At 47.2% G+C, this 144,179-nt stretch overlaps 1 protein-coding gene across 1 annotated transcript; it reads left to right on the forward strand.

Annotated features, from left to right (window-relative positions):
• Positions 1 to 56,736: 56,736 nt before the first annotated feature.
• Positions 56,737 to 115,710, forward strand: LOC147685145 (uncharacterized). Its single transcript, XM_086941066.1, has 4 exons — positions 56,737 to 56,920; positions 68,398 to 69,467; positions 107,572 to 107,658; positions 113,657 to 115,710. Exons 2-4 carry the CDS (start codon positions 68,504 to 68,506, stop codon positions 114,883 to 114,885), a joined length of 2,280 nt encoding a protein of 759 aa, XP_086797192.1. The 5' UTR covers positions 56,737 to 56,920; positions 68,398 to 68,503; the 3' UTR covers positions 114,886 to 115,710.
• The last annotated feature ends 28,469 nt before the right edge of the window (positions 115,711 to 144,179 follow it).

Genomic DNA, 144,179 nt, shown 5'->3' on the forward strand with positions numbered 1-144,179 from the left:
CCCTCGATCATTGTACAGGAGAGTGATAATACCTTTTTATGTGATTATAAAGAAGTTGATAACGAAACCCACGGTGTGGTGTCTGTTCGTAAGTGTGGTGTGGTCCTCGTGTGTACGATTCGCTCCTTGAGGTCTTCCCCGGTGGAAATCTCTCATAAGGCTCGGCATTATTGGTGGGAGAGGAGGGTCACGGAGGAGTCGGGTAGACAAAACCTGGCCTCTGGGATCGCCCCTTCTAACATTGGTGGCAGCGGTGGGATAAGAGCCTACGCCTAGAATCGTACAGTAAAGCGACTGACACACCACCCGAACAAGGGCAACCATGAGTCTCACTGGAACCAGCGAAAAAAACGCATTTCAGAAAGAAAACCTGGAAGATTATACACACAAAGAATTAAAACAATTCTGTAAAGATTTCCGCATTTTGAAACCACTTTTAACAACCTGAAACAGAAATACCTACTCTCAAATGGTGACTACATTAAATTTGCGCAGGTAATAGCGTATTTAGGAGCAAAACGTCCCTCTTTTTATTTGGGGAGAGTAGAGATAATTGAAGCCCTTTACAATACAAACACTAGAATAGGAGCACTTTATAGGCTACTCCTAATTAATATGTCGGATGACCTGGAAAAAACAGAAACTAGCTGGGCTACAAAATTAAATAATCCTGATGTGGATATCGATAGGATACTAGAGATGAGCCAACTTTTGGTTATGGCCAGTAACTTAAAAGCCCAAATATAAAAACAGTCTTCAATCTCTATTATACACCCGCCAGGCTGTTTCTATGGGGGAAAAGGGAGAATGACATCTGCCCAAGATGCTCGAAAGATCCTGCCACCATGATACACATGTTTAGTAGCTGTCCCTCACTTATGTTAATTAGGAACATGCTCTCGAATTTTTGGGAAGAGCTTTTTGGGCATAGGGTACCAGATTCAGATACGCTCTTTGTCTTAGGATTCGATACTACTCTAAAATTGACTAAAACAGAGCAAAAAATACTATATATTGGTACCGCTGCCTTTAGAATCTTTCTGGCAGCTCGCTGGAAGGAGCAAGAATCTCCTAGTTTTCAGATGTGGCTATCCCGTTTTCTGTCAATCTATAGCATAGAGACGGCTATATATACTACAAAGGGAAAGAGAGCAAGGAAACATGGGGAGTCACTCTGGCTTCCGATAACTAATTGGAAATCTAAACATAATCCTATGACTATATAAGGCTCTTAGATCGCTCCATTCCAGTTGCTTGCTCTGATGCTATTTGATGTATTTCTGTTATTCCTTTTCTTTTTAATGAATTTGTAATGTCTTGCGTTATATGATTTTTTGTATAGATTCTGTCTGGCTCTGCCTGTGTTGGGTTCGTAATAATAAAAATAAAAAAATAAAAAATAAATAAAAAAAAGATTTCCGCATCGCTACCACAGGGTTGAGCACCAAAGACGACTTCCAGAAAGCCCTGACGGCCTGGGTAGAAGCCGGGGCCCCACTCCCCACGACAGAAAGAAATGTGGAAAAGGGGGAGCCGCCGACCGAAACTGACGGCCCGAGGGAAGAGGGATCCGAATCCCTGCCTCGGAACGCCAGCACGGAGAGAGGTCTGTCGATAGAAGAAATGGCAGACCGAGAGCGCAACCGAAACCACGAGCTAGAACTGGCCCGACTAAAAATCGAAGGAGAAATAAAGCTGGCGGAAAAGAAACTAGCCGTAGAGCAGTTACGGCTGCAAGGAGAACTGGAATAAAAGAAGCTCCAGCGGGAGCTGGAAGAAAAGAAGCTCCAGTGAGAGCTGGAAGAAAAGAAGCTCCAGCGGGAGCACGAAGGAAAGAAACTGCAACTCGAGCACGAGCGCAGCTTGAAAGAGCTCGAAATTAAAGCCCGGAATGAAGAGACCCGACCCCCGGGGAACAGAGACCCTGGACCCCTGGTCGAACCGAAGGTACACATCCCCAAGGATGTAGTGAAGGAATATTATAAAAATGACGATATCCAGCAGTGGTTTGAAAGCGTACGAGGTCGCCATGACCGCCCACCGAGTACCTGAGAAGGATTGGGGGGCCGGATTGTGGAGCCGCTTCCTCAGAGAGGGAAGAGACACCCTGCTGGATCTGCCCTCCTCCGTCATGAACTCCTACACCCATATGAAGGACGCCCTCATGGCTCGCTATGGGCTCATCCCCGGAAATGTACCGGCAGAGATTTCGAGACTGCAAAGGATCCCCGGCACCACATGGGTAGAATAAGTGAATTTCTTCAGCCGGGCTTTGGAAGGGTGGATCAAGGGCAGCAAAGTGTACACCTTCGAAGGACTTGTAGACCTCATCGCCTATGAGCACCTATCCAACAATTGCTTTGTAGAACTGAGACGGCACCTTCTGGATAGCAAGTTGGCCGACCCCCGGAAGTTGGCTGTCGAGGCTGATCGATGGGTGAACACCAGAGTCCCCCGTGGGCCCGTGGGGGACTATAGCCGAAACGAACAAGGATCTTCCCCTCAGAGAGGCGCAGGGAATCAGAATAGACAGAGGGGTTCCCAGGCAGGGCCTCCCCGCAGTCCCCCTAGGAACCAGACAGGGACCCCCCCGCCGGACGCAAAGGCCTGATTCCCTCCCGTTAGATCAGGACCCAGAATCACCACAGCCTGCTACCGATGTAATCAAACAGGGCACTATGCCAATGACCCCAACTGCCCCCTGCTCAAGAAGACCCCTGCTGCAGGTCCCCCTGCGCGCCACCTCGCCAACGTAGCCCTAGAAGAAGAAGAGAAGATGGAGGACCCCGAGGGGTGGGAACCAGCAGCCATGACCTTAGTTTCCCTGGGAGATAGAGAAAGGGTCCCCGGAACCTTCCTGCCAGATAACACAGAGAAATACCGACAGCAGGTGACTGTCAACGGGTTCCCCATAGGAGCTCTCCGAGATACCAGGGCCAGTATCACTGCTGTGAAAGAGCACCTAGTCACCCCAGACCAGATCGTACCCCGTGCTTCCTGCAGAGTGATCTCCGCTGACAACTCTCTCCGCACCTGTATAATAGCTCAGGTCCCATTCGAGTGGGAGGGCGTCTCCGGAGAGTTACGAGTTGCAGTCCACACCGACATGCCCGTGGACTGTCTCCTCTGTAACGATCTATAGAGCTCCCCCTGGAAGCAAGTAGAGCGCAAGACTCACCTCGAGATGGTGGACCTACCCAAGTGGGCCTGGGTGACCACCCGATCCATGGCGGCCCGGGTGGCCACCCCCGAGGAGGTGACTACCGAAACCCTCGCCCCATCCCCGCCGAACCGGAGGGTAGCGGGGTGACCTCTTTCCCGGTGAAAGCAGTGACCCCGACCCCGGTCCCTTGGACCAAGCTGGTGAGCCAGCCCTGAGCACGGACGATCCTTCTGAGTTGGCCCAGTGGCGCTAAGAGGGGGAGCCCTCCCGAGAGGAGTTCTGCCTGGAGCAGACTTCTTGTCCCTCTCTAGTGGGGCCGCGGCAGCAGGCCGCCGGTGACCAGTCCGGCTCCCACCACGTCTATTGGGAAAATGGCCTGCTATATAGCGAACAGAAGTCCGCCGAACTAGGGTCAGCCCGAGTGCTGGTGGTACCCCTACGTTTCCGCGGATTTCTACTGAACCTGGCCCACGATGTGCCGTTGGTGGGACACTTGGGTCAAGACAAAACGTACCACCGGTTGGTCACCCATTTCTACTTGCCACACATGTGCTCTGATGTGGAGGCCCACTGCATATCCTGTCCCACGTGTCAGGCCGCGGGAAGAGCGGAGGGCGACGCAAGGCTCCTCTCCAACCCTTCCCTGTGGTCAGTACCCCCTTTGAGCGGGTAGGAATCAATATCGTGGGGCCCCTTGACCCCCGAACGTCCTTAGGACACCGGTTCATTCTGGTCCTGGTGGACCAAGCCACCCGATATCCCGAGGCCATCCCCTTCCGAACGGTGACAGCCCCCGTAGTGGGGCGGGCCCTCATGGAGATCTTCTCTCGGGTGGGGTTCCCGCGAGAAGTAGTGAGCGACAGAGGAATGAACTTCATCTCCAAGTACATGAAGTCTCTGTGGCAACAGTGCGGGGTAACGTACAAGTTCACCACCCCGTACCACCCCCAAGGTAACGGCCTGGTCGAGCGGTTCAACCGCACCCTCAAGGGGATGATCATGGGCCTCGAGGAATCCCTGAGACGCAAGTGGGACATCCTCCTCCTCTGCCTCCTGTTCGCGTACCGCGAAGTCCCCCAGAAGTCCCTAAGGTTCAGCCCCTTCGAGCTGATCTACAGGCACCCCGTCCGAGGACCTCTCAGCCTGGTCAAGGAAGGGTGGGAGACGGCGTCCTTGGAACCCCCACCAGATGTATTTCGATACATTCTGGCTCTTCGCAACCAAACTCAGAAGTTCCGAGAGCTGGCCGAGGCAAACCTTGAGGCCAGTCAAGAGGAAATGAAAAGGTGGTATGACCAGAATGCCACTCTGGTCGAGTTTCAACCCGGACAACAGGTCTGGGTGATGGCCCCTGTGAAACCCTGTGCCCTGCAGGACAAGTGGTCAGGTCCCTTCAAAGTGGTAGAACGAAAAAGCCTGGTTACCTACCTCGTTGATTTCCAGTCCCCGAGGAACCCCTTGCGGGTTCTTCATGTGAACCGCCTGAAACCCCACTTTGTGCGGTCCTAGTTGAGTTTACTCCTCGCCACCGATGACGGGGCAGAAGAAGATACGGATCCTCTCCCTGATCTCTTGTGTGTGAAGGAGAAAGATGGCTCCGTAGAGGGAGTGAGTCTCGCCCCCTCCCTCACCCCCGAGCAGCGCGAGGACTGTCGCCAGTTACTGGGACAGTTCTCTGACCTTTTCTCCATCGTCCCCGGAGTCACCAGTTGGTGTGTCCACGATGTGAACACCGGGGACAGCCCTCCAGTACGGTACAGGGCCTACTGCGTTCCCGACCGAGTGCGAGCCTGCATCAAGGCCGAAGTCTCCAAGATGCTAGCCCTCGGCGTGGTCATAGCCTCTGACAGCCCATGGGCCAGCCCTGTGGTGCTGGTTCCCAAGGCCGCAGCCCCTAGCACTGTCCTCGAGCTGAGATTCTGTGTGGACTACCGAGGGCTCAACGCCGTCACCAGAACCGACGCTCACCCCATTCCTCAAGCAGACGAGCTCATTGACCGCCTAGGGTCTGCTCGATACCTCAGCGACTTCGACCTGACCAGTGGACACTGGCAGATCGCCCTGACCGAAGGGGCCCGAGAGAGATCCACCTATTCCACCCCGGATGGTCACTACCATTTCCGGGTGATGCCCTTCGGCATGAAAAATGCCCCTGCCACCTTCCAGAGACTGGTGAACCAGGTACTGCCTGGGTTGGAAGAATTCAGCGCTGCATATCTGGAGGATATTGGGGTATTCAGCTCCCGCTGGTCCGAACATCTCCTCCACCCCCGGGAGGTCTTGTTGGCCCTACAGAGGGCGGGTCTCAGCATTAAGGCCAGTAAGTGTCAAATTGGACAGGGGTCCGTGGTCCACCTGGGGCACCAGGTCGGCAGCAGCCTCGTAGCACCTCTCCAACCCAAGATCGATGCGATCGTGGCCTGGGAGGCCCCCTCCACCCAAACGGAGGTGCGGGAGTTCCTAGTGCTCACGGGGTACTACAGAAGATTCATAAAGGGGTATGGCAGCATCGTAGTGCCCCTCACGGAATTGACCTCCAAAAACCAGCTGAAGAAAGTTAGCTGGACCCCCGCCTGCCAAGAGGCATTTGAAGCCCTGAAGCACGCTATGTGCACTGCCCCTGTGTTGCAGGCCTCCGACTACTCCAAAGAGTTCGTCGTCCAGACGAACGCGTCCGAGCATGGCATCGGGCCGTCCTGTCCCAATTGAACGAGAAAGGCCTGGATCAGCCAGTGGCCTTCATTAGCCTGAGGTTACTCCCTTGAGAACAAAGGTGGAGCACCATCGAGTGGGAGGCCTTCACAGTCGTTTGGGCCCTGAAGAAGCTGAGGCCCTACCTGTTCGGTACTCACTTCCGGGTCCAGACCGACCACTGACCCCTCCGGTGGCTAATGCAAATGAGATTGGAGAACCCCAAGTTGTTGCCATGGTCCATCTCCCTCCAGGGGATGGATTTCACTGTTGAGCACCGGACGGGTGTTGACCATACCAACGCCGACGGCCTGTCCCGATTCTTCCGCCTCAGTGAAGAGAACCCCCAAGGGGATGGGTAGATCTCTCCGCCTTTCAGCTGGGGGGGACGTGTGTTGGACCTGGTCTCGTGGCGTGGTTCCCCCCCCCCGCGACACAGCTCCCCGTCAGCCCAGCTCCGTACCTAGAAACCCCTAGCTGCCCTGCCCATGTCCGACCAAACGCCCATGAACCGCATCGGTCTGTCCCCGGCCACCTTCCCAGCCCGCGCGCCCCAAACCCGCAAGGCCCCATAAGCCAACCTGCAGCCATTTTCCCTTCCCGGGATCCCTGACTCCGTGGGCCTAGCATGGCCCCAGCCCCAGCGCAGCGTGGGCTCCAGACGCGCCAGCCCCCGTTGGGAGGGTGAGGGCTACCCTAGTGAGAGAAGACAAGGAGTTTCGGTGGCACCTCCGGCCTCCCCTGAGAGACTGGTTTCGGTCACACCTCTGGTCTTCCCCCTGGGGGCCAGTTTCGATTGCACCTCTGGCCTCCCCGAGTGCTGGCTCCAGACCTGCTGGGCATCTGGGAATTCCCGGACGTATCCTCAAAGGGATCAAAGGACCAACCGCCGGACCTCACCCACGGGCCGCCCCCAAAGCCTCGGACCTCCGCCTGTGAGGGTCCGGACATCAAAGGACCACTGGACTATATCAAGGCCCGCCCCTGAACTAGCGGGCAGTTTTATCTTGGACAAGGAAGCCCTGCTGATCTGATCGCGGCTGAACTGAACCTCGTAAACTCTTTGAGCCCTGCTGACGCTGTTGCGGCTCCTTCTTGGAACTGAAACATCGGAGCCCTGCTGACCTCGTCGCGGCTCGAGCTTGAATCTTGAAGACCTCTACCGAACCTTCCGAGCCCTGCTGATGTGGTCGCGGCTCCTCCAGAACTTCCTCCAGAGCGAGCCCTGTTGACGTCGTCGCGGCTCGAGGAACACTCTAGTCCGGCTGGACTATCGACGCTACCAACACGAGTTGAATCACCCTCAAGTGAGTAGGATCACTAGTGCGGTTACCATCTTCCGTAACCCCCCGGCTCGAGGATTGAGAGCTGTGCGCAGGGTACGCTACGTACTGGCCTATGAGACTAAGACTGTCCCGCTACCCCCTCCCTAAAGACTTGAGACTTTCTGCGATCCCTCGATCATTGTACATGAGAGTGATAATACTGTTTTATGTGATTATAAAGAAGTTGATAACGAAACCCACGGTGTGGTGTCTGTTCGTAAGTGTGGTGTGGTCCTCGTGTGTATGATTCGCTCCCTGAGGTCTTCCCCGGTGGAGATCTCTCATAAGGCTCGGCATTATTGGTGGGAGAGACGGGTCACGGAGGAGTCGGGTAGACATAACCTGGCCTCTGGGATCGCCCCTTCTAACACACATACACAACCACGCACACACAACCACACACACACACAACCACAACCACACACACACAACCACACACAACCATACACACAACCACACACAACCATACACACAACCACACACACAACTACACAACCACACACACAACCACACCCAACCACACATTCAGACACACACACACAACCACACTCGTACCCACAACTGCACCCACACCCACAAACAACCACACACACAACCACACACACACAACCACACACACACAACCACACACACAACCACACACACACACAACCACAGACACACACAACCACACACACAACCACAGCAAGCAGTGGCATAGCCAATATGTCTCGCCGCTTGGACCTTATAAGTGTTTAGCCTCTGAACAGTTGATGTGGTTGCACCAAGGATATTGTGCTGCAGAACTAAATACTTAGAAGGTCCCAAAAGTGAGACCTATTGACCATGCCAATGCTTGTTAATGTAAGAAACTGTGGCACCTTTGGGTAATGTCCATGCTGTACAAAAATACATAAATGAATAAATAAATTGGCCCACTAAGAAACTTGGCACAACATGTAAGCTAGTGGGTCTTAGGCTCACATACTAAGTAAAATAATTATACAGCCACTAGTGTGGTGGGGGTATACCTGGCGCAGAGCCTGTGCCCCCAGCCTCTTTTATCGGTAGGGTCACCTGACTAGTGACTCAAGTGATGGATGGGTGTGAGGTTCGTGTAGACACTGCCCCTAGGGAGGGGCTTCTGCATGACAGGTCCAGCAGGACACTGCCCCTAGGGAGGGGCTGCTTCATGACATGTCCAGCAGGATACGTCTCTCCCAAAATCCGGCCAAAAAGGACAAGTCCAACCTGTAGAAACAAACCAAATAAATTAGATACCACTTAGTCCATCGTTCTTTAGAGTCACTCAGTGGCACCGTATTGGAGGTATGTACCGATGATGCTCGCTGCAATAAGACATTTTGGCTCTCCTTCATAATTTAACCTGTATGAGAGCAGGCACAAATGCTGGGTCAAAGAAGTCAAAAACCTTCTGGCATCACGTCAGCTGATGTCATTTCCACAATATGGAGTTAGTCTGCTCTGTTGATGCTCCCGGTGGTTCATGGTTGGTGTCAATAGTTCAAAACGAAGTGGGTGAGGAGCTTTGTCAGAATCCATTGCAAAGTGTCCAGTCCATCATGAAGCATACATTGATAATGTTGTTTAGCTTGCTGAAGACATTCTTGTTGGGCTACAACCTGCTGGAGCTTCTACTGCAAGGTCTCCTGGAATCCGTCCGTTGGGCGGAGTCAGTTCGTCTATAATGCTTGTGGAGGTCCCATGGAGTAGCTGCCACAGGACTGGGGGTAGTCTGTGCTGGGGAAACTGTAAGATGGCCAAAGAGCCACCTTCTAGTTGCTCGTGCAACCACAGGGGTAGATGGGTCCTTGTCCAGAAGCGCGCTCTCCACCTTGATCATGATGCAGGCAGGGTAAGCAGGTAGCCACAGGTTGACTGGTTCTTCAAAGCGTCACCAGATCGATACTGGTGCTTCTTATCTATTGGTTTAGCAGCAGTATCAGACTCCACCCGGTTGATTGATGTTCCATGGGTGGTAGCAATGACGCACTCGACACACTGGAGTACCTGGTGGTACCAGAAAAGATAAAGTGTACATAAAAGATAAACAAAGTTAGTAACTGAGAAAGCTAGGTCAACCTCAAGAAAAGTGTACTTGCTACATGCAGTTACGCTATACATTATCAGGTGTGGGGTGGAAGGATCTCATCTTGTCATACCCATCCACTATGTACTCAATATCAATAATCATTTATACAAGTAGTTAAAACTATAGTTAAGGGCCGTAGGCTGGCACAGTGAAACTATAAGGAGGCGTACCCGCTCATGTCGGGGAACGCAAGATGGCATGCTTGTAAGCAACCAACGGTGATTTGAGGCACGTGCCCCACCATCAACGGGTATGACAAGGTGAGATCCTTCCGCCTGACATTGTATAGCTTAACTGCACGTATCATGTACAACTGTCTTGAGGTTGATCTAGCATTCTCAGTAACTGACTTTGTTTATCCTTTATGTACACATTGTCTTTTCAGGTACCGCCAGGGAATCCACAACTCTGATGATCCTATAGGATCACTGGATGGTTTTGAATTTTCTTGTTACCCACTTGTCCTTTTTTCACTATAGTACATTGAGCAACTGCACTTTCAAGTAGGTCATGAAAAAGCTGCTACACATCTGAATGAGTGTATTAGGCTGCAACACGTCGCCCGCATGCTGACACAAACTGCGCATATTTTTAGTTCCCGATAGTGCCCTGTTTTTAATTCTGGCCCAGGGACGCATCAATAAAGGGTTATTGGGCACCCGTAGCCAGTTATATAATCACTAACCCTTGCTCTGCTGCCCCACTACCTAAAGCTTAATACCCTGGTATTTAGTATACCCTCCTTTACATATGAAAACATCCCAGAGCTCCACCCTCTCAGATAGGGGGTTGTAACCCGTACTATGACTAGCAATCATGGTATGAGGAAATTCCAAATGTTGAAGCAAGCCACCTCTGGTGGGTGAGGGAATTTTTCCTTTAAAAAGGCCCCCCCACCTCTATTTTTAGCTAGATTTTCCCTATTTGTAACGCCCTGATGTTCCCGGGATCGGGAACAGCCCGCAAATACTTTGGATAACAGACAACCAAGAGCTGCTTTACCGATTTAATGATCAAAGGTAAAGAACAGTGCATTTTTATAGTTACACACAATACAGTCTGAAACAAATAAAGTTAACGATACCCAATCACAGCTCCTGGATGGTTTCACCGTCCTTCGCATGAACACCAGTCCCAGTGTTCCTCCAGCGAAGGACCCCGTGCTAAGTAGCGACCGACAATGCCGCTCAACAGCTGTGATGGGTTCGATACGATGGACCCTTGTCCCGATCTTTGGTGGGGCTCTGATGAAACTACCCAACGAGGGAATGCCCAGCCGGGCACTCTACCTTCAGTTCGAGTATGTGGCAGGGAACAGCCGCTCGACCTGCACCACTTCAAGATCCCATAAACAACACGGGCACAGACAGAGAGCAGCCACTCCTACAGTCCTGTCTGATAAAGGGTACAACAACCAATGCACTGAGACGCGGCAAACACCTCCTTGGTGTGCGTTTCAGTGGCGGGTTGTAAAGGGTCTCCAGTAAGAGCAGGGAACGCCCGTTCCTGCCCCCGGGTTGAGTGAAGGTTTAAGCACAGCCGTGCTTCTCCGGCTTCTGTACCCCAGACGCGGAAAACACCTCCGCGGTGAGCGTCACGCATACAATCACTAAGCCGGTAACAAGTTAGACCAGAGAGCGTCCGCTCTATCTGGTTTCGGCGTCTCGTGGTCTATTTCATTACGGGTACTGAGGAGTAAAGTCCTACGATGCCAACAGCAATCCGAATATCCTACGCTGCGTCCTCGCGTCTGCCTGCTTAAGTAGGCGTGTTTTGTCCGCGCAGCCTCCCCGCTAATGCATGATGGTAGATGTAGTTCCCTCGGTGCCGCTCAGTTCGGGTCTGGGCGAGGGCGATCATGACACTATTGCAGTTGCACACTTCCTAGACTCAAGGGTTTCTTCTTTGTGGTAGAGTTGGAGAATTTTTGCCCAGCTGATTTACTTACATGCCTGAGCTGACAGTTACTGCTCTTCCTTGTCAATGTTCTCATTCACTCTGTGACCTGCTTGCCTCACCCTGATCATCTCTATTCCTCTTCTTGGCAAAGCAGTGTCTCTGGGTCCTGGATCCTGAGTGAAAGACCTTGCACCTTCTGTTCGTCGAGATGGTAGCCCAGGTTCTGTTCATCTGCCCCTCCTCATATCAGTACTTGAGTGCTATTACAGCAGAAGGCAAACAGTCTTTTCTTTTCCGTGCGGTGCAAGCAGATCACCACAAGGGGGGCACGAGCTGCGCAGGAGGCCATGTTGTATGGCGTTTTAGGATCCGAGCAAAATTTACCGATTCATGCCCTTATATAGGCACAATTCACATTGCCCTTATATAGGCATATGAAGCATACCCATATTTAGACATAAGCCCATGTAGTCCAAATCGGGCATGGCTACTTCCACTCGTTCCAAAAAGCCACAACAATTTCTTGGCAAACTCAGCTTAAGCAGTCAGGGATATGCCCTTGCTTGAATATTGATTTGTCCAAGAATTCATGGAGTTTTCAAAGAACTACCATTCCCTTGGGGTTCCATGATGACGTTATTATGCCAGACTTTACGTCAAACTAGGCACCTTCAAGGTATAAATATGCCTACACTTGCCCTAGAAAACACACGGTGGTTCGGAGCAGTTCGGCCATCTACTTGCCCGACGCAGCTCGCTTCAGCAATTGCTGAAGGAAGCCACCTCTCCAGATGATGCACTGATCGAGAAGCTGTCCTTCCTCTCGCTGAGAATCCAGCTCCAGTGTTTCCAAGCTCCCCTCGCGGAGTGTTGGGAGATTGAGTCCCGAGACAGAGATACCAAACCTCCTTCATTCTAAAACCAAGGTACAGAGCTGATTAGACCCTAAGAGAAATCTTGGATAGATTCTTGGCAAAGAAACTAAACCTATGCTACACCACACTTACTTCTTCCCTCGTACTAGACTTAGGTTAGGTACATTGGAGTCGGCGTATTTTAGAAGCACCAGTTGAGGACTTTTAACCTTTGTTATTTATGTATGTATTTATCTATGGTTAAAGAAACCACACAATGCTTTTACAGTATTATTTTATAATACTCTTCCTGCTGTACGCATTATACTTTGCAACCAGTATTACGATTGTAGCAGTTCACTTTACTTGCATGAGAAAGAAGACTGTACTGAGTAAAATATCTATCTATTGTTTCCACGACTCTGAAGATACGTTTATTCTTGGGGAAACAACGTTGTCATGTTTATGGGGTTGTCAGAAACTAATCACTTCTTGTGAATTCAATAAAGTTTCTAGTGACCTCTGAGCTAGCTGGCACTCACAATTGAGTCTAATATATTCAATAGAGACCTAGTAGACATAAGTCCTACATCAAGTCTATAGGATATATTATTCCAATGCTCAGAGCCTATTGGGAATATAGGAACTACACTACATGGCGCCCAACGTTTGGTAAGGCACTAATTTTATGCTAGATACTAGAGTAACTCAGTTGTGCTTTTCACAGAGACCCCTATTTCCCGTAAAATACTCCAATAGACGTCCGGAGTGGGTAAAAGGATAAAATATCCACCATATCTGAGTAGGACGAAAATCCTATGTATTTGTTTTTGGTTTGATTCAACGTTGAAGGATGCAGTGTTCCAAAATATTGTGCACCTTATCTTTGTTTCCTTGAAACTTGCTCTGCAAACTTTCAGTCAACAAAATGGCCAATGAGGATAATCCCGGGGCCAGTGGAACTGCAGTGTCTACAGCCCAACCAGGTTTGGACATGACAGGTTTCCAACAAAACGATCCGGATGAGATAATCATCCCAGAAAACTTAAGGAAAACCATCACTATAAAGCTTATTACAAATGGCCTATCACAAAGAGGTGGTAGAGTAATTTCGAATATCGGCAGACAGAGGTATTCTATTCATGGATTTTCTTCCCTGAAGCAAATCCAGTATCACATGTGTTTCACTTCTACAAAGTAGAAGATCGATCATCCAACGGAATCCACTCCTTTCGAGGATGTTGAAATTCCACTAAATTACCAAGAGCATGCGCTCTGGTTTAAAGGCACCCTACACATCAAAATCACAATACCAGGCTGGGTCCACTTGGTAGACCAGGAGCAACATGGCCGGTACTAGCCAGCTATACACCACATCCTGACATTGAAGAATTGTCAGACGCTGAACTATTAGTTCAATTAAAACAACTAATTAAAATCCATAGACAATTGGTTCAATATGTCAAGCGGACTCTAACAGGGCAACCTCCTATAAGGATTCCACAACAAACCCCTCACCAGGGGAACACAAATAAAATCACACCACAGCCTATACAATCCGTCATTGGTAAATTACCAGCAAAAAGGGAACACATTCCATTCTAGATAGCTCAAAAAATTACTAAAATCGAGGCAGTATTTCCCGATATTACCCCTCATAAGAAACACAGAATTTTAACAATCTGTTTACCAATGGGGATCGCACCACACCTGGAGGACCTCGACACTTGGGGTACAGTCTTTGCTGCAATCTACACAAAAACACATGGTGTTCCGTCTACGGCGGTTATACCAGATGTCCTGAAACAGAATTAAAATGAATACAGGGCAGAGCCTGCTTTGAATCTGGGTATGAAATTACTGAAATATTTCAAACAGGTCTCAGCTATAGTATTAGCTAATATTAAAGGTGAAGCAGCATCCGTGGCGATCCGCCAAAAAATAAGAGAAATTGATGTAACTGAGCAACCATATGAACTGGCCAGAATAATTGAAAAATCCTATGAAGAACTAGGTAATGTAATGTAATGTAATGTAATGTAAAAAATTCTTGTAGAGCGCACTTACACCCAGCGGTTTCATGGCGCTATAGGCAGTGGAGAGGCAGAGAGAAACAGGTGAAGGCAGAAGATAGAGGAATTAATTGTGCGCCTTTCGGAACAGATGTGTTTTCAAGAGGGACCTAAAATGAGGGTAAGGGGTGGTGAGCCTAAACTCCAAGGGGAGTGCATTCCAAAAGGAAGGGGCAAGCAACGAAAATTTGAGCCCTCCATGTCTCTTGCGTTTGAAGGTGGAAGTTTTGAGTAGCGCAAGATGGGAGGACCGGAGATTCCTGGGGGGGGAATGTGGTGTTGTAAAAGAGAAGAGATGAAGGCTGGGCCAAGGCCAGCCAGTGCTTTAAAGATCGTGCATCCCAATTAAAAATTGCACCGTTCAGCAACAGGGAGCCAATGGAGGGTTTTCAATAGTGGACGAACGTGCTGATGCCTAGGCTGATTGAAAATTAATCGTGCCGCCTGATTCTGGACCAGCTGTAATCGGTTTAGTTGGTAGGCAGGGATGCCAACATAGAGAGAGTTGGCATAATCTAGCCTGGAAATAACCAGGGCAAGTAGGGCCAGGGTGAGGGCCTCTGTGGTTAGAAATCGGGATATCTTACGGATTTTACGTAAGTGAAAGAAGCTAGAAGAGACCACCGCGTTAATTTGGGGTTTCATCGATAGGTCCTTACAGATGACCACCCCTAGGCTTTTGACAGAATCACGAGGGGGAAGGCCTAGGTCAGTAGGACAGAAGTTGGAATTCCATGGATTGGATGTACCCCCGATAAGAACCAGTTCGGTCTTATCGGGGTTATGTTTCAGGTTGTTTGCTCCCATCCAGTCACTGATGTGACACAGAGTGGACTGGAAATTGTGGTGTGGATAGATTGATCCGACGGATCGATGTCGAGGATCAGTTGAATGTCATCTGCATAATTAAATGCAGTGACATTCCTGCCTCGTAAAGAACGAATGAGAGGGGCAAGGTACAAATTAAAAAGAAGGGGGGAAAGAGAAGAGCCCTGCGGGACGCCACATGTTAACTTAACCTTGTCAGCGGAGAAATGGGATAGACGGACAGCCTGATGACGATCGCTCACAAACGAGCGAACCCAGTCAAGGGCTGAACCCCGGATGCCGGCCTCCTCGACACGGCCGACCAGAATATCTTGGTCGACCCTGTCCAAGGCGGCCGACAGATCGAGGAGTACCAGAACCTGGCTGGTGTTGCCATCCGCCCCTCTCCGCAGCTCCTCCATCACTGTGAGAATGACTAACTCGGTTGAGTGGGCAGGTCGAAACTCGGCCTGTTGGGAGTCAAGGAACTGTGAGTGTTCAATGAATGAAGTCAAACAGTGAGTAACATGGGCCTCGAGAACTTTGCTGAGGTAAGGTAGTAGGGAGATGGGGCGGAAATTATTCATAAGGGAGGGGTCCGCATTGGGTTTCTTGAGGATAGGCACCACGACCGCGGTTTTAAAGGAACTAGGGACTAAACCGGTTTTGAGTGAGTTATTGAGGAGAGTCAGAAGGGGGATAGGGCAGGCCGAAAAGGCATCACACAAAACTTGGGGGGGGGCAATAGTCAGTAGGGGAGCCGGAGCTCACCTTATTTAACTGCATGCGCGCTAGCGGGTTTTCCCGCTGCGCGCTGAAATTTGAAAATCGCGGGTTACATGGCAAAGCCAGCTCGTCATGCACGCAGCGCAGGTAACGCCCATGACGAGCTGGATTTGTCATCCGCATCGAAGGGGTTAACAGAGTTCGAAACTCGTCTTCCGAGATAGGTGGTATCTGTGTAATCTGCTGCGAGTTGTGATCAGCAGACATAGAAGCAGAGAAGGATAAATTAGGGGGGGCCGAGCAAGAGATACTGTTTTTTATTTTAATAACTTTTTCAATAAAAAAAGAGTTGAGGGAGTCACATAGTGCCTGGGAGGGGGAAGGTTTGATGGTAATCCTATCTGGGTGTGAAAGTTCTTCCACAATAGAAAAAATGTTTCTCGCCTTGGAGGCTGAGTCAATAATTTTCTTAGAGAAATAAGATGTTTTGGCTTGCAAAATAGCTAGCTTATAATCTTTAAGCAGGGTCGTGAATACCAGCTTCTTATCAGGAGTATAGTCTCGCTGCCAACAGCGCTCAGCCTGTCTAAGTTTGAGTTTTCTTTCTTTAAGTTCCACTGAGAACCATCTTTGCGCGTCATGGGTGCGTTTTAACCTAACCTGTTTCAGTGGGGCTACAATGTCGCTAACAGACTCAAGCCAGTGCTGCAGGCCCAGCGCTTGGGTGTCCAGCGAGTCGTCCTCCGGTGGAAAGGAGGCTCTAAGTAGAGTGGCAAAGGAGCCTAATTCGGCCCTATTCCAGTTCCTAGCGGAGAGATTGAATGCCGAGGCGTTCTAGGATGCACGTTTTTATGTCCGCATAAGGGGTCTGTCCCTGGATATTGGCCTGTTGGTAGGCCGCTTGTAACTCGCCTGTCAGAAGAGGACCTAGGTAGTGACCCCAACGGTCAAGGGGCCAGGCAGCGGCCTGAGCCAAACGCTCAAAATTAGTAAAAAAGAAGTCTGGGTCCTCTCCTGGTACATACTTCTGGAGGACCACCGAAGGAAGAGCAGTGACTGATCTTTGTTGGCCCAGCACGTCGGTGAGCTTGCCCATCGCTTGGTCTTGAGCAGCGCCTTGGCCTTTAAGGACATCGTGCAACTGTCCTCGGTTGTCCTCGGCTGTCTTGAGGAACTGTTCCATCAGCTTCCCCAACTGCTCCTGTGTCTCCGCTAATTTCTTGACAGCGGCCTCCATGCTTCCGGACAATCCCACTTCTGACACCAACTGTGTTCGTGGGGTGTAAGCAGGCCGGAATAACAAGCGGGGAGGCCGGATATAGTGGGCTATGTCTGAGCCGGTTTTATTGTCAAGGTACAGAATACAGGACAAGTCCAGAAGGGCCGGGAACGGAGACACACAGGAGGGAGATGTCCGAAGAGGTGCTTGGCCTGTTGTCGGGTAGTGGTCTTCTTCCGATGCGCTCTCGTCGGTTGGCTGTTCGGAATGATGGTTCCTCGGAGGGATGAAGAGAGAGAAAAGGGGCAGTTAGTCCGGCTAATAAGAAGCAGGCGTTACTGTCCACCGACACCAGGGGGTGTAGGAGAGGAAACAAGCGTGAGGAAGGCAGGGGAAGGGTCAAGAATTGGAAAGAGGAAGATTAGGAGGGCGGAAGGGTGAATATGTGACGGGCGGGCGAGTGCTGGGGTTCTCTATACAGGCGCGCTCGTGACGAACAACACGGGTGTTATATACAATATATCTACAGTGACAGGTGTAAGGTGTGGGCGTGACTACTACTATGTACACTACACTACTACTATGCTCTCGAGCAAGGGTTCGGTACTCACATGCCCCGCCGTAACTCTCCTGTGAGTTACGGCTGCTCTCCAGCCTCCTCCGACGGACTCCACCAGTCCTCGGTCCAGACTTCATCTCCTTCTCCGTCACCGCTCTTCTCCTCCGGTTCTCTGCACGCTGTCTCCTGCCACGAGTCCACATGCTTGAACACACTGTCGTCCTCGGTTCCGGCATTTCTGTGCCCCGCCTCTGGGCTGTGGGAGGTACTTCCGGGGTCACTGGACAGTCCTTCCGAGTTTTCGCTCATCGCAATTGGTTCCTCTAAGGAAGGAGAGAGGGGTAGAGTCCGGGTTGTCATGGACGCCACAGGATCAGATGGCGAGGCTCGGGATCTTGAGGAAAGGTGCGGTTTTGATGAGGTAGGGGTTGTGGCTCTTTCACAGACTGCTAGGGAAAGGGGATGTGAAGACGAAGCGGCCCTTACCTCCCCGGGGAGGCGTTTGAGCATGGGGCCCCTGGCCTCCGGGACCGGTCATGCAGCGTCCCTAACACCCAGGGCTCCTCCTCTCTCTCTTCCCCTACAGGACCCAGCAGCATCAACGGAAAACGGAAGACCGTAAGCGAACTCCCATATCCCCGGAAGTGAGGTGACCTTTGAGGAACCGGAAACGACCGCCGCCAACCCCGGAAGTGCTCTTCCAGAACCCTGCCCGGAACACAGAAAAGCCGTCAGAAAGGAAGGAAAGCCGTTCCAAGCAGCGGACTCGTGGCAGGAGGCAGCGGCAAGCGAAGAACCATTGACGGCGAGCGGAGCGGAGCAGAAGAACCGAGACGAGGACGAAGAGGAGGACGTCTGGACTGAAGACTGGTGGCATCCTCAGGAGGTGGCTGGAGAGCGGCCGCAACTCGGATGAGAGTTGCGGCGGGGCACGTGAGTACTCTTTATCCTTTCTCCGTGTTCCCCTGTAGTTAACTGTAAATATTGTAAAAATAGCCTCACGAGCACGAAACCACTGTATATTGTATTCTATCACCTGCACTGTAGAGAAGACCCGAGCACCGTTGCCCCGACACACGCAACACCCTCTTCCCATTCCCGCTTGCTTGCCTTTTCCCAACCTACCCCACTGTCCCCTCCTCACGGTCGGTTTTCGATTCCCTCACTCCCCGGTGTAGGTGGAAGTATTCAGAGGTCCTTTTTGCCCAGGACTAACTGCCCTGTACTCTTCTCTCCCTTCTATACCTCCGAGGAGTACCAGTGCCCTACTGTGGAAAAGACGCCATTGGCCCAGCAGAAGAGCCCCTCCAGACGACCCCGCTGTGCCAGGCCATCATCCCTGTTACCCAGTCCTACATATCCACCCGCGATTCACTCATCATACTCCGATCGGGAAAGACATTTGTCCTGGACTTTCAATAAATTTGCTGATCATAGCACACTATATACGGCCTCCCCGCCTGTTATTCGGAAACAGCATGAGCTTACTCCAATTCACCTGTATCTCAGACAATCCACCAAAGCGTACTATCTCACATATTATTCGGGTCCGCCCGCACCCCTGGTCCACAGGGAGATATTAGATCAACTTGAATACCAAGCGGTGACTGAAACATGCACCTCGTCAATGAACAATCCTTTGTTTCCTGTCTCCAAACCAGACAATACATATCGTCTAGTTTTTGGACATATCGTCTAGTTTTTGTTGCAAAATCTTTGCAGTACAAAATGCACACAGTGCAGCACTAATCAATAACATTGTGCGTAAAAAATATAAAACCACATTAGATATTTCTTAAGGGTTCTTCTGTCAAAACATTGCACCTGAAAGCAGGAGCTTGACTGTTTTCTCAATTATGGGGACACAACGTCACTTCTGTTGTCTCTCCCAGGGATTCAAGAATAGTCCGGGGTTATTTTCAGCTAAAGTAACAGAGTTACTACAAACGTATGATGATGAGGCATTATCTTATGTCGATGACATCTATCTAACAGACAATGACTTGGACAGGCACTTGAACAGAGTGAATACCATTATACTTGGATTCACTTCTGAAAGGTATAAATTCAACTTTAAGAAATCAAGAATTGCCCACCTCAACGTCCTTTTTCTAGGATACGAGTTATCAAGTGAAGGCAAAAGCTTGGCAACCAACTTTTTAGAAAAGTGTGCGCTGCTCCAACCTCTAAAAACGCTGAAAAACTTACAGTCAATTCTAGGTTTCCTGAATTTCGGAAGAACATACATTCTAAATTACGCAGAAAGGGTTAAACCTCTCTACAAATTAATCAAACCTGATTTTAAAACAATTAATTGGACTAAAAAACACACAGAAATTGTGCGTTCAGTGCAAACAGACATGTTAGCAACATCACATTTACACGTACCAGGGAAACCTCTCGTACCGTGCTCCGTGTATTGCCCAATACACGGAACACAGTGACCCGGGGAGACGAGACGTGACTCACGCAGCGTTTTACAAAATTGGGTATTGGCTGAGCGTTACCCGCCCCAGCTGTACGAGAGGTTTCCCGGGTTTTTGAATAGAATCACTTGTTTGAAGAGCGACATTTAACTTAAGTCGCCCCTAGATTATCGATCCACGAAGTCTCCACCTTTTCCAGACTGCACTGAGGACGCATACGTACTGTGATTGTTATATTTACAATTACAAACAGTTTTTACCGACTAAGTGTGGTCACGGGCCCCGCCGGGTCGGAAATATCAACGGTGGAGCGACCTATATCGGGTTCACGCTGCATACGTAAGCCCTGAGGAGTCGCGAACACTCTGTTCCTAACGCGACGAAACACGTGTCGGCTGGTTGTGAAACAATTAAAACCTTGAAAATCCTGGAAACTTAGTGTCAAGGAATTTGATCAATGTTGTTGTCTTTGGCTCAACAATTTTGCATTGTTCTTGTACAGACACGAATTAAAAAACTAGTGTTAGTGTGTGCATAGGCATTTTTTTGGCATGAGTTATTTGTGTGTCTGTTTTGACAGACAAGCTTTTGAGCGGTCATAGGGTTTTCCCGCTCGCCAGTTGCACCACGTAGACCTTCTAGAATCACACACAATTTGCGCATACTGTAGGTAGAGCGCCCAGTCACTTCTCTGAGAATTAATTAACCCTGTGTAGCTGAGCAGGTGCAGGGAATAGAAGTTTTATTTCGAGCCTGCATTATCCCTGAACAAATAATGTTTTTGAACGACACTGTGCAACAGACATCCTGTCTTGGCTTAGCCAAGATAAAAGATTTAAACAAACCGTCCATACCTACACCTACACCTGATAGTAAGAACTCTACAGAAGGAGGGGCCGACATAAAAACTATTTTACTTAAAAACAGAACTGATCCTGATTGGAAAAAATGGTTAATCTGGCCCACAGACACACATAACTGTCAAGATAGATTCCTGAACAAGACACAAGGGTTTACATTAACTAGGCCAGATCCAAGATATGTCCAGAGACAACATCCAGGGATAGTAACAACATACAGTGTAGGTAAACTGTGCCTTGAGTGGCTACAAAAGTCCACACTTACAGAGGTTAAACAACACTTATCTTTTCTTAAAGATGGCGTTTATTTAAGGGACTTCTTACAAGGTCCTGCGATACGGCGTCATAAACATTTTATACACGCAGGTATATACGCCATTTATAATGAAGCTTGGAAAGCAACACAAGCAGAGACTGCAGAACGAATACGAGAAATTGACCGTATTAATTTAGAGAAAGCTCTCTCTGTAGTTGACAATGGGTTAACGACTCTGTCATCCAGAATTTATTCTTTGGACAGCATAGTATCCTCTGCCATAGACATAATGGAACAGGGCTTGCTCATGCTACAGCATGGACAGTCACAATTACGTTCTATAATGCTTTTAGGCTGGACGTTGCAAAATCTTCGTTCTGGATATGTGCCATGGCGTCTAATCAACACCACGTTATTGTTTTCTGTATTTAACCTTAGAGATAAACAAATAACTTTGGCACAAAGAGGAGCACACTATGCGGTGCTGAGCATTGAAAAACTGGAAAGATTACCATAAACTGTTTCAGAAAAACCTACAACAGAATGGCTAATACACGGGATAATCACTCTGCCTGTCACAATTTTCAATTTTCAATATTGTTTAAACATATACCAGCTGGCGTGTATGAACGGTTGGGTAAAGAATACATTAAGTCAACCTGGGAATTACCATATACACACAGATGTTGGAGTGGGGGAAATAAGTATTTCTTAGTGGTATACAATGTAAAAGCGCACTAAGCGGTAAACTTTTATGTCAGGGTATTACTTTACATGGAGCCTGTGACGGTTCTTCGACCAACTTATCCTTCCACCTGCAAGGTTCTCCAGCTGCAGTGAAAGATCCAATTTTTAAGCAGCTTTCTAACGGAAGCTATATAATGTTGAATGATCCCAGCTGCTGTGGCATGTTGCCAGGAACAGCCTATCTTGTAACTGTGTCAGCCAGGGTCACTTGTTGTATGCAAGTATTGTTTCCTAAAACTAAGAAAGACGTGGAGTCACCCTTATGGCCTTAACTGAACATCTCTTCTATACAAATTGATACTTTAAGCAGAATGAAAGCCATTCTTTTACAAAAAACTGTGCCACTGACCTCGTCCAAAGAGACGGATAAACTACAAATTGCAAGGTCCTCTGCAGAAATACATGCCCTATTATCGACAAACTGCCCTGTACATTTCATAGAAATGTTAGGTCGTATCTTAAACATGTATTTAAGACAGTTTTTCGGGACTGTTCGCACATTTTGAAGCAGTCCTCGGCATATTTCCAAACTTCGTGCACTCTGCATTCGGCGGTCTGCCTCTCATTTTGGGACCCGTAGCAGGAATACTATTTTTGTTCCTTCTGCTCCGATATGCCAAGTTCAGTCAAATTTCATTGTGGAATTTATTACCCCTTTTCAGGCACCCAACCTCACATACCCCAGCACCTTACCTTGCATCCGTAGACAGTGGCATAAAGTCACCAATTCTACTTTTAGAGAAAATTTTAACCTCCCTGTCCTACGACCCTCGGATGATATTGAAACAGCTCTTAAGAAATTTAGAGGCGAAACTAGGAAAGTTATAGATAAAATTGCCCCACTAAAGCTTTTTAAATCTAGGCCAGCCAAAAAGCAAGAAGTTTGGTTCTCTGATCATATAAGAACTCTCAAACAAGGGGCTAGGAAATTAGAAAAAAGATGGAGAACATCCCATCTCCTAGAGGATAAGAATAAATACTGGAGCGCCCTATCCTCTTACCATAAAGCGATACGTTGTGCGCGGAAAGCACATATTGCTACCCAAATACAAGAGGCAGGAAACTCCCCTAGAGTTCTCTTCCAAATACTACAAACATTCGCTAAACCCACAGCATGTGAAGCCCCTGACATGTCATCCCAACAGCTGTGTGATGACATTTCCTGTTTCTTCACTAATAAAATCGATAAAATTTATGATAAAATACTATGTACGAATCAGGCTTCATTGACTAATATGGCACCCCCCCATAATCTCACAGATTTTATATCGGACTCACACTCTCTGGGCAGCTTTCCCCCTATTTCGTTTCAAGAAACATCCAACCTTATAAAACAGATTAAAAGTGGGAGTCCAGAGGATGTCATCCCTGCTAGATTAATGCCCACATTGGATGAACAACTAAGTCCGATGATTACGGAATTAGTAAACCTCTCACTCACCTAAGGCACTGTCCCCAAGGAATGGAAGCGAGCTCTTGTCAGACCTATAAGGAAAAACACCGCCTTACCATGGTCTGACCTGACAAATTTAAGACCTATCTCCCTGTTACCATTCTTGGGGAAAATTATAGAAAAACATGTCAATCGCCACCTATCCGGACATATTGAACAAGTACAAGACCTGGATGAATCCCAATCAGGATTCCGCCCCAAATACAGTACAGAATCCACCTTACTGTCCGTTACTGATGATCTCCACGCCTACCAGGACAAGGGCCTCTCAGTCATCTTGGTTCTATTAGATCTATCGGCAGCGTTCGACACCGTGTCTCATTCCATCCTGAATCAACGGTTGTCGAGCGCTGGCATTAAGAACAAAGCCCTTGAATGGTTAAAGAGTTTCCTAGCTGATCGCACCCAGAGAGTCACCATGGGTGCATATCGCTCTGCGGAAATTGAGATTTCTAAGGGGGTGCCACAGGGCTCATGTCTGAGCCCCACGCTCTTTAATATCTATGTGGCACCCCTGGCAGGAGTGTTGCGTAGATACGGTTTTGTCCCTGTATCATACGCAGATGATACGCAGCTCCTTTTTCCCTTCAAAACTCTTTCCACTGAGGTTAGGAACTCTTTCTCGTCAGGCATGAAAGAAGTGGCAAAATGGATGTCTACCAACTATCTCCAATGTAACGTCAGCAAAACGGAGATCATGTTATTTGGGGAGGCTAAAATACTATGGACTCCGGAATGGTGGCCATCAGAGCTAGGAGCAGTCCCTGAACCTAAAAGAGGTCGTGAAGAATAGAATTTGGGAATTCGGCTCGATCACGACCTGTGACTAAAACAACATACCAGCTATATTTCAGGGATATGCTACCACACCATCGGTTTGCTCCGCAAAGTCTTTCCACTCCTACCTAACTCAGTAAGGAAAACCCTCGTTCAAGCACTGATCCTGAGTCGGATCGATTATTGTAACGGTTTGTTACTCTCTGCCAACGAAGGAGTGCTGGACAAGCTACAAGTCATTCAGAACACGGCAGCCCGCCTTGTTCTGAATGCCCCCCCCCCCCGAGAACTGCCTCCAAACCCCTTCTTAAACAATTACATTGGCTCCCAATTAGACAAAGGGCAAAATTCAAAATATGCTGCCTGATCCATAAGTGTTTGAATGGACAGGGGCCCATCTATCTTGAGCGGAGATTTGTTCCTTATGCTCCAGCACGATCCCTCAGATCAAGCAACAATCTCCTCCTTGTGGTCCCCCGTGTCAAAAAGGTCAGACATGGAGGTAGAGCTCTGTCTACCACGGGTCCCAAGCTGTGGAACAAACTACCCCTGGCTCTAAGACAATGCAAAGAGCACCTAACATTCCGTAAACTTCTAAAAACTGTCTTATTCAAAAATGAAATCTAATTCCATCCTCACATTATGTCTGTTGATTTACCGGTCAAAAAGCGCAGAGATACTCCTGGCGGAGTGATTCAAGCGCTATACAAACCCACAAATAAATAAATAAAATAAACAGCGACACCCAGATTACCTTAGAGAACACTTTCCTGGCAATGAAGTGTTGTGAGCGCATGATACAGATTCTGGGTCTGGCTCGATTAAGAAACCTGAAAATCACATGGTTTCTATCATTCAGACCAATCTGGCAAGATTGCATCTTACCTCTTCTATGATGCCTGCTATGTGGGGAAGAATGCGTGTTGGACATCTGTCTAACGCTTCCATCAGCACTGCCAACGGATGTTGATACTTTGCTTGGTTCGGTAACGGCTCATGCATTGTGTTGTCCCCAGCGGCTAACAATCCTGATGACGGCATTCATTGAGGTCTCACAGACGCAATCTGCTGACAGTGAGATACGTGGATCGACAGACACACAGGTACCATCTCCATCTCCTTCAAACATTGCTAATGTGGCTAACGCTAATGGCGATGCTTCACATTTTTGTGCAATCAGTTTACTAAATGAAGTGGTCCAACTTTCACTTATTGTGGTAGACAAATTCTTTACCAGCTTAGAAGATTTTGAGGCCATATGTAGGAAATCTCAATTTACCTATTCTTAAATACCGAACTTTACCAATTCGGTATTTAAGAATAGGTAAATGGGATGTGGATAATTATTCGGTAAATTTTACCGAATCTGTAGGATTCAGTAATTAAGAATTGATATTTACCGATTCGGTAATTCCCATTTATTCCTATGGATCTGGAGGTGCATAGAAATGAATGGGAAGCCATTCAGTATTACGATTCAGTAAATACGAATCGGTAATAAGGGGAACATTTTCAAGGGTGGCAGGGTGTCACATTGAAACCCTGTTGCACCCCTGAAAAGTGCATAGGTGCACATGTTATGTTATGTTATGTTAAATTGTATTTATTCAGCGCAAGTACGCCCGTGGGCTTCATGGCGCTATCGAAGTATTTTGGGAACACAGCATAACACTCAAAGGTACATTTCGCAAGGGTACATTTTGCACTTATTTAAGGATAGGCCTGTCTAAAAAGCCATGTTTTAAAGGCCTGTCTGAAGGTAAGAAGACCGTCACACTGTCTTAAAGGCAGTGGCAAGGAGTTCCATATGGAGGCGGCAAGGTAGTGGAAACAACTACCGCCCTGGCGTTTTTTCTTAAATAAGGGGACCATTAGCAGATCTTGGTGGGCCGAGCGAAGGTTACGTGAAGGGATGTATTTGCATACCAAATTCCTTATGAATTTGGGACCCTTGCCCTGCAAGGCTTTAAAAATAATGCAGCCGGCTTTGAATGCAACTCTCTGGGCTACCGGCAGCCAGTGAAGATTTTCTAATCCAGGCCTAATGGATTGCCATTTAGGTTGCTTACAAATGAGCCTGGCTGCCTGGTTCTGGACATACTGTAATCTCTTTAGCTGACCTGCTGGAAGACCTAGGTACAGACTATTTGAAAAGTCAAGCCGAGATAAAACTAAGGCGATAGTTACTTGAATCAAAGCGTAATAAGTTAAGAGGTGGGCAATTTTCTTTATCTTTCTCAATTGAAAGAAACTGAATGAAACTACCGTCCCTATCTGACCTTTAAGCGATAGATCCTCACTGAGAGTCACCCCTAAGCTCTTAACTGTGTGGGATTTGGTGGGTGGAATTCCCATGTCAGATAGCCAGAAATGGGGTACCCAACTAATTTCACTTTTCCCGGGCAAGACAAGTTCTGTCTTGTCCGGGTTAAGTTTGAGGTGGTTCAGATTCATCCATCTCTGGATATGGGTCATAGTTTCCTGAAATTCTGCCACAGCGTCAGGGGAGTTCAATGAAAAAACAAGTTGCAAGTCATCTGCATAGTTAAAATTCATAACTTTGTGATTTTTCACAGAGTGCAGTAAAGGGCGTAAATACAAATTAAATAGTAGCGGGGACAAAGATGATCCCTGAGGGACTCCACAGGTAGAAACGGTTTTTGGGGCTGTAAATGTCCCCAATCTAACAGATTGAGTACGTTCGGAGATGAAAGACTTCAGCCAGCTCAAAGCAGGGCCCCTGAGGCCGGCCTGCTCAACACGGTTGACAAGAATAGAATAGTCAACCGTGTCGAACGCAGCCGACAAATCAAGGAGCACCAATGCCTGATGAACGTCTCTATCTGCGTTAGATCTTAGGGTATTCTGGACCGCAAGCATCACTGTCTCAGTCGAGTGGCATGGACGAAAGCCTGCCTGATTCGGTTCCAGATATTCAGTTGATTCAATGAAATTTGAGAGACAGTTAGAGACATGGGCTTCCAGTATTTTTGATAGGTAGGGTAGGAGGGAAATCGGCCTGTAATTCGTAAGGTCATGTGGGTCAATGCCAAATTTTTTAGTTAAGGGGATCAGCAGAGCACGCTTGAACCTACTAGGTACCTTGCCCTATGCAAGTGATTCATTTAATAAAGGAAGAATACTTTGAGGGATGGCAAGTCCTATTTCTTTAAAAATGTGGGGCGGGCAGATATCATCAGGCGATCCAGATTTGACACGCACAAGGAGTTCAGAAAAGATTTTAGGATCGATAGAAGAAAAGGTATCTAGTGTAAGGGGATTATAAAATATATTGTCTAGTGGAGTTGGAGTGGGAGAGCTGATTATATTCTGTTTTATGGTGACGATTTTTTCCCTAAAAAACTCATTCAAAGAGTCACATAATTTTTGTGTAGGAATTATAGGGGGGGCTGTCCTATCATCATTACAAAGATCGTTCACTATATCGAATATCTCCTTTGATTTATTCAAAGAGTTCAAAATCTTTGCCGAAAAATAATCAGTTTTGTGTTGTAGAAGAATTTTTTTATATGTTTTCCTAGCAGAGCAATAGATCTCTTTATCCTGTGATAAATAGTTAGCTCTCCATTTCCTTTCTTTTTGTCTAATCTCGAGTTTTAATTTCTTCAGTTCTGGATTGAACCATTTGTGGGCATCCCTCCCTCGTGATCTGGGGAAGCTTACCAGGGGAGCGTGGAAATTTGCAGCTTGGCACAGCCATTGTGAAAGTGCCTTTTCACTGGATTCTATATCCTCACATTGAGAGGGAAGGGTAGTGGCCAGAGTGTTTAGGAATGCAGGTAAGTCCAGGGACTTCCATTTTCGAATTTCTCTGCCCGCCTGTGGCCTAGATTTAACAGTCCCATTGATTGTAAATGAAAAATATATGAAAAAGTGGTCCGACCAACTGCAAGGACGTATGGAGGGCAGAGGTAGAGACAAATTATATGACCATGTAGCACACAAACATGCCCTAAGGGCATGTATGTCTGCCACATCGTACTGTTTTGCTTTTTCAAAGGTTTTCGATATTTACCACCAACTTGTAGTTGGTGGTAAATAACGAATCCTTAACTCAGGAAAGCACAAACTTGAGTGCTCCTTACATTACGGATTCGGTAATTTGCCGAATCGGTATGTGAAGAGTTCGGTAATTTACTGATTCCTTAAATTACCGATTCGGTAAAATACCGAATCTAGGAATCATGCCACCTACATCTCATAAGCCGAATACTGGTCGGTAACGGACGAAATTCGGTAATTTCGGCCGTTACCGACCGGTATTGGGCGACCTACATCTGGCCCTTGATGTTTTCTCCAAACAACGAGAATGACTTTTGAAGTTAGCACACAGCATTCTATGGGACTCTGTATTCAACCTTCTCTTTTCTAAACAAAACTTCCAACTCTAGAACTCTATTATTCTGAGATTTGACTTTTTCCAAAATTGAACTTTTTTGGGGGCACAAGTAATCTGCTTAAAGTAGAACTATTCATAGAGAACAAGAATTCCTTGAATACTTCCAAGAGACAATATTTGACCTTGACCACATGCAAAAAGTTTTTATATTCTGTCATGGAATGGTCTCGACTTTTCTTCTGTATTCAAGAGCCATTTAATAGATGCACTTTCATGATTCATTCGAATAGCATTTCCAATATCATACTGTTTGCTTTGAATGAAAAACATTGCTTTTAAAATGCGTACAGCACAAATGCTCATTTTCATGTGCAACCATTTCGAATGCATCTTATGTATTTTGGGTGGGGTTTTACACTTCATGCTTTAGATATGTTTTAAATGCTTAGAAATTTAGTAATATCGAACATAATAAAGTGGAGTGGGTGTTGAATGACGTTTTAGGATCCGAGCGAAATTTACAGATTCATGCCCTTATATAGGTACAATTCACATTGCCCTTATATAGGCATAGAAATCATACCCATATTTAGACATAAGCCCATGCAGTCCTAATACAGGCATGGCTACTTCCACTCGTTCCAAAAAGCCACAACGATTTCTTGGAAAACTCGGCTTAAGCAGTCAGGGACATCCCCTTGCTTGAATATTGATTTGGCCAAGAATTCATGGAGATTTCAAAGAACTACCATTCCCTTGGGGTTCTTTGATGACGTTATTATGCCCGACTTTACATCAAACTAGGCACCTTCAAGGTATAAATATGCCTACACTTACACTAGCAAACACACGGTGGTTCGGAGCAGCTCGACTATCTACTTTCCCGACGCAGCTCGCTACAGAAAGTGCCGAAGGAAGCTGACCCTCCAGCTGACGCACTGATTGAGAAGCTGCCCCTTTTTAGGTCGAGCTATTCGATGCGCATGCGCATCGAGCTTGCGAGCATATAGGGCTTTAAACAAACTTTAACTTACTGGGCGATCTGGTGCTGTGCCCGTGGCTTTTAGGTCAATGCGCAAGCGCATTGACCTAAAATGCGCGTGCACATCACCAAATCGCCGTCTGTTCCCTCAGCCACACTCCAGGCCCCTGCTGCTTTCACACCCTCTCCCTGCTCCGCCTCCTCCCCTGCCCGCCGTGTCGCATTTCTCCTCCCCCCTCCCCTTCTCTGCCTTCCCTCCGTCTTGCTTGTTTACCTCCGGTCACGCCACTCCTGACTTTCATCTCGGTCTGCACCCCTAGACTTGTTTAGTTCATTCCTCATTTGTTTCTGTCTTATGTTTTTTCTTTGGAGACGCATCTTTAATTTAATTATATTGCTTTCTTGATTCAAATTCACCCTGAAAATTGTGTCCAACATTTTCAGTGTTTTCCTATTATCAGCGTATTATTTAATCCCGATCAGCCATTACTTTACCGGTGATCGGCCTTTGTTTATTTTGTAAAGTAGTGTAACGTTTCATCCACTTGCGCCTATCCCCACCATCCTATCGGTGTGCAGTAGCGCTTCCCAGTGTCACCCAGGTATGGCTCATTCCGGGATCCATTGTGCGCAGTAACTCCCAGCGTCCTTGCAGTTCGTTTCGACACACTAAGCAGCTGCCATTTTTCAACAAGAGCGAAATGGCTCTTTTTTTGCTGGCTCCCACTGACGCACTCCCAACCAGGGACGTGGCATGGCGCTCCTTGGCCGCTGTGTATGGGTTTTTGAACAGCAGGCTGTGTGACGGCACTGCCTGACCCCAAAGCTCGCTCACTTAGATAAGGGCAGGCTTGCATACATTTCTCACCAGTGCTGAAAATTGATGTGCGCTACATTGTTCGTGCATTGTTGTGTAGCCAAGTTTGTCTGGGTGCCTTTTGTGCCTACTGGCCTCGCATTTCTGTGTATGTGTCCTGCAAACATTATGCAGTGCCCTGTTGGTGTAGTGTTACCGCCTCAAAGGTTTTCACAGATGGAGATCTGCCTTCCCTCCGTCACTCGGCCCCTCCCCTGCCTGCGTTTTACGGACTTCCTGGAGGAGGGACAGAAACATTTGCTGCTTTAGGCTACCAGCTGTGAGGGACTGGTATACAGAACATTGTACACCCAGTATGCCAAAGTTATCGGTGGTAAACGTGATTCGTCCTATATTAATATTTTAGGACAAGCTACACAGAGATTTTAAGAGTAAAGAAGGCGGTTGCTTAATTAATCCATACAAAAGGCTTTACGATCTCCAGTTACAGCTTGCAATGCCGTGCTGCATAGCTTTGTACTGAATCACAGGCCCGTTGCATGTGCAGATCCATCCTTCTAGATAAACACACTTTCGAGCTGGGATCTCTATTTGTAATGTGCCTTTCACGCACTCAGCTGGCCAGAATTGCTGCGCAAACAGCCTTTCATTGTCAGAGTAAACTTTGAGGAAAATTGCACTCCACCAGTAGGAATACTATACAGATAAATGCCTCTAAACGGCGAATAAAAATTAAACTGGCTAATGTCGCTGAGCTGTTACCACTGCGCCATTCCGTGTTTCTTTCTTTTTTTTTATTACTTTTACTCATGCTTAGATTGGAATTTGTGAAACCGGAGCATGACTTCAGCATTTCACTTCCTTCCAGAGATGATTTTTTTTTCCGTCAGCCTACACTCCTGTGCCTCAAGATTGTGACTCCAGCAGGAAATGGGAGGCAGAAAAAAAGCAGCTTTTTAACTTTGTTGAAACAATGAAAATGTACTTCGGAGTTCCTTTATTTTAGTTCGTATTCGTAGCCGCGGGAGCGCTTTGCACGAACCGTATAATTACGCTCAGATGGCGGTTGAAAGCATGTGCGTCTAAAAATAAAACTGCTTACCTGGTGATTGGTTACCTTACTTCCTGTTTGCACGTGACTGGATAGGTAATCCCGGTAGTGGGATTTTTCAACTGGCCCCCTATGGTAGCTTCACTTGCAATCAAATATGATGGCTATGGTTTAGTAAACTATACATTTACGGAACGCTTTATTTGTATCCTTTCTTGGGCCGTGCCCCCCCCCCATTCCGCTGGAATGTCCAGTACTCTGGGGGCTCGGCGATCAAAGTAGACCACCCCCACCACCACTACATCCACCACCCCATCCACCACTACCATCGCATACACCACCGCATCCACCGCATCCACCACCACATCCACCGCATCCACCACCACATCCACCATCACCACCACATCCACCATCACCACCACATCCACCACCACATCCACCACCACATCCACCACCACCACCACATCCACCATCACCTCCACATCCACCATGACATCCACCGCCACATCCACCACCATCACATCCACCACCGCCACATCCACCAACACCACCGCATCCACCACCACCACTTCCACCACCACCGCATCCACCACCACCACTTCCACCACCACCGCATCCACCACCACCACATCCACCACCACCACTACATCCACCACCACCCCATCCACCACCACCACCACCACCGCATCCACCACCACCACCGCATCCATCATCACCACATCCACCACCACCGCATCCACCACCACATCCACCATCTCCACCACCACCACATCCACCATCACCTCCACATCCACCATGACATCCACCGCCTCATCCACCACCACCACATCCAACACCACCGCATCCATCACCACCACCGCATCCACCACCACCACCACTCCCACCACCACCACATCCACCACCACATCCACCACCACATCCACCACAACCACCACCACATCCACCACAACCACCACCCCATCCACCACCACCACATCCACCATCACCTCCACATCCACCATGACATCCACCGCCACATCCACCACCACATTCACCACATCCACCACCATCACATCCACCACCGCCACATCCACCACCACCACCACATCCACCACCACTTCCACCACCACCGCATCCACCACCACCACCGGATCCACCACCACCACCACCACCACTACATCCACCACCACATCCACCACAACCACCACCCCATCCACCACAACCGCCACCCCATCCACCACCACCACCGCATCCACCATGACATCCACCACCACCACATCCACCACCACCACATCCACCACCACCGCATCCACCACCACCGCATCCACATCCACCACTTCCACCGCATCCACCACTTCCACCACATCCACCACTTCCACCACATCCACCACCACATCCACCACCACATCCACCACCACATCCACCACCTCATCCACCACCTCATCCACCACCTTATCCACCACCACATCCACCACCACCACATCCACCATACCCACCACCATCACTTCCACCACCACATCCACCACCACTTTCACCACATCCACAACCACCACCACCACATCCACCACCACTTTCACCACCACTTTCTCCACATCCACAACCACCACCACATCACCACATCCACCACCACCACATCCACCACATCACCACCACATCCACCACATCCACCACCACATCCACCATCACCACCACCACCACATCCACCACCACATCCACCACCACCATATCCCCCAGATCCACCACCACCACATGTATATGTGTGTGGCTCTGTGTGTGTTTAGGTGCAAATGCAATGTTCTTGGATTTTCGTCACAATAAAATGCACTGAACATAATCTTCACAAAAGTTATTTACAAACGTTTAAGCTATTTCCATTATAAATTACAATAACTTTTATTTAAGTATTCATTATTTACAAAATTAAAAGCCATTGTTATTTGTAATATCAAGACATATAAGTCACGTAAATACAACACACATTGCATTACAAATGCTATAGGTGTCACATTTGCAAAAGTTAAAACTATTGACATTGTAACTGACAAAGCTATTAATTTTGCTACTTTCAAAACCAACACATAAATAAAAAAAGTGTCATTTACAATACCAATAGCTCAAACTTTTCTAATGCGAGACCTATTGCATTTCCAATGCTTGTTTTGCTGGGAATCCAGATCCAGTGTTTCCAAGCTCCCCTCGCGGGGTGTTGGGAAATCGAGTCCCAAGACAGAGATACCAGACCTTCTTCATTCTAAAACCAAGGTACGGAGCTGATTAGACCCTAAGAGAAATCTTGGATAGATTCTTGGCAAAGAAACTAAACCTATGCTACACCACACTTACTTCTTCCCTCGTACTAGACTTAGGTTAGGTACATTGGGGTAGGCGTATTTTAGAAGCACCAGTTGAGGACTTTTAACCTTTGTTATTTATGTATGTATTTATCTATGGTTTAAGAAACCATACAATGCTTTTGCAGTATTATTTTATAATACTCTTCCTGCTGTACGCATTAGACTTTGGTCAGTATTACGATTGTAGCAGTTCACTTTACTTGCATGAGAAAGAAGACTGTACTGAGTAAAATATCTATCTATTGTTTCCACGACTCTGAAGATACGTTTATTCTTGGGGAAACAATGTGAGTGAGAAAGAAGACTGTTCAATAAATCCTGTTATTGAAAACGCCCGTCTCTCTATTTCTCTGCACCTCTGATGAAATGAAGCATGCACCATCGACTAAGTAAAATATCTATCTATTGTTTCCATGACTCTGAAGATACGTTTATTCTTGGGGAAACAATGTTGTCATGTTTATGCGGTTGTCAGAAACTAATCCCTTCTTGTGAATTTGAGAAAGTTTCTAGTGACCTCTGAACTAGCTGGCACTCACAATTAAGTCTAATATATTTGATAGAGACCTGGTAGACATAAGTCCTACGTCAAGTCTATATGATATATTATTCCAATGCGCAGAGCCTATTGGGAATATAGGAACTACACCACAGCCTATGCAATCACAGTATGCCGCCACCAGGGGAAGCACAGTATGCTCTCCACACCTGTCCTGGCTTTGTTTCACTGCCTCAGTCTCTGTTGCAGCACAGGACACTGTGGGGCATATGTACATGGAGTTAACGCCGCCGTAGCATCAATTTTTTTACGTTACAACAGTCTTTTTTAGCGCCTCATTTACAGGTTGCCGCTAATTGCAGTTAGCAGCAGTTTTCCAGTGTAAACGTGAATTTTTAAGATCGCCACTCCTGTTAGCGCGACTTAACGAAAATGATGCAAGGTAGGCGTTCCCATTCAAAAGCTGCCACTAACCCCACTTTGCGATATTTACAAGGAATTCTTTGTATGATGCAAAACCAAAAAAAACTGCCTCTAACTCCAGTTAGAGGCATTTATTTAAGACTAGAGAATAGCTGGTCTTAAAAATGGTGCAAACACTTGGGGACTCATTTCAGGTGGTTTTTGTGCTGGACGGCGCTGCAAGAAATGTTGCTACGCTGCCCTGCAACAAAACTACAGGGCAAGAATGCGCACTAACAATAGGATAGGGAGCATTCCTGGGCCTCATTCATGAAAATTGTTGCATCGCTGCGACAAAACAGCATTACAACACTTTTCACTACTCCCTTCTTGCGACACCATGTATGCGCTGTATTCACTGTACAGCGCTCCATGATGCAATTAATGACAGATACGGCTGGAATCCTGACAAATCTATCAGCCTTAAAGTCAAGCATTGCTGCAGATGTGTCACAAACATGATGGAACTCCAGCAATGCTTGGGGCCAGTCTATCCATGTGGCACTGCGTCACCTTTATGCCTGCCATGAGTCAGGCAGTGGCGTCTTACAATTGTTGCAGTGAAATCTGATGGATTTCACTGCGCCACTCCTATGAGGCTTTGTTGCATGGGAGTGCCCACCCTTCATACATCATACCTGATGCAGGTATAATGTGGCACAGGGGTTCACAAGGTCACGCATATGCCTAGATGCATCACTTTGCAAATATGGGGCAAGAATTTCGCTGCAAGTACGTCAAGAAAATGACGCACCATGGGGTGAAAGTGTCAGAAGGGGTTCATGATTAAGCCCCCCTTTCTTTTCCCCTACATTGGAGCACAATGGCTGCCATCCACCAATGCAGGCACCCTTGCGCTATGGTGCAAGGGTGACTGTGTAGCGGAGTTGATTGATGTTGTGGCTCCATCTCTTCTCAAGACGTCTGCAGGTGGGGCTGGACTAGTGGAGGGCGGGAGGGAACTAGTTGGCCTTCTTGGAGTGTTGCTTTCCTGGTCTATTCTTGAGGGGTGCCAATGTGTTGGCGCAGTTGGAGATCCATCTGTGGAGGTTGCGCGATGCAGTGTTGATGTATGTAAGCGTTGGCGGATTGGTGGTGCTGAGGGAGTTGACTGGAAGTTCTTTGGTGGTCTTGATCTAGCTGCGACTGGGGGCAATGACAACGATGGTGTATGGTAGGCGTGGTGAAGGTGTGATGTAAACAATGATGGTCAGTACAGGAGAGTCCTGTGGTGTGGCTGCAGTTGAAGTTCCTGCTGGTGGAGAAGATGGGCTTGAGCGTGTGTCAGGCTATGTGGGTTGGTGCGGTGACTAGCTGCTTGAGTCTGATGTTGGCGAGGTTCCCCAGGAGGGGGGTGTTCCGGTCACTGGGGTTGTCCAGGTGGAACTTGAGGTCTCAGAGTAGGATGTAGATGGTGGAGGGGAGAGCCTGGGGTGCAATGATGTCTAGAATGGTATCAGTGAATGGGGGTTCAGGGCCCGGGGGGCCTGTTGTAGAAAAGCAGATTTTATCTAGTTATCATCAATCACTGCTTGGCGTTAGTCGCCTGTAATCCACTCGATTACTAGTTAATCAAATAAATAGGCAGGCGTTGGAAAACTGGAAAGCGATGAACAGGTTTATTTCTCCGGAGGAGAACACGTCAATTCAGACAAACAAAATGTCTTCTCGAGGTGCTCTAACTTTACCTCTGTGGCATAGCCTTTTATACACAACTTCGACTCTTTATTGCGGGGTAATACATTCCTGACAGTAGTTTATTACATCCTCGGAATCCCCGCTCTCAACTTGTTCCCACACATACCCAACAGCAATGTCCCCTACCCTGGTCTCAGCAGGTGATTGTTATCGCGCAGCTGAGCATTCCGGCAGGGTCTGAAGTATGCGGAATCGGTCAGATCTAAGAGGGTTGTGCCACTGATTACTTCAGACCCCTTTGATGGGGAACAAATTCCTACTGTACGGGGGTAATAAACTGTATCCGCAGGGGCTGGTTATTGCCTGGGACCAGATCGAACAGCCAGTTGCAGGGGAGAAGGTTATCAATGGGCCTGTTCGTGCGAGGGGGATGAAAGGGCATGGGCGTTAGGCACGGGAAGTGGCTCTGGAGCTGGGTCGCGCTGAGGATGCTTCATGACTCTAGCATGTGTGCTTGGCGGTTGGCAGAGCGTGGGGGATGTCTGCGATGTCAGGGTGACGCGCTGGTGATCGGCAATGCACAAAATGGCCGCGGTATCTAAAATGGGTGCCGCTTACGTACATACAATGGGTCTTGTTAGGCAAGATGGCGCCGGCGATGTTCACGTCTGTCGATAATACTTTAACAGTCTCCTCTTTGAACATTCCAAGACATCTTGCTAGTCTATTTCAATCCCCATGATATTCTGTATCTCTGTGTCATACATTGCATTAATTCGTTCTATATGAGTATCTACAGTCCTTGGGCACAAAGAGTTCAGACATAGAGATCACAAGGGCGGTATGCATTGTATCCCCAAACAGCAGCCACATATTATGAAAACTGGCACCAAGATGATCATCAACAGTTTCCAACCCCAATCTTTTAATATGCCCCAAAACCAGCTTCCAAGTGTCCAAGTCTCTTGTTCTTGATGGATCTCTGATGCCAGCCTCTGAAGGTGTTCAATTGCCTTCTAGACAGAAGGCGAGCCATCAGGGACAAAAGTGCAACAGCTGGCACCGATGATGCGGCATGCTGCTCCACGGTCTGCCAGTACAATGTCTAAAACAAGGTGATTCTGCAAAGCCAACAGTTGTTAGTGAGGATGCCGGCTGTGACGTTCAAAGCTGTCTCTACTGCTTGAGTCAGGTGTCGAATGGCCCGGCTGTTTGTCATCGGACCCCAAAGCGGGACAAAGCCTTTGGCTGCGTCAAGAAACTGGGATGCAGCAGAGTCCCCTTGGTCTGTGTCTCCGGATCGCCTTTCTAGGTGGTGTCCAGCGGGTGCAGTGTAGGTTGGAGGCAGAACAAAAGCGATATAGCCAGTGCCCCCCCAGCCTTTTGAGAGCCAGGTGTAGGCCTTTGTACCACAGATGAAGTACATGTTGGGTGATGCAACAAATGAAGGGGGGTCGGCAGTGTTCAGTGTTCTGGTTATCTGGCAAGTGCTGTGGCCCACGATTTTAGTCCCATGGCCTTTGATGCAGACAAGACCTGGGACGCTTACTGTCATGCTTGTGCCTCCGCGCATACATTATCCAATGTCCAGTCAGCCGACACATCCACTTAACACATGTAATTAAAATATCACACATAGCGCCGACTGTTGTTTACGATATCGGCCATTACTCTTCCACTCAGGGTTGGCAATGGTTGGCAAAAGGAGGCTGAGATACGATATACGCATGTGCAAGGTTAGCGCATGCGCATTTGCCTGATTGTATTATTTACCCCGCCCAAGACGCATTGAAAACGCTTCGCGTTTAGCCAGGTTGTTGTGGTTCTCGTTCCGGGTCACGGTGACGGGCGTCCAAGGAGTTAGTGTTTCCTGCATATCCGAGTTGTCATGTGAGTTTGGAAGCGTCTTGGCTTCTATTTGGTTCCGCTTTTTGTTTCTTCTTTGTAATTTCTCAGTTTGTTCATATCTACTCTTAAGCCTCACTTCATCTTTATGGTAGACTTATAGTAGTATTGATTTCTACTCGTGTTCACATATTGCGAGGTGCCTTGTGCTGTTAACAAGGTTCCACTTCAGCTGTTCATGAGTATTGCTTCCGATTCCTTTAAAGCCGGTTACAGAACCGTTTTGGGTGAGTTATATACAACGTAGAAAAGTATATCCCCTGATGTGGTTCTAATACTTAATGGGTGTTTTTGTCTACAGTATTTGGCAACCTGGTTTTATACTCCGTTCTTTTGCACTATTGCTTCCGGGCATTTCCTGCATCTCCTCAGTGTTCCACAGGTATCTAAGTCCCCTAAGATCCACATTTTGAGAGTAGTATGGGGAGGTTTTGTTTTTCATAACTCTTTGTTTCTTTTGCTACATCACCAGACTAGAGAAGACAAAGAAGTGACTCTATCCTTTGTGAAGATTGAGGAGAGCTGTATTTATCCCCCTCTATCCTTGTTTTGTTCCCCTGTTTCCCCCTTGTCACTACCTCCGAGTTAGTGTTCTTTCCTGACTCCCGTGGGTGATAGGGGTGAGGCAGGGAGCTTGGCATCAGACCTCCAGGACACTCCCGAGACAACAGGTGCGTGCATGACACTTACTACAGATAGTGCTACAGTTGCGGTTGCAGCTGTTCTTTTCTTTAGAAAGGAGAAGGTTGGTCTGGCTGGGTTATTCAGTATTTGCATTTCCACACGTTCTTTTGCAGGAATGTTCATTGGGAAAGTTGCGTTTGAAGTGAGAGGACAAAAGGGAGCAGTCGTTCTTTCAGTTTTGTTCAGCCAGAACTCCTTATAGAATTGTTTCATTGTCCCATCGGATGTGGCATTGTCTTTGTAGCTCTTTTGCAGGAGCATTAACCAGGCGAGGCAGGACCCATGAACAGAGAAGAGTGAAGGGATGAAAGGAATGGAATGTTCAGTGGCATGTGGTAGCAGCCCACAGATCCAGCAGTTGGTGGCATTTGCGGCAAGATTGTGTTGGTGCAGCAGTTGTACAAAAGAATTGTTCCAAAACTCTTTGCGCCGTTCTCGGAGTCATGGTGCCAGTGAAACCAGATAGTGTTCCTTTTCAGTGGTGGGTTGCATAGTCGGTATCAGTGTTCGGTAAGCAGGAGCACTCTCTTCAATGATCCAGACTGTGACCATTAGCAAGAGACTGGCAAGAGATGCTGTTAGGTGTATGATTGTCTTTATGCTGTGGATCGCGGCAGTCTTGGTGTCGTTGCGGCGGTTCTTCGGTTGTCCGGGAAATTCCATCACCTTCAAGAGGCTCGTGACTGGCAGGACCACATACTTTTGTCCAGCGTTTCTCCTGGTAGCCTTTGTAGTGTTGGCTACCGCTCTGAGACTTTTAACTTAGTTAGTGGCCTGCTACGTCGGAGCACTCTCCTTTCGTCGTAACTTGTACCCTTCTGTGGACGGCACTGTGGGGTCTGGAAACTCTGTCAGTTCAAGTGCCTCTGTTTCAGGGTAATAACTCAGGGCTGTTCGATCTTTTGTCAGATGCTCTTCTTGGGTGTCCACGTCTTCTTTTGTTGCCAGTGTCGGTGTTATTTGTTTGCAGTGGTGAGCATGCAGCCAGTTTTTCTTTCCTTCCACTCGAAGTGCAGTTCGGATGGTGATTAAGACTTGCCAGGGGCCTGTCCACTGGGGTTCCAAACTCTTCGACCTCTGGAAGTTCCGAATCAGGACAAAATCCCCGGGTTTGATATCGTATCCAGGGCCCCTCGATACATCTGGTATGGCTTGCTGCACCTGTTGGTGGATAACAGTTAGTTCGCTCATCAATTTATACAAATAGTCGGACATGAGTATGTCCGCGACATTGTTAATGGTTGTTGGTTTTGGGGCCGCCCAAATATTCATTGGCCTGCCGAAAACAACCTCGTCAATTGGTGTTTGGTTGGGGTGGAGCGCATGGATAGCAATGCCAGTGGAAGGGCATCGGGCCATTTCAGCCGAGTGGTGGCGACTATTTTGGCTAGTTTTAATTTCAGTGTGGCGTTGTGCCTTTCTACCAGGCCCACTTCAGTATGTGTTGGATGACCTCGGCTATGAAAAGGGGGCCATTGTCGCTCCATAAAACTCTACAAAGGCTGTATCGGGGGTAGAATTTCTTTAACAAAACCTTGCAGTGGCAGCGGCGGTTTTGTCACAAGTGGGGTATGCTTCCACCCATTTGCTGAAGGCGCACACAATAACTAGAACGTATTTCAGACCATGGCACCTTTCTAGTTGAATGTAATCCATTGGAGAATTTCAAAGGAATGGTCGGGGACTCCAAACCCTCCCCGTGGTACTACTGTCCCTTTCCCTGGGTTGTGTTGCAGGCATACCATGCATTGTTGTACTAGGCGTTTTGCTGAGTCTGCTATCTTGCCGTTATGCCATACCCTAGCAATCAGTTCGGTCATGGGAGCGGATCCTATGTGTGCGGGTAGGTGTGCAATGGTCAATATGGGGATCAGATAGGCGTTAGGTAGCAGCCATTTGTCTCTGTCTTCTGTCCTCCAGCAGCCTTCAGTGTCTTTCTGTTCCACCCGAGGCCATTCAGTCAGTTCATGTGGTCTACTCGTCAGTTGGATGTCTCTTATAGTGGCCCTAGCGTCTGTCCATTTCTCAGCTTGTGACCTAGTCACATACATTCGTGTTGCAGTTCTGTCTTCGGCTGTGGCTCGGGCAGTAACGTCAGCTAGGGCATTTCCCTGTCCAATAATGTCCGTCACTTTCTTATGTGCTTGGCATTTAATTACTGCTAGCTGCTTGGGGAGAAGGACTGCTTCAGTCAAGGCGGAAACTAGATCTCCGTGTAGGATGGGTGTGCAGTGCGAGGTCAGGAATCCTCTTTCCCTCCACAGGAGCCCGAAATGGTGAACCACCCCGAAAGCGTACTGGCTGTCCGTGTATATGTTTACTGTCTTCCCTGCTGCTAAGATGCATGCTCGTGTGAGGGCAATCAGTTCTGCCGCCTGCGCGGATCGTTGGGCAATGCCGGCTGTTTCTATAATGGTTTGGGCAGTGGTGACGCGTATGCAGCTGAGGTCGTGCCATCCGGGAGTTTGATGCACAAGCCATCTACCCATAGTTCCCCGTCAGGTTCTGGAAAAGCAGTGTCTCTGAGATCTACCCTGCTCCTTGTCTGTCCGTCAGTGAGAGTCACACAGTCATGTAGGGGAGTCATGCTGGGGTCGTTTTCGGGCAGAGGTAACAACGTAGCTGGATTTAGAGTGGTGCATCACTTCAGAGTGATGTGTGGCGCTAGCAGGGTCAACCCGTATCCTGTCAGTCATGCACTAGTCAGATGTTGGGTTTTGGTCTGATTCAGAAGTGTGTTAACTGCATGGGTTACTAACACTGTAAGGGAGTTGGAGAGTACTATTCCCTCACTCTGACGTATCGAAACTGCTGCAGCTGCTACGGCGCATAAGCACGCCGGTAGCGCTCTGGCTACTGGGTCGAGGGTGGATGAGGATTATGCACAAGGGCGCTGCTTGTGACCAATAGATTGTCTTAGGACAGATAAGGCACATCCCTCTCTTTCGTGTGTATAGAGGGAAAATGGCTTGGAGTAGTCCTGGGTTCCTAGAACGGGTGCTGAACAAAGGGCGTCTCGTAATTCTTTGAACGCTGTCTGGCATTCGGGGGTCCAAAGGAGTGGTAATGGAATGCCTTTGGCTAGAAGGGAAAGTAGGGGTTTGACTATGAGACTATAGTTTGGCAACCACTGTCGACAGAATGAGGTGAGGCCTACCAAAGAGCGGAGTTGCTTCTGGGTCTTAGGGACGGGAGTGTCTAGAATAGTCTGGATTCTGTCAGGCGTGAGCTTCCTCCCTTCCTTTGATAATAGGTGTCCTAGATACGTGACTTGGGGTTTGCAAAACTGCAACTTCTTTCAGCAAACTTTGTGGCCATTCTCTGCAAGGAAGTAGAGGAGCTGGATGGTGGCTGTGACAGTTAGTGAGGCGGTGTCTGCTGCTAAAAGGATATCGTCCACATACTGTATCAACGCCACCCCGTCTGGTAACTGTACTTCATCTAACTGTCTTTTGAGCGCCTGGCTGTAGATGCTCGGGCTCTCGGTGTACCCCTGGGGTGCTCGACAAAATCTATACAAGCGGGATCTTAGGATAAATTCGAAGAGATAGCGGCTGTCTTGGTGAATGGGTATGGAGAAGAAGGCATTCTTGAGGTCAATTACGGTGAACGTGGTGGCAGTGGACGGGATTAGGGTCAGGATGGCGGTGATGTCAGAGACTACAGGGTATTGTGGCACAACTATCTTCTTGATCTCTCGTAGGTCAATGATGAAGCGGTATGCTTTCCCATCTCCCTCTCCTTGTCTCTTAATGATCGGTAAGATCGGACTGTTACAGACGGTGCTCACTACCTCCTCTACTACTCCTGCTTCTACTAGTGACTGTATTATTTCGCTCAATGCTCTCTCGCCCTCTGGTGATATCTTGTACTGGGGTACTTTCGGTAAGGTTGCATCCTATCGTATCGTCACATGCACTGGGTCTATCATCATTCGTCCTACGTCTGAGTCAGCCTTGGCCCACAAGTGCGGTGGCAAAGTGTCCAGAAGGGACACATCTGTTTCGGTACTGGGGTACATATGTTGGGATGGGTGAGGTCTTAGATGGTGGTGGTTGTCATATAAGATGACTCGGACTCCGTCGGGTGAGCATTTGATGGTTGCTCAAAAATGCTCCAGCAGATCGAGACCCATAATGGCGTCTGGGATATTGGAGGAGAGGAGAAATGTGGTGTCAAATGATATCTCCAAGATCAAAAGGGATCGGTTTAGACAAGGGGTTAGTGGAGGGCGTGCCATCAAATCCTGTTGATGTCACGTGTGAGCCAGACAAGGGTGCCCTTGGAATCAGTCACTTAGATAATGCACTATGTGTTGCTCCCGTGTCTACCAGAAATGGTGACTTCGTGCCCAGGACCTTTGCGGTAACATAAGGGCCATGCTGGTCAACATAGAGCTCGACTGGATCCCTCCCTTGCCCTAGGCAGTCCTATGCAAAGTCGTACGTGTTGTCGTAGTCAGATTGTTGGTATTGATTCTGTTGGGGACGGTCAATTGTATTTCCTCTACCGGGTCTTTCTTCACTGGTGTCGGTTGCGCACCCTCTCCCGGGTCCTCTACCTCTCGGTCCATTCGTTAATTCTCTCGCCCATTTTTCCTTATTCATTCCTAACAGGATCGGGCATTGGGACTTCCAGTGTCCGTACCCTCTACAAAATGCGCACTGATCCTCTCCTAAGTCCCGACGTCCAGTGTAGGGTGTGGAGACATTATTTCTGGGTGGTGGTGTTCGAGGGATACTTTGCTGATATCCTCCTTTGTACTGTTTTTTTCCCTATATTCACCCCTTGTAACTTCGCTATCATAACTTGTTCTTTTAAATCTTTCTTTTTCTTTTCGGTGGCCCTATCATTTTCGTTTTTCTGGTGTTCACAGCACTGGGCCATCTGGAGGATGGCCGCTGGTTTAGAGGCCGCCCAACTGCTTTCGCTGGTCTGTAGATTCTGTGATACCTCCGGTAACAGACCCTTGACATAGTTCTGTACGAACAAGTGATGTCCAGTCGCAGTGGACATGTCTTATCCACTATAATCGGAGAACACGGTTTCGAACCGGGAGAAGTATTCTGAGACATCTTCTTGGGGTTTCTAACGGCAAGCGGTTACTATGGACCAATCTATCTTTTTCTCGGGAATCAGGGATTTTACTTTTTGTACTATCTTGTCCGGGAGGTCTAATATGGCTTTTACAGGTTTCTGTCCAGGGTTTTGTTATTTGTCTAGTACATCGAGTTGTTCCCAGGTATGACCGAACAGGTCTGAATGTTCTACTTTCCTGATCTGTTTCCACACATCAGCTGGTAGGCATAGCCCAAAGAACAAGTCGACGTCGGCAAGCGTCATAATCGTCGATCCTAGAGTGGTACCTAATTCTGTGTAAAACGCGGTGGGATTCTTTCGCAAGTCAGGCAAGGATTTGCGGAACGTCAGGATGTCCTGTCTATCCCAAGGCTAATATACCCAATTATAAACCACTCTTCCTTTGGCGTCCTGGTGATTTATGTCATCATGAGTTCCCTGTCCTCAAGGGGGGACCCAATAGGGGGCAGCTTATTTTATGGGCATCATATTGTCTAGTCTCTCCATCGGAGGCTCCGTCATTTCTGATGTCGTGTTTTTTGACTACCCGTCCTTGTTCTATGAGGTGGCGGAAGACTTCTAGGGGATAGGAGAAAAGTTCCGCCACATCACAGTCGTTTTCGTCTCCTGTATCTACCTTCCTGTATAGAGCCATGAGTAGGTCAGGCACTATTTTCTTGTACTTTTCCTCATAAGCCGTAAGGGTGTAATAACAAAAACGCACGACAAAGTGTCGCTTGTGATTGTCGACATAAGAGTTACATATATCTGTTATATATTCTTCCGTTTCCTTCCTGTCTACTAGGGTTTTAACGATTTTCTCAATACCTGCTTGCTCACTCTTACTCAACCGTGGGATTCTTACCAGCCCTTTTTCTGTTGTTTCGGTTCTTACTGGTGTGTTGTTTGACGAGGTATCAGGCACGAGAGGCTCGGTCGGCGCAGAGGCCGTGGGTACAGAGGCCCTGGCGCCACCTTCGATTATGCTCTGAGAATCTTGGTGTTGTATTAGAGGATGAGTAGGGGCATAAGGAGGTGGCATGTAGATAATTGGTGGCCCTAGGAGTAAATCGTCGTCTATCTTTTGTTTCAATGGTAACTCAGGGTAAAGAGCCGAGGGCGCTCTGACAGGGCATTGTCCTGAGATCTCTGATTCTCACTCCTTCCTAGCGTAGTCTCTTTCCCTAATCTCCTCTTCTAACTTTTTACCAGGTAGGTGAGCTGATTTTCGTAGTTCCTTATCTATTCTTGCTTCATCTTTCTTCTTTCGTTGAATCGTTTCTTTTCGTCACATACCAAGTGTGAAGGGGCGGCCCTTACCTCCAGGGCGCGGGGAACCAGTGTGGACTCCCATACCTTCGGAACCACCGTACCCCAACTCAGCCAACCCCGGCTACTCCTCTCTCTGTCTCCCTACAGGCGCCGACAGCAACACCGGTGCGCAGCGGACCGGAAGCGACCTTTCGTGACCCCGGAAGTGTGGCGGATACTGAAGGACCGGAAGCGACCCCACCTGACCCCGGAAGTCATTCTCCAGGTTCCCGACCCGATGGTAGAAAAGCCGACGACTCGGAGGATGCAGGGTTCCCAGCAGTGGACTCGTGGCAGGAGTTAGCAACACGCGAAGAACCAGCAGCGGAGAGCGGAGGAGAAAGGAAGAGCCGAGAGAAGGAAGAGGGGGAAGACGTTTGGTGCGAGGATTGGTGGCGTCCTCAGGAGGTGGCTGGAGAGCGGCCGTAACTCGGATGAGAGTTACGGCGGGGCACGTAAGTACCTTGTCACCTTTCTCCGTGTTTCCCCTTGTAATTAGTGTAAATATTGTAAATAGACTCACGAACAGCACTCGCTGTAATAGTAAACGCACACCGGCACTGTATAGAACTGTACACAACCCCCCCTCCCTCAAGCCACACTCTCTACCCGCTACCCGTCTTCTGTTTTCCTTCTCTACCTACCCTACCGTCCCTCCCTCACGTTAGTTTCCAACCCTCTCACTCCCCGGTGCAGGTGACAGTATTCCGAGGTCCGTTGTCCTCAGGACTAATCGCCCTGTGTCTCTTTCTATTACCTCCGAGGGGCACACCGTTACCTACACCACGGAAAGACGGCCTCAGCCCAGCAGCTGACATCCTACCGACGACCCCTCGCCGGATCCTCATCGCTACGACCCCACCTGCATCCCTTACCTGGACTCCAACCCTGATACCCGTACTCCAAAGACCTGGTTTCTGTATAATCAATAACATTCTCGCTAATCATAGCGCACTTCATCCGGCCTCCACGCCTGTTATTCTGGCCCGCCCCAACCCCCACTCCACAGGTGGTGTCAGAAGTGGGATCGCCCGGAAGCATGGAGGCCGCGGTCAAACAGCTGGCAGAAGGCCAGGAACTCCTTGGGAAATTGATGGAACGGTTTCTCAAGACCGCAGAAGATGACCGGGGACAACTGCATGACGTCCTGAAGGGTCAGGGCATGGCCCAGGACCAAGCCCTTGAGAAGCTAACGACTGTCATGGGGCAACAAAGACCAATCGCCTCTCTCCCCTCCGTAGTCCTGCACATAGTTCTGTACGAACAAGTGATGTCCAGTCGCAGTGGACATGTCTTATCCACTATAATCGGAGAACACGGTTTCGAACCGGGAGAAGTATTCTGAGACATCTTCTTGGGGTTTCTAACGGCAAGCGGTTACTATGGACCAATCTATCTTTTTCTCGGGAATCAGGGATTTTACTTTTTGTACTATCTTGTCCGGGAGGTCTAATATGGCTTTTACAGGTTTCTGTCCAGGGTTTTGTTATTTGTCTAGTACATCGAGTTGTTCCCAGGTATGACCGAACAGGTCTGAATGTTCTACTTTCCTGATCTGTTTCCACACATCAGCTGGTAGGCATAGCCCAAAGAACAAGTCGACGTCGGCAAGCGTCATAATCGTCGATCCTAGAGTGGTACCTAATTCTGTGTAAAAACGCGGTGGGATTCTTTCGCAAGTCAGGCAAGGATTTGCGGAACGTCAGGATGTCCTGTCTATCCCAAGGCTAATATACCCAATTATAAACCACTCTTCCTTTGGCGTCCTGGTGATTTATGTCATCATGAGTTCCCTGTCCTCAAGGGGGGACCCAATAGGGGGCAGCTTATTTTATGGGCATCATATTGTCTAGTCTCTCCATCGGAGGCTCCGTCATTTCTGATGTCGTGTTTTTTGACTACCCGTCCTTGTTCTATGAGGTGGCGGAAGACTTCTAGGGGATAGGAGAAAAGTTCCGCCACATCACAGTCGTTTTCGTCTCCTGTATCTACCTTCCTGTATAGAGCCATGAGTAGGTCAGGCACTATTTTCTTGTACTTTTCCTCATAAGCCGTAAGGGTGTAATAACAAAAACGCACGACAAAGTGTCGCTTGTGATTGTCGACATAAGAGTTACATATATCTGTTATATATTCTTCCGTTTCCTTCCTGTCTACTAGGGTTTTAACGATTTTCTCAATACCTGCTTGCTCACTCTTACTCAACCGTGGGATTCTTACCAGCCCTTTTTCTGTTGTTTCGGTTCTTACTGGTGTGTTGTTTGACGAGGTATCAGGCACGAGAGGCTCGGTCGGCGCAGAGGCCGTGGGTACAGAGGCCCTGGCGCCACCTTCGATTATGCTCTGAGAATCTTGGTGTTGTATTAGAGGATGAGTAGGGGCATAAGGAGGTGGCATGTAGATAATTGGTGGCCCTAGGAGTAAATCGTCGTCTATCTTTTGTTTCAATGGTAACTCAGGGTAAAGAGCCGAGGGCGCTCTGACAGGGCATTGTCCTGAGATCTCTGATTCTCACTCCTTCCTAGCGTAGTCTCTTTCCCTAATCTCCTCTTCTAACTTTTTACCAGGTAGGTGAGCTGATTTTCGTAGTTCCTTATCTATTCTTGCTTCATCTTTCTTCTTTCGTTGAATCGTTTCTTTTCGCCACATACCAAGTGTGAAGGGGCGGCCCTTACCTCCAGGGCGCGGGGAACCAGTGTGGACTCCCATACCTTCGGAACCACCGTACCCCAACTCAGCCAACCCCGGCTACTCCTCTCTCTGTCTCCCTACAGGCGCCGACAGCAACACCGGTGCGCAGCGGACCGGAAGCGACCTTTCGTGACCCCGGAAGTGTGGCGGATACTGAAGGACCGGAAGCGACCCCACCTGACCCCGGAAGTCATTCTCCAGGTTCCCGACCCGATGGTAGAAAAGCCGACGACTCGGAGGATGCAGGGTTCCCAGCAGTGGACTCGTGGCAGGAGTTAGCAACACGCGAAGAACCAGCAGCGGAGAGCGGAGGAGAAAGGAAGAGCCGAGAGAAGGAAGAGGGGGAAGACGTTTGGTGCGAGGATTGGTGGCGTCCTCAGGAGGTGGCTGGAGAGCGGCCGTAACTCGGATGAGAGTTACGGCGGGGCACGTAAGTACCTTGTCACCTTTCTCCGTGTTTCCCCTTGTAGTTAGTGTAAATATTGTAAATAGACTCACAAACAGCACTCGCTGTAATAGTAAACGCACACCGGCACTGTATAGAACTGTACACAACCCCCCCTCCCTCAAGCCACACTCTCTACCCGCTACCCGTCTTCTGTTTTCCTTCTCTACCTACCCTACCGTCCCTCCCTCACGTTAGTTTCCAACCCTCTCACTCCCCGGTGCAGGTGACAGTATTCCGAGGTCCGTTGTCCTCAGGACTAATCGCCCTGTGTCTCTTTCTATTACCTCCGAGGGGCACACCGTTACCTACACCACGGAAAGACGGCCTCAGCCCAGCAGCTGACATCCTACCGACGACCCCTCGCCGGATCCTCATCGCTACGACCCCACCTGCATCCCTTACCTGGACTCCAACCCTGATACCCGTACTCCAAAGACCTGGTTTCTGTATAATCAATAACATTCTCGCTAATCATAGCGCACTTCATCCGGCCTCCACGCCTGTTATTCTGGCCCGCCCCAACCCCCACTCCACAGGTGGTGTCAGAAGTGGGATCACCCGGAAGCATGGAGGCCGCGGTCAAACAGCTGGCAGAAGGCCAGGAACTCCTTGGGAAATTGATGGAACGGTTCCTCAAGACCGCAGAAGATGACCGGGGACAACTGCATGACGTCCTGAAGGGTCAGGGCATGGCCCAGGACCAAGCCCTTGAGAAGCTAACGACTGTCATGGGGCAACAAAGACCAATCGCCTCTCTCCCCTCCGTAGTCCTGCAGAAATATGTGGCTGACGAAGATCCCGACTTTTTCTTCACAAATTTTGAGCGCCTGGCTCAGGCCGCAGCCTGGCCAGCCGATCGTTGGGGTCACTACCTCGGTCCTCTTTTAACAGGGGAACTGCAAGCAGCATACCAACAAGCAAACATACAGGGACAAACCCCCTATACTGACATAAAAACTTGTATATTGGAGCGTCTAGGGATCGACGACGAAACGTACAGGGTTCAGCTACGTCAGGCCAAGGAAGGGCCCCAAGAAAACCCCAGGGCGTTGTCCTTCCGTATACAAGATCTGGCCAACCGATGGTTAAAACCCGCAACATCCAGCAAGGAAAAGATACTTGCCAGGATCTACCTAGAACAGTACCTAGCATCCTTACACCCGGCCACACAGAAATGGGTACGCCAACATGCTCGATTGACTCTCGACAGTGCTGTGGAAATCGCCAGTGCTTATAACAGAGCTCAAGAGTCCCAACGTCTGAAGGAAGAACTCCCCCCACGCATACACCATGGCAGCCATCCCCGGCCGCAAAGACCACCTCCGGTGGTCAGAAAACCCGATCCTGTTCCCTTGATGGCCTATCCGGTCATGCCTAGGCCACCACAACCCGGTCCACAATGCTATCATTGTGGTGGATATGGACACATAGCCCGCATATGCCCCCAGAAGGAGGAACCCATGGAAATAGGGCTGGCTAAGAACTATGTGTGTCTCACTACGGAAACAACCCCTCCACCCTTCCGCTGTCCTGTTCAGATTGACGGACACCGAATGATGGCACTTGCCGATACGGGGTGCCGACATAGTGTCCTGCGACCACAAGAACTACCCCACTCCGTGGGACCTGTGACAGGGACCGTGGCCATCAAATGTGTCCACGGGGATACAAAGAGCTACCCGACCGCAAGAGTGTGTGTGCAACACCCCACCGATAAAGGAAGCATACTAACAGTCGGTCTGGTACCAAATCTTCCCGAACAAGCTATTCTAGGTAGCGACTATAGTGGTCTTCCCCACCTCCTTCAGGACACCACAGACTCCCTGAAGAAATGGTGGGCAGAAGCCCCTTTTTCCCATGACTCTCCTGCTTCGGGTTTTTCCCCCAAACCATTGAAATCCAAAACCCAAAAGAAAAAGGAAAAAAGAGACTTTGCCCTGGCTTGCCCTGCTCAGGTGGACACACATCCGTGGGAAACAGATCGAGAATTCCGCGCCGCCCAGCAAGAAGATCCAGTTCTACAGGACGCCTGGGGGCGTGCACTCCCCAATGAGGACCCATTGCAAGTAGGCCCTTACTTCTTCATAAAGAATGGGCTCCTATATAGGAAGGGAGGACCCCAGACAAATATCCAATTGGTTATCCCTGGACTGTTTCGGGAGAAGGTGCTGTTTCTGGCCCACAGTCACCTGCTGGGAGGACATTTCAGCGATGAAAAGACTGGAGAATCGATCCTGGAGAAATTCTATTGGCCAGGCGTATATGCTCAGATTAAATGCTACTGCCAGGAGTGCCCGGTGTGCCAGAAAACCAGCCGGTATCGACCTCCGAGGGTTCCCCTCCAACCCCTCCCTCTCATAGACGTCCCCTTTACTAGAGTTGGAATGGACCTTATAGGCCCCCTGTTACCCTCTAAGAGCGGGTGTAGGTATGCTCTAGTGTTAGTGGACTATGCCACCCGATTCCCAGAAGCAGTACCACTCCGTCAACCTACCACCCAGAACATAGCCAAAGCCCTCATTTCCATCTTCTCTAGGGTGGGGTTTCCCCGCGAGATATTGACCGATCAAGGGACGCCCTTTGTCTCATCTCTTATGCGCCAAGTCTGTTCTAATCTGGGTATTAAGCAAATAAGAACCTCAGCTTACCACCCCCAAACAGATGGGTTAGTGGAGCGATATACGCAACCTTGAAAACCACCCTCAAAAAACTATTAGGTCTTGAGAGCAAAAGATGGGAGGAGATGCTTCCTCTCGCCCTTTTTGCCATTCGCTGTAAGGTACAAAGTAGTACTGGCTATTCACCATACGAACTGTTGCATGGACGAGCACCCCGGACTCTCTTGGACATGGCTCGCAAGGCCTGGGAAACCGAGCCAGACCGAACCCGTCCTCTTCCCGAATATGTAGACAATCTTAAGACACACTTAGGAGAAATCAGGGAGATTGTGAGACAGAACCTGTTGGCCGCCCAAACTACCCAGAAAAACCAATACGACAAAGGAACCAAAGCTCGGTCCTTTGTTCCCAGAGACCAAGTGCTACTACTCCTACCATCTTCGGACCATAAGCTGCTAGGACAGTGGCAGGGTCCGTTCACTGTCATAAGACAAGTGACTCCGGTCACATATGAAATTGAAACGGACGCCAGCCGAGGGATCACCCAAATCTACCATATTAACCTCCTAAAGAAATGGGAGGGGCCCCGTCCCGTCCTATCCGGTAGTCCCCCCTTCCTGTTTGAGGGATGTTTTGACTCAGACCTACCTGAGTGCAAGAAACTGGACCTCTGCTGGTCCTTGTCGTCTTTACAATCAGTGTTTTCCTCCTTACCGGGACACACTACTGTGGTGGAACATGCCATTCACATGGAACCTGGAAGGACGGTAAGACAACGACCATACCGCATCCCTGAAGCCCGTAGAGCCGTCATCAAAGAGGAAACCAACCAGATGTTAAAGATGGACATCATAGAACCCTCCAGCAGCAGCTGGAATTCGCCCATCGTCTTGGTTCCTAAGCCCGATGGCTCTACCAGATTCTGCATCGATTTCAGAGAGGTGAATAAGATCTCTGCCTTCGACTCATATCCCCTACCTCGTGTAGACGAGATGGTAGAACGCATTGGCAAACCTAAGTATATAAGTACCCTTGATCTGTGCAAGGGCTATTGGCAGATCCCCTTAAAAGCAGAAGACAAACACAAGACCGCCTTCTCAACCCCAGAGGGCTTGTTCCAGTTTAAAGTAATGCCCTTCGGGCTACATGGAGCCCCGGCGACATTTCAGAGGGCCATGAACCGGGTCTTACAACCTCATTCCCAGTACTCAGGCGCTTACCTTGACGACATAGTCATCTATAGCGATACCTGGGATCAACACCTTTCACATTTGCGATCTGTTGTCTCCTCCCTGGGTAAATTTGGCTTCACCATCAACCCCTCCAAGACCACTTTAACGGCACAGAGTGTAAAGTATCTAGGATACTTGCTGGGTGAAGGGCATATCCGTCCTCAGGACAGCAAGGTCAAGACCATCCAAGCCATACCCTTCCCCCAAACATGAAAAGACCTCCGTGCCTTCCTGGGGATGTTAGGCTATTACAGGAGGTTCATCCCCAACTTTTCCCATACTGCAGCTCCACTGACTGATCTACTGAAGAAAACGGCAAAAACGGAGGAGATCCTAAAACACCCGTCTTCCGTGCTGTTGCATGCCTTTAACCTCCTCAAACATTCCCTGACTTCTGAACCTGTGCTGATGAGTCCTGATTATACCCAGCCCTTCATACTACAAACTGACGCGTCCGATCAGGGCTTGGGGGCTGTGCTGTCCCAAAAAGATTCAGAGGGAGCAGAAAAACCCATTCTCTACCTTAGTAGGATGCTTTTTCCACGAGAGACTAACTATTCCGTTGTTGAAAAGGAGGCACTCGCTATTAAATGGGCGGTAGAAAGCCTCCGTTACTACCTAGAGGGACGGGAATTCCTTCTATATACTGATCACGCCCCACTTGAATGGATGGCACGCAACAGAGGACACAATGATCGAGTGCTCCGGTGGTTCCTCTCTCTCCAACCCTTTCGCTTCAGAACTTTACGTCAGAAAGGGCTAGAGCAGGGTAATGCGGACTCCCTCTCCCGGTATCCGCCACCCACAACCCCTACAAGAAACACTCCTAGGGAAAGGGGATGTGAAGGGGCGACCCTTACCTCCAGGGCGCGGCGAACCAGTGTGGACTCCCATACCTTTGGAACCACCCGTACCGCAACTCAGCCAACCCCGGCTACTCCTCTCTCTGTCTCCCTACAGGCGCCGACAGCAACACCGGTGCGCAGCGGACTGGAAGCGACCTTTCGTGACCCCGGAAGTGTGGCGGATACTGAAGGACCGGAAGCGACCCCACCTGACCCCGGAAGTCATTCTCCAGGTTCCCGACCCGATGGTAGAAAAGCCGACGACTCGGAGGATTCAGGGTTCCCAGCAGTGGACTCGTGGCAGGAGTTAGCAACACGCGAAGAACCAGCAGCGGAGAGCGGAGGAGAAAGGAAGAGCCGAGAGGAGGAAGACGTTTGGTGCGAGGATTGGTGGCGTCCTCAGGAGGTGGCTGGAGAGCGGCTGTAACTCGGATGAGAGTTACGGCGGGGCACGTGAGTGCCTTGTCACCTTTCTCCGTGTTTCCCCTTGTAGTTAGTGTAAATATTGTAAATAGACTCACGAACAGCACTCACTGTAATAGTAAACGCACACCGGCACTGTATAGAACTGTACACCCCCCCCCCCCCCTCCCTCAAGCCACACTCTCTACCCGCTACCCATCTTCTGTTTTCCTTTTCTACCTACCCTACCGTCCCTCCCTCATGTTCGTTTCCAACCCTCTCACTCCCCGGTGCAGGTGACAGTATTCCGAGGTCCGTTTTCCTCAGGACTAATCGCCCTGTATCTCTTTCTATTACCTCCGAGGGGCACACCGTTACCTACACCACGGAAAGACGACCTCAGCCCAGCAGCGGACATCCTACCGACGACCCCTCGCCGGATCCTCATCGCTACGACCCCACCTGCATCCCTTACCTGGACTCCAACCCTGATACCCGTACTCCAAAGACCTGGTTTCTGTATAATCAATAAAATTCTCGCTAATCATAGCGCACTTCGTCCGGCCTCCACGCCTGTTATTCCGGCCCGCCCCAACCCCCACTCCACACCGAGACTGTCAAGCATAGTTGGCGTAGTTTTCTTTTTGCATAGAGCTTTCTCTAGCGTTTCTATTTTATCGAGGTCAAGAGATCCCATCAGTGGCCACTTATTTTCTCGATCTTTTTTTAGTGCTTTTATGCCATAGTTTACAGTAAGCTACAGCGACTAATCCATATTTTACATACATGTCCTTATTAGGGGTGCCTTCCGGTGGAGCCGGATGACTGACCTTTAATAAGCGGTCCGGGCAGAACCACTTACCAATCAGTGGTATAATAGCTCCAAGCCAACTCTGTTGAGGGCATTCTGCAGTGTGACTCGGGGTGGTCATTGTCCCATGTTGTTAACTAGGTACCACATCTTTTCATGATTTACGGGTGAAAATGTCTTTGAGAAGTGTTCCGCAGTCCATCTGCTATAGAAGGGTTGTCCAGTCCTCACTTCTATTTAATCCTGTCTGGATGGTGTTGAACTGGATTATGGTGTTCAATTCCTCTCGATTCAGGTGTTGGGCCAAGTTACCTCCTCTTTGTGGCAACTTGACAACTTTAAGGATTGTCCACTTGATGTCGTCAGCGTTGTAGTTTAGTTCTGAGAAGTGCTCAACCAATGGGGCATTAGGAGTCCCACAACTGATGCGGCTCCTGTGTTGGAAGATGCGAGTCAGTCTCCTTAACCATATCCCTCCCTTTACAGCGCCAGCGTTATCACACGCCCTGCGCCTCCAGGAGCCGTGCCATATGAGCTCTCCCAGCCCTTTCAGAACGCACAGCGATCCCGCACGCCCTGTGTCCTTAGCCTCGGTAGAGGTATTCGCGTGCTCGCTGATCACAAGCTCACTGCCCCACTAGCGGTATCCACAACTTGTGCCTGAATTGAAATGCTAATGGTAGCTCCTTGTGAAGATTCTTAATTTAATTCAACTAAACCAACTGTAATGGCCCACTCAGAGTGCCAGTCCCCGGTGCACGCTACACCCCCATGCTCACTGTCAGGCTGGAATTATGTATACCATTGCCATACTCAGCACATGGTCACGCTGGCTCCCTCCTCACAACCACGGAGGACCTAGCTAGTCACCATCAGGGCTAACTTACTCCCACATATAAACCTCCTACGCCGATAAATGCACCCAGCACCACTGTTTTTAATTCAAATAGCTCGCCGTCTGGCAGCACCTCTTCACTGCGATTCCGAATTTTGTGAATACAGTACAAAACGCGGCTTAGTTGACCTCTCCCAATTTCTCTGAAACCAACTTAAATTGCATTGTTTTTCTGTTCTTTTCCCCTGTTTTCTTCCCCAACAGGCGTACATATTGTTTAAACCAGGCAATTAAATTGTTAAGTCCTGAAGATGATCCCCTTGTAACTAGAGCACGGGATCGAAACGTCGACTCCTTCTAGTAGGCATACGTCTGACCATTGTATATTATTGTTTGTATGTGCTACTCTGGGAGACACTGATAACATTGATTCAAACAGTGCCCAGATCGCTCACTCTTTTTGCCTGAAGAACCTTTCTTTTCTACTACCTTTTCTTTCAATTTGTGCTCACCTTTCCAGTACGGTGCAGGACTGTGCCTTACTGCAATAAATTGTTGATGCCAAATGTATCTAAACTATTAACACTTGATCTGATTTATAATAAATTCCCTGTCCGGCTGGGCAAGGAAAATATATAGCAGCCTATTGTGGTCTATATAGTATCGATGTGTAATTTTGCTTAGCTTAGGACCTTTGTTTCCTTAAGTCACTTCCTGTTGTGACATCGGTGTACCCCCCACTTCTTTTTTTAGGACTTGTGCCCTGGTGTCAGGGCATTATGTGAGAAACCGCCCTGGTTGCTAATGTAAAGTAGTGGGCCCTGTGCCCACATACCAAGTAACAGACACTAGCATGGTGGGAGCATAACCGGCACAGGGCCTCTTTTATTAGCAATGTCACCTGATGGATGGGTGTGTGGTGGGTGTTGACACTGCCCTTAAGAAAGGGCTCCTGCATGAGTTTCCAGCAGGATAGTACACAAAACACTTACAGTCTCTCTCATTGAGCATGTCTCACAACACGATCTCACACGTGGTCGGTCTCAGGAGCCCCATTAACGGTCTCGCTCCGGAGAGGGTCATTTTTTGTTAAAACATTAAACTTTATTGTCCAAAACCTTGAAATTGCAATTCTCTGATTCATTTAACATTAACAGTACTGCAGCATCTGCCCACGAGATACAATTGTCAAAAAAGAAAAAAAATTGTGAAACAAGGTTGCAAATGCTCTGGACCTCTAAGAAGGGCTGCAGATGCGGGCAAGGCACCTGCAAGTGAACATAAATAGATGTACTGTTCTCTTCCCAACACTTACGTTGAAAAATTATTGTAGCAGCTTCTAGTGTAACGTTACAATTATTTTTTTTTTAAATTTACATATTTAGGTTAGTGAGGACTTTATCTGGGTGCACGAAAGAGTTTTTTTTTTGCTGCGTTTTTAAAATAAATTTGACTTGATATCTGCTAAATAGTTTAGTCCTTCTGTGAGCACTGTCTGTATGGTTATTAGCAATATATAAAATGTAAATGTTACTGAACTCTCTTATTGTAGGACTTTGACAATATCTGTGTAGCAACGTATGTTATACAAGTCCCTAGGACTTGCACGGCAGGGTGCTAAAGAGGGCATAATGTGCCCGACTGCTGCCCTGGCTATGGTGACGGGGAGGGAGGGCTGGTCAGAAAGGGGAGGGAAGGACATAGATGGGTGTGATCGAATGGGGGAGACGGAGACAGAGAAGGATGCAGGGATAGGAGGGGTTCATTGAGAAGGGGCGGGAAGTAGGAGGAAGTGAGCCGGGACTCCGCCTCCTCCTGAGCTTGTGGTAGCAGGCAGCAGCCATTAGCAGGGAAAGCTGCATGGTGCCCCGGAAAGTCAACCAAGAAACTAAGATCCCTGTCACTTGCAGGGCAGAGAGGCCCTGCGGCTTCCCTCTGCGCTGCCGGGCAAGAGGGATTAGGGCTCCAGGACTGGACACATCCGATTCCAGGTAAGACAGAGTCACCGGAGGCAGGACATGAAGTAAGCAACAGTGTACACCAAAGGGTCAGCTGCCCCGACCCCATTAACGCAAACCATGTTGCCCCAGTGGGTCTGCGCACGCATTCGTAAATATTTACGTTTGGGAGGTCGTGAAACCATTTGATGGCGAGGGTGATAAATGCGAACATTTCTCCTGGCTCCCCCAGGACTTTCTGGGTACTGTTTTTAGGAGAATTGACTGGCTGCAGGGTAGTTGGTAATTTGTAGGGACCCTTTTCTGGTTGTTTGCGGACTTAACTTCTGCGGGGTCATCGCCTAGTTGAAAGATTTCAAGGGCCCGGGGCATGTGGCAACAGATCGAGGGCTTGTGTTGGGGTACCATGTGGAGGGTGAGTGGACTCATCCTGGGACAGTAGAGGCTCGCGGAGACAACCACAGTACATCGCTTCCGGGGAGATAAAGCGGGCATAGGTGTTTTGTGGGGGGCGGGGGCTCAATGATTGGAGATCCGTTTCGGATAGCGTGGGATGTTTGGGGGTGTTCTCTTAAGTTACGTGAGGGCTCTCGTGTAGAGAGTGGTGGGCGGTGTGGACCAGGCACCTGAGCGCGTAGTCAGCCTCGCGGGGGTGGGGGTCTCTCACTTCTGTTCAGACCCGGCCTGTCCTCGTTGCGGGAAGAGTCCCCCCTCCCCTAACCCGCCAGGAGAGGCGGTGATAAACTGGTGGCTTCCGTATCACCCAGGCATAGGCCCAGTCCCCGGCGCCCGCGTTGTCTTCGGCCCGCCCCCGAGCGCAGGCCGGCGGATGAGGAGGCGCTGGGGGCGGGGTATGGCGCCCGCCAAGCCAAGGCGCGCAGGCCCAGCCCAGGCCGCGGTCCGTGGTGCAGAGCAGGCGCACTGCCGACTATCCGAGACCCTCCTACTCTGATTATTTTATTCGCACAACACCGGATTTAAGGTTGAGCTGTATCTGCGAAGTCGGTGTTGTGTAACAGGCATGTTGACTAGAGCTCCTCCAGCCCTGAATACACAAAGCATGTCACCCTCCCCGGGTATAGGAAGATATATCGCCCCCCCCCCCGGGGTGAGAAAGGTCACACTTTATCGGAGCAGCGTGTCGGAAATAACCAGGGGAAATTGTGCTGCTGTGGATTAAGCCAGTAAGTGGGTTGTAAGGAGGACAGAGGTAAGCTATGAGATGTACAGAGGAAGAGTCAAGAAGTTATGAGGAAAGTTAATATAAACAAGCTTTTGCAATGCAATAGGTCTTGCATTACTGATAGTTTGAGGTATTGGTGTTGCAAATAATGCAACGCCATTAGCTCATACTCTCAGTAATGCGAGACCTAGTGCATTGCAAATGCTGGTGTAGTGAGCCAGGAACCAGCATTACCACAAGTTGCTTCTGAAGTTCCTTAGTGAGCAAGGCCCCAGCACTGCATGTCTACGTGCAGTACTGCAAGCTGCTTCTAGAGGTCACTAGTGAGCAAGCTACCAGCACTGCATGTCTAGATGCAGTATCACAAACTGCTCCTAGAGGTTCCTAGTGAGCAAGGCACTAGCACTGCAGATTACTTTTAGTCACATATGGTACTGCACCATGCACAAAATATGTCAAACCCACCCTACCGATAATGCATTCCATGCAAGACAGTACTACAAGTACATTCAAATAGCTATATCCATATATACAATTAGTAGCTTTGAAATGTGACAAACTAATTATTACATTAATTTTGCATTAGGTTGTACTCTGGAGCTGATGAAGGGAAATTTATAGATGGTGTCATATAAATGTGGGATGTTCAAGTGAGTAAAGTAAACATTGCCAGCCCACCTTAGGACCAAGGGTGTGTCTTGCCTGAAGCCTTTGAAGGAAATAGTTTCTTGAGGCTGTAATTAAAACCTAGGGAGTAACAACACATGTAACAGGGTATGTCCTCATGGGAGGTTACGGGAAGAGAGAAGGCAGTACTAAGGAGGGGCTACTAAGCCTATTCCCAATGAAAAGCCACCATTTACAATGGACAGGCACAAGAGCCTATTAAAGAGATGGGCGGAGCTTTATGCCCATATAACCTGAATATTGGAAACACAATCAAAATGTCAATACTGATATTAATTTTCCTTTCTATTTTCCATTTCAGCACATTTTCACAACTTTATGCAACCTAGAGACCTGTTTAAATATCTTTCTTATTTCGATAGACTTTTATCATTTTGAGTCTTTTTTTAAACACAGTATAAATATCGTAAAACACCACCTCCAAATTTTACAAAACAATTTTTTCAAAATGACGTTTGGACACACAACAAATGATAACTGACAACACATAACAATTAATGACAAACAAATTGCACACATGCAAAGACATGAAAATGACAAAACACACCTGCCCTGATAGGTTCTACACCCTTGCTTGAACTTTTTCAACCTTCTATCTTGGGCATGTCCTAAACTACTATGCATTTATAACTCCCCGTCTGTTTCAAGACTTGAACATATTCCATTCTTACTACTCATGCTATATTCAGAAATAACAAGGGATACTTTCTTTATATAACAAATGCACTCGTTAGGATTAACCAAGGTCGGTGTGTTTCAAACCCAATATTTAGTCATTAGGGTTCTCCTCGAGACCCAAAAAAATTTTAGATCAGCTGAACTCTTCTGTTTGAGTTCAATCAGAACCTTTCTCCACTATAGTCCTTGAAGAATTTTTTATTGTCATAGAATGGTGTTTCCTGTAGTTAATCCTTGTTCCTTTGAGAGTTACTGGAGCAACTTCTACATTATTGATGCTTGTCCAAATGGATGGCGCCATTTGACTGTCGTTCTTCAAATTCTCTTTTTTGGGTCAAATCAGCTGCAAAATCCAGAACTCCCTTTTATGTTCGTCCGTTGAATGCTCGGTCGCCACGCGGTTTCCTTTTTGGCACGTCAAATCGGCATCAAGGTGTCTAACTTCCACTACTCTGTCTGTTCGTCCTTGTACTAATGCACCGAAATGGAGAATAAAAAGAAAAATTAATATCAGTATTGGCATTTTGGTTGTTGTTTAAAGTTGTTTGGGCTCAGCCTTACTGATAAGAGCCCAAACCCTATTTTGCTATTTGGTTGCATATCCTGAATACAGCATATCTCAAAGAGACAGCACAATCACTGCCTAGGCGAGATCTAAAAAGGAGTTGAAAAAGAAAGTACACTATAATAAGAGTACGAGGAATAAAGGGTATGTAACAGAAGTAGAAGAAAAAATGAATGCATGACTCCCATGGAAGTGGCAATAAGAGACTTAATAAGTGAATTCCAATAATTCACAAATTCAGTTATTTGGCTTTTGTGTAGTGAAAGTAGTACCAATCCCAGCTAACAAGTGGCATGGCAGCAACAGTGCAAGCTTCAATCATAGCATAAGCAGTACTATTTTTCGCACACACCTGCACCTCCAAACCTGTCACACCTCTCAAGTTGACGAGTTGCAAGTTTCCTTTATCCTCAGACATCTTTGAATTCTAATTTTATGACCTTAAAGTGGGTAAAAAATATATCAAGGCTGTGGGAAGAGCAAAGAGAAATATTGGAGTGCAGGTGGATAGTTGTTACCAAGGCTACTATAAAAATGCAACAACGTAGCATTTCATGTGAATTTGAATATACTGTACTTGTCACTTATTACTGCACAATTGAAATCTTTTAACAAAAAATTGTTTAATGCCTGTCAACCACAGCCACATTGTTCCAGAAGAAAACTGGGTAAGATATAGGGGTGGTGGGAATTAACGTATTCGTGCTACGCAAAGCTCAGCGAAACGGTAAAAAATCTCAGCGAGCACACAGAGTTCCGCAAACACACGGAATTGCTTGTTCTGCCCGTTCGCAATGCTTTTTTTCTGTTCGCGAACGCTGTTTACGTGCTCGGGGGGAAATATCTTGTGAACACACATTTTGAAAGTGCTAACAAGCAAAAAATTCTGCGAATCCGTGGAATTTTTGGCAATACCCCATTCTCTGCGGAACGCGAAATTACACAAATTCCGCGAGCGGAACAGAATTTACTGCCCAGGCCTAGTAAGATACCATACCAAGATTTGTGCAAATAAAATTATTTCCAGCCAAATGAGTGGTGTGTACCGTATCAGAAATTATTAGCATTAATTACTGAAAAAGCCTTAAAAAAGTAATAAGTTAAACTAACAAGGACAGCTGGCCTGACAACTTAACAGCATTAATTGTAAAGTAAAATATAGATTGGGGGTCTAAATTATTTGGTCATCTATTTAAAGTAATTATGACTGGACCCTTTCCTGCAACTTGGAAATGAGTGATGATTAAGCCTATTTTAAAAAAAGATGATCTCAGTGAGCCAAATAAGTATCGCCTAATAAGACTATTGGATATGGGCTTAAAAATATACGCAAAGCTAATACTCCAGTGCTTGAATGACTGAATGGATCAAAATGATCTGGTGCCAGTGGAACAAAGAGGTTTTTAGGTCTCGCCTGTCGATGCGCATGCGCATCGAGCAAGGCGAGAGTATTGCGAGTTATCCACTCTTTATCCACACTGCAAGGAATCGTGGCGATTCCTTGCAGTGCCCGTGACTTTTAAGGTCAATGCGCATGCGCATTAAGCTTATGCGCATGCGCATTGACCTTAAAAGTCACGGGCGCGTGCATGTCCGTCTTTGTTTACCCGCTCCGCCCCCTCCCGCCGTGTCGCCTTGCCTACTCTCTTCCACAGCCTCCCCCAGCTCCGCCCCCTCACTACTTGATTGCACGGCCGCTAGGCCGTGCCTCCCCTACTCTCCTCCCCCCTCCTCCTCTCCTCCCCTGCCTGCCTGCCGCTAGGCCGTGCCTCACCTACTCTCCTCCCCCCTCCTCCTCCTACTCTCCTCCCCTGCCTGCCTGCCGTGTCGCACCTCTCCCCTCTCCGCCCCCTCCCCTGCCCGCCCCCTCCCCTGCCCGCCGTGTTACGGTGAAAGGCTTGTTTCCGTTTGTCTCTCTCCTTTCAGGTATTCCCTTCCTGTATTCTTTTTCCTCGTTTTTTAGGCGATGCACGGTGCTAGGAGTAGATTGTCACATCCTGTGGATCGCCTCGCCCCCGGACATCATGGGCCAGCCTTGCTCTGCACAAATGTTTCCCAGCACCAGTCCCAGCATCTCTCAGCAGCTCCGCTCTTCCTGCACTGCTAGAACGCAGAGTCTCCCACCACTGAGGGTAAGACAAGGAAGCGATCCCTGAAGACTGCGTCCAAGGGCCTCCAAGGCAGCCTGCCCCCAGCCATTTGGTTTCCGCACTGGTCTCTGCTCACAGAGGGGGTGCAGCTTCCAGGGCAGAAGGATCTGTGGCTTCCGCGTTGTCCTAACATGAGTGGCATCCAACACGACGAGGCCCCGGTCGCCGTACCCACCTCAGAGCCTACGTGCAGCCTCACGGAAGCGAAATCACCACCGCTGGTCGGTTCCGCCTCACCTCAGACCCTGGTCTTTGCAGACTGATCCAATCTGCTCCAGGGGACAGCAGGGCCAGGCTTGAATATGCCACTTTTTCGTTTGAGTTTTGAGTTTCACTATATATTTAAAATAATCATACTTTTAAAGATATAACCGTAATTTTGACTGAAGTCTAAATTGATTATAAGGCTACGAATCCAGGTCATCCTTCAGTCTCACAGATTGCTTGGTATGTTATTAATCACAGTGATAAACCTTCTACTGCATGCCCTTTTCAACGTTGTTTGAGAGCAGGTTTGAAATGTTCGCTATAGCCCACTAATGAGCTATTGCTTGTGGCCTAGGTTTCTTGGAAGCAGATTATATAATTATATATGATATGTGGTTCAGTGCTTCTGAAGTTAAGGTGACTCTTGTAATACCCCTGATGTTTCATGAAAAGATTATCATTGAGTGGTCTTGAAATGCTCTTTTGCTACGAGTAGTGATTTGATTACACTAATTCCTAGCTCTGTTCTTTATCTGGGTTTACACTTTTCTTTCGTGTTTTGGCCTTTTATATTTTATTCATTTTGTTTCAAAATTGCCATCACATTCCAGAGCTCAATTTAAAAGGGAGACTATATTATTATTGGTTCGCAACTGCAGTAATTGTGGGGCCAGATTACATTCAGATAAATGAATATATCTGACCGGTTCCCGGAACAGGATCCTCCTTCACCAATTAAGGGGATGTTGTTTGATTTAAAGTTTCGTTCCTCGCAAGCGTAACGGTGGTGAGTTTGCTTTGCACTCCAAACTTTAATGGTTTAAAAGTTATTGCCATGGTGTCTTTAAATTCCTTACCTTAAAGTGCTAGCAAAACCGCTAGGCGCCCTATAATATTGCCATGATTCCGAATTTCGCTACCGAGATTTGTATTCTGGTTGAGAGAGCTGCTTAATGTTTTCACTCATTATTTCTTCTCTATAGTGGCAAAGGAGGGAATTTCATGCTTAATATGTCAAGGAGCCAGCAGTCTCTGCCTCGCGCCCGCCATTGCCCCCTCCCCTTCAAGGGGACTGAGCACGTGCTCTCATTATCTCACCTCCCTTTATAATTAATTTACGGTCTTTGCAACTCCCCAGCCATATGTTGCTTTGTTTTCGCTGCTTCTTTGTTGTTGTGTCGCCACACATCCGCCTCTCACCGCACCGACGCCACTCACCCTCACTCACCCTCAACCCCTCACCCTCAACCCCTCACCCTCACTCACCCTCACCCTCACTCACCCTCAACCCCTCAAACTCACCCTCACTCACCCTCACTCACCCTCAACCCCTCACCCCCTCACCCTCAACCCCTCACTCACTCACTCTCACTCACCCTCAACCCCTCAGCCTCACCCTCACCCATACTCACCCTCACTCACCCTCAACCCCTCACCCTCACTCACCCTCAACCCCTCACTCACCCTCAACCCCTCACCCTCACTCACCCTCAACCCCTCACCCTCACTCACCCTCAACCCCCCCTCCACCCCCACCCTCACCCCACCCTCAACCCCCCACCCTCAACCCCTCACCCACCAACCCCCTCACCCACCCCACACCCCACCCACACCCACCCACCCACCCCTCCCACCCTCACTCACCCTCCACTCACCCTCACTCACCCTCACTCACCCCACTCACCCTCACTCACCCTCACTCACTCACCCTCAACCCCACCCCCTCACCCCACCACACCCCAACCCCTCACCCCACTCGCACCTCACTCGCCCTCACCCCCTCACCCCTCACTCACCCTCAACCCCTCCCCCTCAACCCCCACACCCTCACTCACCCTCAACCCCTCACCCTCACTCACCCTCACCCTCACCCTCACTCACCCTCAACCCCTCACCCTCACTCACCCACAACCCTCACCCTCACTCACCCCTCAACCCCTCACCCTCACTCACCCCTCAACCCCCCCCTCACTCACCCTCAACCCTCCCCCTCACTCACCCTCAACCCCTCCCCCTCACTCACCCTCACTCCCCCTCACTCACCCTCACCACCCCACACACCCTCACTCACCCTCACTCACCCTCACCCCCCTCACCCTCAACCCCTCACCCTCACCCCTCACCCCAACCCCTCACCCTCACCCCTCACCCCACAACCCCTCACCCTCACTCATCCTCACTCACTCACCCTCAACCTCACTCACCCTCACTCATCCTCACTCACTCCACCTCACCTCACTCACCCTCAACCCTCACTCACCCTCAACCCCTCACCCTCACTCACTCACCCTCAACCTCAACCCTCACCCTCACTCACCCACCCCAACCCCTCACCCTCACTCACTCTCACTCACTCACCCTCACCCTCACTCACCCTCACCCTCACCCTCACTCACCCTCACCCTCAACCCCTCACCCTCAACCCCTCACCCTCAACCCCTCACCCTCAACCCCTCACCCTCAACCCCTCACCCTCACTCGCCCTCACCTCACTCACCCTCAACCCCTCACCCTCAATCACCCTCAACCCCCTCAACCCCTCCCCCTCAACCCCTCACCTCACTCACCCTCAACCCCTCACTCACCCTCAACCCCTCACTCACCCTCACACTCACTCATCCTCACTCAACCACCCTCAACCTCACTCACCCTCAACCCCTCACTCACCCTCAACCCCTCACCCTCACTCACCACCCTCAACCCTCACCCTCAAACCCTCACCCTCACTCACCCACCCTCACCCCTCACTCTCACTCACTCACCCTCAACCTCACTCACTCACCCTCACTCACCCTTAACCCTCACCCTCAACCCCTCACCCTCACCCTCACTCACCCTCACTCACCCTCAACCCTCACCCTCAACCCTCACCCTCAACCCCTCACCCTCAACCCTCACCCTCAACCCCTCACTCACCCTCACTCTCACTCATCCTCACTCACCCTCAACCCCTCACCCTCACTCACCCTCACTCACCCTCAACCCCTCACCCTCACTCACTCACCCCCAACCCCTCACCCTCAACCCCTCACTCACTCACCCTCACTCAGTCTCAACTACTCCCCCTCACTCACCCAAAACCCCTCACCCTCACTCACCCTCACTCACCCTCACTCACCCTCACTCACCCTCAACACCTCACTCACCCTCACCCTCACTCACCCTCACCCTCACTCACCCTCAACACCTCACCCTCAACCTCAACCCCTCACCCTCACTCACCCTCAACCCCTCACCCTCACTCACCCTCACTCACCCTCACTCACCCTCACTCACCCTCACTCACCCTCACTCACCCTCACTCACCCTCACTCACCCTCACTCACCCTCACTCACCCTCACTCACCCTCACCCACCCTCACCCACCCTCAACCCCTCACCCTCACTCACCCTCACTCACCCTCACTCACCCTCACTCACCCTCACTCACCCTCACTCACCCTCACTCACCCTCAACCCCTCACTCACCCTCACTCATCCTCACTCACCCTCAACCCCTCACCCTCAACCCCTCACCCTCACTCACCCTCACTCACCCTCAACCCCTCACTCACCCTCAACCCCTCACTCACCCTCTCACCCTCAACCCCTCAACATCAACCCCTCACCCTCACTCACCCTCACCCTCACCCTCACCCTCACCCTCACCCTCACTCACCCTCACTCACCCTCACCCTCACTCACCCTCACTCACCCTCACCCTCACCCTCACTCACCCTCACCCTCACTCACCCTCACCCACCCTCACTCACCCTCACCCTCACTCACCCTCACTCACCCTCACTCACCCTCACTCACCCTCACTCACCCTCACTCACCCTCACTCACCCTCACTCACCCTCACTCACCCTCACTCACCCTCACTCACCCTCACTCACCCTCACTCACCCTCACTCACCCTCACTCACCCTCACTCACCCTCACTCACCCTCTCACTCTCACCCTCACTCACCCTCTCACTCTCACCCTCACTCACCCTCTCACTCTCACCCTCACTCACCCTCTCACTCTCACTCTCACTCACCCTCTCACTCTCACTCTACTCACCCTCACTCTCACTCTCACTCACCCTCACTCTCACTCACCCTCAACCCCTCACCCTCACTCACCCTCACTCTCACTCACCCTCAACCCCTCACCCTCACTCACCCTCAACCCCTCACTCACCCTCACTCACCCTCACCCACCCTCACCCTCACTCACCCTCAACCCCTCACCCTCACTCACCCTCAACCCCTCACTCACCCTCACTCACCCTCAACCCCTCACTCACCCTCACCCTCACTCACCCTCAACCCCTCACCCTCACACAGTGCAATAGGTCTCGGAGCATTTGAGTTAGAGCTTTTAGAAATGTTTATGGCTTTTTTTTTTAATTCTTTAGCATTGGCTACAGGAAACAAAAATGCTAAAGATTTACAAAAAAACCCATAAACAATTCTAAAAGCACTAACTCTAATGCTGCGAGACCTATTGCATTTCCAATGCTTGTTAATGAATGTCACTTGACAGTAGATTACTGCTATAGCCTGTAGGCCATGGCCCAGAAGGCAATAGAAACCTGGAAGGCTCATTTTGCTGCTTTGTAGGTTTTCAATCTGCCTTTGATCTAGCAAATCGCTCCACTCTCTATGACAAACTAAGCGGAATGTGAATACTGAGTTGACTTTTAGTGGTTTTGAAGGAACTACAATATGGGAACTGGGCAAATGTAGTTCTAGATTAATATGGTAATCTCTCTCCTAAAATTCCAATAGAGAACAGTATAAGACAGGGATGTGTACTAACTCCAACTTTGATTTCATACTCTGTAATGCCTTTGGGAGATATGCAAGATATAGAGAAAACCGAGTCTCCAAAGATGGGAGTGTGGCATATGCCATGTTTATTATACTTGGTTGCCTTGGTTATTATTGATGTTTACGAATTGGGGCACGGAGGAAACCATGCCTCCTCTTGGTATTGTGAGAGGAACAGCCTAGCAATACATCTTGGAAGACCTAAAACCTTGGTATTTGTTATAACGCGAGACCACTTTATCTAGGTAATTGGGTAAATTAAGGTGGAATAGGTAACTACCTATGAATACTTAGGCATTTCCTTTTGATATGAAGTTAAATTAAAAGTTGCATTTAGACTTCATAGAAACCTGAGGCTTGACTACAGTAGGGGGTCTTAAATAAAATTAAAAGATACTGTGGCTGCCCTCATTTGAACCCATATCGCTGCATAGAGAGGCATGGTTCCTCCCCAAATTTTGTATGGGGTCAAGGTTTGAAGTTTAGAGGTAAACCAGGATTGGAAAAAGCCAGAAGGTAAATGCCTAAAAAAAACTTTTAGGCCTAGTCTACCCCCTTTATATCAAGGTATTGGCCACAAACCATTAGGTGCTGACAAACCAAAAGGGTCTATCCTTTGAATGACTGAGATTTTTCAGAGTGAACTGATCTGGGCTGGGCCCTAAGGTCAAGGGGTCGACTGGAGAAACAGGCAAAGTATTTAAAAATAATGGATTTTAAATTGGGGGCTACTGTCAGTTTAACTAAAATAGAATTAAAAGCAAGGAGCACATTAGAATTAAGGCGTATTATAGGAGGTACTCATTTTGTCAAGACAGTATAAATATCACAGATTGATTACATTGACAAAGACTATTGTGTGCATCAGGAAACAAAAGCCTTAAGTACTTAATGTAACTGTGAATAAAACCTGTTCAGTATAGTGCAATATAGTGATAATTGATCCCTTTGCAGCCGAGAGAAGCCCTTAGTCCAGACGTGTGGGTTAGATTGAGAGGAGGAGTATGATCATAAAAGAGTGTTAATAGTTTATAGAAGGGCAAAAAGTATTAGTGACAGACTCTAAAAGATAGTTCCACGTATGTCTGTTAGTCATCCTTTGGCCTTTTGGTTACTTGGTGAAAAATGACAAGTGCGATTTGAAATGCCTCGATCTAGAATCTTGAGCAGTTGTAAGAAAAAAGACAGGGGGTGTCTGAATAGTTTTTTAAACTTTAATTGTGTCTTTTTACTTTATCTAGGTAGGCGGAGCTGAATTGTTATCATGCAGTGATAAGTAGCCCCCATCGATACTTGCCAAGTCGACGCCGTCTGTTAAACGGGTGATGTTTTTGAGGAACCCAAACCATGTCGGCTGAAAGCCTACCCAACTGTAGGAGGATTAACACTCGATCAGCTTCTCGTCAGGTGGCAGAAACTCCACCTGCCATGGATTCTGACAGTTCTTACTCTGTTTCCGCACCTAGCTCTCCGAGTGATAGTTCATCCTCCTTAAGTCCTACAAAAAAAGAGAGCAACAAGCCTGATCTGTTGCCACAAAAGGGTAAAGGGTCTGCAGATGGTGCCTGTCCTGTGCAAAATGGGAAGCCTGCCACAGAAAATGGAGCATCCCCTGGGCAGAATGGAAAGTCTGATGTGAATAATGTGGAGACTGCTAGGAAGAATGACGAGTCTGTTGCACAGGGTACTGAAACTACTATGCAAGAGAGTGGGTCTTCTGTGAAGGATAATGAGTCTGACACCCCTGTTTCTCACGAAAGTGAGTCTGCTGCTCAGGATAATGGGTCTGCTGCACAGGATACAAAAAACCAAAAGCAAGACCAGTCTGCCATACAGAGTACCCGTTTAGCTGTACAGCTTGTCTTGTCAAAGCCGCTTCCTTCCATCTCCCCTGCCACCTCTCAAGGTCAAGATTCAAGCAGCTTTTGCGGGGGTCCTTACAGAAGAAGGAAAGCCAATTTTTCAAATGAGGAAACGGAGACTCTGGTGAAAAATGTAGTGAAGCATTTCAGTGCTCTCTATGGCGTGGAAGCCTGGAGAACCGAATCAACGCGTAGGAACCAACGGAGGAGTCAGCTGTGGAATCAAATCCAGCGGCATGTCAATGACCTCGGATATACACCCCGGTCAATTGATGATCTCAAGCACAAGTGGAGGGACATACGGCTGGATGTGAAGAGAAAGGTCACCACCAAAAGGTCCTCATCGTCTATCTTTAACTCCCGCCTCACGCCCATGGAAAAACTGGTTGCCTCAACAATTGGACAGTCCCACCTTGATGGGGAAACTGATGGTGTTTACCATGAACCAGGTTAGTGAATAAAGCAGAAGTGGATGTTTTGATTGACGTTTGGAGGTTTTTTTTTTGGGAGGGGAGGGGTTGCATTTCAGTAGTGTGCAAGTTGTGAAGTCCTAAAATAAAATGTGTTTAGAATAGATCATTTACAACGGGTCACTCTGATGCAAACCAATGCATCAGTGTATATATATTTAAATATTCACCAGTGGAAAGGAATCTGCCAACTACCATTAGAATGATTATCCTTTCAGAAATGTTAATGTAATAAACATTATTATATGGCGGGGTGGACTTAGTCCCTATGTCAAGTGCAAATGTCAGGTCTCATACACTTGGGTGCATCATTCAAAATTGAAAATATACACAAGACCGAAAAAAATAGAACATTTGCATACAATCTCTGACAACTGATGCACAGTTTATTCTATGGTGTTATCTAGTTTGTCCTTTGGCAATACCTAGCATGTTAAGATGAGATAACTGGTGGCGATGTAAGTAGAAATCAGAAGTATGAAAGTACTGTCTCTTTTGGTGGGTCCATGTGAAACTCTAGATCCACCAAACCAGTTGAAGAAGGGGAGATGAAGAAAAGCTGAAATTTCAAAGACTCCTTCATTGTCATTGAGAGTGGTTGAGAGCCTTTGATTGTGTTTTAACAGACTTAAGGGCATATGTACAAGCCCCTATCGCCACCACAACGTCACCTTTATTGACGTTGTGGTGGGGTTAGGGGCGCACCTTATGTACAAGGCAGCGTTCAGCTGCTTAACGTGTCTTAACACTGCCTTGTACATAAGGCCTCCCTTTCACGCTATGGTTAAAGGGGGCCACATGTACAACGCAGAGTTAAGCCACGTTAAGTGAAAGGGGTGGACAGGGGGTGTTGCAGTGGGCCTTCCACTGCAACACCCATTCATTATGACACTGCCCCCTATGTACAAGGGTGGTGCACATAGGACGCAGCGGCAGAATTACGACCAGGTAAAAACTGGTCTTAAGTTGGTGAAACCAGGAGAAATGCACTATTTCTCCTAGCTTTTGCTTTTTCCATGTGTGCTGCCTTGTGCAGTACACATGGAAAAAGGAAAATGCCATGGTTGGTTTATGTACAGGTAGGTGTCCCTTCTTGTACATAAACAAACTTTTAAAAGCCATTTTGTCGCTTTCATGTGTTTCTGCATGAAGCAGCACACATGAAAGTGACAGATGGCATTTCTAGGATTGTTTATGTGCAGAAAGGGACACCTTCCGCTACATAAACAATCTTTCCCTGCACGCAGACACGCTTGCCCTCTGGTGCAAGGGTGCCTGCGTTGGCACAAAGTTGCCAAACTTAGCGCCATCGCTGGGGGAAACGCAAGGCTGCACCACATTTTTGTAAATATGGTGCAGCCTTGCATTTCAGAAGTGGTGGAGAGAGGCGTTAAGCCAGGAAGGCTAACACCCCTCTCCTCCACTTCCATGTACATATCCCCTCGGTGTTTCCTGGTGATGTTCAGCACCTTAGAGTTATTATAAATTGGGAGCCGTGGAGGAGAGTGAAATTGGGGTTCTGTCAAAAAAAATCTGTGCTCCGTTTTAAGGTTTCTCTTTTGTTTCTTTACTCCTGTGATTAGCTATGAGCAACTTTCTTGCCAAACTATTATCACTTTTATTGGGTTTCTCTAAAATATGCACTCTACTGGGGGATACAAAATTGCTTATCTGAATTAGTCATGATTCGACCATGTCTCGGGCAAGCTAGAATTTTATTTCAATGATTGTACTACTGAGGAAGACCGGGCAACTTGGAGATCACAAGTTTTTTGGGCAGATGTTAGTGCCTCGTCTTTTTGAAACAATAAGGCGTTCCCTGGAGTACATCCAGGGACGTTAGTGATGTGAAATTCAGATCAAGCAGAATGATTAATTTTATTGCTCTATATAGTTAGGCGAGTAATTTTTTTGTTGTCACCTAATAGCAGGTCTTGGATAGTTGGCTCAGCTGATTTGCATCCCAAAGATAACTGCTCTTCTCTAATCAATGAGGCGTCAATCATAAATTGACCCATGGGCAAGTTGAGGTCCTGTCATAATTGTGCAAAATTAAGTAGTTGGTTGTTTGCACACTGGTCAGCGCCATATCATATGTCTACTGATAGCACCACAGTGACATCCCAGGTGCATATGGCTTTTTTGTTTTTGTTTCTCATGAGGTACCTATCCCAACAGTGCCTAGACATCCATAATAGCCTAGGGTGAGTAGATTTTAGCTTCCTGCTCCCCAAAAATATCTTTGAGTTAGAATCCTGGCCTAATGATCTTTTTATATATTTGGCCTCAATTTATCCACTTTCATGCACTCATTTAGCGCCCACTGTAACTATACAGCCAACCATGATTTAAAAGAAACCCTAAATTAGTTATTTGGAATTGCCGTTTGTTAGGCGTAACTCTGCACCTGTCACCACTTTGTTTTTGGTGAATAAACATGTAATTGAGATCTTGGAAGACGAGGGTGGGAATAGTAATGGGTATGTTGACAGATCTATCAAGTTTATATGTACAATCTAGGTAATATCATTTTGGTGAAAGTGATCCTGCTCATTACCGAGGTCGGCAAACACTCTCAAAACAGAAAGAATCATATTAAGGGCTTTGTTGATATTGCCACTGACATCGTCATCCTCCTAGTGATTAATTTCGAAACCTAGATACCTGAAGGTGCAGTTTCCTCAGTGAGAGCTGTTTCTCTCATCTGTGATTGTGTCGAAGGCCCTCGGGCATTTAAGTAGAAGACATTTTATATCTTCTATTGACCAAATTGGCTTAACTTGTGCAGTAGTGTATTTAACCTTGTTCCCACACCTTGTACGTACAACAGTGTTCAACGGAATAAACAGATATGATGTGGAACTCCATTCAAATGTATGGCCACTGCAAATTGGAAAGATGCCAACCATGGCTTGTACCCCTCATCACTGGCCTGGAATTACCTATAACTCCACCCATCCTAACTCTTGATATGGAGTCTTTCTGTAACAGTGACATCCACGCCAAGATCTCTGTACCAAATCATGTGCAATGTAGTATCAGAAACTGATAATCCCATCCGATTGTTTCAAATGACTTTTCACTATCGTTCGATGCTATCACACATGTTACTTCCACTGGTCCCTTACCTAATATTTTTCATTAACCAGCAGATTTTGAGGGAGGCGCTGCATCACTGCACAAAACCAGTTTCAGTTTCAAGGCTAGAGTTCTGCTTAATATTTTGCAGTCCAAATTAAGCTGTCTGAGTGGGCAGTATGATTTGTCTGTTGGGTCACAGCAAGGTTTTGGATAACTACAACAAGGCATTTAGTTCTATTTTCACTTCTGGGTCACAATTTCCCATAACACCTCGATGCATCAAGTTACGGTTTACAAAGTATGATTGTGACTACATAAGATCATAATAATCAGCACAATGTAGGATTGATCTCTAATTGTAAGCATACCCACGTCCCGTTTGCCAACTGCACTTTAGCAACTGGAGAATTATGTGTGTCCAGTAGATCCAGTCTGCCCAATAGACGAGCAGTTTTATCACCTTCTGAGTGTTGCTTAGTAATGTGTTTTTGATAGTCAAACACACCAAGAGTATCTAGTAATTGAGTGTGTTGTTTCGTTTCTGTTTAGGATAAGCCTCAGCTTGCCATTAGTCACTGGCGTTTTCATTCTACATATACATCGCCCCCTGGAACATTCTCCAGAAAATAAGCACCTCTAACTCTCCTGACCTCCCTTTCAATACCGCATAATTGCAGCCTGCATTGCCTCTTTAGGGAACAGTCCAGGGTTTGCTCTAGTTCAGACCCATCAGTGAACGGATGCCACCTGCAAACACACCACAAAACAAGCATTGGCAATGCAATAGGTCTCGCATTAGGAAAGTTTGAGCAATTGGTATTGTAAATGACACTTTTTTTATTTATGTGTTGGTTTTGTAACTAGCAAAAGTAATAGCTTTGTCAGTTACAATGTCAATAGTTTTAACTTTCGCAAATGTGACACCTATAGCATTTGTAATGCTCTGGTGGGCTTGACCTAAACAAGGTCAAAGCTACTATTAAATGGCTTCAGTGCTCAGTCAGAACAATGAGCTCTTCTTGTATACACTGTTCATGCTTATACTTGAAACTTTAGTCAGGAGAAATCATTACTAAACCGCAATTGGGACAGGCAAATTGTAACCATACAGAATTATAGCAGACCACGTAGACTACAGTGGACGAGTGTAAGGGGTGCCCAGACTCAGGAAATCGCTTTTGGACCATACATTAATACATGTTTTGCCATTTGCAAAAAAAAAAGTTATCTGGATATCAGTAGACTATTGCAAGCAAAATAATTAAGTGAGCAAGGAAGGAAGAAAACCAGCACTGCCGGGACACACCTCTTTTATCCTTAATTAGAAAAACATAGGATTCCGAGATAGCATGCTGTTTTGTTTATTGTATACATTGTGTGACTTCGTTACAAAATTGTATGAACATTCAGCTACAAATTTGCCTTGGAAGGGACCTCGGAAATGGTTTTTTTTTCTTGAACAATTAAAAGCAGGCGAAGGCTGTAGTCATTCTATGCGCCCTTGTTTTTTAGAGTAATTGTGCATTTTCCACTCGTATTCATCAGTTTCAGCAAACTGAAACAACACGAGTGTTTCACTCGGTATCCTTGTCGTGGAAATAAAAATGCATGCAGCCGTTTTGCAGACTTATTTACAGCTTTAAAGTATTCCCGAGCAACATGTTCGGATCCACCTTGGTACTCGATAGAGGGGGTGAAGGTTGGCATCTCTTCGACCCTTTCGAGAGGATCGAGTGCTCAGGCAGTTGTGAGCAAAAAGTACGGGAAGACGGAGGGCATTTCTGTGGGGAGGGGGGAGGAGAAATGCGACACGGCGTGCAGGGGAGGGGGCGGAGCGGGGAGAGGGAACAGACGGAGGGAAGGCAGATAAGGGGAGGGGGGAGGAGAATTGCGACACGGCGGGCAGGGGAGGGGGCGGAGCGGGGGCCTGGAGTGCGGCTGAGGGAACTGATGTGCACGCGCTTTTAAGCTCAATGCGCATGCGCATTGAGCTTAAAAGTCACGGGCACTGCAAGGAATCGCCACGATTCCTTGCAAGTCAGTTAAAGAGTGGTTAAGCCCCATAGTCTCGCAAGCTCGATGCGCATGCGCATCGACAGGCGAGACCTAAAAACTGTTAAGACTCCAGTGCATTTAATCCATCGGTCACAGTTTGCAATCGAAAGGCATGGTCAAAGTTGTGACGTTTACAAACAGTTGCTGTTAAGACGTTTCAAAATCGTGCCATCTTCCTGTCCATTAAGGCTAGCGGGTCGCAAAAGTTTGTTTTAAAAATTGAGTTGTGGTTCTAAAAAGTTTATGTAGCACTGATTTAGAAGTAGTGGATATACAGATAAATATAACTTCCCTAGGGGTGATTTGCAGTCCCCCAGTCCTTATTTAGTTCCAAGCAATTCCCATGAATTCTTGGATTTTTATTGTGCACCATAACAAGTTGTTGAATTGATTTTGGTGTTATTAACTTTCAATATAAGCTTGTTGTCATTAGCATAGGCTGAGTGGTGGATTATCGGTACATTTGAGATGTAGCTCAAACGTATCTAATTACCGAATTACTTATGGATCTAAAAACCTTTTGGCAGTTTGGGTAAAGTTTTTTACACATTCATTTGATCAATGTTTATATTGCTCAGAAGCCCAAAATAGGAAGAAACTAGTAATTATTCTAGAAGATGTTGAAACCGTTTTAAGTGTAATTTCTAATTCGAATATTGTGCTGACAGGTGACTTTAACAATGATTTATTCCAACACGGGCACAAAGCCACCCAGGGGGATCGTATAGACCAAACAATTATCGGATCTGGATCCAACCAATAATGCAATAAGTTCAGCTGTCCGGGTTGTCTGGTTAGTTCCACCTTAATTCACTTGGGGCATCATCAAATAAGTGTCTGACATTTGAAAGATCAACCCCCCAATCCAACTTTTAAATTGACAGGTAAAGAATCGGTCATTGATGTTATACGTTTTTGAATATTGACGATTTTGAAATTTTAAAAGAACACGTAAACTTAAAAGGGACCTGAACATATTGCATTAAGAATTAGACCTGCAGAATTCAAAGTAGTTAAGCATTTAGGCAAGGAAGATTTGATGGTGAGGAAAGGGAAAAGAATAGTTTGGAATCACAGACCAATTCAGTTTCAAGATAAAATTTGGGCTCAACCATTTTTTTATGAGCTTCCTGTCAGCTAAGAGAATCCAATGTCGTTTGCAAGTCGAAACAGTCCATAGATGACGCCAGAGGAACCAACACAGACTTAGCGTGGTTTATCCGAAGACGGAGCCCTGCTCCAACTGCTCAAGCAACAGGAGGCATCTGGGTCCTCTCACCGCCGTCCGGGCAAGATATAGCAGGACATCATCCCAATACAACGCAATGCAGTACTCATTTTTAGGTTTCGCCTGGCGTAGCACTGCGCAGCAGTGTTCGCGCAGGCGAAATCTTTTGAGAATCAGTATGGTGTTTTGTCCCGCCTCTCTGTTCCATTGGCTAGATCCATAAATGGAGGCTAGCCATTGGAACAGAGATGCGTCAGTCATTGCCCGAGCAGATTCGTGGGCGTTCCGGCAATTTTTACTCATCCCGCCCCTTTGTGAACGTCATTGCGGAGGTTGGCGGTGGTTTTAAAAAAAAAATATTTTTATGTTTGTTTTGGTCATTTCTCCGAAGATGGCGGCCGGGCAGTAGCATTTATTCCGTGTGCTGTTACGCTTTGGCTCACAATGGTCGTCGGGAATGGCTGCTCGTAAGTCTGCTAAGACACTTCCGTTAGCCAGGCTTCGGTTAAAACTCTGATATCGGCGTTGCTGGATTCCAGCAGCCGTAACAGTAAGATTGACAGAGGGAAGAGAAAGACACTGAGCATAGAGGGAGCAGGGACGGTCGCAGCTTGCTGCGGAATGGGAATCTGTTACCCAGGAGACAAAGGGCTCATGGTTGACCCCCTCCATACTGCATACACGCCGGAGCTCTGCAGGGAGACCCTGTGTGACCGGTTCCTGCACACACTACAGAGTTACAGATGTACAGATATCACAGGCCAATCCTGCTGGGTGGCACAGTGGCAGAACTGTAGCCTCCCTTCGTGAGAGCCTGCACCGAGCTGTGCTCGGCCTCATGTCACCAGGGCTCTTCCAGATGAATGCACCGCTAACCGGAATCCATCGGGAGGAGCATACATGCCTGAGAAAATCCAGTGACGGCATCTGGAAATGTATTGTGCGCAAAAGAATCCCCCTGCAGCGTGTGTGTGCATGTGAGCAATCAGTGGCATCCCGCTTTTACCAAGAGATATTGGTCCTTCCAAATACATGTATTACTTCATTCCCAAAACGAGACATCCATGTACAACTTCCACTGGATAAAAAAAAAACAACTCTTGCCTTTCCAAGGTTGCCTTACTAGCCTGCTACCTCACGGTCACTGTACTGAATAAATATCTTAGGATTTCCTATTTATCTATCGAAGTGTCTGCCGTCAATAACACTTTAAGGCATTTCTTGCTCACTGTATCAATGCACAGAATAAAAGATAATGTTATTGTGTATCCCAATTGTATCGCTGTGTGGATTAGTGAGCATGGCTCTGTCATCGTAGCAGTGCACCGCATACATTTTAGGCGTTTCAATCCCCTCTAGCTCTATGTGCACCTCTGTGGAATGAAGAACGTCGCCCGTTCCTCTGCCTGCTCTATCACTTCAGCCAATGGGTTCACAGACCTTTCAATCCTCCAGCTCACTGTGCCACTTCAAGGGGTAATTACATCACCAGGCATTCTGCTGTCTGCACTGCCACTTTATCAGCGCACCGTACAAAACATCACAGACGTTTCACTCCCCCCGCAGCTGACTGTGCCACTGCACTGAATAATAAACATCACCAGGTATTCTGCTGTCTGCTCCATCTCAGTAACAGTGCACCAAATACGACCATCCCATGCGTTCCAATCCTCTCTAGCACACTGCATCACTGCATAGAATACCAGTGAGCTCACTGTGGCACTGCACTGAATAATAAGAAACATCACCAGATATTCTGCTGTCTGCTCCATCTCAGTAACAATGCACCAAATACGAACATCCCATGCGTTCCAATCCTCTCTAGCACACTGCATCACTGCATAGTATCCCCTCTAGCTCACTACTAGATCTGTCTGGATTAGTATACCCAGAATATGTAGTTGTGTCTAAGAAGGGTAGCTGTTAACGGTCACTGTGGATTAGGGGCTTCAGCAATCAGTCATACACTTTATTCCATTGCAGGGGTCATACCCACTGTCCGTGGAGTAAGTAAGTCAGCTAATAAGTATTGATATATATAATATATATATATATATATATTAAAATTGCTTTTATTTGGGGAGAATTCCCCTAAAAGCCATTTACAAAAAATAAAAATATGTATATTATTTTCTTTTTTAAATGAGGGGCATACCCCATTTTATAGCTGATATATAGTTAAAACATTTCTCCTCATCAATGTTCCATCACTTATCCCATCATTGAACCCTAAAACCCTTACTAGCCCATACTCCTACCCGCATGAACCCTAAAAAATTGTGTACTACCTCTTACCCTACCTATCCCTAAAAACCTGTTGCAACCCCTTCCCCAACCCAATTTTGAAACCTAAAAACTCATATGTTTTGGGTGACAGAAGTAATTTTATGTGTGTGTGTGTGTGTGTGTGTATAGATATAGATGGATAGTTAATTCTGGGTGTTTCCCAAGTTATTGGTGGAGAGCAGCTCCTTTATTTGGAACACTTTACAACACTGGCACTACAGATCTGTTTTCCTCAAATGTGTTTTTTTTCTAGCAGAGTTATTTTTTTAATTGAACTATTTTATTGCTTTTTTTTACAACATACAAGACCAACAATTGCATTGATCTGCCCAATTCCACAAGCAAAACTTCCCATTATGATAATACGTTCCCAGGTCCAATTCTGGTTATCATTCCCATTTCTAGCAGAGTTTTAAACATAGTTTTAGCTAGTGTCTTACATGCTGAACTGAAAAATGACAAACTCTCTTGCCATTCCAGGTACAATATTACAGTTTTGGATTGATTAAGCTTCAGAGCAATGGAGCAATCTACAACACTCCTGACACTCCAAATCTTCTCACTTTCAAAGGTCTTGTTTTTAACCCTGCTGAGGGCAGCTACCCCCCCCCCAATGCTGTGAACAGCCTTTGGCTGTTTGCAGTAGGGGGGGTTGGCCCTACGCCCAATCCACCACGAGTGGCCAAGCTCCCGCTGCACACTGCTTAAGGCTGTGCACAGCAAGGTTAAGCTGCCCGCAGCCAGGTTGGAGCAGGGCCTGACTCAAGGAAAGGTCCTGCACCTAACCCCCCTGCATTGGAAAGAACCCAACATTTTCTGTCTGGTCCCTACCTGTGTGGGAATCTTTGCTTGCTAAAGGCACAGCATGTTAAAGGCTGCATGTTTAAAGTAACATTCTGGTAATATCCCCTGGCATTGGCTACATACTCTAAAGCTGGACTGTAACCACAGCAGAGGTTAGGAGCATGTTCATGTTCAGCCGCAGGGAAAATGACCACCAATATTTTTATGTTCAGCATCAGGGCCCTAATATAGTATTGTAGTAGCAACCAGCAAGACTCCATGTTTACTGACAGGAGTGACAATCGCTGGTAGAGCCACTATCCAGCACAGAAGGCATTATATCATTTTTTTATTTTATTTATTTATTTATTTATTAATTGAATTTATTGAGCGCGACAGCTACCCATGAGGGTTTCCCGGCGCTAAGAGACAGATCAACAACATCAGGCAGAAGATTTAGAGATCGAAGAGCCAGGTTTTCACCGCTCTGCGAAATCGCATATGACAGTTTTCCATCCGAATGGCCAAAGGAAGTGAATTCCACAGTCTGGGTCCTAAGTTCGCAAAGGAACCACCGCCCATTCTGGTGAGTTTGAACTTTGGTACATTGAAGAGATGATGGGATGAGGAACGAAGTGAGCGAGCAGGAAGGTAGGGGCTGACAAGGGCCCGAAGGTAGAGGGAGCTGATCCGATTTTGATCTTATGCATAAAGCTCAAAGCTTTAAACTTTATACGATTTTGAACACGAAGCCAATGCAGCTCTCTCAGGCGTTCTGTAATGTGGTCACGTTTACGACAGTCGCAGAGAAGCCGAGCTGCAGCATTTTGTACCAGCTGAAGGCGCCGTGTGACGGCCTTGGTAGACCCCAGGTAGAGCACGTTGCCGTAATCTAATCTGGAGGTCACCAAGGCATTTACAACAGATCTCTGGGTGTGTTTGGGGAGTATCCAAAAGATTTTACACAGCCATCGTAGAATGGTAAAACAGGTGGCTGCGACTTTGTTGACCTGATCTTTCATGGTTAGTATCCTATCGATAATTACTCCCAGGTTACGCACTTGTTCAGATGGAGTTGGTAGGGAACCCATGGTGGTAGGCCAATGTCTAAGGTTCCAGAGGTCGGGTTTGTTACCAAGGACCAGGACCTCAGTCTTTCCGCCATTTAATTTGAGTAAGTTGCTGTTCATCCATTCGGATATTTTGCTGAGTCCTACTTGCAAAGGGGAAGGAACCGTGGGATCAATTTGAGATAGTGAAAAAACAATTTGTGAATCATCGGCGTAAGAATAAAGGTTTAAACCAGAACATTGTGCAACATAAGCCAAAGGTGTGACATATAAATTAAAAAGAAGAGGACTAAGGATAGACCCCTGGGGTACACCATGGGGGGGGGGGGGGAGTAGCTCTTAGAGGAGGATGACTTGGAAAAGATTTGAAAGGTACGGTCTGACAAAAAGGATGCAAGCCAGTCCAATGCTTTATTGCCAATGCCAATGGTAGCGAGGGATTTGAGAAGGATACTGTGTAACACAGTATCAAAAGCTGCGCTGAGGTCAAGTAAGATCAGCGCAACTGTTTCTCCTCGGTCCAAGAGCAAACGTAGATTGTCTGTAACGCCCAAGAGGGTCGTCTCCGTAGAGAAGCCGGGGCGGAATGGCGGACACCTTAGGCTTCGTCAAGAGCGGGGTGACCATAGCGTGCTTCCAACAACTGGGAACGGTTGCAGTATCAAGCGAGTGGTTTAACATTTTGCAAATGGTGCAAAGATGTGAATAATTCAGAGAGCGTAGTATCGGGGCGGGCAGAGGGTCCAGCGGGGATCCTGACTAGACTTTGCTCAATGTTTCTGAGAGTGTTTCCGGACAGAGATCAGGCCAGGACAACAGTTGAGGCGAAGGTGATACCAGTGAGTTGACAGCCTCTTTCCTAGGCTGAGGAGAAGTCGTGGGAACATGTAAGTTGCTTTGAGCAAGAATGTCCTGATGTGTATTCGTAATTTTGGAAATGAAGTACTGGGCAAGCTCATCGCATTTCGTGTTGGATAACTGGGGAGGTGTTGCCGTGGTCTGTGAGCCAGCGAGTTCCTTCACTAAACAAGGTTTTTGATTTATTTATTGCTTCGTTGATAGTCTTATTTACGTGGATGGCCCTGGTTGTAGCACACGCCTTGTGATAGCATTTCAGCTCTGTTTTATAGGCGGTACCAGATGTAAAGGAGTAATCTTTCCTCCATAAGCGCTCTAATTTTTTACATTTCGATTTGTGCATGCGAAGCGTCTCATTGTACCAAGGAGCGGGGGCTTTATGAATTATCCCTTTTTTTTATCATCAACATAAGCAATATCAACCCTAAAGTACACTGTCTCCCCTCTCCAGCCTCCCTGTCACCCACACGTCACTGCTCACCTTTGACCTCTCCTTCAATACCTACAAAGCCCTCACTCGTCATACCTTCTGTCACTCAGACTGAACGCCTCCTTCTCGCCCATAACTACCTTAACCCTGCCCTCTCCCCACACCCGGCAACTCCCCCTCCCTCACCAGCACACATGGACACTTCTTGAATTGGAAGAACCCCCCCCCCCCCCCCCCCCCCCCTCCAGTCTGGATCCGGGGCGAAGCCCCTACCACTCTCTCCTCTCACACTCCCTTGCCCCACAGGCATAAGTTAACACTTCATGGAAGTCCCTGTGGCCTCTCCCTCCCGAACCTCCCACCCCTCCAGCCTGGAGCCAGGGGTGAACCCACTACCACCCTCCCCCCCCCCCCCCCTCCCCGCCTCGCCCTCCCAGCTCCCCCTCTCAGACTCCCTTGCCCCATCGGCATAAGTTGACACTTCATGGAAGACCCATCCCTCCAGTCTGGAGCCAGGGGCCGGGGTGCAGCCCCCCCCACACACACACTCCCTCACCCCACCGGCATAAGTTGACACTTCATGGAAGTGCCTGTGCCCATCTCTGTGTGGATAGCTTTTTTTGTAGGTGGCTCTATGTGTGGGTGGCTCTGTCTGTGTGAGGGTGGCTCTGTGTAGGTGGCTCTGTGTGTGTGAGAGTGGCTCTGTGTGTGTGGGTGGCTCTATGTGATTGACTCTGTGGGTGGCTGTGTGTGTGTGTGTGTGTGTGTGCGTGTGCAAATCCAATAGGTCTCGCATTTGTGAGAGATTAAGCTATTGGCATTGTAAATGACAATGCCATTTATTTATCTGTTTTCAAGCCCTGAGGGGCTGAATCGTGCTACCCCAGGATTATGCAAACACTGTCGTCACCTATTCACCGTACCAGATAACAAAGAACGCAACCCCACCCCCAACTAAATTCCCCCCTTCCCTGGGCCCCTCCCATTAGCCCCACCTCCCTTTTCCCCTCAGACATGTCGCTCTCCCTAACAGCTCACTTGTTGCACTATAAGTATTCCTCTTCTTCCGTTGGATTCTCTATGGCAGTAATCAATGTCCCATCTAGGAGGATGCATCCATGTTAGTCGTCCCTCCACCTATCTTCTCACTCTCTGGCCTGTGGTTGTGTTCTCATGTAGTGAAGGGTTTCCCCCATACCTGGAGAGATCAGTCATTGTTATCAGTCGGGTTTTTAAGATAATCCACCATCGCCACCCAGGCTCTTGCTGTGTCCCACAATCTGTCATTGTCAGTTCTCTGATCCAGCTGAAGCCAGAGGGTCCCCTCGCAGTCCGCCCACTTTATAAGTTCCCGCAGCCAGCGCGCAACACTGGGGGCTGTGACTGCTTTCCAATGGCTAGTAATTTCTCATTTGGCTAGGACTAACCCCAGGTCCAGGAATTTACTGGTGGTTGTGTTACGGGCAGTGTGGAGGAACCAGTGTAACAGGCACACACCTGGAGTAGGCTGCAGTTCCCTTACCGTCACCTCGGTCAGCTTGGCTAGAACCTCCCCCCCCAGAACGCGTGAAGCAATGGACAATCCCAGAACATGTGCATAAGCGCTGAGTTTTCCAGTCTGCATCGCGGGCAGGCAGTGCGGGAGCCAAAAAAATCATTAATTTTGAAAGGAGTGTGGTATGCCCGATGAAACACATAGAATTGTATAAGCTGGAATCTCGCGTTGTGAGAGGATTTCCATGCTCATTCCAGCAGCATCTCCGAGGGCTTTGCCTCTATAGGCGTTCCCAAGTGAGACTCCTGTTTAGTGCGCAGCTCCTCTAAAGGAGCCCTTAAGCCCTGCGTCAGTCTCCGATACAGACACGTAACAGCCTCGACCTTAACCGCGGAGGTGACCACGTATTGGCAAGGGAGGAAGGCCTGTGGTTCCTCCATTCCTTTTTTCCAGTGTTTGCGCACAGCAGCAGTCACTGCCGCATGCAGAAGGAAGTCCTGCGCAGGCAGTTTGTGTCTATCCATAAGGTCTTGAAATGGTAGGAGGGTACCATCCTCGTACAGATCCCCAATGGATGAGATCCGCAGCTCCTCACATTCCTGCAGTCTCTGCCAATCCGCCCATGAGGCAACTCCTCACAGAACCACACCGGAATCTCAGGCGTATACGCAGTGCTCGCTTTATTTCTTCGTAGAGCCCTATTCCAGCATTGCCGTAATACCCACAAATCTCTGGGCACCTCTCTTTCACGCACCGGGAGCTGGAACAGAATCCGAGTCAGGTGGCGAAGCCCCAGTCCCTACCTCTCAGATCCACCTTGACTCCCAGTTTCCCTGCCATCCGCTACGCGAACCATTGTAACTGGGCTGCATGGTAGTAAGCCTCAATCAGGTACTGCAAAGCCCACTTCTTGCCTGGACGCGTCATAGTAGTCCACGCCACTCTAGGCCTCCCTGATCCCCATAGAAAACTCAAAACCAGTGAGTTCAGTTGGGCAAAGCACCTCCCAGGCACCCAAAGTGACAGCGTAACAAAATAGTAAAGCAAACGAGGTAGGGTTATCATTTTTAGTAATGCCACTTGTCCCGCAACTGATAAAGGTAGATACCCCAGAATTCAACATTACTCTTGGTAGTTCGCAGAACCCGCCCTACATTTCCCTCAAATAAATCAGCAGCCTCATGATAAATTCAGACCCCCAAATAAGGCAAGCATCTGCCTTCCCATCGTACATCGAGCCCCTCGAGAGGATCGCCTCGCATGCACCGGAAATATACATGTCTTGGCCCAATTGACTTTGAGTCCTGCCACTCGCTCCAGCCTCTCTAGCAATTCCTGAGCTTCCCGTAGCTCATCAGTAGCATTGGCAAGGAACATTAACAAATCATCAGCATATAGAGCAATGTAGTGCATCTGACCCAGGCCCTGTAGTGTCTCCCTGTCTGTGCGCATACCGCCAGAGGCTCCATTGCCAGGGCAAACAGAAGGGCAGACCGCAGGCAGCCCTGCTTCGTCCCCCTGCCTACATCACAAGCCGCAGAAATCGCCCCCTGTCCGAACCCTGGCCGTCGAGCGAGTGTACAGAACCTTCGTCCAGGCACAAATCCCTCACCTAAGCCAAAGGCCCTCAGAACCCAAAACGGATATGGCCACTCTAAGCTATTGAAGGCTTTTTTCAATGTCTATCGATAGTACGCACGCCTCATCACCCCCTGCCGCTGCCTCGTGCAGCAATTGACACAGTCTCCAAATGGTCATGGCCATGTTCTGGGTAAGAATAAACCCAGCCTGGTCCCCGTGCACCAGAGTTGTCATGTGCGTCATCAGGCGACTGGCCAAGATACCGCTCAAGATCTTATAATCAATGTTTAACATCGCCAGGGGCCGATACGCTCTGCAATCCCACTCCGGCTTGCCCTGTTTAAGGAGAGGTACGATCACTGCCTCCCTGGTCGAGCTAGGTAAATAGCTATTCGGTTTCGACCGATAATAAAGGGTCACCAGTTGTGGAGCCAGCACGTCTATATAAGTGACCTAGAAATCCGATGGCAACCCATCAGTACCCGGCGTTTTGTTCTTGGCCATACGCTTTATAGCTCCCCGGACCTCGCCCAATTCCACTGGTCGGCCCAGGCTCTCCGCCCCTTCCGCGTCACTTTGAGGTAACTCTATGTCGAGGAAATCTCCTTCCTCTAGCTCTCTAGGGTCCAACTTGCTGCAATAAAGGGTGGAATAGTATTTTAATAGTATTTGCTACAGGCAAACTCACTACAAAGTTGGTCCAACATTTCATCACTCAAAAACACCAACCTAGGGATCTACGGTGGGTGGTTTTGGAAAGATTGGGTGGTGATCCATTTAACATGGAGAATAGAATATTCAAGAAAAAGGCCCGCTGGATTTTTCAGGAAGGAACGGACCGCAATGGTCTGAATGATATTATAGATTGGAATAGAATATCCTGTTCATGAAATTCCACACTATTCTGTTTAAAGGTCAGTGAGTTATCCATTTACTAAGACAAGAATTAACTCCACGAGCCGGTTGCTGTGCGCGCTATTTTGATGGTCCACTGATACTCATGTGCACATAGTCTATGAGCATCTGGGTTTAGTTAGGACCTTCATTTAAGAGAAGGGATACTGAGGCACCAGTGCTAATCCTTAATAAACCATGGTGATCCTGTGGAGGAGCTGTTATAATGGGTCCATGAGGATATACACTTAAGGCGAAGAGGCAGGACGTTCCTTAAAACGCAGTGCAGCAGAGCCTATAGGCTGGACTACTTTTATATGCAGACGTGTATAAGGCGCAACCACTCTAGGGGTACCAATTTTGTAAACAAATAGATTGGGTTCCGCCATATTAAAATCAGGGCAGATAATACTATACACTAACAAAATTAGGTATTGAAAACGTTATCTTGCCAAAGCATAAATAAAGTAGTAAATATTGAATACATAATGATGGTGTTTACATAATACATAAGCAAGGGGGCTTGCCTAGAGCATGACACGAACATAAGGTTAAAAACCATGAATTGAACACCACCGTAATATGGCCGCTTTGTTTATTGCCGTTATCACGTGTCTTGATCACGTGCAGGGTACGCAAAGTAGGCAATGAGCGTGACCAAAAACGTCGATGTAGCGAGACAAGCCGGTAACTGCATATAACCGGGATGGTGGACAAAGCAGCCATACAGGGGGTGAGTGGAGGCCAGCTACCTGCACAAATAGCGGTAAGAGGTCAAGTCAAGTCAAGTCATAAAATTTATATAGCGCACTACATACCCAGAGGGTCTCAAGGCGCTTAGGGAGGGGAGGAGGATTACTTGTCAAATATCCACGTTTTAAGTTGCTTTCTGAATGCTAGGTGGTTTTGGGTAAGGCGAAGGTAAGTGGGAAGTGAGTTCCATGTTTTAGCTGCCAGGTATGAGAAGGATCTACCTCCCATGGTGGTCTTGCTGATACGAGGTACAGTGGCGAGGGCTTGGCTGGAGGATCGTAGTTGGCGGGAGGGGATGTAGAAGGACAGTCGTGAGTTGAGGAATTCTGGTCCTATTTCGTAGAGTGCTTTGTGTGCGTGGGTTAGAAGTCGGAAAGTGATCCTCTTATTGACGGGTAGCCAGTGGAGGTTTTTCAGGTGACCAGAGATGTGTTCGTTACGCGGGATGTCCAATATGATCCTGGCTGAGGCGTTTTGGATTCGTTGGAGTTTTTTCGGAGTTTAGCGGTAGTACCTGCGTAGAGGGTGTTTCCGTAGTCCAATCGGCTCGTGACCAGAGCATGGGTGACTGTCCTTCTGGTTTCGGTGGGGATCCAGCGAAATGTTTTTTTGAGCATGCGAAGAATGTTGAAGCAGGATGAGGAGACGGCGTTGACTTGTCTGTTCATTGAAAGTGAAGAATCCAGGATAACACCCAGGTTCCGTGCGTGGTCTGTCGGGATGGGTGCCTTTCCAAGGGCTTCCGGCCACCAAGAGTCGTCCCATGCAGAGGGGGAAGTACCTAAGATGAGGACTTCTGTTTTATCTGAGTTCAGTTTCAGACGGCTGTAGCTATGGGTGTCATGCAGCTACACAGGCGCAAAGAGACCTTTTTAAGGAAGCATTAAGATATAACTAACGGGTCCGGCTAAGCTTCGTAAATAGTTTGCAAAGTCGCGTACAAATATGTAGACTGGGCCCTGGTCACGAACAAACAGCGAGTGAACAACATGAGTCTGGATCGGGTATATGCGATAGGAATGAGTGAATGAGCTGCACACTTAACGATGTTTTAATACTATTTCTTTCTTTGACTACAGCACTGACCAAGGGCAGTTGTCCGGTACCTACAACAAGGTGACAGGCACCGGGCTGGGTGATTCTTCTACGGGGGCGCTGGTACATAAGCATGTAGCTGCTACCTGGTAAATAGATTTACAATTGGTTTCTCCAGAGGCCACAACCAAGAGGTTAGTGTAACGTGGTACTATTTTATGTACAACTACAGTTACAATAAATGAAGAATTGACGTGCAGAGAACGCGAAGACCCAAAACCCTGACGAAATTGCCGACAAATCTATCATGGCAATGAAACATGTTGGTTTGGTTTTAATAGAGTGGGCACACAGCACTGAATAAAAGTAATTTAGCTAGTGGAGCTCTGCTCTTTTTAAACGGTGGTAGTGTCACACTTTGAGATCAGAGTGGTCGCACCACATTGGGTCACTGGCGCAGAGCACATTTTTAGGTTTCGCCTGGCCGGAGCACTGCGCAGCAGTGCTCGCGCCGGCGAAATCGTATGATCCTACAGTGTGGGGCTTTGTCCCGCCTTCTCTTCCATTGGCTAGCTCCATAAATGGAGGCTAGCCATTGGAAGAGATGGTTGTCAATTACTCTTTCCCCCGTCACAACGCGATTCGGGGGCGTCTGTGTCTTTTTTTAAGTCCCGCCCTCTCCTCTTCCCATTGGCTGGAAGGTAAAATTCCAGCCAATGGGAAGGGGAGAGCAGGAAAAATATGCCCCCGAATCCCTACAGGGCGCGCTGTGCTTTCGCTTGTTTTGTCACTTGATTTCCACAAGCTTTTTTTTCCCACAGTCCTTTGAACTACGGCTGCTCCACGGTCCATCGAAAAATACTCCTTGCGATCTCGCAGTCCGACAGGTTGTCGTTTTCTGCTCTCACGCTCGCCTCCTCTTCCTGCACACCTGTAGCTTCCTCCTCTGTGGAACACGCACTACCACAGAAATATCAAAACAAGGACTGTGGGGCGTGGCCAAGGCCCAACGGCGACCTTCATTTCAGGTAAACAGAAACATGACAGAAGCTGGAGCCACGCCCCCCTGAAGACATCTGACTGTGATATGTTTACCTAGATTTAAACGTCCGTGACGCGCGCGCCGAAGTTTGGGATAGGAGGCGGGGCGAGCGTCGGCGCGTGCGTGGTTGGATGACCCATCTTAGGCCACACGGAGCGGAGGGGGCGGAGTAGGTATCGGACCCATGAGTCTAGAACCCGCATTGTGGAGCATGCACTATAGCGGTGAGTGCGGAGGCAACTGGAGTAATACACTTGGGCCTTATCTGAGCCGTCCATGGGGGAGGGGATGGGGTGCACGGTGGTGGCTCAAGGTGAGGGTTTAGGCCTGTGGTGGGGGGGCCTTGGCCTGTCAGTGTCATATTGCAATCTGTGAGATGCACGGGGAATGTGCATTGAGCGCAACGGGGGCACGGCGAGTTGCAGCTCTCCGGGATTCTCAAAGGGTTTAGGATGCACGCTCCTCTTCCTGGGACGGACGGAACTGGGCCGTTCCTGGGGCTTTGGGAGTTCAGTGTGAACTGGACCTGAGATATGGGGCGGGATCTGCCTTGTTTGTAACACAAGGCCTTTGAGTCCCCTCGGGTGGTGGGTGAGCATGCAGCTTCAGTGCTGCTACCGTTTAAGAAACCGGATGATCCCAGTGAGGGAAGGGTGTTTCGCATGTAGTACCCATTGCCCGGGCACACGGGAGTAAGGGAGAGGGGGCATCGGTGCAGGTAGTGTACACACACAGAGAATGCCAACCAAGGTAAGCAGAGGTTCGCGCATTTCTCTTTGGGAGCCCAGGCGGCATGCAGTTGTTTCCCCCTGGAGAGTGTGGCTCAATGATTAGAGCGGCAGACCCTGATGCAGAGGTCTAGCCCGGGACCAGGGTTCAAGTCCCTGCCTCGGCGGGTCTTTGGCTCAAAAAATTCCACGGACCCGATAATTCTCGCCTCGGTGCCTATTCCAATCATGGAGTCCCACTCTGCAACTCTGGGCAATAGCTTGCTTAATCTCCACAACGGCCCCCACAACGCTAAGGATGCCTGGCCTCCACCTTGGGGGTGCCCAGGAGTGGACGCCTCACAGGGAAAGCCAGGATATGTTCCACAGCGGTATTCGTACAAGCGCCTTCAGACCCTTGCGGGTGAGTAGTGCACTATACAAGTATCAATTTACAATTTTTGCCTTAGGTTTTTAAAGGTACAGTGCAGCAACTTGATGGCACGCGCTCGCTTACCTTGTTTGTCCCCCCCCCCCCCAAACATTGCCCTGTCTCTTTCCGACGCGCAGACTCGCTTTTAGATCTTTCCCTCCAGCTAGCCTGGCTGCATTGTTCTGCAGATAGAGGCACACCAAAATATTCGTGCACCCCGCCCCCGCGTCTATAAAACACCAGAGCCTTCACTTCCACATTTAGCTGGTTAGACTTCCTAACAGCAGATGTCAGGCTCAAGTTTGGCAGTATTCGTGTAGTTTTGGTCAATGTTCTTGCTTGGAATAATGTAACATTTCTCTGTTTCCTGAATGTTTTTTTTTTATAGGTTCGCATGTCAGGGTGTGTGATAATGGATCCAGAAACTCAAATTTGAAACTTTTCTTTGACTTTTTTTATAAAGCCACCAAGTGTTTTTATGAATGTGAGTCAAATATTGGTTTCTCATACTTTGTACTCCCCCCCCCCCCCCTAATTTTAGTCTTGTTGTTTTTATTCAATGCTACACTGTACGCTTGAATCTTTTGAAAACAGTAATTGTTATAGTAAATCCGTAGGTGTCATTTTAACCTTACTTGTAGGCCTATTCAGACACATTGATCGAATATCTCCTACTTTTTTCCCTATCACATGCACTGTTGGTATTTTGGTCACTTAATAGTAATAATAATCAGCATTTGTAAAGCGTGCAGCGACCTCAGGCGAGGTGTCCCGACGCTGGGGGCCGGCCAGTAGTGTGCCCCGTTGCTGTAAACACTTGGATTGGCGTGCCCCTTCATGTTATTGCTTCGATGGTTGCTTGTGTACATGCAGATGACTGAACACCCCGTGGGAATTCTTTTCCTTTACTTGCAGTGCAATTCTTTACTATGAACTCCAGCATATTTTCCAAGTTCTGCTTTCCATCTTGGGGTATAGTGAGTGCATGCATTTGCCAAACTGATTGTACCACTTCACTCTGGGAGTAGTTTATACGGTTATACTCCTGCACCTAAACGTGGTAGCAGCCGGAGTAACAACAGTCTTGCACTCCATGCCCTGTGTTCTTTATTGAAGGGTGGCACAGGGCCAGTGGGCTCCACCAGTGGCCTTGATTACTTTACCCTTTGTTGTTTCTTCAGTTGCTCACTCAGTGTGCTGTGTCGTAGTGTTGCTGACTGTCACCACTCAGGTTTCTGAGGCAGTTTTGTATCACACTCTCTACTCATGTTTTTACTATGCCGCCACATCATTAAATATGTAGCTGCACAGTTTAATACGTGTCGTATTGCACTACTTGTTTTAAAACCCATGTTCTTCCAAGTACCCTACAGCTGTCCCTTGTACTGTCAGATTTCCGCAGGTGCTTTGATGCGGAGTTTGCTAGACGAGGGCGCAGGCCTTTTGGGTAGCTTTGAGTGTGTGTGTGGTAGTAATTGCTGTCTGCTGAGCTCGTCCGTAGGGTACAATAGGTCTCACATTTGCGAGAGATTAAGCTATTGGCAATGTAAATGACAATGCCATTTATTTATTGGTTTTCAAAACCAACACCTAAATACAAATTTTGTCATTTACAATGCCAATAGCTCTAACTTTTCCAAAGGCAAAACCGTTGCATTGTAAATGCTTGTTGGTTAATGTTGTCTGCACTGTTTGTTATCCTTTTCTTTGTTATAGTTGGCAGTTGCTGATGATGATATCGTGAGGACACGGACGAGTACCAGTCTGTTCATTTCTCCGCGGGTGTGTCTCCCGTGAGACACTGCCAACTCCCCTTCCCCCTTTTTAGGTCGAGCAGACCTACTCTCAATGCGTGAGCATTGAGAGTGTCTGCTTCAGACCTTTTGTGGCCCGTATTTAGGAATGTGGACAGCTACCAGACGCGCGCTTTGACGAGGTCAGATTTCACCTCAGGAGCGAGCGTCTGGTAGCTGCGCATGCGCAAAGCCCTTTCTCACACACAGACACAGGCAGCCCCCACCCCTCTGCATGCATGCATGCACGCACGCACACACACACACAGGCGCGCGCATGCACACGCAGGCATACGGCACACATACAGGCACACTATCCCCTACCTCGCATTCTCTCTCAATAACACACAGTCACGCATGCGCACACACGGTCCCTTGCGCACACATGCACACACGCGCGCACACACTCTCCCCCCCCCCCCGCCCCCGCACGCACTTTACATCAGCCCTGGGCCCCACTCACCAACTGCGCTCTTCCGGTGGGGCTCCTCACGGCGCGGCGTCTCCTCATCTAAATCTGGGCTCCCTCAGGTCAGAGGAGCCCCGCAACAGGCGGCACACTCCTCCTTCTCCCCGGCCCCCTCCTGGGGACCCCGGGCTACACCGGACGGCAGGGCGCTCCATGCGCTGGCAGCTCGCGGGCCTCGGGAGGCGGGACTTCCGGTCGGCCGCGAGCGGATTGGCCGGCCGGCCAAGAGCTTCCGGGTCGCTGCGGGCAGCGCGGCGGCGCCTGCCTCCCATGGGATTTTTTACACCCCTTAGTGCTTGTTTATTTAATGTAATCGACACTATAGCATCACGTGATCCCGTCCGAAAGCTGCCTCTGAGGTAAAGTTGAACGCAGGCCCTCAGGGAGCAGGACTCCATGCATTGCCGAACTCAACCTGCTTTGAGGAAGGTAAGGCCAACAGGGCATATGAACCATGTATTTTATTTCTCTAACTGGTGTCCCTGATTGCTATGCCACGCCACTGGACACTTTGGTACAGTTTGTTATTGATTCTGTGGCGGTACAGATTTCAACCCCCGGTAACGTGTTTGTAGCCTGCGGTGTCGGAAGCGCTGGCTCAGCCTGCGAAACATTTGTTGGCTTCTTGTTTTGCACGTGAGCGCTTACCATATATGCAGCACGCGCTTGTACTCAGCGACATGTTTATCAATTTGGTTTCTCGTGTAGCAGATGCATGGCGATGGTTGCTGCCTCGACTCAGATCCATATCTGAACTTTTGATTTTCAGCTGACTTTCCGGGTAAATTTCAGCCCAAAAGCTCGATTTTCACAAAACGGAACCAACAATGTATTTTAAAAATTAGCTTGTGCACCTGACTAACAAGGGCAGCACCTAGGTTTCCGCGTGTTATCCATCAAGCCTCTGCTTTCATAAGAATCCGAGCCAGTTCCTGAAGTACTGATTAAATGGGAGTCGGTGTCCCTGAGCTGTTTACAGTTTATTTTAACGGTTGTGCCTCAATTGCTACTAAGACAGATATGTGAGCCAGTGCACCTGCTGCAGAAATCTGCATGCACATAGAAGGTCACCAGCTGAAGTCCTGGCTGTGCCATCATTGCTTTTCACCCGATCAAGGTCGATAAAAGAAGTTCCAATTAGTTGGTGTAGAGTAAGTAAAGCATTTTGTTTACATAGCATGCAAGCTCGCTGTTACAAAAAGAGGGCTCCATTATCAAGGCTGGCACAGTCATTACTCGTTTGGTCCTGCTGGTCAATGGCCCTCACAGGGACAGTTCAAGAGATTCTGAATGTCGGACCCTTTATTTGGAACATGAACTTATGTTGCACATGGCCGCGCCTGGGAACTGTAGAATAAATCAGCCCTGCGCCCTTCTCTGTAAATCCCTGATGAATCGCGGGCACCTGTGTGCGTTCAGCGCTTTATGTAATAATACACATATTACATTACAAATGCTATAGGTGTCACATTTGCGAAAGTTAAAACTATTAGCATTGTAAATGACGAAGCTATTAATTTTGCTATTTTCAGAACCAACACATAAATAAAAAAATTGTCATTTACAATACCAATAGCTCAAACTTTCCTAATGCGAGACCTATTGCATTGCAAATGCTTGTTTCGAAATGTATTCCTTTAGAAGGTGTGGTGAGGCTGTGTAGTTGTCTTCAGTGCCACTCACAGTTTTAGACATTTTTTTAAGTAGAAACTCATGACCACAAGGGCATAATTAAGCAGTAGGGCAAGATTCTCTCACGGCTTATTGACACCCTAAGAAGGGGGTCTGTTAAGATTTATTGGAAACAATTGTTTCTACATAATATAGGGACAGGTCTTGTGTTGTTGATAAGATATTGAGTGGGGGGCGACCTGTTTCAATCCCTTTATTTCCCTTGGGCTCCCAATTGTTCAAGAGTACATTGGTGAGCAGTCAGTGATTTCCCCTTTTGACTTTCAACCACTGGGGATGATGACTTTCAAGTATATATCCCACTGAGGACTTATTTTAATGGGGGGAAGCAACACCCACTTGGGTTTGGATGGAACTGCAGTCACTGCTGGCACTTGGACTATCATTACCACAATGCCTTGCCTGGTGACGCCCATTGGGGCAGGACTGTGTTAATAAAATAAAGGTGTTCCAAAACGTTAAGCTGCCTCTGTTGTCAATGCAAGCCATTGAACAAGGGCTTACAGCTTGAAACGCGTTTGGCATTTGCATTTGGGAGCTGAGGTGTTTTGCTGACAGCCACTGCCGGAGGTGTGTGTGCGGTTCCCCCCCAGGAGTGACATCTTGATAGGTTGATATATATATATAGATCTATCCACTACTGGCGGTTGCCAGTAGGTAGTTAGAGCCACGTTTCCAAATACGTTTTTTTAGGTTTTGCCTGGCGAAAACCTATTGAGATGTATACGGGAGACAGGAACGGCCTCCGTCTTTCATTGGCTAGCTCCATAAATGGAGGCTAGCCATTGGAAGACGGGCCTGTCCGTCAATGCCGGACCAGATTCGGGGGCGTTCCCGAGAATTTTTGGCTTTTGGCTACGTCACGCGACGTTAGCCAAAAGCCGGGAACGCCCCCGAATCTGGTCCGGCATTTACCGCTGCCTCTGCTCCTGTTCCTGCCCCCCTACCGCTGCCTCGCTCTCCCTGTCTCCCCGGCCCCGTTCCCGCCCCCCTACCGCTGCCTCGGCTCCCGTTCCCGCCCCCGTCGGACGTCTTGTCACCTTACCAGCGCCCCAGTTCTAAAACTAGTTCCAACAGCATTGTGAAAATGATGTGTATGCAACCGAAACAGCGTCACAGCCGTGCGCACTTGTACAGGTCTGACAAGTTCATGATGTGTAAGAGCTTTCCAACATTACAGCCAGCTCGGGTTTGTTCTGGAACAAGTTTCACAGCCTGAAAGAACATACTGGCGACTGAGGTGTAACAAAGTTGCTCAACATTTAGATAGTTTGTCATCACTTTTACACGTTACGTTGACATAGTATCGAGCATGACTAGCACAGCTGCATTGATTTATTAATACTACTACTTCGGATATTTTGTACCTTTTTTTTAGTTTTTATGAATGCCAACTAGATGCCGGATGCAATAAACAATGCTATCTGACCTCCTCTTTGGTTTATCTTTATGGTTAGTGGTTGGGGATGTTAGCAAATACCGCCCACCGCAGAGAAGCATTAAACCGAATTTATTACCCATTTTCTGCATTTGGAATTTCTGACAACACTAGCGCTTGCACAGATGCGGGTTGACATCTATAAAGGGACCCAACACTGTTCCCAGCAAGTAATTATCTTGTGTGGAAAACTATTAAATTTTTTCTTTAAAAAAATCCGTCAAATATTATTGATTGTGAAAACGGCGATTCCTTCATAGATGCACAACTAACATAATACATCGAAAGACCGATACCACGTTAAAAAAACAAGTGAACACAAAGTGAAAGTAGAACAAAATGATTAGAACTCGGATGATCGTAGTGATTATCAGTGATATGCAGTTGAATCGTTCCATTTGTATAAACAGTAAGTTTCAATAACGCATGCATCTCTCCACAATAAATTAGTCAGAACAGCAACAATGTTGAAGTATTTTGCTGTGGCAAGAGTGAGAGCTAGTACCACACGTGGGCTTATTTAGTTGGTAAATCATCATCATCATCATCATCATCCATGCCTGCTACAGTGGTGTGTAGTAGGTTCAGAGACTCTAGTGGGTCAGACGGGTCCAAAGCGATGTGTTAACCTGATTCGGCCCTGCGGACAAGATGGTGTGTGATGCGTGACACCCTGACGGCCCAATTCAGAACATATTTGTTTTCTCAATTTCAAGACTTGCCTGGTGTCGCCACCAACATTCACTTACAGCCTCCAATTGCTTTAAAACGCACCTGAAGAACTGTTTATTTTGGATTTGGAAGTGCCCACGAGTGTGGTAACGATGTAACATTTAGACATTGCACAACAGGTTGTTGTAGTTCAGTGTTGTAAAAAGATATATTTTACAGATTTGTAGAGAGGTATTGTCCTCATTAATCCGTTGTAATCTTTTGTAATCCGTTCACACTGAACACTTAAACGTTGTACTGTGTTTACTTTAGTTCTTTGTTATGCAGATTACAAATACCAAACCAGTACATTTCGCAGTATATGCAAGAATTCTGGGTATTAGCAGAATGCCCTTCACCCTCGTCCTCCACACACAAATAAGTGAGGCTCCTACATTATTTATGCACCAGTATCTGAAATGTAAGAATCTCTTCTTCTCATATGCATTTTCTAAATATCTCGAATCTCCGTTCTCTTTCCGAATGTGTGTATGTGGTCTTTCTATAGTGCTAACCTAGCCAAAAGTGAGCAGAGCCCTGTTAAGAGTCAAAGACAACCATAAAATCACCAAGTGATAGGAAAGGTAGATGCCTTTATCTTTGCTGGTCAGCCAACATGTTTAATTAAATCTTTGGCTGCCGTTGCACTGCAGCTTCATCAGAGCTGTAGGGCTTAGTATTAGATACAATGCTAAACATTGGATTAGTATATGCATAATAATGCAGGGATGATGTCTAGATGAGCTTATCACAATGTCACATGTTTTTTGATCTTGTTCACCTCTCTGAGGTATTTATAATATACAGAATGATATTGGTATCACTAAGGATATCTTGAAGGTGCTTTATCATACCCTTAAGTGTCCCCCTGTTGCCTGCTTGTGCCTCCGTGTGCCCCTGTTGCCTGCTTGTGCCTCCGTGTGCCCCTGTTGCCTGCTTGTGCCTCCGTGTGCCCCTGTTGCCTGCTTGTGCCTCCGTGTGCCCCTGTTGCCTGCTTGTGCCTCCGTGTGCCCCTGTTGCCTGCTTGTGCCTCCGTGTGCCCCTGTTGCCTGCTTGTGCCTCCGTATGCCCCTGTTGTCTACTTGTGCCTCCGTGTGCCCCTGTTGCCTGCTTGTGCTGTGTGGGTGTGTGTGAAGGGCTCTGTGTGGCTGTGTGTGTGGGAAGCTTTGTGTGGCTGTGTGTGTGAGAAGCTTTGTGTGGCTGTGTGTGTGGGAAGCTTTGTGTGGCTGTGTGTGTAGGAAGCTTTGTGTGGCTGTGTGTGTGGGGGGCTCTGTGTGGGTGTGTGTGGGGGGCTCTGTGTGGGTGTGTGTGAGGGGGGCTCTGTGTGGGTGTGTGTGTGGGGGGGGCTCTATGTGTGTCATTTGTGAGAGATAAAGCTAGTGGCATTGTAAATGACAATGCCATTTATTTATGTTAAAAAAAACATAAATAAAAATAATGTCAAGAGCATTGCCAATAGCTCTAACTTTAACAAAGGCAAAACCATTGCATTGTAAATGCTTGTTTGACTTACCTATATCTTTGGCATTGTTTGACAAATCTTAAAATAATTTTCCCCCAAAAAGTGCCCCTCTAAACCGTGTTGAGCATGGAAAGTTTCTGAATGATCCGTCAAACGGGGGCTGAGAAAAAGCTGGGGGGAGGGTAAAAAAAAGTTAATTTCCCAAGTTAATTCCCATAAACACTTACAGCTCAAACCACTGGATGGAATTGCAACAGATTTGGCAGAAAGCTAGTTTTTGGTCCACCGATTGTGCTTTTTAGGTCTTGCGCCTAGCGTCGCAGTGCGAAGCACTGCTTGCGACATTTAGTAGGTAGAAATGGGGTTTGAGAAGCTGACCTAGGAATAGCACATGCACAAGCGTGTGCTTTTCCTTTTATGGCGCGCTATTGGGCTTTTCGTGCATGTTTTTCACTAAGAAGGCACGCAATAGGCCAAAGGGCAGCGCATTGCTCTGCCCATGGCCTATTGGTGTCTGTTACGAGCACCGGCCATCATGTGGTTTCAATTATCGTGCCCAGACACAGGCGCGATAATTGAAAGCACATGTCAAGCTGTGGCACGCGCGCACTACTCGCAGGATTGTTTTCTTTTTGGATCCATTTCTCATGGAAGCAAGTACATAAAAGAACCGCTGACCTCTTGTTACCACATGTCAGCAGGACGGTTATCAGGTGCGCGCTTCCAACTGTTTTGACTGAATATATTTACTTCCCCTGAGAACCTACGTTATTCCTTTCGGAAAACCCCAAAGATTTAAGATGTCAAGGTATTAGAGTGTGACCTTTCAGGGCTGGAAGTGACGTGCATCAAGGGTGGCCCACGATGCTCCATAGAGATAACTGACGTTGGCGCCGCGGAGACGGGTTTACGTGAAGGGTTGGTCCCACGCTGGTGCTATGCTGAGGAGGGAGGGGGTCCTGTGCAGCTGATGGCCACTGTTATGTGTAAGCGCCAGCATGAAGCACCTCCGAGTCCTGCCCTGACCCATTGTGACAGTCAGCGGTGCGCTCCTGCTGCACCCAAGGGCGAGGAAAAGAGCCAGTCCTGGTGGTGAGCTGTTTTCCGGTGGTTGTCGAGACTACAAAACTTTTAAGTGAAAGCTTTCACCTCACACAAACGTCCGAGAAGGTTTGTGTGACAAGTACTGCATGAAACTAGCCGGTGAGCTGAATCACTGCAGAGAAGAGGTAAGTAACCTTGCCCCCTCTCTCCACTGGGCATTTTCCCATCTTTTGTTTCTTTATATAGTTAAAGTATTTATATGGCCTCTGACCTCATAACCGGTGCAAATGAATGCTATACGGAGATCTTCCACAATAAACAAAACAATGTGTCTGAAAAAGCAAGGAGAAGAGATTAGGTCAACTTTGGGGAAGTGGGCTTTGCTGCCTCTAGGGAGGCAGATAGTAGAGTTCCTGATGATCTCAACCCATAAATTCAGCATTCTTGGATTCGGGGGCATAGTTTCAAGGGCTGTGTTTGGGGTTTCACAGCCCCAAACGAATGCATAATTTGCTTGGTACTGGAGTCTGGGGTCCCTGAGTCTGTATACTATCTCTTTGTCGGTTTTTCTCCTGTGAGCCAAGAAGGAATGAAAACAGTGAGCTTTGATCTAAGAGAGAGAGAGAGAGACCCATACAGTGGCTGTATTTCAAAATGTGAAGCCAGATCACCTGGGGTCAATAGCAGGTTCTCTGTGTGTCCAAACTGTGTGATCCTAGGCCCGTATTTAATTCCACAGAGCCTTCATTTTCTTTTATCATCAGATATGAGTGGATGTTTAAATACTTGAACCCAGAGCGTGCGCTGTACAAGCACCTCATATTACATTTTAATAGTCTATAATCGCCATCTCTTTCCCTCCGGCCCCCTCTCATCTGTTCGTCCCGTCTCCCTCTATCTACTTCTCCATCTTTCTCCTGCCTGTCGCTCTCTCTCTGGGTCTCTTGGTCTTTCTCGTTCACTTGTTAATATAGAGACAAACAAGTCCACAGTCGCATTAAATCGAAGCATACTAAAGGTATTCTACAACCCTGAGTTTTTCTGATCTGCGATCACGAATGATCTACCTCTCCACGCCACGACCGCGATGATTCTTTGCGTAAAAGTCTTAGCACACATGGCGATTTATCAGGATACACGTCAGTATTGAAACTAAGCAGCAAATAAAACACGGGGACTAACGGTCTACAACAAACACAAATGGAGTGCAAATAAATCCCATCCGGAGCAATCTTCGATTGTCACAAGCGCCTAAAAGGAGCCTGTTGTTGGTTAGGCACTTTTAGCCAAGAAAGATAAAATAAGGAAACAGAAAATATATACTTGCAAATTCAGTGACAGCTAACAAGCCTTCGCCCTACTGCCAACAGTAAGTAGTGCGTGGCTATCAACAAGAGAACAGGAAAGTGAAACCATACGGTGATTTGGGCTGTAGTAAAGAACACATACCACCCTTGAAGAGGTATGTGTACTCCTGACGACCAACTAGGTTCTCAATGGTGGACGTGGCGAGTTTTCAATGAAATCAAGAAAAATGGTTGTGCACAGCTGAGCTTTAGTGTAGTTTGGCTGGTTGCCCGTGCTCCAAAGAATCACCTCCCGCCCGGAGGTGTATATTAATTAACAAAGTTGCACCACTGCGACTGCAGCGTGTCTCTCTGGGCACAGAGTTTTCAATGAAGGCACGCTCCACGTAAGGCAGATGCCACAGAGGGAAGGAACGGTGCCGGTCCTTTCCATACGGTCAGCCGAACCACGGTTTAAGAACCTGGCTAGTGACGTCATTCCATTAGACATTTTCTAAAATTTACTTGGATTTGAATGGCAGAAACGCGCACGGCTGTTGCACTAGACAATACAATTAACTGCACCTTATAACAGTTGGCTCCAGTATACCAGGGGAGTAGCTTCCGTTGGTGAAGCAGGTGCAGTGGCACCGGGGCTTAGAACCCTGTACTTGTGTTTTACAATTCAAACCGCGTGGGGCTGCATTTCCTTCATTACATTAGAGCCAATGGCACACTGGGTCGCCACTGAGTAAAATGCACACGAGTGCGAGTCAGAACAGGACGCATAAACAGACCGTTTCTTCATTACAGCGACGCTCTGGTTGTACGTCTGCGCACCCTGTACCCTCGCGCCACATCCGTGCACATGCATGAGTTACACGCTGGAAAGAGAAGCAGAAACTTTCATCACATGAGCCTGCCAAGGAAGGGAGATTCCACTCCGAGGGGATGGAATGCAGCGAGGAATGTGCAGACAACGCCTCAGATCACTGGGATTCACAAGTTCATCTTCCAGCCTCGCCCTTAGGGACCGGACGACTGTGAGATCAGCTGCGCAGCAGTAGCGCCCGTGAGGAGTGCTCTGATTATATACCAGTAATCAGTAATATCCATTACTTCAATTCTTCCTTCCTCGTCCCAGTCCTCATGCAGTAAGGTTTTACCTTCTGTATCCCTTCGGGCACAGTCTCCCAATCGGTTTTCCCTTTCTGCCGAGTTTCAACTCAGACCTTACTATAAACAAGCATTTGCAATGCAATAGGTCTCGCATTACTGATAGTTTGAGCTATTGCTGTTGCAAGCAATAATGCAATGCCAATAGCTCAAACTTTCAGTAATTGCGAGACCTATTGCATTGCAAATGCTTGTTGTTATTTGGTATAAATCTGTTCAGTAGTTGTTGAGATATTCAAGGAAATAAAAATGTGTTTATCTGCCAAGGGGACAAATGGGGAATGCGCGCACCAACAGAAATGCTGTGATTGGCTGGCTGCAACCTGAGGAGCGAGTTGCAGCTTCCATTTTAGTTTATCGGGACAGTCCCGGCGCTGAACTGGAATGGGGGAAGTAGGCTTCAGGGGTCAGGTTTGATGTGCCCTGAACCCATGGGTGGAATATAATGATCTTTCAGGGACTCCACATGTGTTCAATATGTTGGTAAGCAGGTTTTTTTTTTCTTCCTGTGTGATAGTTGTGAATTTGTCATGACCGTCCGCATGGCCCCCATGTTTAAGGTTGTGACAAATTTGTGAACATTGCCACACAATCTTTTTAAAAAATACATTCACGGACCCACTCGATGATGAACCTTCTCATGGACCCACTGATACCTACACACCCATTCAGACACTCATGCACCCACTCACAGACCCACTCACAGACTCATGTACCCAATCACAGACCCACTCAATGGTTCATGCACCCATTCACAGACACACTTAAACGCTCATGCACCCACTCACACATCCACTCGAGCACATACTCAGAGATGCACTCAGAGACTCGCACTCACTTGGAGACCCACTCACAGTCTCATGCACCCACTTACACACTCAGTTAGCTACTCAAGCATCCACTCAGACCCACGAAGATACTCATACACCCACTCACTGATCCACTCAGACACTAATGCACTCAGTCTCATGCTTTCACTCACAGACCTATTGATAGTAAAGCACTCATTCAGAGAACCACTCATGCACCCACTCACAGATCCACTCACAGGCTCTTGCACGCACTCACAGACCCACTCAGACACTTATGTTCTCAGAGAGCGCACCCACTGAGAAACTCTGAGACTCGTGGACCCCTTCACAGACTCACTCAGAGACACATACCTACTCACATACCCCCTCAGACTCATGCACGGACTCACTCAGACACTTACATACCCACTCAGAGACTGATAGGCCCACTCTGAGACCCATGCACTCTCACAGACCCATTCAGACTCATGCACTCGCACACCTTTCCACTCACAGACCCACTCAGACCCACTCCTGCACTCATAGACCACCTCACACAGCCACTGAGACACTCACAGTCCCACTCACAGACCCACACAGGTGCTCACACTTCTGTGAAATGTTACAGTTATGAATTGTTTTTTAATAAAAACCTTCAAAATTCACTGAAAAAAACAAAAGATTACAGGAACATTATAGTTAGGAAATATAATTTAAAAAAAACTTTGAAATTCACTGAAAAACCAAAGGTTACAGGAACTTTCAAGTTAGGAAATAGAATTAAAAAAACTTAGAAATTCAGAGAGAAAGCCAAAGGTTACAGGGATGTTATAGTTTAACTCCGATTTCACTCATACGCAACCATAGAAATTCAGCATTTATATTTACCCAAGCTAATTAAAATGCATTCCCCGCAATGCACTGCTTACGACCTCACATATTACATCACTCATGACATGGTCAGTAACCTCACTCATGACATCACTCGGGACATCTCAAATAGCATCACTGATGACCTCATCCAGTGAATGTGAGTTTTTTGTTAATGTTAGGTGTTAAAGATATATACTAAGTTGCTACAAAAGTTGAGAGAGTATAGTTTGTAGTGAGTGATACTATTTGTAAAATATATTGAGTGAGTGACTGTATTCATGTGTGATGAGGTGTCTGAGTGGAGGTGTGAATGGTTGTATGGGTGAGAGTGATTGTGTGAGTGGGTGTGTCAGTGGTGTAAGGGTGAGTGGGTATGTGAGAGGCTGAATAGTTGAGTGATGGGGTGTGGGTGGGTAAATAAATGGTGTATGGATGGGGGTGTGAGTGAGTGATTGTATTGATGAGTGAGTGACTATATGGATGAGTGAGTAAATGTGAGAGTGCCTGTATGGGTGAGTGTGTGCTTGTGTCTGACTCTAGGTGTGCGAGTATGTGTTAGTATCTGTATGAGAGAGTGAGCGGGTGGGTGAGTGAGTGAATGTATGGGTGAGTGAGTGAGGGACTGTATGGGTGAGTGAGGGACTATATGGGTGAGTGAGTAGGTGTGTAAGTAGCTGTATAGGTTACTAACTCAATGTTTGAGTGGGGGTGTTAGTGTCTGTAAGACTATGTGTGAGTGGTTGAATGGGTGAGAAACTGGTCATGTGAGTGGCTCTAAGAATCGATGAGCGAGTGGGTGTCGAGTACTGGTATGAGTCTGTGAATGGGTATGCGAGTAGTTGGAGGGTCTGTGAGTGGGTATATGAGAGGTTGTATAGGGGTTTGAGTGGGTGTGTGAGTGGTTCTGTGGATGATGTAATTCGAGATGTCATCAGTGATGTCACAGACATGTCACAAGTGATGTAATATTTGAGGTCATAAGCAGTGCATTGCAGGGGCGTACGTTATAGTTAGCTCTGGTAATTATAACAACTGACTTTCTATGGTTTTGTACGAGTGAAATCTGAGCTTAACTATAATAATTTCCCTGTAACCTTTGGTTTTTTCAGTGAATGTGTGTACATAGATATGGTCACTGCTTTATATTCTTTTGTGTGTGTGTGTGTAAAGGTTGTGTGTGTGTATGTATATATACACACATATGTGTTATGTTATTTTACACGCACTCACACAAAATAATGTACAGCAGTGACCGTGTCTCCTGAATGTGTGTGCGGAGCTCGGAACAGACTCCTGTTAAAGCACAATTTCTCCAGTCAAAATATGCCTCGTAGCATTCTAAGTCACAAAGACGTCTCGTATCTTCTTTTTATTATGATATTTCATTAAACCACTTTTGTTACGTAGAAATATTCAAATGTAGGTACACCTTCATGTTGACGTGCGCTGGTTTGAAAGGAAGTCATTTTTGCTTCAGTAATAATCTTATGTTATTCTTCACACTCAGCAACTGTAACAGGGTAGACAACAAGATAGGATGATTTTAAAAACACATATAAAGTAGTTCTGTAGATTTACCATAAAGGTCATTACAGAAAGACATATTTGTGTAAATATTTGATTCTGTTTCACTTTTTGAAAAGGCCGCAATAGTAAAAATGTGATGTCCAAACCAGGGGGATTTGTTTATTTGCAACAGACTTAACTCAGTAAGCAGACTTTTTGAAACACGACATGCAACTTGTTTGAATCGAAAAAGTCATTTAGTATTGCCATCAGCCGGAACCTCTTCATGTTAAATCCTACAACAAGCTGTTTGATTTCATCCAAGTCACCTGCTGATCTTTTGCAGCCTTGCTATATATGTGACAGTACTTCGTGTCTTATTCATCCTCCTGCCAACAAAAATTGGAACTAGTTAAAGAATTGATTTATAAGCGCAAGAGAAATGTCATCCTCTGATGTGTCCAGCAAAAGGTTCTGGTTTGGTTATATAGTGCGTTTGGACAGATGGAATTGTTTTTGGGTTCCTAAAGCCTGTATTTTCCACAGTGGAGAAAGAGGGTTACATTTAATTTGATTGCTGAAGAGACCATGAGCGTGGGCTCTGTCTTTCTCAGCATTTGGTAGTGCGTTCCGAGTTTTTGTAACTTGGCTGGAAAATGCTGTCTCTAGTTGCACCTTATGTTCTTTGGCTGATTGAACACAAGGTTCTCCGGTGGAGTACAAAGAAAGATCTGGGTTCTAGTGCTGGAATCTATGGGATCAGAGAGAACAAGAGGGTCAGTGTCCTAAACAAGGTTTTAAGTGTGATGTGATGATTTCACACTATATAGTTCGTAAGCCTGTGCAGCAGTGTCGAGAAAGGGGTAACGTTTCTGATGTCATGACAGACCAGGAATATGTCATGAGTTTTGTGCTCCTTTTTAGGTTTCTCCTGGCGTCCACTGCGCAGCAGTGTTCGCGCAGGTGAAATCTTATGTTTACCAGTACGGGGCTTTGTCCCGCCTCTCTCTTCCATTGGCTAGCTCCATAAATGGAGGCTAACCATTGGAAGAGAGATCTGTCCGTAATTGTCGGACCAGATTCGTGGGCGTTCCGGCGATTTTATTTTTCTTTTTTTTTCTTATCCTGCCCCTTTAACAACGTCATTGCGGCGGTGGGCGGTGGTTTATTTATTTATTTATTTCTAGGTTTGTTTTGGTCATTTCTCCAAAGATGGCGGCCAGGCAGTAGCCTTCATGGCGTGGTCCGCTTTAACACCCGACACAATGGCCAATTCAAAGACCCCAGGAAGGCGATACCCCTTGGTTCGGGCCCTGAGAAATCCACCCCGCAGCTGTTTAGAGGAATCGCTGCGTGGCGTAAAACTGCTGGAACATCGCGCCCTGTGACTGTACCATCACCCGCATCGCCTGCAGCAGCTCCCCCTCATGGGTCGAAGTGTACGCTACGGGTTCGCCTGCCCCCTTCACAACCTATCGTTAACTACGCGTCATCTACAGCGCCTCGAGCCATAGCTGCCGCCCAAGGAAACACCACGACGTGAAAAGGCTGACCCCGCATCTGCTCGCCTCGAGATCACCAAGACAACAAAAGAAGATATTGTGCGCTTGCCTGGAGCTCCGTACTGTGCGCCTTGAACTGCCCACATTTCCCTGACTCCGGTGTACGCCTCATACTCCGCCCCGTAAACAAACAGCCCTCGCAGCGTACAAGAGAGCTGTACTCCTCCCCCAGCTGTCACCAAGATTCAGGGCTGTGCACATCGTATTGCAGCCCCCACCCTGAAGCGTGCGCGGAGGACTGTGCGCTTGTAAGGCCGGTACGGTTCGCCTGGTTCGGAACGACCTGTACGTCTCTTTCCCATTAACTGTACTGTACGCCGCTCACGCGAGATGCTTGAGGTTTAGGGGGGCACTCGGATTAAAGCGGAACAAAGCGCACGGGAGCATTGGCAGGCACTGTACCTTATCAAAACTGGGCAGAAGGCCCCAAGCATTGCATGTTAAAGAACTGTGGCAACTTGAAAGTCTACCCTGCATTTAACAAGTAACTGGATCCTTTTTAAACGTGCAAAGACTGTATTTACAAGCCTGCTTAAAATATATATAAGGGAGATATATTTTTACACAACCTACAGTCTAGTGTCATTGTGTGGTGGGTTGGTGGTTGTTGTGTGTGATACTGCAAATGTTTAGCCATATGTGCTCCAGAGATTAGCCTAGACTGCTTGCGCCACACTACCTAGAGGGTAAGCGGGGGTTATTTCTGGGAGTAATCCTTTGCCCTGACTTAGAGGAAAGGGCCCCTGCTTGTCGCCAGTGCTGCACTGCGCCAACCTGAGACCCATAAGTGTTCCATAATAAAGCTACCAAAGTCTTACAATAACCCCCGTCCCTTATCCAACAGGCAAGGGTTATTATGGCTAAGTAGTAAAAACCTATTTCAAGCATGGAAGCCCCGAAATGTTGTTTTGAATGCCAAATTTGGCATATCCAAAGCAAGACCTTGAATTGTCAGATTAAATGCCTCTTCATTTTCCAGGCCTCCAAGCCTGTCCTCCAGCTGAATTAATAATACTAGAGCACTATGTTGAAATTCAACAGGTTTGCTGTTGATATCCCGTTGTTGAGTGTGAAAGTCCTCCATAACAAACGATCTTGCTCCGCTTTCTGCAGTGCCTCTTTAGTCAGGAGAATACTTGATTATATGAATTTGAGTGCAATTCCATAGCATTAATCTTGAATTAAAAATGATCACATTTTTTGCAGTCTATCAATGGATGTTGTGATAGTCGTTTTCCCCATTAATAAGTCTACCAAAAAGTCACCTTTCCTTAGGTCTCTCGACATCTTCACCTCTGAAGATTGTGGAAGAGACACAAGGGGGCGCTGTGCTTGCTTCCCTGCCCCCTGGCTGTGCTTGCTTCCCTGCCCCCTGGCTGTGCTTGCTTCCCTGCCCCCTGGCTGTGCTTGCTTCCCTGCCCCCTGGCTGTGCTTGCTCTCCTAGGTGTGTGTGTGGCTCTGGGTGTGTGTGTGTGTATGGGTGGCTCTGTGTGTGTGTGGCTCTGGGTGTGTTGGTGTGTGTGGCTCTGGGTGTGTCGCTGTGTGTGGCTCTGGGTGTGTGGCTGTGTGTGGCTCTGGGTGTGTGGCTGTGTGTGGCTCTGGGTGTGTGGCTCTGGGTGTGTGGGTGTATGGGTGTGTGTGTGGCTCTGGGTGTGTGTGTGGGTTTGTGTGGCTCTGTGGGTGTGTGTGTGTGTGGCTGTGGGTGTGTGTGGCTGTGGGTGTGTGTGTGTGTGTGTGTGTGGCTCTGGGTGTGTGTGGGTGTGTGGGTGGCTCTGTGGGTGTGTGTGTGTGGCTCTGTGGGTGTGTGTGTGTGTGGCTCTGGGTGTGGGTGTGTGTGTGTGTGTGTGGCTCTGGGTGTGTGTGTGCGTGTGTGGCTCTGGGTGTGTGTGGGGGGCTCTGGGTGTGTGGCTGTGTGTGGCTCTGGGTGTGTGGCTCTGGGTGTGTGGGTGTATGGGTGTGTGTGGCTCTGGGTGTGTGTGTGGGTTTGTGTGGCTCTGTGGGTGTGTGTGTGGCTGTGGGTGTGTGTGTGTGGCTCTGGGTGTGTGTGTGTGTGTGTGTGTGGCTCTGTGGGTGTGTGTGTGTGTGTGTGGCTCTGTGGGTGTGTGTGTGTGTGTGGCTCTGGGTGTGTGTGTGTGTGTGTGGCTCTGGGTGTGTGTGTGTGGCTCTGGGTGTGTGTGTGTGGCTCTGGGTGTGTGTGGGGGGCTCTGGGTGTGTGTGTGTGTGTGTGTGTGTGTGTGGCTCTGGGTGTGTGTGTGTATGTGGCTCTTTGTGTGTGTGTGTGATAGTAATTGCTGTCTGCTGAGCTCGTCCAGTAGGGTACAATAGGTCTTACATTTGCGAGAGATTAAGCTGTTGGCAATGTAAATTACATTGCCATTTATTTATCTGTTTTCAAAACCAACACATAAATAAAAATTTTGTCATTTACAATGCCAATAGCTCTAACTTTAGCGAAGGTGAAACCGTTGCATTGTAAATGCTTGTTTATTTTTTTAAGAATGTGGAATTGTTTAACCATGATCGCATTTCATCTTAACCCTTTATCCTAGGTTTGCCGAGACAATCCATCTTCTACTCACTGAGGACCTCTTCTGTATTGGGTGAGAGCAGCCGAGCAGACCGAACCAACAGCCTAAGTAAGCATAAACCAGTAGCACTGGTCATTCTGATGTCCATTTCATTAAGCACATTATATAATTTCTTTGCGCGTAGACCTCTTGAAATTAATCTTAGCCAATTTATGCCGAAAACTTTGTTTAGCATTGTTTTAAAACTGCGGCAGATAGTTACATTATTACGTAGAGTTGCAAAAAATTTGAAAAACCATTCTTCCTTATGTTAGCACAGGCCACTTAAATTTTTTTAACAAAGCTTTCTCCACCTGATTCTCCATGCATAGAACTACATGTCACCCTGTGGCTTTTCAGATGCTTGGATAGTTTGTTTACTGTAGAGAGGTAGTGCAACCACGTTGACACACAAAAGTCAATTGGTAGTAGAGGGTGCGTTATTAGAGACATTTAATCTTGAGTGGAAAATGAAAAAGTCCATGGAAGGAACACCCAGTACACAATGTCTCTTCTTATTGATTATGACTTTATTTAATATGTCAGATACGTTCTTATCCACTTCTCTTCTCCGAGCAATGCAACACTTATAAAGAAATTCACTATTAAAGTACATTTCTCATTACTAAAGTGCTGTATCAAAGTTTACTCCAGTCCTTAAAGGGTTACCACAGCACTACTCTTTGACTCATATTTCCCATTCAGTTACTGGTCTCTCTTCCACTAATCCAATTGTACTAAGGTATTACTCTTACCTTGGAGTTTCTGCTTTGAGTGTGAAAATGTTGAACTGTGTTGTGTCAGAGAGAATTAATGGTAGACCCAGTGACTATGGTGGCCGTAGAGTTGTCTCCAACTCATATTTAACCATTAATTTGCAGTGAGCCAAACATGTGTAGTCAGAATTTAGGTGAAAGCTCAAGCACACAGAAGCTCTTCTCAATTCTGGAGCATTCAAAAGTGGTCCTCCTAATTTTTAAGGATATAGAGATACAGGTAAAGCCTTAGACTGATTAGTGGAGCAGTAGTCCTAGCAGAGGCTGGGTTCACACGCTTCACTCGTTACAGTAATGGGTTGTAGTTCGCCCCACCACTTTCAAAGATCATGTCAGAAACCTAATCAACATTTACCTGTGCTATTCTATTAATCGTACATTTAGTATGGAACTTCAGCAATGGTTACTGTCATGGCTTTAGGATTAAGGTTGTGCTACTACTTTTTGGGAAGATTCAGTGTCAAAGATAATTTGGTGTCACTTCCTGTGATGTCATAAAGATCAACGGGTGTGTAATGTCATTCCCACTACCCCTGACACTTAGTGAATCATCTCTATGTTCTTGGCACAATAAATAAAGTAAAAAAGATGGCTTGTGTGCTCTCAGCAGCCATCTTGTCTTTGTTTTCTTAAAGAGTAAGAACAATCATTCTGTGATGGCTTTTGTGCCTGTAGTGCGGCAGACATCTAAGAGACAACCTGGCTTTTCCATTGCTTGAGATTTTTTTTTTGTGTTTTCCCTTTATTTGTTCAATTGATTACTTTTCCTTCATTAGTCCAACATGTACCTTGTATGGCAATTTATTAACTTCATTTTTCTTGCAGGGGATTACAATCAAATCCTAAGCTTTAAATAGTTCCACCCAGGCTCCGTATTGTCTAGATTTTATATAAGAGATTTCAAATAACACCTTTTTCTGCTTTTAAAGAACTAGTTTTAAAAATCAAATACATTTTTATAAGACCATGTTGTTTCGATTCGTCCTCTTTTTTGTCAACTTTCTGAAATGGAAATTGAAGACATTTTATGGTCATGTCATCTTGCCTTCTATACACTTTTTGACTTCTCTCATTTTAATTATAAACATGTTGGTTTCATGCATGGTGGGTGCTTTGGTGGGTTCAGGGGGCTTTTGCCGAGGAAGGCAGAGCACAGATGTCTGGCAAGTTAGTGGAAAGTTTGGCGGTGGTTGATGTAGGCTGGTCCAAGGTTGTGGAGGGCTCTGTAGGTGTGGGCGAGTAGTATAAGCTGGCATCTCTTCTGGCGGGGAGCCAGTGTTGACTTCAGCAGTGGGGGTGACGTGGTCCATTTGGGGAGGTTAAGGCTGAGTCTGGCTGCGGTGTTCTGGATAGTCTGTAGTCTCTTGATGAGCTTGGTGGTGGTTCCTGTATAGAGAGCGTTTCCATAGTCCAGTGGGCTGGTGACGAGGGCTTGTGTGATTGGTTTTCTGGTGCTGATGGGGGATTCATCTGAAGATCTTTTGTAGCATGTGGAGGATGTGGTAGCTGGATGAAGATACTGCGTTGTCCTGGTGCTTCATTGTGAGTTGGGCGTCCAGGATGATGCTGAGGTTGCAGGTGAAGTCTGAGGGTGTTGGTGTGGGTCCAAGTTCGGTAGGCCCACTGTGAGGTGTTCCTCCTGAAGATCAGCACTTCGGTCTTGTCCGAGTTCAGCTTAAGGCCCTTGAACCCCATCCCGTCGGAGCAGTTAGTCATGGTATTCAAGAAGTAGGATCTACTGGTGGGGTCTTTGATGAGGGAGAGGATTAGTCGGGTGTCGTCAGCGTAGGAGATGATGTTGAATCGGTGTAGCAGAGTCATGTAGGCGTTGAACAAAATGGGGCTGAGGGACAAGCCTTGTGGGTTGCCGCAGATGATGATCTTTCTCTCGGAGGTGAAGGGTAGTAAGGGACTCTGAGTTAGTCCGCAGAGGATGGAGGTGATTTACTTGAGGGTGCTTTCCTGGGCATTTTTTGGGGCGCTGATGTGGTGGAGGCTTGTGATGAGGGTGTGGGGAGAGATGGTGTCAAAAGTGGTTTAGAGGTCAAGGAGGATGTGGGAACCCTCAGAGAAGGTCAAGAAAAGTCTGTGCTCTTAGCCAAAATTTGATATTTATAGATCTTTCCGCGAAAGACAATTAGCAGGATGCAGGCAAACCACACCACCCTGTATTTCCTTGGGTGTCTAGTTTTCAAAAATATCTGGGGTTGGTATTGCTCACTCGGTGCCTGTCAACTCTCGACCCAAATTCCACAGATACTCACATCAATGAACTGATTCAGTGGCGCAAACTGTTCATGTTTCCGCATTACATTTTTGGGGCTTTTCCTACTGTGGAAGATGGGTCCTCCACCACAAGTGAGGTTCCAGATTATTATTTTTTTTTAGAATTGGGTCACTACAGAATATTATAACGTTTATCACCTATTGAATTTTATCCACTCTAGGCTTTCAAATAGAGGTCAGCTTGCAAGAATAAACACATTTTGCAAAATGCTATCCAGATCACATAGGTAACCCCAAACTGAGTTGTGCAAATAAAGATTATTTTTTAACTCAGATTCTAGGCACAATTCAAAAAAAGCATTGCTATCCTTTATAACCATTTTTCATTCATTAAATTTCACCTTCTGAATTGATGCATAGTTAGTACGCAATAAAAAAATCGTAAAATGCAGTTTGGATGATGGCTTTGGATTAAGCATATCTTTAGAGAACTGATATGCATCCCTGCAATCGGAAGTGTCAGACGGCTATAACAATATACTACTATGTAGATAAGCAATCTGGGCCAAAAAAACAATAGATGAAAACATTGTCACCTTCCTCTATTTTTTTTTTCCTATTGAGTTTCATTTGTTTTTGATTTCAACGATTACTTACCCTGGAAAAGCAACTGCCAATGTATATGCCACTTTTATTTTTCAATAAAATCTTTAAATCAAAAAAAAAATCAAAAAAAAAAGAAACCTGAAAAATAGGAAATATTGACCACCACTTCGAAAATTGCAAAGATGATACTTGGAAGAGAGTCATCTAAGCACAGCAAACCTTTGGTTGCTACTGTTAAAAAAACACACCCTTCCATGCACAGAATTTTATTTTCCATTTTTATTTATTTTTTTAAGTACATTTTAGCTATTTTCGCTGTTAACTTCAGAGGAATCCACAAACCCAGAGTTGCTTTGAAAGACCCTCCATGGGAAGAATGCGTGGATAACTGGAAAAAAAGCATGAAAGTTTATGCATGAACTACCCCAAATATATAAAAGGGCTTAGCACTGCTGGGGAAGAAGCCTCCGCATTGGTAAATACTCGTAAAATATACAGGTGCCCTGAACACCACACCCTAAGAAATGTATAGAAAAATCTTGGGTGCAGACAGTGCATTTTATCAGCATGATTCCCCAAAATTATGTTTTTGGATTTTAAAGGCAGGTTTTATAGTATGGGTATTCAATTTCTAATGGTCTACTAATGGATTACAGACTGTAAATAGCATCTTCCTTAACTACCGCTTTCCGCTTATATCTTTTGATACTGGCCCTACATTTATTTGAAAAAGATTCTGAAATGTAAATAATTTACACCGATCACACAATTGAAAAATTTTAATAACCGTGCTATTACTTAGTTTAGACGGGTGTGCTCCCTCTTAGTTTAAAGACTCAACAGGATTGGATGGAAGAGAGATCCCTAAGGTTACATCTCTCTGACAGTCTTAAGCCCTAGTCAGCAGCAATGATAATAAAGTCAAAAGCTAACAATATAGATTACTAGCGGAAGAAGCAATGAATAAGGTCTGAATATGTCCCCAGAAGTACAGCAAGGTCTGGGACCCATGGAAGGAGGCCCGGGACGTAATAAAACTACCACCCCTAGCCCCCCCATATATCCCTAGGGAGAAATACATTAGGGAGGGCTACCTGCACGGCTGACTGTGAGGTAGCTGCCCTGCTGCTGTGTCTCGAAACTGAAGATAAGATGTACTATATGCTAGGATGTATGTTCGGTCACTGCTATACTGAAATTGACAAATCAATTTCTTCGTATAATTATGGTAAATCTAACCAAAAAAGTTTAATATATATATATTTATAGATTATTAAATACTTCAAAGCCAGTCTTGAAATTCTGCTATTCTTGCCCTCTAGTACCAGGAACATAGAAAGCATGCACAGTTTGTCAGCTCAGCATGAATCATCACTGAAAGAACAGCCAAACTTATATTTTGTCAATCGCTCCTTTTCATTTTGTCCTTGCTGTCAGAGACCACATTTAAACTTTTGGTAAATATCTGGCATGGCCGCTAGTTGTGATAAGAGCTCATCTCCGGGCAGGTGTTGCCGCTGGATTCCTATCTTATGCTAGGGGTGCCCACTCGGCCAGCTTGTATGCTCATTATCACAAGGGTGACTGACTTATCCCAGTGGTAGCTACTAGATGTGAAGGATGCCCATCTAATGCCAGTGTAGGTCTCAGATGAGGTTTGTCCACCTCATGATGTGGGGTGACTAACCGATAATGTGGATGCCCATTTTAAAGCAGAGGGTCCCAGATATTGGGTGTGGCCATACATTGGCGATACACCCACAATCAGATTAGATACGTTTGGTCTCTGCTACTCAGTTTGGCCATAGTGGCGCTCCCACTGCAGCAGGCTCTACTATGGGAAGGTCTGGAGCCTTGTGTTGGGGTGTATTCATAGAAGTATTTATTTTGCTCCAGTCCTCCAAAGGAGGACTAGGCCATTGAACAGCTGCATATTTGATCCTCTTGTTACAAGTTGTTATTCGGTCAAGTATCCTCAAATTACATCTACCAAACCAGTGATAAGATGTGAGAGATTTGAGGTCAGAGGTGAGTTACTGATGAAAGGTGGTGGGGGGGGGGGGGGGGGGGGGGGGGGGGGGAAGTGGGCTGGTAGCCTCTTCAGTCTCACGATGCAGTGTCAAGTACATGTGGCACAACACTAAGCAGAAGAGAAATAAGTTGTTAGCAGTGAGCCCCTAGTTCGGTCCGTTGGGAGTGACACACAAGTGCGCCCTACCAAATTCCCATACTTTGCCGGGCAATGGAGAGCACTATAAAATCAAACTGAAAGTCTTCTTTTTTTCTGTTGGAGTGTATGTTTATTTCAGAAAGTGCTATCCATACCTAGTGTCTTTTCTTAGTCCTAGGCACATTGATGACCTGTTTTCCTTATATGTTTAGAAAAGCTGATGGATATGCTAGTCCTTGGTGGAAGATGAGCGCATTAACAGCCTTTTTTTTCTTCTTCATACCTGCAGTTGCACCAAAGCCAGAGCCATCGAAGGAGATGGCTGTGATGACCCCAGCAATCCTAACAACGACCTCTCAGACGCCAGCAATTTTAACCACTGCGACTCATCTCACCTTCATTACTGTGCCTGGGGCAACAGTAACAAAAGAGCGTGCAGTGGATGTGAGTAAGCAGGAAATCATTGATCAGAAGCCCACTCCGGCGACATTGACAGCAGTGGAAGCGGACCCAGGCCCCTCCCTATCAGTAGGTGCTCATGATGGGGATTCCGGTCCCTGCGATTCTCAGAGTTCCATGGTGTCCTCGCCAGCGGGCTCCGTGGGTCAGGTGACTACACAGGTGACCTCAAAGCCAGACTGGGGGAATGAAGGCAGTTCTGACAAACATATTTCTACCATAGGTTCTGACCAGATTGAGGCTTTCAAATTCAAAATGGAAGAGGAAGATGAAGAGGAGATGCCTGGGAAAATTGGCAATCAGGAGATGGATACTGGGTCTTTGCCTTCTGAGCCAGTGCCCCCTGCCTGGCAAGATAGTCAAGAGGAGTGGGACCAGCAGTCTGGGTCACCCCAGCGCAGTGACACCGCCAGAGAGGATTCACTCCATTCATCAGCTTCACAAGAGGGCACCCGGACTCCTGCAACAGAGGTTCCCCCTAGGGAAGGGTGCTCTTGCCTCCTGGAGGACAGGAGAACCATGTGGAGGACTAACATGCAGCGTCTCCTAGAACTGGAGGAGCAGTGGGACCAGCTCTACCACCAGGAGCTTGCGATGTGGGAGGAGGAAAGACTACAACAGCGAGAGCAGCGGGTGCAAGACCGGTTGCTCCAGCAGCAGCTGTTGGGTGTTCTGACAGACATCCGCGATGAACTGAAGCAGATTAGAGAGCAGCGAGCTGCTTCACAGGGAAACCACCTGTCTGACAGCCCTTCCCATAGTGGAGACCTTAACCAGGCGTGCTCGGTAGAAGCAAGTTCCCCAGAGTCTGTGGCCGTAGCACAGACCAATGGAGATTCTGCCCCTTGTTCACCCAAACCTACTGTGTCACGGGGCCGCAGTGGCAGCACATCCTCTGCATCTTGGTCACCTAAATCAGTAACATCGCGGCGCCGTCCTGTCAGCACAGCCTCCGCTGCCTGGTCATTGAAATCCTTTACTCCGCGGAGCAGTGGACGCCCACGGGGACGTCCACGCAAGTATCCTATTGAGGAATATGATGGTGGCGGACTCAGTTAAAAAAAATTAAACATTTGACAGAAGAGAACACAATTTATGCACAGAAATCAGGAGATGTTTTTAAAGTAATGCCTTCCATGTTCTAGAGAAGGCTAAATAAATAGAGCAGGTTTGAGGCTGGTACCGTGGCCAGAGCTGGAGCATCCCTGTCCTCTGGTATGGTCCTCTTGACCACATTAGCTATGTTGTGCTGAAAGGTGCCTGATTGGTGAACACTGCTCATTATACGAGGCAAGACCTGGGGGCAGGTTGAATACAGTGTAAGCCCTTCAAAAGGCCCATGGCACAGTGATGCTTGGCACAGTTGGGCAGCTTCCAGGTCCCTGATCCATGTTTTGGGAGTTTACTACTCAGTAGACCAAAGTCTTGTCAGATAGTGCTCCAAGTTAAAAGGGAGGCAGGGTATAGACATGACACATATTCTATACATTAGAATAGCGAGTTTGCTTGGAGCTGGGAAGGATTGGTGAAGGCTTTTCTTGATCTGGTGCTGAGCAGACTGCATTCTCCCCTTGAAAAATTGAATGATTTCTTAATTAAGTTAAACGGGCCTCTATGAATTTAAAATGGCTTATTTGAAATGAAGTGTCACAACTTTAGTTTTACTACTCTTGTACTGGTTCCTTATTCATAGATCCTCCCCTAAAATGAATTTTACTTTTAGAACAGAGCCAGTATAGAAAGCTGATGCCCAGAATTCTCCAGGTGCCCAACACCTGACGGCAGAGGAGCTTGGCATCTGAACAATTTAATGGGTATATGTGCTGTGGGCATTGTCCCTCAATCCTCTTACATTTTTAATGCAATAAAGAACGTTTTAGAATATTTATTAAGGCTGGGTTACTTGTCTGTCTTCTACTTTTGCAGCGATCCGTCAGTCCATCATCCTGTCCTTAACTATTGGTCTATTCGCTTTATTTTACACTCTTTGATTTTTGTATGGTTATGTATGCATCTTCTCTTGGTGTCTGGCTCCCTGTGTGCGCCCTCCGACAGGCATTGGTTTCTTAGGTGTGCATTCTTTTGATGGCAGAAAACGCACAGCACAACAACGCAGTACAGAGTGGCAGATGTGTTCTGTAGAGAAGCTGGGAGCGTATTTGCTTTTGTAGGATTTCTTAGCTTTGCCCAAGAAATGGGTAGTATACTCTGCAAAATACATGCACACTCCTTATGGACAACTTATGATGAAAAGAAAATCTCTTAATTTGGTCAAGGCATGATGTTATCAAAGGAAAATTATTAAAACAGCTAACATGGAGCCCTATAGACACTGTCAAAGGAAGAAGAAACCGAAGTGTCAGTTCTTTTGCGGTTGCAGCGTTTCTGAAAAGACAAATTATGCCAGAGAGAATCTTGCAGATGAATAATGCCTGCAGGACTACCTCAGCTTTTTAGGTCTTGCTTTGTCCAAGACCCATTCATTTTAGTAAACCTATGCATATAATATAATTACAGGGGCTTTCAGCTAGATCTCTTTATCCACTGAGCTGTTGTCATCCACATCCAGAATTGTGTGGGGCTTTTGTGCTGTCTGGTTGATCGTAACTCATATGGGCCTCTACAAAGTCACGAATGGTATTGTTCATTTAGTGTGATTAAGCATCCCCACTCAGTTGTAAAATGTCTCCTGTAGGAACTCCACAACCTTGCACAGCATATGCATTTGGTTAAGTTTTGAGCAGCTTAGGTGCGACGACCTTTTGGCTTAAAGGTAGCTCAAATTCTCTAAAGGACCTCCATGCTGTTTTCCTGTTCTGTGAGCCTTTTCAGTGTCTCCTGATCAGGGATTAGGTCCTCTCCACACAGTGGCAATATCGCTTCCTTTTAATTAGGAACCAGTCACAATATCAGGGCTTCCTCTAGAGTTCTGGTCTTGTGCTAAGCCTTTCGAATGGAAAAGGGCACAGAAATAGCAACTTTCATTGACTTGTTGCTTGCCAGATGCCCTCTTCGCTGATGATTTAGAGCAGCTTCAGATGTCCAGATTAATACGACTTAGATACTCAGAGGCAAGTATTTATCTTGTAGTAAGGGCACAGGTAGGAAACCAAGGCAATCAAGTTGGTTTAGCAGGTAGAGGAAACCAAATCTTAACCCCAGCCTGCCAATGTATTTTAGTAGACTTTGGCAAAGGAGAGTATAGGGCAAATCATGTATCAAAGTAGAGACTAGCCAGATGGGGGGGGAGGGGGGGGGTCTTTCCTGTTTCCAGGGAACTTCCAACACACAATTAAAGGCAAGCCTAAAAATGGCTGCATGAGTGTTTATTACAGGGAAGACCGGCATTCTGTTTGGCGATGCACACCCATTGGGTAAGAGCTGCTAAGGAAGCAATACCCTTTGGTCAGTCTTTGGTTTTCTAGGAGTGTCCAGGCGTGACACGTGTTGAATGCAAGTGTCCTAACTTTTCCATATGTACCACAGGGTAATGCAGAGAAACCCCAATGGGTAGCGTCATGTCCACAAAGCAATGGGGTCCTCAATCTTAAGTAGCAGAAAGTCTTTCTTTGCAGCCGATGCTGTCTAATAAGAAATATTTGAGACTTTAGAGTGGGTAGTGAGTGAAGTAATCGAGTTTTTGGGGACCAAGATAATTTTACTACGGCTGGTAAGCTCTGAAACATGCAGTTGAGTAAAAACTTGTTTCTATAAACAGACAAAGCTCCTCCCACCAGCAACTTAAACCCTGCAGACTCTAGCAAAAGTTAATGGACCAAAATGTATCTGACGACTTCCGGAAAAGCCAATAAATAATTGTGGCTCCTCCGTCCTGTCCGAATGGTCATGAGTAAAACGTCAGTCACTCTTATCACTAGCCTGTGGCTCTGCTTACCTCAAAGCTTATTACCTGCATGATCTCATTGACACCGATTCTGTGGTTTCCACCTCTGCTTTCAGATTCTGGTTTGCAGTGGTACCCTCGCAAGAAGTTACCCTCACCCAGCATACAGCACTATGAGGCTGAATTAATAGCCTCCATACCATGTCAAAAGACCTTGGTGCTCATCCAGTATCCTCTTTGATGTCTAATTGGCCTAAACAGGTAACTACTGGGTCTGTTTTTCCGATTTGCCGTTCATTCATTAAACCATTCTTACCAGGCCAGATAGATCTATTGCAATTGCTTCTTTCCTCAAGCCCTGAGCAGTGATCTTGCCCATGGTCATCTGGCCGCTTAACCCCTTCTGCCAGGACATTCAGGTAAACGATGAAAAGGGTAAGGGTGACTCCAATCTTAACTGCAGGAAGATCCTGGTAAGCCTGGTTTCCATATTCTTGCTCCTGAGTAATAGGTTAGCTATAGTCCTTTTCCAGACCCAACTAGTACAACACCCATCCTCCGAATACCTTTGCTTAAGTTTCTGATTCATAGGGCTGCTATTCTACCACATGGGACCCTAAAGGTTTGTTTCAAGTTACCTCCTATTTTCCATTATTTTGGCAGCTTAGTACTTCTGCATATTATTCCTGTGCCACTTTTCAGTGGTTAGTATACACAGCAAGATAATGGATGGAGTGCTGAAACTTTTCAACCACTCGCTCCCAGTCAAGAGATCTGGGTTTAACCATTGTTCTTTTGCTCACTATACCGCTCCAGTTTGGAGCCAGCCATATTCAAACCTGTCTTTACCCTGCTCCTCATGGGAACAGTCCTGTTGAACTTCCAGCCCATGTCCTCCCTGTCCTGGAAACAAATATCCTGGAACCGGTTTCGTGGTATCACCCCTCATCAGCTAGACTAGCTTGAGTTCAGTGGCACAGCTAGCAGGGTACCCATGTGTGGGCATACCCATGGCGACTTAAGGCGAACATAGTAAACACAACAAGATGATGGACGGAGTGCTGAAACTTTTCCACCATTCCGCCCAGTCAAGAGATCTAGGTTTAACCCATCGTTCTTTGCTCACTATGCCACCCCAGTTTGGACCCATCCATAAGCAAATTCCGTCTTGACCCTGCTCTCATGGGAACAGTTCAGCCCGAGCTGCAGATTATGCGAATAAACAGTTAAACAAACAATTGAAATTTGTCAACACATAACCTCGCACATTATTAGCCCATACATTGAGTTTTTCCTACTTCTAAGTATCACTAAACAGCGTGTAAGATGTAATATACTTTTATTTAAAAATACAATAATGTGTTGTAATTAAAACTTCTAGACATAAAATTCATAATCACTTTTCATCCTATCTTAAAAACATGTATTCTACCTTTGTGTAGAAAAAGAACCCAAAGTTGCCCTAGGCAACAAAACATGCCGCAGTATACCTAAATATTTTATACTGGAGGACAGACCTTTGTCCAGACGCTAAGTATAGCGTAAACAATACACACAGAGAGACATGAAACAGACAGTACAATTTGTCATTAAAAAACACATCAGGGTTTAAAAATTCCAACCAGTCTTAGCACGTTCTTAGCTTTTCTACAGGATTAGTTATAGTCCCATTGATTGTGTTGATTTTGGTGTCGACACGTTTCGATGGTTAAAAATTATTGTTCCATCTTTTTCAAGACAAAGATTCGTCTCTCTTTGTAGGCACTGGTTGGTTGCCTTTTAACTGAATACAAATCCTTATCGCATAATATTATAGTTGTGGTTCTCCTCGATCTATGGGTCTGTTCATTGCCAAGGGTTTAGTCAATCTTGAAAGGGCCACAAACTTTGACTGTTTGTGTTCGTATCTTCCTAGGCCCTTTACTGTTAGGCTTTACATCTCTGCGATAAAAATTTCCTCTCTTTAGTGCTGAGCTTGAACAATAGTCCGGTTGTGGAGATGGATTAGCAATAATAACTGGCTGGCGTAACGTCCTCCTTCTCCTCACTGCAGCAGTGAGGAGAAGAAAGACGTTACGCCAGCCAGTCACATGTCAGTGGGACCATTTTTCAAGCTCCGCATTAAGGAGAGGAAATTTTAAACGCAGAGCAGTGTGAAGAACTTATTGCTATTCCATCTCCACGACCGGACCATTGTTCAAGCTCCGCACTAAAGAGAGGACATTTTAAACGCAGAGCAGTGTGAAGAAATTATTGCTAACCCATCCCCACGACTGGACAAGTGAAAGTGGGGCGTTTTTAAGGCTCCAGAACGGAGGTAGCTGTATAACAGAAAGTACTCCATATCCTAGTCAAGTGGGACAGTGTAAGTACCGACCACGAGTGACTTTAAGAGACCGGCAAGGTGCCTGATAGATGTAAAGCCTAACAGTAAAGGACCTAGGAAGATACGAACACAAACAGTCAAAGTTTGTGGTTCTTTCTTTGTCTTGAAAAAGATGGAACAATAATTTTTTACCATCAAAACGCGTCAACACCGAAATAAACACAATCAATGGGACTATAACTAATCCTGTAGAAAAGCTAAGAACGTGCTACTAGAACTGGTTGGAATTTTTAAACCCTGATGTGTTATTTAATGACAAATTGTACTGTCTGTTTCATGTCTCTTTGTGTGTATTGATTATGCTATATTTAGCGTCTGGACAAAGGTTTGTCCTTCTTCAGTATAAACATTTTAGGTATACTGCTGCATGTTTTGTTGCCTAGGGCAACTTTGGGTTCTTTTTCTACACAAAGGTAGAATACGTGTTTTTAAGATAGGATGAAAGGTGATTATGAATTTTATGTCTAGAAGTTTTAATTGCAACACATTATTGTATTTTTAAATAAAAGTATATTACATCTTGCACGTTGTTTGGTGATACTTAGAAGTAGGAAAGACTCAATGTATGGGCTAATATTGTGCGAGGTTATGTGTTGACAAATTTTAATATTGTTTAACTGTTTATTGGCATAATCTGTCCAACAAGGGAAAGCTACCTCTCCACCCAAATGTAGTATCCTACTCCCCTGGTTGGTTAAAGAGGTCTCTCTCATTATTCTTAAACACAGGTCTTTTCTGGACCGTAAACAAGTACCCTTGGACCGGTTTCGGCTTATCACCCCCCATCAGCCAGGCTAGATTGAATCCAGTGGCACAGTTAGCAAGGGACCCACGTCTGGGCATGCCCTTGGCCACTTAGGGCGAACAAACACAAACAAGTGAGGGAGCCCATGTAACGTTCTAGAGCTTAGGCTACACCCTACAAATGTACAAGACAAACAGAGACCAGCTCTATCATGAACATTTTTTAAGGCAGAGGAAAGACTTACTATTGTCACCTCTGGCGGTAGGGGAATCTAACTCGCCGTGTATACTTAATCAGTTATCAAAAAAACTAAAAGAGAAATGATTTCTCTTAGCTAAGAGGGGACATTACTGTTCAATGAGTCACAGTATAGCTATTTCTTTATTGTCTTTTTAGGTCTCGCCTTTTCCATTCCGAAGGAATGGGAAATGGCGAGAATTGAAGTGCTCAAAATACTCGTGAAAGCACGGATTTTTTCGTGCGGTTTTCTTCGAGTTCACGTGAATCACGTGACCAAACAAGCACGCGCATCAGCCTCCCTCCCTCCTAATTGCATTTTTTCACGGCCGCCGCCACATCAAAGGGCTTCTCCCAGCGTGTGCTCTACGGCTTCTCCTCCCCTAATTATTCATGGCTGGCCGGTGGCCGGCCGTACTTTCAGTTTCCCGGCCGCTCTTGTTTGCTTGGGCAATCGTGTACTTATTCTTTTTTGCTACTTTGCTCCCACTGTCCTTGTTTACAATGCTGGGGTGTGATCCACAGGTCCCTCACTAAGGCAGACATTTATAAGCAGCCACGTAACGTGTAACCAACTGTGCCAAGCCCTACCAGCCTTTCACCCCTTTGTGTGTGTCTCATTTTTAAAACATGCATTCCTATGAGACTGTCCTGCGTCAATGTTTGAACTTGGGGTGTGATCCAACAGTCCCCCACAAATGCACACTTTAAATTCAGGAACACAACATATAACAAACTGTGCCCAGCCCTACCAGCCTTTCACCCCTTTATGGGTGTCTCTTTTGTACAAAAACACATTGGTAGGAAATTGTCCTGCGTCGATGTTTGAAGCTGGGGTGTGATCCCCAGTCCCCCACTAAGGCATACTTTTATAAACAGCATCGTAACATGTAATAGAATGCAACCAGCCTTTCACAGATAGCAATACATATTTGATTAAATTGTGTGTATTGTTGCTACAAACGCAGTCGCTTTCACATGCTGCGCTTGTTTACATTTCTGTTGCTTTCCTTCCACCCCCACCCGCTGTTCATGTTCACAATGCTCCCACCCACCTCCCTTCATTCTCCGCATTCCCTTTCTGTGTTTCTCCTTTTACAAAGACTCATTCGTAGGAGACTGCCCTGTGTGGATGTTTAAAGCTAGGCTGTCATTATTCCCCTACTAAGGCAAACTTTTATAAGCAGGCAACGTAACGTTGTATGTTATATGGATAGATACACTGCGGCATCGCGTTCTGCTGTAGTTTTCTGTGGGAAATCAAATGTGCACTACCCTTCCTGTTGCCTCTGCTCTGCCCAAGTATATTTCACGGACAAGCTTGCACTGCTGATGTTCCGGATGTACTTGTGCTATCTGCGTATATGACCCTCGTGTGCACCTTGTCTACCCCTCCCGAGACATGCTCCCCACCCAAATGTGTGTTCCCCTCCCATGCACGTGTCGCGCTCACATGCACCCCTTCTACCCCTCCTATGCGCGTGTTCCTCCTCACCTGCGTGTGTTCCCCCTCCTTATTCCCTTTTCGTGCCCATTTTCCCACTCCCCATGCACCCTGTCTATTAATTCGAAAAACATTTAAAAAAAGACCAATAACTGCTGCCCAAGCCATTCGTTTAGCTTTAGGGTCCTAAAATAGTCGGAAATGTCACACATGCAGGAGTGCACTTGTGCTCTACATGACTGGCACAAGTGAACTATTGACATATTTCACGTGCAGGGAAAACATCAATCTATGATCCGTTGGCCTCACAGAAAGAACACAGGCACTATGCCCCCTTTGCGTGTGTAACACCAGCCTTTTTATTCATTTGACTATCCAAGTGGCCCCAAGTCTAGTCAAATGAGGATTCTTTTTCACTTTGTATGTCCCTGATTTTGCCCGAATCGAAACATTACAGCGTAAATACACTGAACATAATCTTCACAAAAGTTATTTACAAAAGTTTAAGCTATTGCCATCATAAATTACAATAACTTTTATTCAAGTATTATATATTAAAAAAAATTAAAAGTCCTTGTTATTTGTATTATCAATACATCTAAGTCATGTAAATACAACACATATTGCATTACAAATGCTATAGGTGTCACATTTGAGAAAGTTAAAACTATTGGCACTGTAAATGACAAAGCTATTAATTTCGCTATTTTCAAAACCAACACATAAATAAAAAAATTGTCATTTACAATACCAATAGCTCAAACTTTCCTAATGCGAGACCTATTGGCAACGCCAGTGCTTGTTTTGTAGAGCTTTTTCTAAATAATCAAGGTCTTTTCACAAGGTTTGTCTTAGAAAACAACATCATATATCTGTACACAATATTTACACAACAAAAAAGCATCACATTAACTTAAACCACATATAGCTTAACACAAGTTACTGCAACAGCGAATTATATACTCGTTAACAATTACCATTATTCATTCTGACTATCTAGTATATAACTCAATAAGTTGCCTCAAATGGCATCTCTATGGTCACCTAGATGTCTCCTGGACAGTTGGCGTTGACCCTGGACAGTAGGGGTCGATGCATTTCTGCCTACCATTTAAGGCCTCCTCAGGACAAAGCAGGGACCTGGGTCACCAAAATTGCAAAAGATAAAGGGAGTAAACAAAATGTTTGTCTCCAAGGAAATCGTATTTAAAAATGTTAAAATCAACACCCCAAAAAGGGACATCTGCCAGAAAATATATATATATTTTTTTTAAAGAGTAGTGTGTATACTACTAAATTGTGCCCCTGAAGTGGTTTTAGCATACCAAAAGTAGAAACCATACGGCTATTACATATATAAACCACCTCGCCATCATGGCCTCATGCAGCTACATACCGTACACAAACATTCAGTGCATGCAAAGAAGAATTTCAAAAAGAGAACTGCCACCCTGTGCTGGTTCGCACGGAGGAGTTCTTCCCAATGCATACTGTTATTACAAGAAGTGAACCGGTCCCAGAGCAAGTGATCCTCTTAACTCGAGCAAAAAAAAATCCTTTCACACCTCAGAGGGACTTTATTATACTAAGACCAACTATGTCAGTGTTTGCTTTATTAGCCTTGAGAGATGTAGCAATCTATGGGACCATCTGGTGTTGCTTTTTACATCACGTATTCCTATTAAAAGTAAAATAGTGTGGGGTTTAACTCCTGCTTTAGGTAATAGCACATGTTTGCATGCAAGCGCCATTCCGAGAGTTACACTTGGGTTGACCGGGACAAAAAGTCTACAGGGCGAACAAAGCAAACGCAACAAGATGCTGGATGAAATGCTTTAACTTTTTCAACCACTCACCCTCAGTTAAGAGATCTGGGTTTAATCCATTGTTCTTTTGCTCACTGTGCCACCCCAGTTTGGACCCATCCATATGCAAATCAGTCTTGACCCTGCTACTCATCGGAACAGTCCAGTCCGAACTGCCAGGCCATGTCCTCCCTGGCCTGGAAACAAACATCCTGGGGCCGGTTTCAGGGTATCACCCCTCATCAGCCAGGGTAGCTTGAATCCAGTGGCACAGCGAGCAAGGGACCCACGTCTGGGCATACCTGTGGCCAATTAGGGTCAGTGGATGGCATAGAAAATTTACTTTTCTGATTCCTATTGGAAGCTGCCTCTTCTACCATAGATGCTTAACTATTTGGAGGTTTGGGAGCTGCACATTTCAGGTGATTGCATCTTCGCAGTTTCCAAAGGACTATTTCTTAACTACCATTTGTGATTTTTGGACCGTTAGGCCAGTGCTGTCGGTACTATTGAGAATACTAGGGTTTTGTGTAATGTAACATGTCTATACGTGCCTTATCTATCTTGTGCACACTGTCTGTAGCTTGATGCTCTCCCCTTGTGAAGGAGCCTAAAGATTTTTCTTAGCAGTAATATAAATCTGTGCGGTTCCTAACCAGATGGAAATTCCACAACTCATCCATCCAAACACACCTACATTTCCTTCCCAAGCTACTGCTCACTTCCCAGACAAATCAATAGCTCATCCCTTTCTTTCTCACCATTTCTACCCTCCACTCACGTGCTGCCATCTGTGGTTCTGCACTCACATGTGGCACTCTTTTATAATAAACCTCTCTACCTTCCTCTTTCATCTAATGACCAACTATCTCGCCTCAATCCTCCCTTTTATGTTTGCTATCTTCCCATCCACTCTAACTGCCTGCACTCTTACCATCCCACCTCCTATCCTGCCTCATTAATTCCTACTTTTCTCAAGCCACCCTACTCACTTTTATCGTCGATTAGATGTGCTTACCTCTGCCTCACTTTTCCCTCCTCCTTACATAAACTTGACCACCCCCTCTTTTCTTCATTATGTTGGCCCCTTAGCACTCTTCCTAGTCCCATCAATATCTTCCCTGCTATCCCACTGTAACTTTGTACTGCTTTCTAACTTTCCTACCCCCTAACCTTCCACAGTTTCACATTTAATGCCTATCCAGTATATCCACAATTCCGGTCTCATCTTATCACGTAGCCTCCACCCATATACATTTTTTTGTGTTCTCCCTTTCTACCTTTTTATGTACCTCACTTCCACCTAAACTACCAACTCCACCTGGTCAGTCTTATATGTACAATTTTCCTCCACTTTCCTTTTCTCCTCACCTTAACCTCTGCTCGAACATCTTATTGCCCTTATCACATGCCCCTACTTTATCTCACCTCCACCCTTCCTTTTCATGACCTGTACCCCACCCCACCCTACCTTCTTCTATAACTGTCTTTCCCTCTCACATGACTCTCGCCACCAACTAACATTCTAACCTTCTACTACTGACCGTCCTGCCCTTTCAATCCACAATTCCCCCAGTATTCCCTTCGCACATTACATCCATTGTCTCCTTTTAACTCCCCTCCACTTAATGCTCTCCCTCAACCCCTTATCTGACCTAAGAAGCATTTGCAGTGCCACCCAGTATTTCTTTATATCCTTCGCCCCTACCCTCGATTCTCTCCTCCTCTGCCTTCCTCTCCTCCAGTTCTTGGCATTCTGTGTCATCCCTCAGTCTGACATGAGGCATTCCCCCGGGATATGGATTCCTGATCCCAAGAAGACAGTGGGAAGACTTTTAGTTGGATTTAAGAACTCCTTTTATACCACAAGCGTTCAACTTTTTTTCACGAATGGTTGTGATATTACTAATTTGCTGTTTTTTCTCCTTCAGAGCATTTCTGCTGATTTACTAACCCATAGAACAACCAAATATTTACAGATGCCTTGTTAAATGCGATCTTGGACATCCGCTTAAACTACCTAAATCTTTGCATGCAGGCACAGCTTGTATTTCATTCAACAAAGCGAACCTCCCACGGACTAGATTGATCCAGAGGAACCCAAAGGCTCTCAGTTTGCTTCTGGATCTACACATAAAGCTAGCCACATCCTGGACACAATCTTCACATAGCCCGCACTTAGCACAGTAACAGGAAATCATCCCAACCTCTTAAAGAGACAACTTCTTGTCATCTTCATTGTTGGCTTCCTACCAGAATAACAGACGCAGTAGTAGTGACAAATAGGCAAGCCACAAACAGTGAAAAAAAACTCACGTTCTCCTCACTTGATTCTCATTTCACATTTCCTGACCACGAGTGATAGAAAATCAGCAGTGTTATGAAGATATGTACAGCGCACTATCACCCAGTCGTGTATCCTGGTGCTGTAGTAAAACTAGCTATTAAAGGCATCTACACAACCAAACCATTGACTTAAGACCCCATACCTTAATGAAGAAATGAGAAAACGGAAGTCCCTGCACTTCAGCCGCAACAGAAAAACATGAAGAACAGCAGCCAACACGATAGTGCTCCACTGCGTGAACAGCAGCTCTGTTGCATTATGGCAAAGATTATTCCTTTTCAGTCTATGTGTAGCGCTATAGCAAAGTACCTTGTTTCTTCAGAAAGCATGCTACTTCAACACATCAGGGGGAAATTGCCTACCTGAACTGTGATTAGAATGCATTGATGGACTGTCATTAGTCGCTGGGCTCCTTCATCCAGCTCTCCTTCTCGCAAACATCTAGTCGGAGCTAACTACCCAGCCACCTTGCTGTCGGACTCCTGTCCTGCACAGTTTTTAAAGAGCTTCCTTTTATCACAGAGTCAAGCGCCACTGCTTTGTCCAGACTTCAGTTCATCCAAATTTCACCACGCTTCAATGCTTCCCTCAGATTTCTACCAGACCTCATTGAATCCTTTAACCGGGGAGATATTACGGCAATTCCAATTACAGATGCTCTTAATGCTGGGATAGCTAAGAGACCTACACAACTACGGAAACGACCAATGATTGAGACGACCAGTAACTTTAAACTCAGCTAGTCCAAAGCTGATCTTAACCTGTGGCAGATGGATGAACCACCAGCTTTTGAACTTCTGGTCCCAGGAATTTCACACACCAGCAGCACCACCAACAAACGTGAGACACCTGGAAGTGGCCAGAGGCTATTGTCTCTCCCTGGTGCTCCAAGTCACTTGCAGAGCCTTCTAAATGGTACATCTTCCATCACTTCGCTTTTCCTTTAGAAATTCCAGTCTGCCATCTCCGTTTTCATTCCAAGCCTTGCTTTGAAGAGTGCAAAGAATCCAAAATGTGGTAGCAATACAACTACTACATCTTACCTAAAGGACTACATCTCACCTGTCCACCAAGCTCTTTACTTGCTATCTGTAACCTGAAGTTTAACCTTCGAGGATCTCATCACCCACAGGGGCATCTACAGCAGGTGCTCCTTCTTTATCACTGGCAAAATCAATGTCAAAAGAAAGCCTGCTGTGCCTGCCTACTCTCACTGCTTGCTGTCACCCCTCAGCTTTCCCCTTCCGTACAAGAAGTGTATCTGTGAAAATTTCTTTTTCCGTACAGACTAGAAAACTCATACCTTCAAAATAGTTCAAGACCAGTAGAACCAATTTACAAAGTTCCCCAGTGGGACTGAGGTTTAAAGCACAACCTTTTACCTTCGTGCCGTTGCCAGATGTGTGGTCATTGGCAGTGGTATAGCACTTTGAAGTTACTGGACTTTCACATCTTTAGTGTGCAACATATTAATACGCATGGAATCCACCACAGGCACAAAAAGCAACCAACCACAACAAGAAAAACCTAAAGACTTATTTTATTTAAAGAGTTATAAGAATTGGTAAAATCACAGAGATTTCAAATCTGTCCAATTGTCAACTCCTTTACACTCCTTTACAACCCCTTAGATTTAGTTATGGAATTTGTCGAACAGAGTTTGAATAACTAAATAATTATCAGGTTTGAGTAAAATAGTTTTACCAGTAACATATTTGTTTACTGTTTAGGAAAGTTAAGAGCACCCGCTGCTGCCAAGTAGCTCCATGTCATGTGCCAGCCATGGCTTTTTTTTTATTACAGCATATTGCATTCAGGAGCATGTACCTTTGCTTTTATCTGTGTAAGTATGGCTTAAAACAGGTCTGCGACCTTTGGTGTAATAAGAGCAACTTAAGTTCTATGGAAATCCTCCCGAGCTACTAATATGATTAGTGTTGTACAGTGACCACATCAGACAAGATTACAGTAGTGGTCACCCAATGCAACACTGTCAGCGGTGCTCACCCCAGTGCCCAAGGCAGGGTTGCCAGCATGAACGCAAAAAAGTCTGCATCTATTTGGAATTCCTACTGATGGGTAAAATATAACAACCATAGTTGTTGGAAAGCGCCTTTCGCCAATGTTAAAGTAAGAGTAATAAGCCTGCCCAGCTCCATGTGATTTATCGCTGAAATGTAAGGTTTAAATATACTTTGGCAATTCAAAATTGTTCTCTGAGACATAAGCTTAAGAGTACTGAAAATATACGTAGATTCATCTTGAATAGATGCTTACAATTTTTGTATATGTATGTTAATTCAGCCAGGAAAAGCTTCGAATTTAGTTGGCTGAGCTGCACATAAAAGAGCAACTTAGTAGCTGGAGAGCTACCAGTAGCTCACAAGCTAGTAATTGGATAAGCCTGGTCTAAAGCATCCAAGCATGTCACTTGCTGTTAGCTTAAAATATATTTTTAAAACGCTTGGACTGGCAGAAGGTTTCACGCATGACATAAGGTAATCTGGAAGTTAGTAAAATTCCCTATGTAAAAACACCATATAACACAGTTCTGAATAGAATATTTCGCATTATTCCAGATTAGCATTACAGCAATAGCAGAAGGCTACCTAGGTTTCTGGGACTAATGGTAACCTTGAACTCTTCATTCACATCCACAATGACAACCTTAAACGTCTTATTCACAGCCACATCTCTAGGCATTTGGCAGTGATGGGGACTACTTGATAAAGGCACCCACTGCCCTGGCTAGGAACCTCGGAGTCATGATTGACCCTTTTTTAGGGTTGGGTGAGCAAGTAGGTAGGACTATTTCCACCTGCAGGGGCATAATAAACATCCTGAGGAAGATAAAACATTACCTGTCCCCTCAAGCCAGAAAGCAAATTGTAATAGCATTAATAGGCTCAAGACTAGATTATTGTAATGCCTTATACCTTGGCATTAACAAGAGTCTGATAATGCGACTTCAAATGGTGCAGAATGCCGCCGCGAAGTTTGTGCTAGATCTCCCTAGGCGGGCCTCTGCCACGGCTGCCAGGAAAGCATTGCATTGGCTTCCAATTGAGGCCAGGATTTCTTTTAAGTCCCTTTGTTTGATCTATGGGGCCCTGGCGACTAACAAATCTGGAGGCCTGAGGGATCTGTTAATTCCATATACCCCTTCCAGATCCTTGCGCTCTGCTAACAAATTCTTGCTATCAATCCCCCGTGTTCGTAGAGCTAGGTGGGGTGGCAGAACCTTTTCAACTTTGGCTCCAAGGTTGTGGAACTCTCTGCCGTCTGAGATTAAAACCCTTCCTTTAAAGCAAGCCTTTAGAAAGGCCCTTAAGACGTGGTTATTTGCCAAAGCCTATCCTTAGCTCTGGTTTTGCCTTTTTTGATTTTCTTTGTTAGGCGCCTTGATGCCTACGGGTTTAGTTGCGCGTTATAAATTTTATTTCAATTCAAATCAATAAAACAATCCAGTATATTGCCATGGCTTGAACTCTCTCTTACCTCCTGCTCCTATCTCTCTTACCTCCTCCATACCTAATGTTCTGAGTCTGGGTTTAAAAAAATACCTCATTGGAATAGGATTTCATTTCTCCCAGACCCATGAAGGAAGATAATTTCCTTCACAACTGTGGGAGGAACTGGACACTTCTCCCTACCTGTTGTTTGCATGACCGCAGGGGATTATTTCAGGGGTACTCTGACCTCATAACTGCTTGGGGAGCTTATTTCTGTGAGCTCCCTTGAACTCTGTGCCCCTGTCCAGACCACCCACAGTTCATTAACACAGTGAAGAGGTGCCTCTTCCTAAAGCAGGGACGAATGGTCACCCAAACAGGAGCCTGAACCTATTGCTTCACTAGTATGAAGTGGGTGACTAATAATTCAGGACCATAACCACTAAAAAGTAGAGCAGATCATTTTAAGAATGGCAGGCACAACCGTGCATGGAATATTCCCTCACTTTCCTCCGTGAGTTGATATAGGAGCCTTTGCCATGCAGGCAAAACTAAAATACTTTCCACGTATGTTGCACTGGATTCATCTCCTTTTCCAGCTATAGTATGGAACCTCTGCAAGCCTAAATGTTCGATCTTTTGTCCTATTACTCACCCTTTTCCTTCAATACAGGCCAAGGTTTTTTGTTGTTGTTTTTAAACCTTTATTTTTTATCATTTTCAAAGTGAAGATAATCATACAGGGGTATAACGGTTTGTGTTCCATACAAGGTAATAAAGAAGCAAATCATGAGGTGACACAGCAATTAGAAGTGAAACGATCATCATGCAGTAGTATCAGGATAGAAAGGCATTTACATACATCAGGGCGATCATAGTTAAGCATATCAAAGGCCAGGGCAGTAAGACAGAACTCAGCATTTTTTTTCAAGGGAAGCTTGGCACATTAACTCAGATAGCAAAAGCAGGGAGTAAACCATAGATGTTCACAATTCAGATACAGATCTGCAGTAGACTTACGAATAACAGGCACCTTGCTCCATTAGCGCATTTAAGCTACCAGATCACCATTGCTATTGCTACGTGTCTCATCACATGCAGAGTCCCCATCCTTCTCACCCCGAGAGATAAGGTAGGTGGTCAGAGGTCCCCAAATGTCTTTCGATCTGCAGGATAGTGGCTGTTTCAGCAAAAATATGTGTGAAGTAACAACCTAGGCAATCAATAGTTTTTTAAAAAAAGGTACTTGGTAAGGGATAATAAACAAATAACTACAGCTGGCTAAAAGACATCATATTTTATTCATTTAGTTAAAAACAAAAAAACAACAAAAAAACATTTCATTCATTTGACACAAGGTTTAAAAAACATATAGTTTTGTATTGCAAGTGAGAACAACTTAAAAAAAATTTTTTTTCATGAACAATAAATGTATACTAAGTCAGATAAGTGGCGAAATTATTCAACTCTACGCGCGTTTCGGCGGCCAGCGCCTTCTTCCAGGAGTAGCCACGTAATATTCCTAAATAAAGTTCTCCTATCAGGACACAATCAAAATATGGTATGGTTGTCTGCTTCTTATTGATAATTTCTTTATTTTCTGGAGTCACCTAGATAGAGTTGACAGAGGATATTATATTTCCGCCACCGGAACCCTTATATTAGATGCGAGGTTTGTGGATTTCTCAACTTCGCTTTTCACAGAGTATCATGGGGTGCTGGTTTTCCCAGGATATATCTATTCGTAATAATACTGTTCTTAATAACGATCTGATCTTTAATTTTAGAAGAGGTGGTCAATTGGCAGGCTATTTTTCCCGCGCTTGAAGCTGCCGTGTTGAATCATCCCGCCACCGGACGTATCGAGCCCTGCTGATTATCCTCAGACAGGGAGATCTTTTAATTTCCCACATCCAGTACCTCGAAGTTGAATTTACTGAAACGACAGAAAGAAAAGAATCCATTGTTTTTAGGCAAGGAGGAAGTTATCAGAAATAACAAAAATCCTGCCAATTGACCACCTCTTCTAAAATTAAAGATCAGATCGTTATTAAGAACAGTATTATTACGAATAGATATATCCTGGGAAAACCAGCACCCCATGATACTCTGTGAAAAGCGAAGTTGAGAAATCCACAAACCTCGCATCTAATATAAGGGTTCCGGTGGCGGAAATATAATATCCTCTGTCAACTCTATCTAGGTGACTCCAGAAAATAAAGAAATTATCAATAAGAAGCAGACAACCATACCATATTTTGATTGTGTCCTGATAGGAGAACTTTATTTAGGAATATTACGTGGCTACTCCTGGAAGAAGGCGCTGGCCGCCGAAACGCGCGTAGAGTTGAATAATTTCGCCACTTATCTGACTTAGTATACATTTATTGTTCATGAAAAAAATTTTTTTTTAAGTTGTTCTCACTTGCAATACAAAACTATATGTTTTTTAAACCTTGTGTCAAATGAATGAAATGTTTTTTTGTTGTTTTTTTGTTTTTAACTAAATGAATAAAATATGATGTCTTTTAGCCAGCTGTAGTTATTTGTTTATTATCCCTTACCAAGTACCTTTTTTTAAAAAACTATTGATTGCCTAGGTTGTTACTTCACACATATACTATTTTCCCTGGCCTAGGAATCATAAGATTCACACTCTCAGGGGGTCCTTGTTAAATAGACATAATGTTTCAGCAAAAATGGCATTCTGTTCCTGACAGTATATAACCTCATTAAGCCAGTCCTTGAATTTCGGGGCTCTTCCCCGTCCCCACCGATATGCCACCCTCCTCTTTGCCAGCAAGAGGGCTATATCAAGAAATTTTCTATATGACTTAGGTATAGGCGATGTATATCCAATCAACATCAATAGGGGGTCAGCAACCAAGGTTTCTCCCTCCAGGGCCTCATGTACTTGCTGCCAGTAATCCTTAACACCAGGGCAGTTCCAGGACAAATGTAAAAAACCAGCACCTTCCGAATGACAGCGCTCACATCTATCGTTATCAGAGAGGCGAAATTTGATTTTTTTTTCAGTGGTATATAGTATAATCTCTGTAGAAATCTATAGTGAATAATCTTTAGTCTACAGCTAGCAGATATTCTGGCTGTAATGTTACAACAATAAAACCACTGCTCATCGGTGATCTCAAGCTCCAAGTCGTCCCCCTAGTGTGACCAAGCAGACCCATCAATTCTTTGCCGCTGTGTCCTAATCTGTCCATATATGCCCGATATTAGGTGTGAGCCATCCTGCGATCCCAGCATAAAGTACAGCGGAGCTAAGTTAGCAGGTTCATGCGGGTATTCCGGCAAAATCTTCATCCCCTGCCGCAGTCGTATGTAATAAAAAGTGTCAAGGGGGAGTAGGTCGGTGATTCTTGAAAAACAAATCTACTGTATTGAATTGGCAGTCAGCAAAAAGGTCACCCCATGTTGTCATGTTGTCACTTTAAGGTGTTGGCCCAGTAATTGAAAACCTTTCGCCTGAAGCAGCGCCAGTTTAGGATGGTAGGTGAAGGGCATCCGTGCCGGATAAAGTAAGGTACAGCACAGTATTTTAGCTATTCGCCGCCACGCATCTATCGTGCATGTGACAGTCGTGAATGGTGTCTCTATGGCCGTGACAGGGACCTGTATAAGGCCGCTCAAGGGGAGAGGATTCGCCACCCAGTCTTCCTGTGCCAGCTGAGGCATAAAGGGCTTGGGTTTCATCCAATAGTAGGCATAGTGCGCCTGGGCACTCCTATAGTAGGCTTCGAAATCAGGAAGGTTGAACCCCCCTTTGTCATATGGTTGTGCCAGTACCGATCACCGGAGCCTCGGTTGTTTACCCCCGAGAACAGTCGGATCAATTCAGTTCGTAATGTTTTGAAAAAAAAGTCACCAGGACAAATAGGGGTTATTTTAAAAAAAGATAAAAAACAGGGTAGCACCACCATTTTGATGAGGAAAGCTCTACCCGCCATTGATAAGGGGAGGGAGAGCCATCTATCAACCGTGGCGGTCAACTTGGTGATAGCAACACCATAATTGAGCCGAAGTGTCTCCTCTCTATCTCTGGAAACCTGTATGCCCAAGTATCGGAGATCTGAGTGGCACCATTCTAATGGGAAATCTAAGGGGAATTCCGACACTGCGTCAGTGAGAGGGTAGAACTGTGATATATTCCAATTTATCTGTACCCCCGACAGTCTGCCAAAGACAACAAACTCGCGCAACAAGGGATTTAAGTTGTGAAAAGGGTTAGTAACAAATAACGTCATGTCATCCGCGTACAGCGACACAGCAATCTGACGCTGGAAGCAGCGAAAGGCACCACCTGGACGTAGCTGTCGGAGACGACATGCCAGAGGCTCTATGGCAATGGCAAACAGGAGGGGGAAAAGTGGACATTCCTGTCTGGTACCGCGTGTAATATCGATCGAGGGGGACAAATGGCCATTAAGTATTTTTGCAGTCGGCTGCATGTATAGCAGTTGAACCAAGGAGATGAACAGCCTGGGAAATCCCATGCGTTGCAACACAGCGAATAGGTAATTTCATTCAACTGAATCGAACGCCTTGGAGGCGTCGAGGAAAATCGCTGCTACGGGGAAATCAGGGGTCACTGTCCGAATCAGTGAGAACAGGGTCCGCAAGTTGTGAGTGGTGGATCGCCCAGGGACAAATCCAGATTGATCTGGCAATATGATTTTGGTCATCAATAGGGACAGGCGAGTGGCCAGAACCTTGGCAAGGATCTTTACATCGCAGTTTATCAGAGAGCGGGCGGTAAGCATCACAAGATTTGGGATTTTTATCAGGTTTCAAAAGGGAAATGATCATAACTTCTCGCATCGAGCATGGCAGGACTCCCTCTTCCAGAGCCTCCTCAAATACTTCACGAAGGACAGGGGCCATGATGTCAATATACGTCTTGTAAAACTCCGCTGGGAGTCCATCCAACTCTGGGGCCTTGCCATTCTTCAGGGACATTATAGCTTCTCTAATTTCGTCCAATTCAAATGGTGCGCTCAGAAAGGTCTGATGGACATCGCTGAGCCAGCATAAGGCAGCATCACCAAGGAAGGCGTCCAATTGCTCGTCCCCTGTGCTGCTGGTGGTATATATTGCAGTATAGTGCGACTTAAAAACATTTAGTATTCCCCTCGGTGTCCCTAATCTCTTGCCCATCCGAGGTACTGACTTCCAGAACAGTGTTAGTAAAGTGCGGGTTGCGAGTTAGGACTGCTAGTGCTCGTCCAGGTCTGTCACCCTCACAATATTTCCTTGCCGACCAGTGCTTACCCCTGAACTTGGCTTCTCTCGCAGCCTCTTCCTCGTATTGCGTTAGCTTAGTCCGGAAGTTGGCGTGCGCCTGTGTCACTGCACCTCCCACCCTCTGATTCTCCAGCTCTTTCATTTCGTGGTCAAGGGTGCGTATCGTTCGTTGTATACCCCGCAGGACCCCAAAGCTTTTCGATATACAGTATCTGCGGATTGTCACCTTGAAGGCTTCCCAGATGACTTCAACATTGTTGACCGAGCCCTTATTTCGAGGAAAAAAATCAGCAATTTCCTCCCCAAGCTCCGTCTTGAATACCTCATCCATTAAGGCTGTGGGTTGGAACCTCCACTGTGGTCTGGGGCTATCCTACCCCGGCATATGCAAATGAATCAGGACCGGGCTGTGGTCAGAATACGTTCTGGGCAAGTGAGCTGCCCGTTCCAAGCCCGCAATGAGTCCTCTGGACAACAAGAAATAATCCAGTCGTGCCCATGTGCCTGTACCTGATGTAAAGTGAGTACCTTCCTGCCGGAGGGGATAAAGATATCGCCATCTGTCTGTCAGGTCACCTTCCTCCATTATGCCCATCAAGGCTTCCCTGGTCCTTGTCTTGTAAAGTGCAAACCCATCTGCCCTTTCTTGTGTAGGTATCAGTGCAACATTGAAATCTCCCCCCCGTATGAATTGTAGGGAGCCTATATCTACAACCTTGCCCCATAGGGTCGTGAAAAATGTTGGTGTATCAACATTGGGGGTATAAGTGTTTACCAAGGTGACCGTGTCCTTCCCAAGACGTCCCCATATAATAACATCTGGATCAAGGACCTCCCCCAGCAGCACAAATGGCACTGAGCGCTTAATCAGGATAGCAGTACCCCTGGCATAAGTGGAGTAGGAAGAGAAAGACCGAGTAGTCTCCCACCTATTGGCAAACTGCGTGTGGGATTGTGGAGCCAGGTGCGTCTCCTGCAGCATGGCAATATGAACCTGCTGGCGTTCCAGATATGCGATAACATTCCGGCCCTTACGGGCATCATTAAGGCCGCTGATATTCCAGGACATAAGTCTCAACTGAGTTTCTTTCCTTGTCTCTGCCAATCCGCTAGATCTATTGTACTTCTGTGATGTGCTGTTTATGCAGTATCCTGTTTACTTTTCCAACGAGTAATCAGACCCGTAAATGGAACACACATTCCCCCGCCTGTCGGGTGCCCCACAAGACATACCTCTGCTTGCGAAGCAATTCCGCAGAGACGACAAGAGCCACAGCCCCTGTACCCACCTGACCCTTGTGGACTGTAGTACCCAGCAGGGATGAGATGGAAGCAGGGAAGGGAGCCAGAAAGGAACGTAGAGGCGTGGTGTGGGTGTGGAGCTTGGGTAGGATCGTGGTGCCAACTGAGGAAACCGGAAAAGACCTGGTTAGGAAAAGCCCATACCCAGCTTCCAGAACAGGCCCTACACACATACAGAAAGGACATACCTTTAGGAACTCACCAGTACTTCTGTAGACCTCTGTACCAGGAAACCATTGAAGCTCCAAAGGAAGAAACAAAGGTTAAAGCACTCTTGCTCTGTGTTGCACAAAGCAAGAGTTTAAATACAGTAGTAAAGTGTTAGCCTGGTTGGCGAAAGTAAATCAAGAAACAAGCTCCTGCTCAAGTGGAACTGTACCCCCCTGCTGCGCTCCTGCGCGGTGTGGTACTCCACTCCAATAAGGAAAACCAAAATGCTGCGCCCTTGCACGGTGTACCTTAGCCCCCAGGACTGCGCTGCGAGGGCTAAGGACCCAAGTGTTGAAATCCCCCAGAGCAGCGCTCCAGCGCGGTGTAGTCCACGAACCCGTTGTAGCGCTCCTGCGCGCACAACGGCAAAGAAACAAACAAGCACTCCTGGGCGGCGTGGGTAAAAAGACCTCGATGTTTTCAAACCCCCAGAACAGCGCTCCAGCGCGGCGAGGGTCTGCTGCTTCCCGTAATACTTCTCCTGGGCTCAGTAGACTAGCAACGTATCCGGGATGCCGGAAGGAATCTGAAGCACTGAGCCGGCGGGAAACGCGATGTTTAAGCGTTTCCCCGGAAGTGCTTCGGTGAGGGAGGTCAGCAGCAAAAGACTGGACCGGGACTCAACTTCCGCCCGGAAGTGAGTATCCCGGCTTTCTGTATGCATGTGGCGGGGGGCGGCGATAGCCGCAACCATGACAGTACCCCCCCCAAGACAGAACCCCCCCCCCAACAAACCCGGAGTCAGAGAGGGGAGGCAGGGCGAAGGCTAAGAGGGTTACTCAGATGAACAGCACGGACCAGAACGGGAGCATGACGCACATGGGACAAGGGCTCCCAGGATCGCTTATTGGGACCGTACCCTTTCCAGTCCACCAGGTAGAAGAGTTTGCACCTGGTACGACGAGAACCCAGGATGGCCCTCACCTCATACTCAACATGGTCCTCCACCACCACCGGGGAAGGAGGAGAAGGAACAGCGCTGCCAGGATTGACAGCATGCAGAAGGGATACATGGAAGACAGGGTGTACCTTCATATGTGGAGGAAGCGCGAGCTTCATAGCAACGGGATTGATCACCTTTTCGATGACGAAAGGACCCACGAGGGCAACAGTTTCTTAGGGCCATGCACGTTGAGGTGCCGAATCAAAAGCCACACCTTGTCACCCCTTTGGTATACGGGTTCCTTCTGCCTATGAGCGTCAGCATGCGCTTTGTAGGTGTCTTTGGCCTTGGCCAACTCGAACCGGGCTTGCTGCCAGAGTCTGCACAGGGAATCGTGATAAGCCCGTACCGTTGGCAACTGGCTGTCCAGGGGTTCTTCCCAAGCAGTGGTGCGAGGGTGATGTCCGTGGAGGCAAAAGAAAGGGGACATGCCGATGGCCGAATGCTTGCTGTTGTTGTACGCGTATTCCGCCATCCATAGCACATCAGACCATTCCTTCTCAACCGTAAGCAGCAAACAGCGGAGGTACTGTTCCATGGTGTGGTTCGTTCTTTCAGCCTGCCGTCCGTCTGGGGATGGTACGTGGAGGAAAAGCGTACGTCCATCACGAGAATCCTGCACACCTCCTTCCAGAAGCGGGACACCAATTGCGACCCCCAGTCCGTAATCACCACTGATGGAATGCCGTGGAGACGAACCACGTTGTGCACGAAGACCAAAGCCAGTTCAGCCGTGGGTAACTTCACCAAGGGCACGAAATGAGCCATCTTGGAAAAGTGGTCCACTATGGTGTGCACCGTGGTGTGACCGGTCTTGGTGAGTGGGAGTTCGACTCCGAAATCCATGGAAATGGTGTGCCACGGATACGGCGGCACAGGAATGGGACGCAGCAGACCAACGGAAGGCTCGGAACGGTTCTTGCCCTGCAGACAAACTGCACAGCTCGACACATGGAGTCTTGTGTCAGTCACCATCGTAGGCCACCAGAACCGTCGCTGTACGAGATCGAGCATCTTGTGGTAGCCAGGGTGGCCGGAGAGAACATGGTCGTGGCACATGCGGATAGCTTGTTTCTGACGAAGCCTTCCAGGTAGGTACAGCCTGTCTCCCTTGTACATTAGTCCTTTCACACGAGTCACAACCTTCTGTCCTTCAGCTAGGCCAGCAGGATCGGTTCGAGTCGTATCCTTTTGCACCAGTGACATGAACTCGGAGGATGTCGCCACGCCCTGGAAGTGTTGTTCCAATATGATGGGAACAGGCTCGTTGGTGCCGGTGTCTTCCTCGGTTTCGTCCAGCCGAGACAGGGCGTCCGCTTTGGCGTTCTCCTTTCCGGGTCGGAACGTGATCACAAAGTTGTACTCGTTGAAAAACAAGGTCGATCGTAGCTGTCGGGCCGTGAGCGCCCGTGCTGAGCGGAGGAACTGGAGGTTCCTGTGGTCTGTGTAGATGGTCACGGTGTGTTTGGCGTCTTTCAGGTAGTGGCGCCATTCCTCGAACGCCATCTTGATCGCCAGGAGCTCCCGGTCGGACACCGTATAGTTTCGTTCAGCGGGTTGGAGCTTCTTGGAGTAAAAGGCCACTGGGTGGAGCTGTCCTGTGCTGGTATCCCTTTGTGACAATACGCCCCCTATTGCGTCCTTTGAGGCGTCTGCTTCCACTATGAAGGGTTATTCGGTATCTGGATGCACCAGGACCGGTGCTGTGGTGAACTGCCTTTTCAGTTCTTGGAACGCGTCATCCGCTTTTTGATCCCAACAAAAGCGCACCCCCTTTCGCAATAGGCGTGTGATAGGAGCCACCATCTCGGAGAATCCGGTGATAAACCGACGGTAGTAGTTGGAAAACCCCAGGAAACTTTGGACCCCTTTTACGGACTCTGGAGTCGGCCAGGTGAGGATGGCTTCTACCTTTTTATCATCCATTTGAATGCCCGCCGGGGTGATGATGTGCCCTAGGAACTCAACAGAGGTAACCTGAAAAACGCTCTTCTCCAGCTTCACGTACTAGCGATGCTTTCCTAGCTGTTGGAGGACGGAACGCACATGCTGAACGTGTTCTGTGATGGTTTGTGAATAAATCAGGATATCGTTTATGTAGACAATACAGAAGACGTCTATGTAGTCCCTTAACACCTTATCAATGAAGTACTGGAACGCTGCGGGGGCATTGCAGAGTCCGAAAGGCAAGACCTGGTATTCGAACAGACCGAATTTCATCCGGAAGGCGGTCTTCCATTCGTCACCCTTCCGGACCCTGACTAGGTGGTAAGCACCCCGCAGGTCGAGTTTCGTGTAAACGGAGGCGTTCTTCACCTGGTCTAAGAGGTTGGAGATCAATGGTAGTGGGTACCGGTTCTTCACAGTGATTGCGTTCATGGATCTGAGGTCTATGCAGGTCCTCAAGTCGCCTTCCTTCTTCGACACGAAGAAAAGAGGAGAGGACACAGGAGACCTGGAGTGGCGGATGAACCTGTTGTCCAAATACTCGTCCATGTATGAGCGAATATGGATGTTCTCCTTCTCCGTGAGGGAATAGATCCTGCTGCATGGCAACGTGGAGCCGGGTATCAAGTCTATTCGGCAGTCGAATGAACGATGCGGTGGCAGAGTGTTGGCTCCCTTTTTGTCGAACACATCCTCTAGATCCCGATAGACCTCAGGCACAACCGCTTGAGACACCATCCCCAGGTAGGGTAACGAACGGGCTTGTACGGTACGAGTACCCAGTAGGTTGTCCTTTGTATAACAGGCCTTGCAGCAATGTTCCGAATCCAGGCATATTATCCTAGACACCCAATCGATGCGGGGATTGTGGTTTACTAACCAGGGCAAACCCAAAATGACCTTGAATTGGGGGGCGTCAATGACGTCAAAGCTGATGGTTTCGGCATGGTGGTTTGCAAAGGTCATTGTCATGTCCTCGGTTCGTTGCCTGATAGGGCCAGAAGTCAAGTCCGTGCCGTGAACAGCCTTAACCGTTTCTGGTTGTGCTTTGGGTACCATGCTCATACCCAAGGCGTGTGAATAGGCGGTATCGATGAAGCTGCCGTTTGCCCCCGAGTCCAACATAGTGATAACCTGCCAAGTGCTGCCTGCTTGGTTCTGTAAGGACACTTCCACGCCTACGTGGTGACTGCCGTCGAAAACTGCAGGGATCGCTGAGGTGCAGGAAGAAAAACCCAGAGGACGCACCCCTTTGTCTAGTGGTAAGCATGGGGGGAAAATCCGTTCCGCTCGCGGATTTTGCGGATTTTCGGTAAATTCGCAATCCGCGAACTCTCCCGAATTTACCGAAAATCCGCAAATTCGCACGCAGCGGATTTTTTTGCTTGGTGATACAATATTGCGGCGTTCACTTACCGTCATTCAGCGTTTGCTGAGTTGTTTTTCTCGATATTTTGCGAGTGCTGCGCCATTTTGGATCTTGCTGCGGGATTCCGCGGGAGTTTGGCGACGCATCGCGAGAGTGCGCAATTGCGAGCATGTAGATGCAGTGGGCAGCAACAATCTCGCACTCGCGAGATTACAAAATTTTCAATTCTGCACAAGAAATCCACCAGCAAGCAGCATAAATCTTCTGAAAATGATTATTTTTATCAGAATAACTCCTCAGGTTGACATTTGCCTGCACTTTTTTGGATTTGAGGCCTTTTGACTCTCTTTGGATCACTTTTGGATTAGAAATCAACTTTCACAAGTAAGTTTGTTTGGGGCATTACAGTTGCTGTTCTGCAGAAAAACGAGTTTTGCAAAACTGAAAGCACTCAGCAGGTGCAAAAGTTCGAACTCATCATTAGTAACCATTCCCTGTAGTGCTTCCTGAGGGGCCCCTCCAGAGTTCAGTTGCCTACTTGCAACTATTCTATGACCCTGCTCTGACCCTCAGAGCAGGCTCATAGAATAGCTACAAGTAGGCCACAAAGGTCCTGGGAAAAAAATTGCACTGCAACAGAAAGTAAATTACAGATAAGGAAGCAGGTGCCAAACAGGAAGTTTAAATTCAGTGACACATTAATCAACCCCAAATTAATTCATGTCAGTTGAAGCAGGGCAGGTGTGCTTGCTTTCCCCCCCCCATAATCTACAGTGATGAATCAGAGGGTGGCAGTGATGTACCAGAGGGTGGCAGTGGTGAAACAGAGGGTGCTGTGAACCTGTGATGATGAACCAGACGTAGAAACAACAAAGTCGCGACCGTTGCGAGCCGACAAGGAAGTTCGCAATTGCCAACTGGTACAAAACCCTCGCGACCTGTCAGAAACCCTTGCGAACACAAAAAATAAAATCAAATCCGCAAATTTGCGAGAGTTCACGGATTTTGCGGATTGCGAGTTCGCAAATACGCAAATTCGCGAACGCCAGAATCGCAAAATTCGCCCATGCTTATCTAGTGGGTTGTCTCGTTTCCCGACTTGTCGCCCTTGGAGATGGGCAACGTAAAGGGCCTTCTGCCTCGTAGTTTGGTGGGTTTCACCGGACACTCCCTAACGAAGTGTCCTCTTTTGCCGCAATACAAGCATTGGTTCTGCTTCCTCCTTTTTTCTCTTTCTTGGCTAGTCAAGGGTCCTCTAACGCTGCCTATTTGCATCGGTTCAGGAGCATCACCCTGGGGAGGGATGTCTTCCTTGACTTTTTCGGCACCCTTGTCCCCGAAGGACAGGAAGCGGTTGTCGCTGCCTTTTCCCTTTTCGGTCCTTCTTTCCTGTAATCGGAAGTTCATTTTGACCACCAAGTCGATGAACGGGCCTATGTTGTCAGGCGGATTGGGTAGCTGTGATATGAGGTCCTTCAGGTCATCACGCAATCCCTGATAAAACACTGATACTTTCTTATTTTCAGGCCTGTGAGCCCCAATAACGAGCCTGCTGAACATGGTTATTTAGTGAAGCAAGTCGTGGTTGCCTTGTTTCAGGTTGAGCAATTCGTTGTCTGCGGTTTGCACGAAGGTGTGGCGAGTAAACATTCGCCGCATGACTTCCTTGAATGTCGGTAGGTGGTTAAGCATGGGATCGTCGTTTTCTACCAACGCAATAGACCATTGAGCGGCGTCCCCGCTTATGTATGACAGAATGAACGTGACCTTAGATGCGCCATCGGGAAAGGCCGTCGTTCTGGCCATGAAATGCAAGTGGCATTGATGGATGAACACGCCATACTTGGTACTGTCACCGTCGAAGCGTTCGGGTGGTGACTTGTATAGCTGTGTCCTGACTGGTGGCAGCAGAGGACCCCCCAAAGGTGAACGTAGGCTGTCTCAACAGGCCTTCTTGTCTGACTCTGGGGCTAGGGGTGGTTCCCCAAGGACTGGTGACACTAGCCGCCATCTGGCCCTGTAGGGCAGTCATGTCATGGCGTAGACTGAGGTTCTCTGTCTGCATAGCAGCCAGCATTACTGCTATGTCTTGCAAGGTGACCTCCGGTTCGCTCATGTCGTCTGGGCGGAATAGTTTACGTGGGCTTATTATTCTGTCGGGTGCCCCACAAGACTTACCTCTGCTTGCGAAGCAATTCCGCAGAGACGACAAGAGCCACCGCCCCTGTACCCACCTGACCCTTGTGGACTGTAGTACCCAGCAGGGATGAGATGGAAGCAGGGAAGGGAGCCAGAAAGGTACGTAGAGGCGTGGTGTGGGTGTGGAGCTAGGGTAGGATCGTGGTGCCAACTGAGGAAACAGGAAAAGACCTGGTTAGGAAAAGCCCATACCCAGCTTCCAGAACAGGCCCTACACACATACAGAAAGGATATACCTTTAGGAACTCACCAGTACTTCTGTAGACCTCTGTACCAGGAAACCATCGAAGCTCCAAAGGAAGAAACAAAGGTAAAAGTGCTCCTGCGCTGTGTTGCACAAAGCAAGAGTTTAAATGCAGTAGTAAAGTGTTAGCCTGCTTGGCGAAAGTAAATCAAGAAACAAGCTCCTGCTCAAGTGGAACTGTACCTCCCTGCTGCGCTCCTGCGCGGTGTGGTACTCCACTCCAATAAGGAAAACCAAAATGCTGCGCCCTTGCGCGGTGTACCTTAGCCCCCAGGACTGCGCTCCTGCACTGCGAGGGCTAAGGACCCAAGTGTTGAAATCCCCCAGAATAGCGCTCCAGCGCGGTGTAGTCCACGAACCCGTTGTAGCGCTCCTGCGGGCACAACGGCAAAGAAACAAACAAGCGCTCCTGCGCGGCGTGGGTAAAAAGACCTCTGTTTTCAAACCCCCCAGAACCGTGCCCCAGCGCGGCGAGGGTCTGCTGCATCCCGTAATACATCTCCTGGGCTCCGTAGACTGGCAACGTATCCGGGATGCCGGAAGGAATCCGAAGCACTGAGCCGGCGGGAAACGCGATGTTTAAAGATAGATAGGCTTTATTTGATAAAAGATTTATC

Source organism: Lissotriton vulgaris, chromosome 10 (assembly GCF_964263255.1).
Source record: "Lissotriton vulgaris chromosome 10, aLisVul1.2, whole genome shotgun sequence".
NCBI lineage: Eukaryota > Metazoa > Chordata > Amphibia > Caudata > Salamandridae > Lissotriton > Lissotriton vulgaris.

Bases quoted from the DNA above. Each gene is read 5' to 3' on its own strand.
- LOC147685145 (XM_086941066.1), top strand. From the start codon at position 68,504: ATGTCGGCTGAAAGCCTACCCAACTGTAGGAGGATTAACACTCGATCA. The intron at 69,468-107,571 runs GTTAGTGAATAA...CCTTTATCCTAG, and splicing joins TGGTGTTTACCATGAACCAG to GTTTGCCGAGACAATCCATC. The intron at 107,659-113,656 runs GTAAGCATAAAC...TCATACCTGCAG, and splicing joins AGACCGAACCAACAGCCTAA to TTGCACCAAAGCCAGAGCCA.